Here is a 129,126-nt window from a genome sequence, read left to right as displayed (position 1 = left end):
TGCGCCAACAGGGTTGTGGGGGGGGGGGGGGGGTTATAGTAATTATTTTTCTATCATATTATTTTCATGCAGTTGTCGGTTATCGTTGAATCAAAAGATTTGATGGCGGAAGCCCAGCCACCAATGTGTGGTGGGCTTCCGATGTCTATGGCTACTGCGCATGAGCATACACGGTACACCGATAGTAGGGACCACCAATGGTATGCTATAGCATAGTTTAAGACCATCAATGATCCCTGCCGCATTTACCATCGATGGCAACACCCATGGAGGGCGAGTGCAAGTGGCCTTGATGCATTCTCCCCACTGCCGGCATTGTGGAGGACGGGATGCCGCTGTCGGTATAGTTACAGCCAGCATCCCGTATGCCGGGATGGAAGGCGGTCATTAGATCAACATGAGTTAGGTCGACATACATTGGGCCGACCATGTTTGGTCGACATGCATTAGGTCGACATGATCACTAAGTCGACGTGGTCATTAGGTCGACATGGAAAAGGGTCGACATAGAAAAAGATCAACGTGAGTTTTTCTCAATATTTTTAATTTTTTGACCTTTTCCATACTTAACAATCCACGTGGACCACATTTGGGAACGGTAACCTGTGCCATGCGCAGCGGTAGCATGACCCGAAGCATGGCGAGCGAAACGAGCCATGCAAGGTGTCACGGTGCACTAATTGGGGTTCACCGTCACTTTCTCTGACGTCCTAGTGGATGCTGGGAACTCCGTAAGGACCATGGGGAATAGACGGGCTCCGCAGGAGACTGGGCACTCTAAAAGAAAGATTAGGTACTATCTGGTGTGCACTGGCTCCTCCCACTATGACCCTCCTCCAGACCTCAGTTAGATTTCTGTGCCCGGCCGAGCTGGATGCACACTAGGGGCTCTCCTGAGCTCCTAGAAAGAAACGGGGCTTCTCCCTCAGCACACTGGAGCCATTTTCTCTTCACAGTGCAGCTGGAAGACAGCTCCCCAGGCTCTCCCCTGTAGTTTTCAGGCTCAAAGGGTTAAAAAGAGAGGGGGGGCACAAAATTTAGGCGCAATATTGTATATACAAGCAGCTATTGGGAAAAATTCACTCAATACAGTGTTAATCCCAAAATTATATAGCGCTCTGGTGTGTGCTGGCATACTCTCTCTCTGTCTCCCCAAAGGGCTGTGTGGGGTCCTGTCCTCAGTCAGAGCATTCCCTGTATGTGTGTGCGGTGTGTCGGTACGGCTGTGTCGACACGTTTGATGAGGAGGCTTATGTGATGGCAGAGCAGATGCCGATAAATGTGATGTCGCCCCCTGTGGGGCCGACACCAGAGTGGATGGATAGGTGGAAGGTATAAACCGACAGTGTCAACTCCTTACATAAAAGGCTGGATGACGTAACAGCTATGGGACAGCCGGCTTCTCAGCCCGCGCCTGCCCAGACGTCTCAAAGGCCATCAGGGGCTCAAAAACGCCCGCTCCCTCAGATGGCAGACACAGATGTCGACACGGAGTCTGACTCCAGTGTCGACGAGGTTGAGACATATACACAATCCAATAGGAACATCCGTTACATGATCCCGGCAATAAAAAATGTGTTACACATTTCTGACATTAACCCAAGTACCACTAAAAAAGGGTTTTATGTTTGGGGAAAAAAAGCAGGCAGTGTTTTGTTCCCCCATCAAATGAGTGAATGAAGTGTGAAAAAGCGTGGGTTCCCCCGATAAGAAACTGGTAATTTCTAAAAAGTTACTGATGGCGTACCCTTTCCCGCCAGAGGATAAGTTACGCTGGGAGATATCCCCTAGGGTGGATAAGGCGCTCACACGTTTGTCAAAAAAGGTGGCACTGCCGTCTTAGGATACGGCCACTTTGAAGTTACCTGCTGATAAAAAGCAGGAGGCTATCCTGAAGTCTGTTTTTACACACTCAGGTACTAGACTGAGACCTGCAGATAGTGCTGCTGCAGCGTGGTCTGTAACCCTGTCAAACAGGGATACTATTTTGCGAACATAAGACGTCGTCTTATATATGAGGGATGCACAGAGGGATATTTTGCCGGCTGGCATCCAGAATTAATGCAATGTCCATTCTGTCAGGAGGGTATTAGAGACCCGACACTGGACAGGTGATGCTGACTTTAAAAGGCACATAGAGCCTTATAAGGGTGAGGAATTGTTTGGGGATGGTCTCTGGGACCTCGTATCCACAGCAACAGCTGGAGAAAAAAAAAAAAATTTCCTCAGGTTTCCTCACAGCCTAAGAAAGCACTGTATTATCAGGTACAGTCCTTTCGGCTTCAGAAAAGCAAGCGGGTCAAAGGCGCTTCCTTTCTGCACAGAGACGAGGGAAGAGGGAAAAAGCTGCACCAGTCAGCCAGTTCCCAGAATCAAAATTCTTCCCCCGCTTCCTCTGAGTCCACCGCATGACGCGGGGGCTCCACAGGCGTAGCCAGGTACGGTGGGGGGCCGCCTCAAAAATTTCAGCGATCAGTGGGCTCGCTCACAGGTGGATCCCGGGATCCTTCAAGTAGTATCTCAGGGGTACAAGCTGGAATTCGAGGCGTCTCCCCCCCGCCGTTTCCTCAAATCTGCCTTGCCGACAACTCCCTCAGGCAGGGAGGCTGTGCTAGAGGCAATTCACAAGCTGTATTCCCAGCAGGTGACAGTCAAGGTGCCCCTACTTCAACAAGGAATGGGTTACTATTCCACACTGTTTGTGGTACCGAAACCGAACGGTTCGGTGAGACCCATTTTAAATTTGAAATCCTTGAACACATACATAAAAAAATTCAAGTTCAAGATGGAATCGCTCAGGGCGGTTATTGCAAGCCTGGAGGAGGGGGATTACATGGTATCCCTGGACATCAAGGATGCTTACCTACATGTCCCCATTTACCATCCTCACCAGGAGTACCTCAGATTTGTGGTACAGGATTGCCATTACCAATTCCAAACACTGCCGTTTGGACTGTCCACGGCACCGAGGGTCTTTACCAAGGTAATGGCAGAAATGATGATACTCCTTCGAAAAAAGGGAGTTTTAATTATCCCGTACTTGGAAGATCTCCTTATAAAGGCGAGGTCCAAGGAGCAGTTGTTGGTCGGAGTAGCACTATCTCGGGAAGTGCTACAACAGCACGGATGGATTCTATACATTCCAAAGTCACAGCTGGTTCCTACCACACGCCTACTGTTCCTGGGGATGGTTCTGGACACAGAACAGAAAAAAGTGTTTCTCCCGCAGGAGAAAGCCAAGGAGCTGTCATCTCTAGTCAGAGACCACCTGAAACCAAAACAGGTATCGGTGCATCACTGCACACGAGTCCTGGGAAAAATGGTAGCTTCTTACGAAGCAAAATTCCATTCGGCAGGTTCCATGCAAGAACCTTTCAGTGGGATCTCTTGGACAAGTGGTCGGGATCGCATCTTCAGATGCATCGGCTGATACCCTGGTCCTTGGAGACAGGGTTATCTCTACTGTGGTGGCTGCAGAGTGCTCATCTTCAAGAGGGCCGCAGATTCGGCATACAGGACTGGGTCCTGGTAACCACGGATGCCAGCCTTCGAGGCTGGGGGGCAGTCACACAGGGAAGAAATTTCCAAGGACTTTGGTCAAGTCAGGAGTCGTCCCTACACATAAATATTCTGGAACTGAGGGCCATTTACAATGCCCTAAGTCTGGCAAGGCCTCTGCTTCAAAACCAGCCGGTACTGATCCAATCAGACAACATCACGGCAGTCGCCCATGTAAACCGACAGGGCGGCACAAGAAGCAGGATGGCGAAGGCAGAAGCCACAAGGATTCTCCGATGGGCGGAAAATCACGTCTTAGCACTGTCAGCAGTGTTCATTCCGGGAGTGGACAACTGGGAAGCAGACTTCCTCAGCAGACACGACCTACACCCGGGAGAGTGGGGACTTCATCCAGAAGTCTTCCAACTGTTGGTAAACCATTGGGAAAGGCCACAGGTGGACATGATGGCGTCCCGCCTAAACAAAAAACTAGATATTGCGCCAGGTCAAGGGACCCTCAGGCAATAGCTGTGGACGCTCTAGTGACACCGTGGGTGTACCAGTCGGTTTATGTATTCCCTCCTCTGCCTCTCATACCAAAGGTACTGAGAATAATAAGAAAACGAGGAGTAAGAACGATACTTACAAGAAGAGCTTGGTACCCAGAACTTCAAGAAATGATATCAGAGGACCCATGGCCTCTACCGCTCAGACAGGATCTGCTACAGCAGGGGCCCTGTCTGTTCCAAGACTTACCGTGGCTGCGTTTGACGGCATGGCGGTTGAATTCCGGATCCTAAAGGAAAAGGGCATTCCGGAAGAAGTCATTCCTACGCTGATAAAAGCCAGGAAAGAAGTAACCGCAAACCATTATCACCGTATTTGGCGAAAATATGTTGCGTGGTGTGAGGCCAGGAAGGCCCCAACAGAGGAATTTCAGCTGGGTCGTTTTCTGCACTTCCTACAGTCAGGGGTGACTATGGGCCTAAACTTGGGTTCCATTAAGGTCCAGATTTCGGCTCTGTCGATTTTCTTCCAGAAAGAACTGGCTTCACTGCCTGGAGTTCAGACATTTGTAAAGGGAGTGCTACATATTCAGCCCCCTTTTGTGCCTCCTGTGGCACCTTGGGATCTCAACGTGGTGTTGAGTTTCTTAAAATCACATTGGTTTGAGCCACTTAAAACTGTGGATTTGAAATATCTCACGTGGAAAGTGGTCATGTTATTGGCCTTGGCTTCGGCCAGGCGTGTGTCAGAATTGGCGGCTTTGTCATGTAAAAGCCCTTATCTGATTTTCCATATGGATAGGGCAGAATTGAGGACTCGTCCCCAGTTTCTCCCTAAGGTGGTATCAGCTTTTCACTTGAACCAACCTATTGTAGTGCCTGCGGCTACTAGGGACTTGGAAGATTCCAAGTTACTGGACGTAGTCAGGGCCTTAAAAATGTATATTTCCAGGACGGCTGGAGTCAGGAAAACTGACTCGCTTTTTATCCTGCAGGCACCCATCAAAATAGGTGCTCCTGCTTCTAAGCAGAATATTGCTCGCTGAATTTGTAGCACAATTCAGCTGGAGCATTCTGCGGCTGGATTGCCGCATCCTAAATCAGTAAAAGCCCATTCCACGAGGAAAGTGGGCTCATCTTGGGCGGCTGCCCGAGGGGTCTCGGCTTTACAATTTTGCCGAGCTGCAACTTGGTCAGGGGCAAACACGTTTGCTAAATTCTAAAAAATTGATACCCTGGCTGAGGAGGACCTGGAGTTCTCTCATTCGGTGCTGCAGAGTCATCCGCGCTCTCCCGCCCGTTTGGGAGCTTTGGTATAATCCCCTTGGTCCTTACGGAGTTCCCAGCATCCACTAGGACGTCAGAGAAAATAAGATTTTACTCACCGGTAAATCTATTTCTCGTAGTCCGTAGTGGATGCTGGGCGCCCATCCCAAGTGCGGATTGTCTGCAATACTTGTATGTAGTTATTGCCTAACTAAGGGTTATTGTTGAGCCATCTGTTGAGAGGCTCAGTTATATTTCATACTGTTTACTGGGTGTATTATCACGAGTTATACGGTGTGATTGGTGTGGCTGGTATGAGTCTTACCCGGGATTCAAAATCCTTCCTTATTGTGTCAGCTCTTCCGGGCACAGTATCCTAACTGAGGTCTGGAGGAGGGTCATAGTGGGAGGAGCCAGTGCACACCAGATAGTACCTAATCTTTCTTTTAGAGTGCCCAGTCTCCTGTGGAGCCCGTCTATTCCCCATGGTCCTTACGGAGTTCCCAGCATCCACTACGGACTACGAGAAATAGATTTACCGGTGAGTAAAATCTTATTTTTAGAAGAAAATGGCACCAAAAAAGTAAAAAAGCTCATGTCGATCTTTTTCCATGTCGACCTAGCACATGTCGACCTAATGATCATGTGGACCTAATACATGTCGACCAATGTATGTTGACCTAACTCATTTCGACCTAATGAACCACACCCTGCCAGGATCCCATACCGATTCCCTGTATCTTCCTCACTGGTTACAATGGATCCACTATATTCTCCCAGGTTGCTAACTCATATAATACCCCTTTCACACTGCCAATGCCGAATCCCATCCGCAAATTGGAAACGGGTCCTTCCTGGGTGGGATCCGGCATTGGCAGCTGCTGAAGGCTTTCCCGACCCAGCAATATGCCGGGCGGGTTGCCATAGCGGTGGGGGGCGGAGCCGGAGGTGGAGGCGGTGCTGGGAGATGAGATCATCTCCACGCCGCCTCTCCCTGCTGTAGTAAACGGGTCCATGGACGCATCGACCCGGGAGCCCGTTTACGCAGCCACTGACCCGGTATTCAACCCGGGTATAACACTGCTTTATTCCCGAGTTGAATTGCCGGGTCAGGCGACCCGGGATTTCGGCTATGACCCTTTCACACCGCACGCCGACCCGTGTCGACCCGGCAATATGCTGGGTCGATACCGGGTTATTTGTGCGGTGTGAAAGGGGTATCAATGGATTATGTATTCCAATTAGCTAAATAGGTACATATAGGGGGTAATTCCAAATTGATCGCAGCAGGAATTTTGTTAGCAGTTAGGCAAAACCATGTGCACTGCAGGGGGGGGGGGGGCAGATTTAACATGTGCAGAGAGAGTTATAGGCCCTACACACTGGCCGATTTTTAGAAAGATATGAACGATCTCGTTCATAAATGAACGTGAACTCGTTCATATCTTTCAGTGTGGAGACTCCAGCGATGAACGATGCGCGGCCCCGCGCTCGTTCATCGCTGGTCTCCCGTCGGCTGTGCATGCAGGCCAATATGGACGATCTCGTCCATATTTGCCTGCACTTCAATGGAGCCGCGTGACGGGGGGAGTGAAGAAACTTCACTCCCCCCGTCACTGCCCCCCCGCCGCCGGGTCGCTCGTCGGCCGTATCCGCCGTCGGGCAGCTCGGCGGCGGGTCGGCCAGTGAGTAGGGCCCCTTAGATTTGGGTGTGGTGAGTTCAATCTGCAATCTAATTTGCAATGTAAAAATAAAGCAGCCAGTATTTACCCTGCACAGAAACAAAATAACCCACCCAAATCTAACTCTTTCTGCACATGTTATATCTGCCTCCCCTGCAGTGCACATGGTTTTGCCCAACTGCTAACAAAATACCTGCTGCGATCAACTTGGAATTACCCCCATAGTTTTTTTTATCCTGGGATACATACAGAGGCTGCTCTCTTTAGTTTGATAATGCACCAAATATATTTTTATATATACGTATAATAATAAAGAGTTATGCATTCAGATACCAATCTCTGGGTCTTAATTATTATATAGATAGTATACTGTATGTTGTATTATTAGCACTCAGATCTTTTATATAGTAAGATACTCCAATATAGTTACACAGAATGGTATTTATCAAGATGAAATTAAACTATAAATAACTCTCCAGTGGGTGGCATATATCTGTAACTTATTTGCATGCATATAGATAAATACAAACATATGCTTGACACTCCAATGTGATATAAACAGCCTGCCGTATGCCCTACTATAAATTTGATACACAATCTCCACGTCTGAGATGTGGAGATCAAGCATATATAGCTATGTATCAGATAATACTGGGTGCTACGTGTTTGGGTACAGGTGTAACTTGCAGTGCTGCTATCTATATGACTGGTACTGTAAGTATATATAATATCCACAGCACTGCTATACATACTGTATGTTTTCCCTGTCAGGGCCCCGCATACATCCTAGTGATATATAACTATTTATTCTAGTGTCATCTGTATAACACACCGCTCACATAAATAATCAGCGGTGTGACTATATCAATCTTCTTCTACAGCGGGCAGCTCTGATGAAAGAGCCGGTACCGCTGTGTGCTATCACCGAGAGCACTGAGATTGACGAATGTGGTCACATATATGTAGAAACATAGAAATATAGAATTTAACGGCAGATAAGAACCACTTGGATCATCTAGTCTGGCCCTTTTTTTTATCCTTTAGGTAATCTCAACCCTTTTTGAACCTTAATTCTTTGTAAGGATATCCTTATGTCTATCCCAAGCATGTTTAAATTGCTCTACAGTCTTTGCCTCTACCACCTCTGATGGGAGGCTATTCCACTTATCCACTACCCTTTCTATGAAGTAATTCTTCCTTAAATTTCACCTGAACCTCCCCCCCTCCAGTCTCAGTGTATGTCCTCGAGTTCTAATACTTCTCTTCCTTTAAAGAATGTTTCCCTCCCGAACTTTGTTAAAACCCTTGGTATATTTGAAAGTTTCTATCATGTCCCCCCTTTCCCTTCTCTCCTCCAAACTATACATGTTAAGATCTTTTAGCTTTTCCGGCCGGGTAAGTTTTGTGATGTAGGCCATGCACCATTTCTCTAACGTCCTAGTGGATGCTGGGGACTCCGTAAGGACCATGGGGAATAGGCGGGCTCCGCAGGAGACTGGGCACTCTAAGAAAGAATTAGTACTACTGGTGTGCACTGGCTCCTCCCTCTATGCACCTCCTCCAGACCTCAGTTATAATCTGTGCCCGGAAGGAGCTTGGTGCATTTTAGTGAGCTCTCCTGAGCTTGCTATTAAGAAAGTATTTTAGTTAGGTTTTTTTATTTTCAGAGAGCTTCTGCTGGCAACAGACTCTCTGCTACGTGGGACTGAGGGGAGAGAAGCAAACCTACTAACTGCGGCTAGGTTGCGCTTCTTAGGCTACTGGACACCATTAGCTCCAGAGGGTTCGAACACAGGAACTTAACCTTGGTCGTCCGTTCCCGAAGCCGCGCCGCCGTCCCCCTCGCAGAGCCAGAAGACAGAAGCCGGTGGATGAAGCAAGAAGACGTCAAAATCGGCGGCAGAAGACTCCTGTCTTCACATGAGGTAGCGCACAGCACTGCAGCTGTGCGCCATTGCGCCCACACTATCCCACACACTCCGGTCACTGTAGGGTGCAGGGCGCCCTGGGCAGCAATTGAGTACCCCCTGGCAAAAGCAGCATATATACAGCTGGGCACTGTATATATGCTTGAGCCCCCGCCATTTTTTACACCAAATCGCGGGACAGTAGCCCGCGGCTGAGGGGGCGGGGCTTCTTCCTCAGCACTCACCAGCGCCATTTTCTCTCCACAGCTCCGCTGAGAGGAAGCTCCCCAGGCTCTCCCCTGCAGACTCACGGTAGAAAGAGGGTAAAAAGAGAGGGGGGGGCACATAAATTTAGCGCAATAATAATATATACAGCAGCTACTGGGTAAACACTAAGTTACTGTGTGATTCCTGGGTGATATAGCGCTGGGGTGTGTGCTGGCATACTCTCTCTCTGTCTCTCCAAAAGGCCTTGTGGGGGTCCTGTCCTCATATAGAGCATTCCCTGTGTGTGTGGTGTGTCGGTACGCTTATGTCGACATGTTTGACGAGGAGGGCTATGTGGACGCAGAGCAGGTGCAGATGAATGAGGTGTCCCCGCCGACGGCGCCGACACCTGATTGGATGGATATGTGGAAGGTGTTAAATGATAATGTAAACTCCTTGCATAAAAGGTTGGATAAAGCTGAAGCCTTGGGACAGTCAGGGTCTCAGCCCATGCCGGATCCTAAGAAAACTCGTAAGAAAAAGAGGAGTGAGAACAATACTAATTGTTCCGGATTGGCAATGTAAAAAGGGAAAAAGGACAATGTAAAAGGGAAAAAGACAACTCTTCACAATGGAATATTCCGACAAAAAGCTGGAGGGCTGGAGTCCGGGTGCTCACCCGACCGTTTCGAAGAGGACTGCCATCTAATCCGCAGATGGAAATTTGTGGGCACAGAGTCTCCATAGGAATTCCTCGGGCATGAGCAAATTCCAAATCCATAAAATTTCTGGCAGCCCTGGAGTCAACAAAAAGCAGTTACTTCACTTGGACCAGAAGGGGTAGTTAACCTAATAGGTAATAATAAAGAATTGTTCAGGGAGATGGAACAGAGATCCAAAAAAACTCTCCCTGATTTTCTCAGGTCTACTAGTTTTCCACCTTCTGCGGACAAGTGTTAGCCAGATGTCCCTTGGTCCCACAATAGAGACACAGTCCTAGACTGCAACATCTCTGGCACCGTCCAATGAGAGGTAGGTATTGGTACCTCTTTCTCCATTCTCTGTTCCCGGATCTGTCTATCTACTTTGATGGCTAACTCCATAAGTGTTAGGCGCCGGGGTCCGCTTGTCCGCGCGGCCCGGCGCCTAGCAACTAGAGACGCCGTGCACATACAGCCGCCGGCTCCCTTGCAACGCTAGACGCCGGGCGCGCTGAGCCGCACGGACCCTAGCAACGGGGACGCCACTGGCGGACCGCGTTCCCCGTTGCTAGGCTTTAGGAAATTAGATATTCACCTGCTCTCTGGCCGTGCAGCAAGGCAGCTGCACGGCATTTATTCTAATCAGCCTTTAGCAGCTGATTGGAGGACTCCTTGTTAAATACACTCCCAGGGCTTCTCACAGACGCCGGTAATAGCTTCCTGCATGCTGCCTTTGTTTGCTGAGAGTCTGTTTCCAGTCCTGCTGTATCCGGTCATTCCAGTCCTCAGAAGTCCGGTATTCGGGAGTTGTCATCTCATCCCAAGAGGTTGTTTGGTTCCCTGGAGTCCTGACTGATCACCGTTTTATATCCAGTGGTGTTCGTGAGTTGCGGCTCAGCCGCTTTACCTTTTATATTTTGTGTTTGGAGCATTTGCGGAGGGTTCCGCTTCCACAAGTCCTCTCTGGTACTCGGCGGTGCTGGGTAGGAGAATTGGACAAGTGGATATTTTGGTTGTCCGTTTCCCTGGCGGTTTCTCAGCACATATTATAGTTTTGAGTTTGCTTAGCCCCTGGCCTGGTTGTTTAGTTAGAGGGCCTCTTGTTATCACCCTGTCTCGGGTTTCCCTTTGTCTCTCATTAAGACCGGGGGGCATTGAAGTTGGGCAGACATAATCCGCCCTTCAAACGCGGCTGCCAAGGGCTCAAGAAACCATAGTCTCGCAGGGGATTTCTGACAACACGGGTGAGACAACAGAGTTAGGGCGCCAGGGGCTATTTTCCTGTCCTGCTCCCTTCCCCAGCATTCCGTTCCAGTGCTCCGGTCCTTGCCATAAGATCTCCTCTGACCAGAGTGCTGGAATCATAACATTATTACCGGCCATACCAAAACTTAAAATTAAACGGGGTTTAATTTTTTCTCATTCAGTTTTGTGAGAGTTTATCGGCCTCATGAATCCAACAGGTTTAGGGCCAAATCCTGGTCAGCTCTTAGTCAGCCAGATTCAAGAACTTACTCAGATGGTTCAGGATCTTTCTCTTCGGGTGAAGTCGCAGGAAGATCTTTTGCGAGCTTCCCCAAGGGTAGTCCCTGAACCAAAGATGCATTTGCCTGACCGTTTTTTTGGTGATAGAAAAGAGTTTTTTAATTTTAAAGAATCCTGTAAACTTTATTTTCGTTTAAGACCGACTTCCTCGGGTACTGAATCTCAGCGGGTCGGGTTTATTATTTCTTTGCTCCAGGGGGATCCTCAGACCTGGGCATTTGGTTTAAGAGCAGAGGATCCGGCTTTGTTGTCAGTTGACGCCTTTTTTGAGTCTTTAGGGCTCTTGTATGATGACCCTGATAGAGAGGCGTCCACTGAAAGTCAGTTGCGCGCTCTCAGACAGGGTAGAAATCCTGCGGAGCGTTATTGTACGGAGTTTCGCCGTTGGTCGAACGACTGTGGCTGGAATGACCCAGCCCTGCGCAGTCAGTTTCGCCTCGGCTTATCAGAGTCTATAAAAGACAGTCTCCTTCAGTACCCCGCTCCTGAGACTCTCGATAAACTCATGGAGCTTTCTATTAAGATTGATCGTCGTCTCAGAGAGCGGAGGGCTGAAAAAGGAGCAAGTCCGTGTGTATATTCCATTCCTGAAGACGTAGAGGAGCCCATGCAGATGGGTCTCTCCCGGCTGTCTCCTGAAGAAAGAGCCAGAAGGCAAAATTCTGGTCTTTGTCTGTACTGTGGGGGTAAGGGACATTTTGCTCGTAATTGTCCGAACAAGTCGGGAAACGCTTTGACCAGGTGAATTGTGAGGGGGTTCACCTAGGTCTGCAGCTTATCTCCTCGAATAACTCCCTTTTAGTCCCAGTTAAAGTTTCCTTTAGCAGCCTCAGTTCTTCGGTGTCGGCTTTTGTTGACAGTGGAGCTGCAGGAAACTTTATGGATTTAACTTGGGCTAAGGCCTTAGGCATTCCTCAGTTACCTTTGGGTAGGTGTGTCACCATGCATGGCTTAGATGGGAGTCCGCTGTCTAATGGGATTATTTCTCTCCGTACACCCCCTGTACTACTTACAGTAGGAGCTCTACATTCCGAGAAAATCGAGTTCTTTCTTACACATTGCCCAGCAGTTCCAGTTGTTCTGGGTCACCCTTGGCTGGCCTTTCATAATCCCACCATTGATTGGCGGTCGGGGGAGATTTCACATTGGGGTACTTTTTGTGATAAGGAATGTATCACGTTTCCAGTCAGAGTAGCAGCTATCATTCCAGAACTCATTCCGGTGGAATACCAGGAGTTTGCTGATGTTTTCTCCAAAGGCAATGCGGACATTCTGCCTCCCCATCGGCCTTATGATTGTGCTATTGAGTTAATTCCTGGTGCCGCATTGCCAAAGGGAAGATTATATGCATTATCCGGGCCAGAAACTGCGGCTATGAATGATTATGTAAAGGAGAGCCTTGAGAAAGGATTTATTAGACCATCAAAATCTCCTTTAAGTGCAGGCTTCTTCTTTGTGGAGAAAAAGGATGGCTCGCTTAGACCTTGCATTGATTTTAGAGCCCTGAATAAGATCTCAGTTAAAAACACCTATCCTTTGCCGTTGATTTCTGTACTCTTTGATCAGTTACGTTCTGCTGTGATTTTTTCTAAAATTTACCTTAGAGGAGCGTACAACCTCATCCGAATTAAATCTGGAGATGAGTGGAAAACGGCCTGCAGTACTCAGTCGGGTCACTACGAATACCTGGTGATGCCGTTCGGCCTGTCCAATGCTCCGGCAGTTTTTCAAGACCTCATTAACGATGTGCTCCGTGACTTCCTAGGGAAATTCGTGGTCGTTTACTTAGACGACATCCTGATTTTTTCTGAATCAATGGAACAACATGTTACCCAGGTGCGTCTGGTTCTTCAAAAGTTACGTGAGAATCATTTATATGCCAAGCTGGAGAAGTGTGAGTTTCATGTCACGGAAGTATCTTTTTTAGGGTACATAATTTCCCCTCAGGGATTTTCCATGGAACCAAAGAAACTCCAGGCCATCCTTAGTTGGGCGCAACCCACCAATTTAAAAGCAATTCAGCGCTTTTTAGGGTTTGCGAATTATTATAGGAGGTTCATTCATTCTTTTTCTGACCTGGTTGCTCCCATTGTAGCTCTGACAAAGAAAGGAGCGGATCCTACCAACTGGTCGCGTGAAGCTGAGTTGTCCTTCCGGGCCTTGAAACAAGCCTTTGTCTCGGCTCCAGTCCTCAGACATCCTAATCCGGAATTGCCCTTTGTGGTGGAGGTTGATGCCTCGGAGGTTTGAGTGGGGGCTATCCTTTCTCAAAAGGATCCGGAGTCTCTGGAGTTACATCCTTGTGCCTTTATGTCCAGGAAATTCTCCTCCGCTGAATCCAACTATGACGTTGGTAATCGGGAGTTACTGGCGGTTAAGTGGGCTTTCGAGGAGTGGAGGCATTGGCTGGAGGGAGAAAAACATACTATTTCGGTATTGACTGACCATAAGAACCTGCAATACATTGAATCGGCTAAGCGGCTTAATGCCCGGCAGGCACGTTGGGCATTATTTTTTACGCGTTTCAAATTTATAATCACTTTCAGGCCTGGTTCCAAGAATACTAAGGCTGATGCCCTGTCACGTAGCTTTCTTCTGGTTCACAATAACAATCCTGTTACCCCCATACTTCCATCTTCGGTCATCTGGGCGGGCCTCACACAAGATTTATTTACCCAGTTAAAACAGCTTCAACACCAAGCTCCTAGAATTACTCCTGCTGGTCGTCTTTACGTCCCTGAGTTTTTGAGAGCTACTGTTTTAACGGAATTCCATGATAACAAAGTTTCAGGGCATCCAGGGGTCTCTAAGACATTGGAGTTAGTCTCTCGCTCAGTATGGTGGCCTGGTCTTTCTAAAGACGTCAAGGAATTTGTTTATTCATGTCAGGTTTGTGCACAGCATAAGGTTCCCCGTTCCTTGCCCATCGGGCAACTTATGCCCTTAAATGTTCCTCTCAGGCCGTGGTCTCATATTTCCATGGATTTTGTGGTTGACCTTCCCCTTTCAGCCGGATTCCGAGTCATATGGGTGGTTGTGGACCGTTTTAGTAAAATGGCTCATTTTATTGCTCTTCCCCGATTGCCTTCTGCCCAAGGGTTGGCAGTTTTGTTTCTCCGCCATGTATTCAGGCTTCATGGGTTGCCTACTGATATTGTTTCTGATCGGGGTCCACAATTCATCGCACAATTCTGGAAATGTTTTTGTGCCTCATTGAAGATGAAATTGTCGTTAACATCCGGTTACCACCCACAATCCAACGGGCAAACCGAACGAGTTAACCAATCATTGAAACAATATTTGCGCTTGTATTCAGCCAAACTCCAGAATGATTGGTCCGAGTTTCTTCCGTTGGCTGAATTTGCTTACAATAATTCTTGTCATTCCTCCACTAAAGAGTCTCCATTCTTTTCAGTTTTTGGTTTTCACCCCAGAGCTAATTATTTTTTTCATCATTCCTCAGTCTCCTCGCTTACCTTAACCTCCCATCTCAGAGCCATTTGGAAAAAGGTGCACCTTGCTCTCAGAAAAGCGGCCTTTCGAGAGAAGAAATTTTCTGACAGGCTCCGACGTCCTTGCACTTTTAAGGTGGGAGATAGGGTGTGGTTGTCGACTCGCAACATCAGGCTTCGACAATCCTCGGCTAGACTGGGACCCAAATTTATTGGGCCATTTCTTATTATTAAAAGAGTCAACCCAGTTGCCTTTCGGCTACGTTTACCAAGATCTCTCAGGATTGGAAATACGTTTCATTGTTCCCTGTTGAAACAATACGTTTCTTCCAGTAGGTTTCCTCGGAGGATCTCTCAGGGTAGATCTCCAGTGGATGTACAGGGACAGCAGGAGTTCTTGGTAGAGAAGGTTCTCGATTCCAAATTATCCCGGGGTCGGCTTTATTTTTTAGTTCACTGGAAAGGCTATGGTCCAGAGGAAAGGTCTTGGGTCCTGGATAAGGATCTTCATGCCCCTAGGCTCAAGAGGGCATTTTTTCGGGAATTTCCTCAGAAACCTGGCTTTAGGGGTTCCTTGACCCCTCCTCAAGGGGGGGGTACTATTAGGCACCGGGGTCCGCTTGTCCGCGCGGCCCGGCGCCTAGCAACTAGAGACGCCGTGCACGTACAGCCGCCGGCTCCCTAGCAACGCTAGACGCCGGGCACGCTGAGCCGCACCGACCCTAGCAACGGGGACGCCACTGGCGGACCGCGTTCCCCATTGCTAGGCTTTAGGAAATTAGATATTCAACTGCTCTCTGGCCGTGCAGCAAGGCAGCTGCACGGCATTTATTCTAATCAGCCTTTAGCAGCTGATTGGAGGACTCCTTGTTAAATACACTCCCAGGGCTTCTCACAGACGCCGGTAATAGCTTCCTGCATGCTGCCTTTGTTTGCTGAGAGTCTGTTTCCAGTCCTGCTGTATCCGGTCATTCCAGTCCTCAGAAGTCCGGTATTCGGGAGTTGTCATCTCATCCCAAGAGGTCGTTTGGTTCCCTGGAGTCCTGACTGATCACGTTTTATATCCAGTGGTGTTCGTGAGTTGCGGCTCTGCCGTGTGTTGCGGCTCAGCCGCTTTACCTTTTATATTTTGTGTTTGGAGCATTTGCGGAGGGTTCCGCTTCCACAAGTCCTCTCTGGTACTCGGCGGTGCCAGGTAGGAGAATTGGACAAGTGGATATTTTGGTTGTCCTTTTCCCTGGCGGTTTCTCCGCACATATTATAGTTTTGAGTTTGCTTAGCCCCTGGCCTGGTTGTTTAGTTAGAGGGCCTCTTGTTATCACCCTGTCTCGGGTTTCCCTTTGTCTCTCATTAAGACCGGGGGGCATCGAAGTTGGGCAGACATAATCCGCCCTTCAAACGCGGCTGCCAAGGGCTCAAGAAACCATAGTCTCGCAGGGGATTTCTGACAACACGGGTGAGACAACAGAGTTAGGGCGCCAGGGGCTATTTTCCTGTCCTGCTCCCTTCCCCAGCATTCCGTTCCAGTGCTCCGGTCCTTGCCATAAGATCTCCTCTGACCAGAGTGCTGGAATCATAACAATAAGTGCATTCAGAGTGGCCTGTGAAGGATATTGGATGAGAAAATCCTTAATTTTCCCTGTTAGTCCCAACCGGAACTGACTCCAAAGTGCCGGGTCATTCCAACCACAGTCATTGGCCCATTGGCGAAATTCAGTATAATATACCTCGGTAGAATTTCTCCCTTGCTTAAGGGGACGAAGATGAGCCTCCGCAGATGCTGCCAGATCTGGGTCATCATAGAGGACTCCCAAGGCTTTAAAGAAGGAATCCACGGAATGCAGACTGGGGTGATCTGCTGAAAGGCCAAAGGTCAAAGATTGTGGGTCACCTTGCAACAGGGAAATTACAATTCCCACTCGCTGGGTCTCAGAACCTGAAGAGTAAGGCCTGAGCTTGAAATATAATTTACAACTCTCCCGGAAGTTCACAAACTGTTTACGGTCCCCAGAGAACCTATCTGGGAGGTTCAGTTTAGGGTCCCTCGGAGCAGGTGACAAGACGGTCTGGGTACAACGATTTTCCTTCTGAGTGTCCACATGAAGGGTAAGATCCCGTAGCTGCTCGGTCAAACCCTGGATCTGGCCTGCCAGAATCTGGGCCGGATTTTGTGCTGGATCCATCCGGAGACAAACGGCCTACAGAGCTATGGTTTGTGGCTGGTGATACTGTTACGTGGACAACAGTGTGCTATGGGCTATCTAATGGTTCTTGGTGATGCTCACACAATTACCCTTGCCCAGCAGTCTTTTAGCCTCCTGCAGCCAAAGACTTCTCCTATAGCAGCCGCCTTTCCAGGGCAGATTAGGTCCGCCCCGTACACAGATGCCCTCAGGTTTTATGTTTAGATAAGTCTGCTATCGGAGGCTGGGCAAGAGTAGGTTGCAGTACGGTGAGATGTACACATAACCCTAGCTGGACAGAGAGAGATAACCTAATGCACATGAGTGCAACAATGCACAGGTTGGAATATAATATTAACACAATAACTATGTATATGTAACAATGCACAGGGTGTTATGAACAACAAGACTGTAAATACTAATGATTTGTATATGCAACAATGCACAAGATGAATACAATAAAGAAATGTAGGCATGAACGTGCCTGTGTGGAAATTCCACACCAAAACCTGAGTTTATGACTATCTGGATTAGATCAGGAATCAATCAGGCAAGGTCTTGGAAACACGTGTGTTACACAGGTTAACAGGTTCTCACACGAGCTGACAGGTTCTCACACAAGCTGACAGGTTCTGACAAAAGCAGGACCTTTCACCAGCATTTTGGGAGTGACCAGGAAGGGAATATAAATAGTACTGCACCAATCACTGCTTAGAACCTTAATTAATAACTAAGTGCAGGTGCCCTGCTGCACGCACTAAAGAACTTAAGCAACGGGGAACACCTTCTGCTTTCAGTGTCCCTGTTGCCAAGGAGTGCCGCGGCCCCCAGCGTCAGCCTGTTGCTAGATGCCGGACGGGGACCAGGAGATCTTGCGCCCGGCATCCACCTGTTGCTAGGCACCGGGTGGGGGTCAGCGGGAGGTGCGGTGCCCCGGCTCCTAAGCAACGGCCGGGACGCGCGCCTCCCGTCACCAACAGCCTACCAGCCTAGAGTGGGCTGCTGCCTTGGCCTGAAGTGGGAACTGGCAGCAGCATTCTCCTCTCCCTCCTCCCCAAGCAGCTAGGGCGCCTCCTCTTTTCACATGCCTGCAACCACGGTGACTATGCTCTCTCAGTGCCAAAGGCAAGGATACTTACCGCTGCCGTTTGCCATAAACAGAATTGCTGGGTGGCCTCTACAAAAGGTGAAGTGCTGGCGGCGCATCTGGCCACGGCTGTCCTTGGCTTTCTTTGATATGCCTGCCCAGCTCCATCTCCTGCCCCTACAAGTGCCAACAAGAGAGCTCAGCAAGCAGAGAGGAGATCCTCCGCCTGTCATGGAACTTCACATCCTGGAGGAACAGCCTCAGTCAGCCCAAAACAGTAGGTTATCAGGGGTTGGGGCCGGGTGACCGGTGGTTGGGATCCCTGCGGTCAGCGTACTGATGCTGGGAATAGCCCTGGGCCCGCGGCCGGGATCCTGGCGTCGGTATGCTGACCTCCGGGATCCCAACCGCCGGTCTCCTGACTACATCCCGTTATTAGTGTGTGGCTCCTGATCTTACACTATATAAGGGATGTGTGTGGCTGGGGGTGATAGGCATGTATGTATATAAGGGATGTGTGGGGGGTGATAGGCATATATGTATAAAAGGGATGGGGGGTGATAGGCATGTATGTATATAAGGGATGGGGCAGATAGGCATATATGTATATAAGGGATGTGTGGGGGCGATAGACATATATGTATGTAAGGGATGTGGGGGAGTGATAGGCATATATGTATATAAGGGATGTGGGGGAGTGATAGGCATATATGTATATAAGGGATGTGTGGGGGGTGATAGACATATATGTATATAAGGGATGTGGGGGAGTTATAGGCATATATGTATATAAGGGATGGGGGTAATAGGTATATATATATATATATATATATATATAGCAAAAAAAGATGGAGAAGAACAAGCGCCTAATGGTGTAGTAAGTTCTTAAGGTGCGAGGTGACACTCAGTGAATAATGAATGCGTACCGGATGATAACTTTGTAACAGGCCTATCGAGACACCACTCAGGTTATTTCTCACCATCTGCAATTCAAAAGAACAGAGATCGCCGCATAGCGTAGTATTACCGGTTACCAATATAAGCCCTACAAGCACACAGGTATGCATACCGGATTCTTATAGGTATTCAGCAAAACACAAGAGTCTTTGTCCAACTGTACCAGATCCAGTATACCAGGATCTCACCAGGTCAATTATGCCAGGATCTCTGTAGTATAGGTCAACTGACCAAAAAAGTATTTTATTTAGTATACAAAGACTATAAAACATAAATATCAGGTATAGCTTAGCTTAGCAATCAGGTAGCAGTCCTGTTCAGGTTTCTCAACGCGTTTCGCCCGTTCGGGCTTCCTCAGGAGATAAAGATGCAAAGTAATCTGGGCATATTTATAGCTAGCTCTGTCTAATAATCCCTCCACTTCCGGTTCACGCCCATTCCGGAACTGGAAGTGATGTCCGATGCAGAGAATCAAACATAAATAAAACATAAATACATCGAGGACCTTGCCTATATATATCATGATAAATATATATATATATATATATATAATGGGATGTGGGGGTGGGTGGATAGGAATATATGTATATAAGAGATGTCACCCCCATTTTCTGGGAGAGAAGAGCCAGGAGTGTGTAGGTCACCATCAGTAATTGATAGTCTGATGCTGTTTTGGGGGCGGCGACAGCCTCTGTCTGTAGCAATGGAGGTGTGTCGCCGCTGTTTTGGGGAAGGGAAGAGGCCAGGGATCTCCGTCGTTGGACAGAGATTTCCTGGCCTCTGCGATGGGTGGCTTGTGCATCCACATGGGTGCTGCCCAATGGTGTGTCAGTGACATAACCAGATTAAGGGGGATCTCAGGGCATACTGTACCCCGGGCCCCCCCACGGCCAGAACACACTGACATCACTAGCTTTCTCTCTTACGCAGCAGCAGAACCAGGCAGCCAGAATGCGAGCAGGACAGTATGCAGTGCAGGCAGAGACACAGGAGTATCAGGTTTCACGAGCTACCAATGGAGCTTTCCATCCAGAGGAGAGATAGGAGGGTGGAGAGAGCTGTAAGTGACACAGGGATCCCAGCTTCTCCTCCCCACCTGGGTGTCTGAGTCATGTGTAACCTGTTATCTATTGAGGGCCTAGAGTGAGAGACACACATAGCGTCCTTCTGAGTCCTGTCCCAATGTGTAAGTAGTACAGATGTGCTGCTATTCTTGCATGTGATACGATAAATTATAGATTTAATTTTTTTTAATGTGTATTCTAAGGTTAAATTGTCTTTGTTCCACTACAATAAATTTGATAAAATAGTTGTCTCTCAATTAGGTGGAGTTATAAAGAGTACACAGGCATTATTAAACTATTAGTTTAAATGCAATATACACCATTGGTTTAAATTTAATAGACACAATCAATACCTCCCAACATGACCCATTGCAGGAGGGACAAATGCTCTCTACATGGACTTCCATCTTTATGTATGATTGCAATCACCTGTGTTGAAATACCTTTCTTATCAATTAAATAGTTCAACACAGGAGACACCAATCATATATTTAGAAGGAAGTCCAGGTAGATAGCATTTTATCCCTCCTGGAAAGGGTCATATTGGGAGGTATGCACAATCTAATATACACCCCTCCTTCCACCAGGGCCCCCTTGTCTTAAGTGTCCCGGGCACCCCCAAGGCTTAATCTGGCCCTGGTCAATGATTTGATGCTGTGTCCTGGAATGCAGCTCGGATCGCTACTGCAGCAGGAGACGTCGGCATGTAATAGACACCTCCTGCTGCAATAACATACAGAGATATCTCTGCTGCTTCCAAGAAAGGGATAGCAACTCCAACCACATCTGAATTAGCCCCAATGCCAACTGGAACGAGAACTCACACTTCATATTGAATATCGCCATGGCTTGAAAAAGTAATTATATAACGTGCTGGTTCAGGAGACCCATCCAGTAGGAACTGTATGCTGCCACATGGATATAGCGGCAGGACTCTTTAAGTATACCATGCAAGTTTCTATATATCGGTTTTTTGAATTGGGGACTTTAAATAACATCTACAAGAGCTGCCTCTATCCCATGGTGCCGCAGCAGCCACTGGATAAACACCGTTTGCACTTTTATATTTGTGTTTGTAATTAAAAATTCTTGTTTTAAATCAAGACGCCTTTCTCATCACAAAGAAACCTGTATAGGAATAGCACAACACCTTTCTCCCGTGAGTACGGGTATGCATGTGTGATGAGGATAATTCCACCATCCAGAAAGAAACCCCTATGCGACTGACTCCCATAGTCCCTATTGTAAGTGAGATTCCCGACCTCCAACAACTTAACACTCCACCCATCCATCAAAAACAAAGATACCTCTATAAGACTTTCACTCACCTTATAATAGTGAGTTTCGATACGCATCTACCATCTTGACCATCTTTTTATAGATCCCCAAAGGGAATTACTCTCTCATATACAGCACCATCAATTGTGAGATAATTACACTCTTGTGCTATAAAGAACTTATTACACATTGTGGTATTTTTTACTTATTTTACATTTATCAGTGAGGACACATAGAATCATAAGACCAACATCCCAGCAAAGAAAAACATAGAGGATTCCTTTATTTGATGAGTATCACATAAGGAATGCAATAATATGTTTATCTAACCTATTTATTGATGTAACCACCCCTGGTTATTAGTGGATAAGGTGATTTATTAGGTAGCGCCATCTGCAACACCACAAACACATTTACTATTGAAATATTTTAGGATCTTATGGATAGATCCTGTGTGCTTACACAAGGTTGCAACTCAATGGTGAAGACTAAAACTCTCCAACACCCACTGCTCTGTTTATCAATTTTCCTTTGGAAGACTGACTTTGGGGATAATTCAGACTTGATTGTAGCAGCAAATTTGTTAGCAGTTGGGCAAAACCATGGCCCTCATTCCGAGTTGTTCGCTCATTCTTTTCCTTCGCATCGGTGCGATTTTCCGCTAACTGCGCATGCGCAATGTTCGCACTGCGGCTGCGCCAAGTAAATTTGCTAAGAAGTTTGGTATTTTACTCACGGCATTACAAGGTTTTTTCTTCGTTCTGGTGATCGTAGTGTGATTGACAGGAAGTGGGTGTTTCTGGGCAGAAACTGGCCGTTTTATGGGAGTGTGTGAAAAAACGCTGCCGTTTCTGGGAAAAACGCGGGAGTGGCTGGAGAAACAGGGGAGTGTCTGGGCAAACGCTGGGTGTGTTTGTGACGTCAAACCAGGAACGACAAGCACTGAACTGATCGCACTGGAAGAGTAAGTCTGGAGCTACTCAGAAACTAGGAGGATACAGGGGTGCCTCCAGGTAAGCTAGCTAGCTCTCAATCTGGATATGTTTTGTATGTGCCATTATCATGTGGCCGTACATTAAGCAATTGTATGACCCATAGTGATGATTATTATTATTATTATTATTATTATTATTATGCTGTGTGTGAGTTTGGGGAGTGGTACCCCTCAGGTTTGGTGTGACTGGGCTACCTTGGGGTAGCACGCCATATTATTTATTTAGCACTTATGTAACACTCCTATTTTTTCACTAATATTACTCTTTTGAGTATTTTATTAACACCCTTATTTCTGTAGCACTTTCTAACCCATAGCTTCTGCTTCTTTCTTAACACATATTAACACTTTAGTATTTCAATGGTGTGCTGCCCTAGGGTGGTCGGGCCTGAGCCGACTTTGTGGGGTCCAAGCCCTGGACTTATGCTTAGTTAGGGACCTCCAGTAATAGAGCAGCCGTGTAGTGGCATGGAGGCTTATCATATCTTTTGCAAAACATATGTAACGAAGAGCTGTACATTTTCTATTATTACATAGTATATAGTTCTTCTTACTAACAGCCAGCAGAATGCGTGGGAAAAATCCCTTTTGTTTTTCTTGTCTAGAGTAACCCCCTCCCGCAGCACCTGAGGATTGTTACCAGCTTGACTAGAGCAGTTTGCCACCATTTATTGCTACTCAGAAACTGCAAAGAAAAATCTTTTTGCAATATTGCGAATACTTCGTTCGCAATTCTGCTAAGCTAAGATTCACTCCCAGAGGGTGGCGGCTTAGCGTGTGCACTGCTGCGAAAAGCGGCTAGCGAGTGAACAACTCGGAATGAGGGCCATTGTGCACTGCAGGGGGGGCAGATGTAACATGTGCAGAGAGAGTTAGATTTGGGTGGAGTGTGTTCAATCTGAAATCTAAATTGCAGTGTAGAAATAAAGCAGCCAGTATTTACCCTGCACAGAAACAATATAACCCACCCAAATCTAACTCTCTCTGCGCATGTTACATCTGCCCCACCTCAGACCTAATCGCTGCTGTGCGTTTTCACACAGCAGTGATCAGGTCTGAAATGCGCATGCCGACGGCTGTCTTAGCCCTGCGATCGCCTCTGCATGATTGACAGGCAGAGGCAGTTGCTGGGTGGGAGGGGGCGGAATGGTGGCATTTGGCTGCCGTTTAGGGGGCGTGGTCTTGGCAACGCAGGCACTCCCGGACCATTGGGGGGGCGGGCCACGGCGGCTGCATGATGTCACATGCAGCCGCTGCAACCCGGGCAGCGACGAGTAGCTTCCTGCCAGCGTGCAGGAGCTGCGCTGGCAGGGAGCTACTCTTCAAGTACAAAAACATTGCCACCGTGCAATGCTTTTGTACTTGTACGGCGGGGTAGGGCCTTACATGCAGGGCGGACTAGCCCTGTGCTGGTCGTCCCCCTACATGTCAGGGAAGCTAATCATAGATGTGCTAGATTTAGCACATCTACAATCAGGTCTGAATTAGTCCCATGGTTTTACCCAACTGCAAACAAATTTGCTGCTACGCTCAGGTCTGAATTAACCCCTTTATTTCCACAATCAATGTGGCTCATATAATAACACAAAGGTGTTATGTGTGTAAATTCGATATAACCCATAACAATCAATCACATTCACCTGTCACTTTCAAACACACATTAGAAAATTAAATCAAACATCTGATTGGTTGCTTAGTTACCAATCAAAATATAGCGGTCATTGGGGGTCATTCCGAGTTGATCGCTCGCTAGCAGTTTTTAGCAGTCGTGCAAATGCATAGTCTCCGCCCATGGGGGAGTGTATTTTTGCTTTGCAGGAGTGCGAACGCCTGTGCAGGAGAGCGGCTGCAAACACATTTTGTGCAAAACAAGACCAGCCCTGTAGTTACTTATCCTGTGCGATGATTGCTGCGACGAGTGACACGGTAATGACGTCAGATATCCGCCCAGCAAACGCCCGGCCCCGCCTGCGTTTTTCCAAACACTCACAGAAAACGGGCAGTTGACACCCAGAAACGCCCTCTTCCTGTCAATCTCCTTGCGATCGGCTGTGCGGTTGGAATCGTCGCTAGAACCAGTGCAAAATCACAAAGAACTACGTACCCGTATGATGCGCGTGTGCATTGCGGTGCATACGCATGCGCAGATTAGCCATTTTTTTCACTGATCGCTACGCAGCGAACAACGGCAGCTAGAGATCAACTCGGAATGACCCCCTGAGTTACAGCGTAATGCACATTATTCCATTCTGTTAGCGTTAGGTCATTATAAGGATGGGATGAATGAGAATAGTGTAGAGATTAATGGTTACATCAGACACTTGAGTCTGCATATGTCCTAAGTCTGTCTGATGTCTGTAATAATAAGGGTGTGGATGACATGACAGGTATATCCAGTCTTTATAAATAAGTGAATGCTATTTGAGCTCCAGTGTCAGAGGACCCGGCCCCTTTGTTACAGAATAGCATAGCACCCTGTGCACACTTATTATATAGAATGCTACAGTATGGATCACTATTGTATTTTGTCAGGTGAAAGAGAAGAAGAAAACGCCAAACCTATAATTTAACATATTTGTGAGGATAACGGCAATTTCTGTCTTTCTCAGCTTTAGTACAAGAGTCATATTTTCATTTCATTATAACCAGTGTAGACATGTTAGTCTTCATGCAGAGAATGCAAGGCATGGCAATAACATTACATGCAGAGCACACCTGGTTTTAAAAGTAATATTATTGGTGTGTAAATCCAGCGTTCAGAACCTCCTATAGGTAGGTGGTCATTCCAAGTTGATCGCTAGCTGCATTTGTTCGAAGTGCAGCGATCAGGCTAAAAAATGGCTGTTCTGCGCATGCGTATGCTGCGCAATGCGCACGCGCATAGTACAAGTACAATGAACGATGTAGTTTTGCACAGGGTCTAGCGAAGCATTTCAGTCGCACTGGTGGCCGCAGAGTGATTGACATGAAGGGGGCATTTCTGGGTGTCAATTGACCGTTTTCTGGGAGTGTTCGGAAAAACGCAGGCGTGTCAGGAAAAACGCAGGTGTGGCTGGGGGAACGCTGGGCGGGTTTGTGACGTCAAAACAGGGACTGAACAGTCTGAAGTGATTGCAAGCGCTGAGTAGATTTGAAGCTACTCTGAAACTGCACAAAAAAAATTTGTAGCCGCTCTGCGATCCTTTCATTCACACTTCTGCTAAGCTAAAATACACTCCCAGTGGGCGTCGGCATAGCGTTTGCACGGCTGCTAAAAACTGCTAGCGAGCAATCAACTCGGAATGACCCCCATAGTCACTGTTTAATAAATATGCTCCATGAGGCTTATATATTAACATTGGAGGTAATTCAGATCTGATCGTAGATGTGCTAAATATAGCACATCTGCGATCAGTTACTCTGATATGCGGGGGGACGCCCAGCACAGGGCTAGTCCGCCCCGCATGTCAGGTCCTGCCCACTCCGCACGGGTGCAAAAGCATTGCACGGCGGTGATGCTTTTGCACCCGCCGAGTAGCTCCCTGCGCTGGCAGATGGCTACCTGCCGCGGCTCGCCCCCGCAACGGTCCGGACATGCCTGCGTTGTCTGGACCGCGCTCCACCAACGGCATTCTAATGCCGTTGGCATGCCCCCTCCCGCCCCACGACCGCCTCTGCCTATCAATAAAGCATAGGCGATCACAGCCTTGAGATGCTTTCAGCATCTCACTGGGCCTCCCGGGGTGCGCGAGCGCACTCCCCAAAGAGCTTCAGACTGCGATCGCTGCAGCAATCCAGTCTGAATGACCCCCATTGTTTCAAGATGCAAATTTGCACTAAAATCATTGTAACCAATTGTATCTTAGCTTTTATTGCTGAACTTAAACTAGACGAATTAGAGCTATTTGCTGATTGGTAGCTGTGGTTTTAACATATCTTTGCACCTCTCAGCAATGTTATTACTAGAGATGTGCACCGGAAATTTTTCGGGTTTTGTGTTTTGGTTTTGGTTTTGGATTCGGTTCCGCGGCCATGTTTTGGATTCGGAGGCGTTTTGGCAAAACCTCCCTGAATTTTTTTTGTCAGATTCGGGTGTGTTTTGGATTTGGGTGTTTTTTTTTCAAAAACCCTCAAAAACAGCTTAAATCATAGAATTTGGGGGTCATTTTGATTCCATAGTATTATTAACCTCAATAACCATAATTTCCACTCATTTCCAGTCTATTCTGAACACCTCACACCTCACAATATTATTTTTAGTCCTAAAATTTGCACAGAGGTCGCTGGATGACTAAGCTAAGCGACCCAAGTGGGCGGCACAAACACCTGGCCCATCTAGGAGTGGCACTGCAGTGTCAGACAGGATGGCACTTAAAAAAATTAGCCCCAAACATCACATGATGCAAAGATAAATTACAAAAAAGAGGTGCAAGATGGAATTGTCCTTGGGCCCTCCCACCCACCCTTATTTTGTATAAACAGGACATGCACACTTTAACAAACCCATCATTTCAGCGACAGGGTCTGCCCCACGACTGTGGCTAAAATGACTGGTTGGTTTGGGCCCCCACCAAAAAAGACACAATCAATCTCTCCTTGCACAAACTGGCTCTACAGAGGCAAGATGTCCACCTCCTCCTCATCATCCGATTCATTACCCCTTTCACTGTGTACATCCCCCTCCTCACAGAGTATTAATTCGTCCCCACTGGAATCCACCATCTCAGGTCCCTGTGTGCTTTCTGGAGGCAATTGCTGGTGAATCTCTCCACGGAGGAATTGATTATAATTCATTTTGATGAACATCATCTTCTCCACATTTTGTGGAAGTAACCTCGTACGCCGATCGCTGACAAGGTGAGCGGCTGCACTAAACACTCTTTCAGGGTACACACTGGAGGGGGGGCAACTTAGGTAAAATAAAGCCAGTTTCTGCAAGGGCCTCCAAATTGCCTCTTTTTCCTGCCAGTATACGTACGGACTGTCTGACGTGCCTACTTGGATGCTGACACTCATATAATCCTCCACCATTCTTTCAATGGTGACAGAATCATACGCAGTGACAGTAGACGACATGTCAGTAATCGTTGGCAGGTCCTTCAGTCCGGACCAGATGTCAGCACTCGCTCCAGACTGCCCTGCATCACCGCCAGCGGGTGGGCTCGGAATTCTTAGCCTTTACCTCGCAGCCCCAGTTGCGGGAGAATGTGAAGGAGGAGCTGTTGACACATTCCGCTTGACTTGACAATTTTCTCACCAGCAGGTCTTTGAATCTCTGCAGACTTGTGTCTGCCGGAAAGAGAGATACAACGTAAATTTAACTCTTTCCTATCTAGGAAGAGCGAATCTGATCAAAATGGTTACTTTCCCTAGGCTGCTCTATTTGTTACAGGTTCTCCCTCTGCTTCTTACTCAAAGAGATGCAAAACTCATTAACAGTCTCTTCCGCTCCTTTATTTGGCAAGGTAAACGTCCTCGTATTAGTTTTCTTAAGTTGTGCCAGACTAGGGAACGTGGAGGCATTAATTTCCCAGACGTGGTGCGTTATAGTCATGCAGCTCACCTACGGTATATAATTGATTGGATTCATGGAACCAATACTAATGTAAACACGGCACTAGAATCTCAACTACTGGTAGATTTAAATATAATTAGTTTTCTTCACATCCAGGACCAGAATATGCCGATTGCTCTTCGAGATAATCTTCTTTTGTGGAACACGAGGATGGTCTGGAATATTTTGAGACATAAGTGCGGGTTTAATGGTCACTTATCTGTTCACCTCCCTTTTTGCAAAAATCCTGACTTTCAGGGCGGCATGGCGGCTCACCCCTTCACCTTGTGGCGGGGGGGGGGGGGGTCTCTTCAATAGGGAACTTAATCCACTTCAAGGACAAGAGGCCTCTCACTTTTTCGGAAGCAGTGGCTAGGTTTGACATACTTCAATACTACCCAGTAGCGTTTTTACAGCCCCAACATTACACTGCCCAGGTGTTGAGAGAATTTAAAAGCCTGGATTGGGATAATCCTTTGGATATTTTAATACGGAAAGGTCCCTCTCAAAAAAAAGCGATTTCCTACCACTATACCTTTCTTGATAATCCTATTGATCATACCACTATACGAACCGGAATGAGTCAATGGTTGGTTCATTTTCCAACTTTCTCTACCGATGACCTTTTGAAATTTCTCAACAACTCATGTAAACTCCTCTCTTCAAACATGTATCAGGAACTGTTTTACAATGTTATACATAGAACATATCTTTCTCCCAATCGACAGTTCCTTATGGGCTTAATTCCTTCTGATAGATGTCCCAAATGCTCCAGGGGTGCTGCAGATTTATTTCATTGCTTTTGGGAATGTCCAATAATCAGAGGCTTTTGGATGAGAATCAAACGAGACGCAGAAATTAAGTTAATAAATTATGTCCCTTTTTCCCCCGAGTGGGCCATTTTTGGATTCCCCCCAAAATCTCAGCGTATTACCAAGGGAGGGAGAAAGTTGCTTTTGGCCATAAGCTCGGCAGCTAAAAAATTTTTTTACAAAATTGGATTCATCCAGGTCCCCCTTCACTCTCCTTATACAAGGAAAAGTTTCATAACATTTTTAGGATGGACTGGGTGGAAACCATGTTTGATAAGGATAGACGGGTGGGCCCTTTTTTCGATGTATGGGAAAGCTGTCAGACTTGGTTTTGTCTGTGTCCCCGGAGGGGGCGCTAGTGGGTCAGTGGAGGTAGATGGGAGAAAGCGAGGAGGCTGGATTATGTTTCTGCGCATGAGCGCAATGATATTTATTATACAGATGATTCACAAAACGGCAGCAGAAAATAACAATAAGAAATGCAAATGTCAATAGTGCAGCGTGGAAGCTGAAAGTCTATGGTAACAGAAGTATGGCAAATGAATGAATGGTGACTGATGAAATGATAACCGGTAATAATGATAACAGATGAATGAACACAGATGAGTATAACTTGGCAGAGAATATTCTGGTATGGGAACCAGAGCAGATTAAAACGTGGAGCCAGCAGAGATGGTGTTGTATGGCAAACCTGGTAGCAGAGGCAGGAGACTGACAATGTCCACAGTGCAGGTGATGAGGCACTGGCAGCAAGCAAGCTATATCACAGGTGGAGAGATGGAACACACCTGGAGTCAGTCTCTACTGCTAGGCTGAAGCACACAGAGATGGTGGTGAGTGTGAAGCCTGTAGATGGAAGCAGGTATTGCTGGGGCTTGTAGTTCCACGGAGCTGTGAGAAGTAACCAGGAGTACAGAGTCTCAGGTAGATAGCCAGGAACACGGAACAGCAGGTAGGTATCCAGGTACACGGAGGAAACAGGAACCAGATCCTTACACATGAGTCGCAGGAGTGACACAAAGTTCAGGATGCCTGCAGACTGATCCTGCAGCTTCATATATACCCCCGGTTGCACAGTCATTGGTGGAGTGAGGAAAAGTGGGTGCGGCCAAGCACCGGATTGGCCGCCGTATGCTGACTGCTGAAGGCTGTCATGGCGGCGCCCATGCCGCGGCCCAGCGGGAACGCGGCGTGCTACACGCCCGCTGTCACAGGAGCGCTCCCAGGCCCAGGATGGCGTCTGATGGCAGAGACGCGGATGACAGATGAACGCAGGGACCCAGGACAAAGTCCGCAGCGGCGGACAGATGTCAGCTTGGTGAGTCGATTCCTGACAGTACCCCCCCCTTTAAGGGTGGGCACTGAACACCCACGTGGCTTGGAAGGATGAGTGTTATGGAAGACACGGACCAACCTTGGAGCATGGACATCCAACGAATTTACCCAACTTCTCTCCTCTGGGCCATAACCGGACCAATCGACAAGGTATTGAAGACGTCCATACCGGCAACGGGAATCCAGAATCTTGCCAATTTCGAACTCCACGCCCCGCTGGGTTCGAACTTTGGGGCCAACTGGTAGAGCTCTTTGGAACCGATTCAGGACTAAAGGTCTGAGGAGAGAAACATGAAAAGCATTAGGTATTCGTAGAGAAGGTGGTAACTTCAGTTTGTAGGCCACAGGGTTGATGACTCTTTCGACAGGAAAGGGGCCAATGAAACGTGGTGCAAATTTCATAGACGGGACCCTAAGACGGAGGTTCCGGGTAGACAGCCAAACCTTGTCCCCAGGTTTCAGGCTAGGAACTGCGCGTCTTTTGCGATCAGCAAAGTATTTATACCGGCTGGAGGCCTTTTTGAGAGAAATGTGAATCTTCCTCCAGGTTGAAGAGAACTGACTCAGGGCAGTAGTGGCAGCAGGAACATCCATGTGAGGGAGTTCTTGGAAGTCTGGAACACGAGGATGTTGCCCATACACTGCAAAGAATGGAGTTGTCTCAGTAGCAGTGTGATAGCGGAAGTTGTGGGCAAACTCGGCCCATGGGAGCAGATCCAACCAGTCATCCTGAGAAGATGAAACATACAACCTTAAAAATGTCTCTAGTTCTTGATTTACCCTTTCTGTCTGCCCATTCGTCTGAGGGTGGTAAGATGACGAGAACTTCAGTTTAACCTGCATGGCAGAACAGAGAGCCCTCCAAAACCTCGCTACAAACTGTACACCTCGGTCGGATATTATTTCTGAGGGTAGACCATGTAAGCGGAAAATCTCCCGTAGGAAGATTTGGGCGAGTTTTGGGGCAGAAGGGAGACCCTGGAGAGGAACAAAATGGGCCATCTTGGTAAATCTGTCCACTACAACCCAGATGGTATTGTATCCTTGAGAGGGAGGAAGGTCGGAGATAAAGTCCATGGACAGGTGTGACCAAGGGCGACTAGGAACAGACAATGGTTGTAACTGACCTGCTGGAGACTGACGAGGAGTCTTGTGCTGCGCACACTTAGGACAGGATGCCACGAAATCCTTGATGTCAGCTTTCATCTTTGGCCACCAGTATGTCTCAGAGAGGAACTTGAAGGTTTTCAGAACACCGGGATGACCAGTGAACTTGGATTGATGGGCCCAAGACAGCAACTTGGGTCGGAGTTCTGGGGAAACAAAAGTCTTACCAGGAGGAGGAGCTGGGGAGACTTGAGATGCAGCAAATACCACTGGACTCAGGATGGAATGTGGAACTGAGTCAGACGTTTCCTCTTCGGATTCCATAGATCGGGATAAGGCGTCAGCTTTAACATTCTGCGAACCTGGGCGGAAATGAAGCTTAAAGTTAAAACGTGAGAAAAACATAGCCCACCTGGACTGGCGAGGATTAAGGCACTGGGCTGCCTTTAAATATAGCAGATTTTTATGATCCGTGTAGATGTTGAACGGATGTTTGGCCCCTTCCAGGAGATACCTCCATTCCTCGAGAGCCAGTTTAATCGCCAGTAGTTCTTGATCTCCAACGGAATAGTTAGCTTCTGCAGGGAGGAATTTACGAGAATAAAATCCACAGGGGTGGATCTTCCCATCAGTTCCCTTCTGGGAGAGAACAGCTCCAACTCCAACTGTAGAGGCATCCACCTCCAACTCGAACGGTCTGTTTACATCTGGTTGGGACAGAACTGGAGCAGACATAAAGGCCAGCTTGATCTTCTGGAAGGCCGCTAAAGCCTCTTCTGACCAATTGGAATGGTCTGCCCCTTTCCGAGTTAAATTGGTAATAGGAGCGATGAGAGTGGAGAATCCCCGAATAAATTTCCTATAGTAGTTGGCAAATCCCAGGAATCGCTGAATAGACTTGAGAGAATTTGGAATGGACCAATTGGCAATGGCTTCCAACTTTGTCGGGTCCATCTGGAGATCCGATCCGGAAATTATATATCCCAGGAAGGGTATAGAGGAAACTTCAAAGGTACACTTGGATAGTTTACCGTAGAGCCGGTTCTCACGAAGACGTCGGAGGACTTCACGGACTTGTAGACGATGAGAGGGAAGATCTTGAGAGAAGATGAGGATATCATCCAGATAAACTACAAGATATTTATACAGAACGTCACGGAAAATTTCGTTCACAAAGTGCTGGAACACTGCTGGGGCATTACTCAACCCGAATGGCATTACCAGGTACTCGTAATGACCATCTCGAGTGTTAAAAGCTGTCTTCCATTCGTCACCACTCCGGATTCTGATGAGGTTGTAGGCACCGCGGAGATCTAACTTGGTGAAGATGCGGGCTCCCTTAACTCTGTCAAATAATTCGGTAATGAGTGGTAATGGATAACTATTTTTAATGGTAATGTCATTGAGACCCCGGTAGTCAATGCATGGACGCAGTCCTCCATCCTTCTTTTTAACAAAGAAGAAGCCTGCACCAGCGGGTGATGATGAAGGACGGATGAATCCCTTCTGTAAATTCTCCCTGATGTAGTCGCTCATCGCTTCAGTTTCGGGAACAGATAACGGGTAGGTACGCCCCCTAGGTGGCTTCTTGCCGGGAAGGAGATCGATGGGACAATCCCATTCTCTATGGGGCGGCAGGACATCAGCGGCTTTTTCACTGAAGACGTCAGAGAAATCTTGATAAACCGCAGGAAGACTTGACTGGGTTTTTACTTCAGTAGACTTGATAGGACAAACTTGGGCTAAACAGGACTGATGGCAATGTGAACCCCAAGAAGTAAGTTGTAACGCTGACCAGTCAAACTGTGGAGTGTGCAGCTGGAGCCAGGGCATGCCCAAAACGATCTCCTGGGTGGCTTGAGGAATGACTAAGAACTTTATTAATTCTGAGTGTAGGAACCCAACTCCCAAAACCACTGGTGCAGTTTGGTGAGAGATATTCCCCTTGGAGATTCGGCTACCATCCACGGCGGTAATGTAGACTGGGTAAGAAAGTTCACATACAGGCAAGCAAAATTTATTTACCGCAGCTTGGGTGATGAAGTTTCCTGCGGCTCCACAGTCCACTAATGCAGATGCAGATTGAAGCCCAACTGAAGTCTCTAAAGTCACAGGAAGGATAAGGTCTTGATTAGAAGGAGCTTGTCTAGAAGATCCCAACTTGACTCCTCCTTTACAAGTCAGGATCTGGCGTTTCCCGAACGCACTGTGCAAGAATTAATCTGGTGACCTGCAGCCGCACAATAAAGACACAGTCTCTCACGAAGTCTTCTTGACCGCTCCTCAGGAGTTAGGCGGGACCTATTTATTTGCATAGGCTCATCAGAAGGTGGAGACTGGAACTGTACGGAAGGTATCATCCTTGATCTGCGTGGCTCACCACGAGCACGTTCATTATTGCGTTCGCGGATGCGAGAGTCCAACTTGATGCACAAGGAAATTAAATCAGACAATTGCTCAGGAAGATCGCGGGTCGCCAGTTCGTCCTTAATCCGATCAGAGAGTCCATGCCAGAAAGCTGCCACCAGGGCTTGATTGTTCCACCGAATCTCTGCGGCCAACGTCTGGAACTGGATGACATATTGTCCCATACTTCGGGTACCTTGACGAAGTTGGATTAGGTCTGCAGAAGCTGATGTTGCACGACCTGGCTCGTCAAAGATCCGTCTGAAGGTTGACACGAATTCTGCATAGTTGTTCATCAGAGGGTCAGCACGTTCCCACAGAGGAGACACCCAACTCAAAGCAGATCCAGAGAGTAGAGAGATGATGTAGGCAACCTTGGATCTTGGCGTGGGGAAATTATGTGACAACAATTCAAACTGGATTTCACATTGGTTAAGAAACCCGCGACATAACTTTGGGCTGCCATCATACTTGCTTGGCACGGGCAGGTGCAGACGTGACACTGGAGCTGATGCAGCCGGCATAGAAGAACTCACAGTACTGGCAGGTGCTGGAGTAACAGGAACTGTAGAAGTGTGTACACTAGGCAGGGTTTGCTGTAGTGTATCAATCCGGGAGGACATCCCTTGCAGGAACTGGAACATCTGCTGCTGCGCAGCCTCTTGACCATCCAAACGGGAGACCAGATTTTGCAAGGCCTCTGACCCCACACTCCGTCCACCGTCCGAGTCCATCGATCCTGAACTTACTGTCAGACTTGGTTTTGTCTGTGTCCCCGGAGGGGGCGCTAGTGGGTCAGTGGAGGTAGATGGGAGAAAGCGAGGAGGCTGGATTATGTTTCTGCGCATGAGCGCAATGATATTTATTATACAGATGATTCACAAAACGGCAGCAGAAAATAACAATAAGAAATGCAAATGTCAATAGTGCAGCGTGGAAGCTGAAAGTCTATGGTAACAGAAGTATGGCAAATGAATGAATGGTGACTGATGAAATGATAACCGGTAATAATGATAACAGATGAATGAACACAGATGAGTATAACTTGGCAGAGAATATTCTGGTATGGGAACCAGAGCAGATTAAAACGTGGAGCCAGCAGAGATGGTGTTGTATGGCAAACCTGGTAGCAGAGGCAGGAGACTGACAATGTCCACAGTGCAGGTGATGAGGCACTGGCAGCAAGCAAGCTGTATCACAGGTGGAGAGATGGAACACACCTGGAGTCAGTCTCTACTGCTAGGCTGAAGCACACAGAGATGGTGGTGAGTGTGAAGCCTGTAGATGGAAGCAGGTATTGCTGGGGCTTGTAGTTCCACGGAGCTGTGAGAAGTAACCAGGAGTACAGAGTCTCAGGTAGATAGCCAGGAACACGGAACAGCAGGTAGGTATCCAGGTACACGGAGGAAACAGGAACCAGATCCTTACACATGAGTCGCAGGAGTGACACAAAGTTCAGGATGCCTGCAGACTGATCCTGCAGCTTCATATATACCCCCGGTTGCACAGTCATTGGTGGAGTGAGGAAAAGTGGGTGCGGCCAAGCACCGGATTGGCCGCCGTATGCTGACTGCTGAAGGCTGTGATGGCGGCGCCCATGCCGCGGCCCAGCGGGAACGCGGCGTGCTACACGCCCGCTGTCACAGGAGCGCTCCCAGGCCCAGGATGGCGTCTGATGGCAGAGACGCGGATGACAGATGAACGCAGGGACCCAGGACGGAGTCCGCAGCGGCGGACAGATGTCAGCTTGGTGAGTCGATTCCTGACAAAAGCTACATAGCAACACAATCCCTATCGGTACGGGAGGGAATCTATAAGAGTCTGCGTTTGACCTCGTGGTATGGGCTACGTGTCCTTGATGGGGACCCCCCCCCCCCCCATTGCCTTTGATGAACCATCGTCCTGATTTTTTTTTTTTTTTTTTGAGATGGGAGGTGATAGCCACGCATTCTATTGAGGGTTTGAACTGAATATTTGTAACTTTAAACTATGATTGCCAAGTAATAATTTTTTTCCATTACCATTTTACTTTTCTCAAGGGTTGATAAATAATGACTATCACCAGAAAACTTCATTGATGTCATGCCATTGTTTTATTATATCCATATTGTATTATAATACTTTGTGAACTTTGTATGTTCTTATCCATGCTTCAATAAAAATAAAAAAATAAAAAGAGAGATACAACGTAGGTTTTAAATCTAGGATCGAGCACAGTGGCCAAAATGTAGTGCTCTGATTTCAATAGATTGACCACCCGTGAATCCTGGTTAAGCGAATGAAGGGCTCCATCCACAAGTCCCTCATGCCTAGCGGAATCGCTCCGTATTAGCTCCTCCTTTAATCTCTCCAGCTGCTTCTGCAAAAGCCTGATGAGGGGAATGACCTGACTCAAGCTGGCGGTGTCTGAACTGACTTCACGTGTGGCAAGTTCAAAGGGTTGCAGAACCTTGCACAACGTTGAAATAATTCTCCACTGCGCTTGAGTCAGGTGCATTCCCCCTCCTTTGCCTATATCGTAGGCAGATGTATAGGCTTGAATGGCCTTTTGCTGCTCCTCCATCCTCTGAAGCATATAGAGGGTTGAATTCCACCTCGTTACCACCTCTTGCTTCAGATGATGGCGGGGCAGGTTCAGGAGTGTTTGCTGGTGCTCCAGTCTTTGGCACGCGGTGGCTGAATGCCGAAAGTGGCCCACAATTCTTCAGGCCACCGACAGCATCTCTTGCACGCCCCTGTCATTTTTTAAATAATACTGCACCACCAAATTCAATGTATGTTCAAAACATGGGACGTGCTGGAATTTGCCCACATGTAATGCACGCACAATATTGGTGGCGTTGTCCGATGTCACAAATCCCCAGGAGAGTCCAATTGGGGTAAGCCATTCTGCGATGATGTTCCTCAGTTTCCGTAAGAGGTTTTCAGCTGTGTGCCTCTTATGGAAAACGGTGATACAAAGCGTAGTCTGCCTAGGAACGAGTTGGCGTTTGCGAGATGCTGCTACTGGTGCCACCGTTGCTGTTCTTGCTGCGGAAGGCAATACATCTACCCAGTGGGCTGTCACAGTCATATAGTCCTGAGTCTGCCCTGCTCCACTTGTCCCATGTCCGTGGTTAAGTGGACATTGGGTACAACCGCATTTTTTAGGACACTGGTGAGTCTTTTTCTGACGTCTGTGTACATTCTCGGTATCGCCTGCCTAGAGAAGTGGAACCTAGATGGTATTTGGTACCGGGGACACACTACCTCAAGAAATTCTCTAATTGCCTGTGAACTAACTACGGATACCGGACGCACGTCTAACACCAACTCAGCTGCCAAGGCCTGAGTTATCTGCTTTGCAACAGGATGACTGCTGTGATATTTCATCTTCCTCGCAAAGGACTGTTGGACAGTCAATTGCTTACTGGAAGTAGTACAAGTGGTCTTCCGACTTCCCCTCTGGGATGACGATCGACTCCCAGCAGCAACAACAGCAGAGCCAGGAGCAGTAGGCATTACACTCAAGGATCCATCGGAGGAATCCCAGGCAGGAGAGGACTCGTCAGACTTGCCAGTGAAATGGCCTGCAGGACTATTGGCTTTCCTGTCTAAGGAGGAAATTGACACTGAGGGAGTTGGTGGTGTGGTTTGCAGGAGCTTGGGTACAAGAGGAAGGGATTTAGTTGTCAGTGGACTGCTTCTGCTGTCACCCAAAGTTTTTGAACTTGTCAATGACTTCTGATGAATGCGCTCCAGGTGACGTATAAGGGAGGATGTTCCTAGGTGGTTAACGTCCTTACCCCTACTTATTACAGCTTGACAAAGGCAACACACGGCTTGACACTTGTTGTCCGCATTTCTGTTAAAATAATTCCACACCGAAGAGGTGATTTTTTTTTGTAATTTTACCAGGCATGTCAATGGCCATATTCATCCCACGGACAACAGGTGTCTCCCCGGGTGCCTGACAAACCACCTCACCATCAGAATCCTCCTTGTTAATTTCCTCCTCAGCGCCAGCAACACCCATATCCTCATCCTGGTGTACTTCAACAGTCATATCTTCAATTTGACTATCAGGAACTGGACTGTGGGTGCTCCTTCCAGCACTTGCAGGGGGCGTGCAAATGATGGAAGGCGCCACCTCTTCCCGTCCAGTGTTGGGAAGGTCAGGCATCGCAACCGACATAATTGGACTCTCCTTGGGGATTTGTGATTTAGAAGAACGCACAGTTCTTTGCTGTGCTTTTGCCAGCTTAAGTCTTTTCATTTTTCTTGCGGGAGGATGAGTGCTTCCATCCTCATGTGAAGCTGACCCACTAGTCATGAGGAACATAGGAGAGGGCCTTAGCCGTTCCTTGCCACTCCATGTCATAAATTGCATATTGGCAAGTTTACGCTTCTCCTCAGACGCTTTTAATTTAGATTTTTGGGTCATTTTACTGAACTTTTGTTTTTGGGATTTTACATGCTCTCTACAATGCCTTGGCAGATGACGTTGATGGCATTTCATCGTCTCGGCCATGACTAGTGGCAGCAGCTTCAGCACGAGGTGGAAGTGGATCTTGTTCTTTCCCTATTTTACCCTCCACATTTTTGTTCTCCATTTTTTAATGTGTGGAATTATATGCCAGTAAATTATAAATAGCAATGGCCTACTGTAATGTCTGTACTACTACTGCTGGTCACCAAAATGCTGCACTGTCCTACTATATACCGCTCACAACAATGCAGCACAGATATGGATAGTATACTTGACACAATGCTGCAAGATACAGCAATGGCCTACTGTACTGTACTATATGTATACTGCTGGTCACCAAAATGCTGCACTGTCCTACTATATACTGCTCACAATAATGCAGCACAGATGTGGATAGTATACTTGACACAGAGCTGCAAGATACAGCAATGGCCTACTGTACTGTACTATATGTATACTGCTGGTCACCAAAATGCTGCACTGTCCTACTATATACTGCTCACAACAATGCAGCACAGATATGGATAGTATACTTGACACAGAGCTGCAAGATACAGCAATGGCCTACTGTACTGTACTATATGTATACTGCTGGTCACCAAAATGCTGCACTGTCTTACTATATACTGCTCACAATAATGCAGCACAGATATGGATAGTATCAGGCCCGGCGCTAGCCGCTCAGCAAGGGATGCAGTGCAGGTAGGCGCCGGGCAGGAGAGGCGCCTTCACTGCTCTGCATCCCAGCTGAAGCGCCGTCCTGTCCCCCCTGCTGCTGCTGCGCCTGCCCTGTCACACTGACAGGCAGCCGCAGCAGCGCCGGCAGCATGACTCCTTCTCCTCTGTCCCCTGTGACAGGGAGAGGAGTGTTTTCTGTCTGACGAAAGGAGGCGGAGCTACACGGACCAAGAGGCGGAGCTACACGGACAAAGGGGGCGGAGCTACACGGACCAGGCTAGCAGACTGTGGAAGATCTGGCCAGCAAGATTGTGGTAAGGGTATGTAAAGAGTGAGAGAGAAAGTGTGTGTGTGTGTGTGTGTGTGTGTGTGTGTGTGTGTGTGTGTGTATTTAAAAAGTGTAAAAAGGGGAGCGCTGTCCGCCGTAATGTGTAAAAAGCGGGACGCTGGCTGCCGTAATGTGTAAAAAGGGAGGCGCTGTCCGCCGTAATGTGCAAAAAGTGGACGCTGTCCGCCGTAATGTGTAAAAAGGGGTGCGCTGTCCGCCGTAATGTGTAAAAAGGGGACGCTGTCTGCCGTAATGTGTAAAAGGGGGACGCTGTCTGCCGTAATGTGTAAAAAGGGGGACGCTGTCTGCTGTAATGTGTAAAAAGCGGAATCTGTCGGCCGTAATGTGTAAAAGGGGCTCTACCTGGTGTAGTGGCGCTACTGTGCGGCATAGTTTGAATAATGGAGACTACTATAATATGTAATATGAATTGGTATTATTTTGTGGCCACACCCCTTCCCCGTGAAGCCACGCCCCTATATTTTTTGTGCGCGCCTGCGGCGCGCACTGCCCCTATTTTACATGCAGGTGTGTGTGTGGGGGGGGGGGGTGCCGATTCCCTCTCTTGCACACAGCGGTAAAATGTCTAGTTACGGCACTGTCTGTGTGCAGGGCCGTAACTAGCGCTGCACAGAGTGAGTGTGGGCAGAGAGTTCACATCCATAGGCTTACACGGATCTCCTGCAGCTCAGGGGCCCAAGAGGCCATGGTAACCCCCCCGGCCCTACATGTAAAGTATGGGAGGGCGCAAATTTATATTTTGCAGGAGGGCGCCGAACACCCTAGCACCGGCCCTGGATAGTATACTTGACACAGAGCTGCAAGATACAGCAATGGCCTACTGTACTGTACTATATGTATACTGCTGGTCACCAAAATGCTGCACTGTCCTACTATATACTGCTCACAATAATGCAGCACAGATATGGATAGTATACTTGACACAGAGCTGCAAGATACAGCAATGGCCTACTGTACTGTACTATATGTATACTGCTGGTCACCAAAATGCTGCACTGTCCTACTATATACTGCTCACAATAATGCAGCACAGATATGGATAGTATACTTGACACAGAGCTTCAAGATACAGCAATGTCCTACTGTACTGTACTACTATAATTATATACTGGTGGTCCCCACAATGCAGCACACTGACCACAGATATTTGCAGCACACTGAGCACAGATATGCAGCGTTTTCAGACAGAGAACGTAGATATTTTCAGCACACTGAGCACAGATATTTGCAGCACACTGAGCACAGATATTTGCAGCACACTGAGCACAGATACGGAGCTTTTCAGGGAGAGAACGCAGCCACGTCCTCTCCGTTCAATCCCCAATGCATGAGTGAAAATGGCGGCGACACGCGGCTCTTTATATAGAATACGAATCTCGCGAGAATCCGACAGCGGGATGATGACGTTCGGCCGCGTTCGGGTTAACCGAGCAAGGCGGGAAGATCCGAGGCTGCCTTGGACCCGTGTAAAATAGGTGAAGTTGGAGGGGGGTTCGGATCTCAACGAACCGAACCCGCTCGTCTCTAGTTAATACATATATTACACTACACAGAACTTGTTGTTTATTCTGATATGTATTTATTTGTTTATAACAAACCCACATCCGTCCATGATCTATTCATCTAAAAGCCTCTCCACGTCTTTTCATTACAGAATCCTTATGTAAGGGTGTTGACATTACCAGTACCACCACAGCAGCTCTCACCCATGGGCAAGTCTTAATCAGTCACTCTCCCAGACCCAGACAACGTGGCACCCATGCTGTCACACCCACGGAACACGACCTCTTGTTCTAAATCTATGAAGTCCACATTTATCCTCTTTTTCCACCATTTGTTTGATGTCTACTATCAACCCCCCACCCCCCCTCAGATACAGTGTCACAATCCTTTGATATATTTGCTCTTTGCCTTACTTATCTCCTATCCTTAGACCTAGCTACTGTTACAGTCAGTGACTTTAACATTCCACTGACAACCTCACATTCTCTGTTTCAGCCATGTTCTGATTCAGCCATGTTCACTTATTACCACCTGTGGTCCCTCCCAGTGAGCTTCATCTCCCACCCACTGTGATGGACCTTGCCCTTGCTTCTCCAGCTTCTGCTTTGTACCTAGTTTCTCCATTTTGGTCTTCTCTTCTCCAACCACAACCTCCTTTCCTACAGCCTCATCTTGTCTCCTCAAAGCTCTGTTCTCGACCCCCTACTTTTCTCACCTCTTCTATTGGTGAGCAAATTCTTTCATTTAGCCTACATGACCTCGTCTATTCTAAACACCATCCAAACCTACCTCTCTGGCCCTGACCTCTACCCCTCTGTACTGTCTCATGCATCTAACTCTCAACTGCCTCAACATGGATGTCCCAATGCTACCTAAAGTTCGACATGTCCAATATAGAGCTTAGCCCTTCACATCTTCCTCATTAGCACCAACACTAGGACTTCCCCAGTCTGCCAATATGGCTGCATTGGTGACATACCATGATGTATTTCTCACATTCAATCTCTCCCCAGTCCAGTAGTCTCCGCCTTCTAAATATTGCCAGCAAAGTCCTTTTCTGTCCAAGACAAAACTAAACTCTTACCCACTCATCATCTAACAACTTTCCCAGTCTGCACTCTGGGCCTCACTCGCTCCTCTTGACCTCCTCGCCCACTAGATTGTAAGCTGTATCAGGATCAAAGCTTTCCTTCCCTATGTATCTGTGCCTGGCAGTTCTATGCCTGTTCTATGTATTACTTGTTGCCTCTAGCATCAGTGCTGCTCCCAAGCCCAAAATAAAAATAAAAAATTCCTCTCTATGCCACTCTCTATTTTATTTTTATAATCTGGCCATTAGTCATTTCCCCCCCTAAAACAAAGATCCCCATGCCTCTTTTTCTCATTTGTAATCTATCTGGGAGAGGCGTGAGGAGACACAGTGACCAACAGAGGGTAGGGAGTAGAATGGGGGAAAAGAAAGAGGGGGAGGGGGGTGCATCAGGGGTAGTAGTAGGGGGATTAGTGGGAGGAAGTATATAGTTGGTATTTCAGAAGAATAGGGCAGTAGATACAATAGGTAATATGGCAGTAAATACAGTGGGAACTACCATAGGTCCTAGGCAATAAGATAAGGCAGTAACTAGGTAAATAGTGTTGGGTCCTGTACTACAGGGGTGTGCTTATGCAATCAGGAGCTGCACACGGCTGGAGATGTCCAGTCTCCTACAGAGATTAAGAGGGTGATGGGATGCTAGAGAGCTACACCTATATACTATGTGTCAGTGTATATATTTAGGAGTTGGGTTGTAGTAACTTGTAATAATAATAATAATTATGGATATTGAACACTTGTGGCTTGGTTTACCATGTTCTTCTCCGTCACACAGGTGGCTGTCACAAGCAGGGCCCTTGCCACGCTCTTGTCTCACGTCCTGTACTTGCTGTATTTTTATCTTTGACTTGATTTAATGTTTGGCATGCTGTACATCCAGCACCGGCAGACTATTGCGACGCAGTACACGAAAATGTTGATGGTTAGGAAGTTTGCAGAAGTTCACATGGTCCATGTGTGTCTGGTGTGTTTATGGAAGATCTAAGGGTGTATCCAGTACTACCTGATCTATACATGTATCTGTGTTGGGGCTTTGGAAAGTTCTCATGTATTGCTGATGCAGCATGTGATAAGCACCTGCGAGTTTTGTACGTGAGCGCCAGGCCACAAATATCTAGGAAATGCAGGAAGGATTGGTATGTACACACAGCACTATGTTGTTGTTACACCTCAATGAGATGTATCTGCCTCCTGCCTGATTTTCTGTCTTATAGCAAACCCACCCAAGCCCAACAGATTCATGAGACAAAGCGTTTGAGACGGACAACGATGCTGCAGGTGGAGCACTGGGGTGTAGAGATTGAATGTGTATATACACACTGTGCAGGATAAGGTGGTGGTGAGGGGAGGATAGGAGCAGCAGATAAAGAGGGAGTGGGAATGGACAGGTGGGGGGAAGCGGGGGCATTTGAAGGTGACCCTGCAAAAGGTACTGATCCAAAATGGGGACAGGGTGGAGCAGGAGGGCAGACCAAGGAGTCGGCATATGAACTGACCAGACGGTTCTCCCATGAGAAAAATGGAGTCTCTTACAGGGCTGTAGCCAGGGGCGGATCTAGGGGCGGGCAAGCAGGGCAATCGCCCAAAGCGCTGCGGCCTGAGGGTGCGGCCACAGTCAACCTGCCACCACCGGCAATATGAGGGCACCCGCCAAAGGAAATTTTCACCTTGGGCTCCACTTGGTCCAGAACTGCTCCACTTCCTCCACTTAACCAACAGAGGGCTCATGCTGGGACATATCAAGTACAACTCACGCAGGGGATGCCAGGGTTGGACTGGCGCACAGGGACACAGGGGACACCCCCCGTGGGCCCCCCTGCCGGGGGGGTTGGGGGGGGGGTAGGGGTCTTCTCCTTTTCCAGGGACCTGGTTCCAGATTGTGCACTAATTATACATATGTTACATTAAACTGCACAGGACTATGGGATATTTTCTACTGTGTGTTGCTGTTATTAATATGGTTCATTATCCTGCATGCACTAGCAGTATTTACTATATAGAAACAGAGAAACATAGAATTTGATGGCAGGTAAGAACCACTTTGCCCATCTAGTCTGCCCTTTTTTTTTCCATCCATATTTTTATCTCAATCCTCATTTGATCCTTATTTCTTTGTAAGGATATCCTTATGTCTATCCCATGCATGTTTAAATTGCGCTACTGTCTTAGCCTCTACCACCTCTGATGGTAGGCTATTCCACTTGTCCACTACCCTTTCTGTGAAGTAATTTTTCCTCATATTTCCCCTGAACCTCCCCCCCTCCAGTCTCAGTGCATGTCCTCGTGTCCTATTGCTTCTCTTCATTTGGAGAATGTTTCCCTCCTGGACTTTGTTAAAACCCTTGATATATTTGAAAGTTTCTATCATGTCCCCCCTTTCCCTTCTCTGCTCCAAACTATACATATTGAGATTTTTTAGTCTTTCTGGGTATGTTTTGTGATGTAGGCCATGCACCATTTTAGTTGCCCTTCTCTGTACAGTCTCTAAAGTATTAATATCCTTTTGAAGATATGGCCTCCAGAATTGAACACAGTATTCTAGATGAGGCCGTACCAATGACCTATACAGTGGCATTATTACTTCTTTCTTTCTGCTACTGATTCCTCTCCCTTTGGAGCCAAGCATCTGACTTGCCTTCCTCATTGCTGTGTTACATTGCTTACCTGCCTTTAAGTCACCTGAAATAGTGACTCCTAGATCCCTTTCCTCCTCAGTAGTTTCCAGTATAGTACCCTTGATACTATATTTAGCCTTTGGATTTTTGAGACCCAAGTGCATGATTTTGCATTTTTTTGGCATTAAACTGTAATTGCCACACTTTTGACCATTCCTCTAGTCTACCTAGATCCTCAATCATTTGTTTTACCCCTCCTGGTGTGTCCACCCTGTTGCATACCTTTGTGTCATCTGCAAAAAGGCATACTTTCCCTTTAATGCCATTTGCAATGTCACCGATAAAGATATATCTTTATCAAAGGGACCAGACCATGCCATCTCTAATGGTTAGGCAAACTAATGTGGCAGCTGGCCACACACCCTCTGGAGACTGGACACACCCTTAAACATGGGCCCCTACCACTGCATTCCACCGGTGGGCCCTTCATGCCCCAGTCCGACACTGTGCACATTCCCACTAATAAGGAGGTTACAGAGATACGGAGGGGTTTGGGGCGGGGGGGGGAGTGACCCAGTTCTTCCCATTAACCCCTGTGAGTTCCCTCTGTGACCCGCACATACTCCCTGAGGTACAGTGACCCCTCTCAGGGCACACTGATTTGCTCCATAGTACTATAAGTTACTTTTACATTAGCTTCTGGCTTTTGCTGCTGACGGTGTGCAGAGACAATCTGCGGCTCAGTGAGGGCTGGAGAAGTCTTTAACTGTGCCGCGGCCACTATGTCTGCTCTGTGTGAGCCAGTGTGAATGTATTGTGCCAACTGTTTGAAGAACCGCGGATGGCCGGGTATGGGAGGAGTTCAGTGAGTCTGGCGCCCACTGGTGATTGGCTGTGCGGCTGTAACAGGAGCATGACTCCAAGCAGCTGACACGCTGTTAGGGTCTCCTGCCCTGTGCTGCCACGTCGTCATGGCAACCGGGAGACAAGTGCTAGTGGAGTAACCTGAGCGCAGCTGATACTCCGGTTCGGGTCTTTTGCTGTGCAGTGGTTATAGGCTCTGTGCACGGCAGGGGATCCGGTGCTGGTTTTTGTGCTCACAGTCTGTGAGGTCTGAGTGGGGCGTGGACAGCACCTGCTTTATAAGGCCTCTTTTCAGGGTAAGCAGATGCTGCTGAATCTTTGTTGGTTAGTCAGTTCATGAACGTTAGCCAGTACTGTGTAGCTTTGTATTTGTTTGTTGCTTACTGCAAATAGGCCTGGGAATTTGGTATTACACTCTGCCAATCCAGACCTAGCAGTAAGACTGGAGTCAGTCGTTTAGCTTGCTGGGGTTCTGTTACTACTCTGTGAACTTAGCAAGTTTGCGGCTGTATTCTAAGACTTGCCTGTCTAATCCTGTCTCACTGTGCTAGGTGTCAGGGGTCAGTTTAGTGGCAGTAAGCTAAAACCTGTGCACTGCAAGTGAGAATTTGGATTGTGGAGATTCTCCTTGTGTCTATCATTCCATCTCTGACCAAGGAGTTTACTGCCACACCCGTTGGTAACCCTTTAGGGTTTTGCTGTTGCCCTTAGCAACAGCATTTCGGGTACTCTACGTATTAAAACACAACATCTTGCTTTTTCCATCTTAGCAGTTCTAATACAAGGGAGATACCCAGTTCCTTAGCCTCTGGGCTTCTCTGTTCACTTTGTGTGTATTTTGTTACCCTATCACCTTCTGTGTACGTTATGTCATATCCCCCAGTTTGTCTGTGAGTCCATCTGTTTTGCATAACAGTTCAAACACCAGTACATTCCTGCAGACACTGGAGTGCATAACAGTTCTGACACCAGTACTTTCCTGCTGGCACTGGTGTGCATAACATATTCAGCAGCCTAATACTCCTGTTGAAATTTTGTGGGAATATGGAGCATACCCCTCAAAATACGTTGCAACAGGTGGTCGATCAGGTGCAGGTCCTGACTCGACAATTTAATGATTTGTCCATTAAAATGCACACCTCCCAGGCTGCTGGCGGAGCTCCCGCAGCAGCAGCACCTGCAGGGGTTAAGGAGCCGAAAGTAAATCTCCCGGATCGTTTTTCTGGAGATCGCTGGCAGTTCTTTTGTTTCAAGGAGAGCTGCAAGCTATACTTCCGGCTTAGGCCTCAGTCTTCTGGGTCGGAGATTCAGCGGGTGGGCATAGTGATTTCCTTGCTACAAGGAGACCCACAGGTCTGGGCATATGGGTTGCAGCCTGACTGTCCGTCGCTTAAAAGTGTTGATGCTTTTTTTACGGCACTGGGCATGTTGTATGATGACCCTGACAAGACGGCCTCAGCCGAGGCTCAGATTTCGATCCTTAAGCAAGGGCGCAGGCCAGTTGAGGTTTACTGTACGGAGTTTCGGAGGTTGGCCCATGATACCCAGTGGAATGACCCAGCCCTGAGACACCAGTACCGAAGAGGTCTTTCTAACCAGATAAAGGACCAACTGGTACAATATCCCTTGCCTGATAGCTTGGATCAGCTCATGCAATTATCCATCCGGGTGGATAGACGGCTGAGAGAGCGTAGGCTTGAAAGGGAGACTGAGATTTCCTTCCTTCCCAAGGGAACCTCAGACTCTGAGGAATTTTCTGAGGAGCCTATGCAGATTGGGGCTACCCGCCTCTCCTCGCGTGAGAAGACGCGGAGGAGACAGCAGGGGTTGTGTTTGTACTGTGGGAATAAAGGTCATGTGGTAGTATCATGCCCAGAAAAGCCGGAAAACTTCAGGGCCTGAGGGTGATGGGAAATATCCTGTCAGGCCAGAAGTCAGAATTTCCCAAGAAGACTTTTATCATTCCGGTGACCTTGAAGATCCTCGGTCAAACTGTCAAGACTGAGGCCTTTGTGGACAGTGGGGCCGACGGGGTTTTTATGGACCGCCAATTCGCCCTGAAACACTCTGTTCCCTTAGTACCCTTGGCATCGGAAATTGAGATTTGTGGGTTAAACGGGGAACCATTATCCCAAGGTAAAATTACCTCTTGCACTAGCCAGATTTCTTTGTTTATTGGAGCCACACACTCTGAAAAATTGTCCTTTTATGTGACTGTCTGTACTTTTGCCCCATTGGTGTTGGGGTTACCCTGGTTAAGGGCCCACAATCCTCAATTTGACTGGGTCTCTCTGGGGAGATTCTTAGTTGGGGTACTGATTGTTTCAGGAGTTGCTTGAGCCTTCCAGTCAGGCTCTCGCAGCTAAGTTTGCCAGGATTGCCAGGGTGTTATGCAGATTTTGCGGACGTGTTCTCCAAAAAAGTTGCAGAGGTACTACCTCCCCATCGCCCCTATGACTGTGCCATTGATTTGTTGCCAAATGCTAAGCTTCCCAAGAGCAGGTTGTACTCCCTGTCACGTCCTGAGACTCAGGCTATGGCAGAGTACATTCAGGAGAACTTGGCTAAGGGATTTATCAGACCTTCACAGTCTCCAGTTGGGTCGGGGTTCTTCTTCGTGGGTAAAAAGGACGGTTCGTTGCGACCCTGCATCGACTTCAGGGAATTGAACCGTATCACGATTAAAAACTCATACCCACTGCCTCTCATTTCGGTCTTGTTTGACCAGCTTCGTACTGCCACCATTTTTTCTAAGATTGACCTACGCGGTGCGTACAATCTAATCCGAATAAGAGAGGGGGATGAATGGAAGACTGCCTTTAATACCCACTCAGGGCATTATGAATATTTGGTGATGCCTTTTGGGCTCTGTAATGCCCCGGCAGTCTTCCAGGATTTCATGAATGATGTGCTCAGGGAATATTTGGATAGATTCTTAGTTGTATACTTAGATGACATCCTAATCTTCTCCCATTCCCTGGAGGAACATCGGAAGCATGTACGCTTAGTCCTCCAGAAACTCAGAGACCACCGGCTTGGGGCGAAGCTGGAGAAGTGCGAATTTGAAGTTCAGCAAATCGCATTTCTAGGATATATTATCTCCCCAGAAGGTTTCCAAATGGAGGGTTCCAAGGTACAGGCAGTCCTGGATTGGGTGCAGCCCACTAGTTTGAAGGCGCTTCAGCGTTTCCTGGGCTTTGCGAATTTTTATAGACGATTTATCGCTGGATTTTCGTCTATAGTGGCGCCCTTGGTGGCACTCACTAAGAAAGGGGCAGATGTTGCTCACTGGTCTTGTGAGGCTAAAGCGGCTTTTGCCCGTCTCAAAAGGGCATTTGTTTCGGCCAAGGTGCTGCGACACCCAGATCCAGAGCGTCCTTTTGTGGTGGAGGTGGATGCCTCTGAGATGGGTATTGGGGCAGTGCTTTCTCAGATGGGAGTGTCTGATAATCGCCTTCATCCCTGTGCTTACTTTTCCCGTAAATTTTCGCCTGCCGAGATGAATTATGACGTGGGTAACCGGGAATTGTTGGCTATTAAGGATGCACTCGAGGAGTGGAGACACTGGCTTGAGGGGGCTAAGTTTGTGGTCTCAATTCTCACTGACCATAAGAATCTGGCATATTTAGAGTCAGCGAAGCGTCTCAATGCCAGGCAGGCACGATGGGCTTTGTTTTTTGCTCGCTTTAATTTTTTGATAACATATCGCCCTGGGTCAAAAAACATCAAGGCTGATGCGCTCTCGCGGAGTTTTGCTCCAATCCAGGAGACCACCGAGGAGCCGTTGCCCATTGTTTCCCCATCATGTATTAAAGTGGGCATTACCCAGGACCTCTTATCATTAGTCCTTAGAGCACAGGAGCAGGCTCCTCCAGACCTTCCGGTAGGTCTTTTGTTTGTGCCTCCTAGGTTAAGACAGCGAGTGTTCCTGGAATTCCATGCCAAGAAGTCGGCAGGTCACCCGGGTATTGCCAGAACTCGGGAGTTGCTATCTAGGGCGGTGTGGTGGCCCTCGGTGGCTAAGGATGTGGATCAGTGGGTTCGGGCATGTGACATCTGTGCCCGAAATAAGACTCCTAGAGGGGTTCCTGTTGGCCCATTACATCCACTCTCTATCCCATCTAAGCCATGGACCCACATTTCAATGGATTTTGTGGTGGACTTGCCCAAATCCTCGGGGATGACAGCCATCTGGGTTGTCGTTGACAGGTTTTCGAAGATGGCGCACTTCGTTCCACTGGTTGGGCTGCCATCAGCCAGACGCCTGTCTGAATTATTTATGCTGCATGTTGTGCGTCTCCACGGGTTGCCACTTGATGTGGTCTCTGACCGCGGATCCCAGTTTGTGGCCAAATTCTGGAGGGCATTTTGTTCCGATCTCCAGATTTCTGTCAGCTTGTCGTCAGGCTACCATCCGCAGTCTAATGGGCAGACTGAAAGGGTGAACCAGTCCTTGGAGCAGTTCCTCAGGTGTTATGTCTCCAAGTGTCAGACTGACTGGGTTGCTCATCTGTCCATGGCGGAGTTTGCCTATAACAACGCGGCTCACTCTGCTACAGGGATCTCTCCCTTCCTTTGTGTGTATGGGCATCATCCTAAGGCCAATTCTTTTGACCCCGTGGACTCCACGCCTGGTGGTTCCTCTGTGGTTTCGGTCCTTAGAGGTATTTGGCGGAAAGTGAAGAAAGCCCTTGTGTCTGTGTCATTAGTGACCAAAAGGGTTTTTGATAAGCGGAAAAGACCCTGCAGCTTCAAATTAGGAGACTTCGTCTGGTTGTCTACCAAGAATTTGAAGTTGAGACAGCCATCTCATAAGTTAGGGCCCCGGTTCATCGGCCCTTATAAGATCACCAGGGTTATCAATCCGGTGGCATTTCAGTTAGATCTGCCCCGTTCTTTGGGTATCAATAAAACATTTCATTGTTCCCTTTTAAAACGGGCGATTAGTAATCCTTCTACCAGTGGAAGACCTTCCCCTCTTCTGATACGTGGCCAGAGGGAGTTTGTTGTTGAAAGGATTCTTGACTCCAAGGTGGTTCGGGGTCGGCTGTCATTTTTGGTGCACTGGAAGGGGTATGGCCCGGAGGAGCGGTCGTGGGTGCGCAGTTGTGATCTTCATGCCCCCAGACTGATACGCTCTTTCTTCTCGCAGTTCCCCGATAAACCCGGTGGTAGGGGTTCTTTGACCCCTCGTCAGAGGGGGGGTACTGTTAGGGTCTCCTGCCCTGTGCTGCCACGTCGTCATGGCAACCGGGAGACAAGTGCTAGTGGAGTAACCTGAGCGCAGCTGATACTCCGGTTCGGGTCTTTTGCTGTGCAGTGGTTATAGGCTCTGTGCACGGCAGGGGATCCGGTGCTGGTTTTTGTGCTCACAGTCTGTGAGGTCTGAGTGGGGCGTGGACAGCACCTGCTTTATAAGGCCTCTTTTCAGGGTAAGCAGATGCTGCTGAATCTTTGTTGGTTAGTCAGTTCATGAACGTTAGCCAGTACTGTGTAGCTTTGTATTTGTTTGTTGCTTACTGCAAATAGGCCTGGGAATTTGGTATTACACTCTGCCAATCCAGACCTAGCAGTAAGACTGGAGTCAGTCGTTTAGCTTGCTGGGGTTCTGTTACTACTCTGTGAACTTAGCAAGTTTGCGGCTGTATTCTAAGACTTGCCTGTCTAATCCTGTCTCACTGTGCTAGGTGTCAGGGGTCAGTTTAGTGGCAGTAAGCTAAAACCTGTGCACTGCAAGTGAGAATTTGGATTGTGGAGATTCTCCTTGTGTCTATCATTCCATCTCTGACCAAGGAGTTTACTGCCACACCCGTTGGTAACCCTTTAGGGTTTTGCTGTTGCCCTTAGCAACAGCATTTCGGGTACTCTACGTATTAAAACACAACATCTTGCTTTTTCCATCTTAGCAGTTCTAATACAAGGGAGATACCCAGTTCCTTAGCCTCTGGGCTTCTCTGTTCACTTTGTGTGTATTTTGTTACCCTATCACCTTCTGTGTACGTTATGTCATATCCCCCAGTTTGTCTGTGAGTCCATCTGTTTTGCATAACAGTTCAAACACCAGTACATTCCTGCAGACACTGGAGTGCATAACAGTTCTGACACCAGTACTTTCCTGCTGGCACTGGTGTGCATAACACACGCCCACCTATGTGATTAGCAGCTCCAGTCCCGCCACCCCTGGGACAGCCGTACCCGGTGATTGGCAGTATGAGTCCTGATTCGTGAAATAGCAGTGCCTGGGTACACTAGGAGGCACTGAGGCTCCTGGAAGCCCCTGAGGCGAGTGATCCAAAGCCGGAGGCGCAGGCCATAGATATTGCTTTACCGAGTTAGAAGGGGTGAGACTGTAAGGAGGACTGGGAGGTCCCCTGTACCGGAGTAAGATCTGCCTACAGTGGTGCCTGATGAGCAGGACCCTGGTACTGGAGGTGATCCTGCTGAGGATCCAGTGCAGAGGATCCAGCGTGGGCCAGAGGAGCCCTGAGTGAGTGTAACCCCACCTACCCATCTTTGGAAGTCTTGCCAGGAGACTCGGAGCGAAGACCAGGGAGAGTACAGGCATCAGGTAGGACAGCCCCGCCTGACGAAGATCCAGAAGAGAATCCGACCTGGGCTAGTGCTGTGGGGAAAGAAAGAGAGAGAGAGCGTGACAGCCACCCAGTGAGGAGAATATCGGGGGGAGGATCGGAGAATGTGCCGTCTGACGTGGGCAGACCCTGGGGAACTGCGGCAGTGTGTGGGAGCCCCTAATGTGTGGGGTCTCTGGGACGGCCGCCCCTGTCGCCCCTCCTATAATCCAGCCCTGTAACCAAGAGACATGCGCTGGAGAGTAATGCCGGGAGGGGCAATAAGTGACTGTAAAAATACAAATTTATTTAAACAAAATTAGATGGTCTTGTGCCCGTGTATTTCAGCACTGGTAACTGTACACCGCTACACCTGCTGCATCTGCACATTACCAACTTTACTGCTATTAAACTTGCATGTGCTCGGACACCTGTTTGATGCTCAGTCACCAATATTGCTTTTGGCTCTTGTCAGATAAGATGGGTAATACTTAAATGCCTAACTAAACCTCCTTCCTCATTAGTCTGATAACTGTTAGAGGATCCCAAACGCACTTTCTACACTGGGGCCTATTTATCAATTATTATTTGTTGGATACCAGTTTACAGGGAGATACCCGCAAATACTCACTGGAGCTAAATCGGGGGAAGGGGAAGTACTAATTACCAGGGTCCGGGCTTGTTAAAGGGGTCTGTCATCTCTGCCCCATCCCTCTTCTTTGTGATGGCAAGTTGGCCCCTCCTCCACTGCGGTGCCATCTTCAGGAACAGTGACTCCGACACTGAGAAGATGGCACCGCCGAGGAGGAGAGACCTGCTTACCATCACAAAGTAATAAGATGCACCCCTACCCCATCTGGATCTGCCCCTGGTTAAGGGATACATGGTTTTCACGAGCCTCCGATTACTATCGTGTTAAATATTTTTCCTAGGGCTTGTGGCCACACCCCCTGATTAGTGTTAGATAATGGTGCGCTCTGTACCTGTCTCCAAATGCATAAGGTCCTGTGGGCGCATCCCCTAGTGTTCATCCCTCTAGTGCCAGAGTCTTAGGGAGATGGAACCTAGTGCATGTAGTTCCTCCATCTTAGAGAGCTGAGACCGGAGAGTGGAGGTCAGTGAGAGCGTGTGAGAGAGAGACTTCAGCGTTCCTCCGTGTGCCGCATGTACCACGCTGCCGAAGCTAACAGAGCCTGGCGGTGCATTACTTCTCACAGCGGGAGTCTGACTGCACGGACGTGCAGTCCTCCATCCCTTACCACCAAAGCTATCCCCTGCTGTCATACCGCAGCCAAATGAGCATGCTGATAAGTACCGCTAATTCACTGTGTTACACTGTCTGATATAAGGGGACCAATTCCCTACTATTACAGTATATCCAAGTCACCTGTGTGTATCTCAAATAAACCTGCTTGCTATTAACTCAGTAAGTGTGTGGACTAACGTCACTACATCAAGCACTGCAATACTCTGCCAACATGTTATGGGCCCAGCCCTGCGTACTTGAAGATTAACCCCTACGTATTTGAGTGATAGCACAGAATAAAAGAACACACAGATAAAGTTAAAAGTGACATTTTATAGATGCAGAGAGAAGATGTATAACACAGGACACAGCATGAACTTTACTAAGCTGAAAGGTTCAGAGAACTACACTACATGGAAGTTTGCCATGGAGATGCAGCTTAAGCAGGAAAAGTTGTGGAAGGTCACAATAGACCCAGGAGCAGGTCCAAACTCAGATGACGTAGACAGTGCCATCGGGACGATAGGTTTAGATGTGGAGCAGCATGTCTATTCAATAATCAGTGGGAAAGTGTCAGCTAAGGACATGTGGACAGCCCTGCAAAGTGCATTTGAAGACAGAGGTCTGATGAGAAGGATAAGTTTGAGGTGCATGCTTATATGGAACAAAACTGAGTGCCTGGAAGGACATGGACGATTACATTGATAAGATATAGTTGATAGCTCAGCAGTTGGCATCTGTGGGGGCATAGGTGGACGAGGAAGAAGTGGCAATGGTGATGCTGCAAAATCTGATGCCAGAATTTCACAGTTGATACAGGTATCCAAGATGTATTGTTCGTGCCAGACTTAGGAAGTAACCTCATTGCTGTCAATGCCCTAGAGAAAAAAGGCTACAGAGTACAGTTTGAAAAGGGCAAGTGTATGGTGCAAAATAAAAGAGGGACTGTTATTGCTTCAGCAACCCGGTGCAACCAACTATATGTCCTGGACACTGAGAAGTGTACTGCAATGATGGCTACTGATGCAAACCAGTCGATGGAGCTGTGGCACAAACGCTTGGGTCATCTAGGATCTGACAACGTCCAGAAACTGCTAGATGGAATGGTAACAGGTATCACCATGAGCAATGCTGAAAGACCCATGTGAGAGAGTTGCATAAAAGGCAAGCAAACTCGCAACCCATTTCGACAGTCAGGTAGTAGAGCAGAGACACCATTAGCTCTAGTGCACACCGACGTGTGTGGTCCAATGGAGGTAGAATCAATCAGTGGCTACAGGTATTTCATGACTCTCATTGATGATGCCACAAGAATGACACACTTGTACTTCATTAAAGAAAAGAGTGAAGTTGTCAACAAAATTGTGGAATACAAAAACCTGGTGGAGATTCAGACGGGTCTGAAACTAAACATCCTGAGCTCAGACAACGGTGGAGAGTATGATAACAAAGTCTAAGCCACATTCCTTAGAAAATATGGCATAAAGCATCAGCCAACAATTGCCTACACACCGGAACAGAATGGCGTGAGTGAGCGGGCAAACCACACAATTGTTGAAAGAGCACGGACTATGCTAAATGACACTGGCCTGGAAAATAAATTTTGGCCAGAAGCAGTATCTACTGCAGTATACCTAATGAATTGTGAACCTACAGTAGTTGTTAAAGGAAAAACGCCACTGGGGGCGTGGTCCGGAGAAAATCTAAGTGTCAGTCATCTTCGTGTCTTCGGGAGCAAAGCTTTTGCACATATACCAAAGGAGAAAAGGAGAACGTTAGATCCAAAGTCCATAGAATGTATATTGCTTGGATACTGCAAAGAAAGCAAAGGATACAGACTTTGGGATGGGGATCCGGTCTGAATTCGACACTGTCTAGGTCGACAATGTTTAGGTCGACCACTATAGGTCGACAGTCACTAGGTCGACAGGGTCTGAAGGTCGACAGGGTTTCTAGGTCGACATGTGCTAGGACGATAGGTCAAAAGGTTGACCTGAGTTTTTCAAGTTTTTTTGTTTTTTTGAACTTTTTCATACTTAACGCTCCACGTGGACTATAATTGGAAGGGTAAACTGTGCCGAGTGAAGCGGTAGCGGAGCGAGGCACCTTGCCCGAAGCATGGCGAGCGAAGCAAGCCATGCGAGGGGACACGGTGCACTAATTGGGCTTCCCGGTCACTGTACGGAGAAAACGACACAAACCCCCCCATGAAAAACTCATGTCGACCTTTTGACCTGTCGACCTAGCACATGTCGACCTAGAAACCCTGTCGACCTACAGACCCTGTCGACCTAGTGGCTATCGACCTATAATGGTCGACCTAAACATTGTCGACCTAGACAATGTCGCTCTAATGATCCACTCCCTTTGGGATGTTACAAGCAAACGTCTTCTTAAATCCAGAGATGTGGTATTCCATGAGACAGCACCACTAACTGGAGCAGTGGAGCAAGAAGAAAATGTATTATTGGATGTACAGGCAGCAGAAAGCGTGTCTGAAACTGAGAGTGTCAAAGTAGACAACAAATCAGGGAACAGAAGTTCCATGAGGAGCAACAAAGGTGTTCCAGCCAAGAAATACAATGAGGAGTATGCAAACATAGCTTACTGTGAACCTCAAAACATACAATCAAAGTCAAGAAGTGACTGGACAGAGTGGAAGTCAGCAATTGATACAGAGCTGTCAGCACTGGATGATAGCAGTACATGAACTATAGTTGATAGGCCAAGTAACCGTAAAACGATCAAGAACAAGTGGGTCTTCTGCAAGAAGTTAAATGCAGACGGGACAATGGCTAATTACAAAGCACCCTTCTTCTTAAATCCAGAGATGTGGTATTCCATGAGACAGCACCACTAACTGGAGCAGTGGAGCAAGAAGAAAATGTATTATTGGATGTACAGGCAGCAGAAAGCGTGTCTGAAACTGAGAGTGTCAAAGTAGACAACAAATCAGGGAACAGAAGTTCCATGAGGAGCAACAAAGGTGTTCCAGCCAAGAAATACAATGAGGAGTATGCAAACATAGCTTACTGTGAACCTCAAAACATACAATCAAAGTCAAGAAGTGACTGGACAGAGTGGAAGTCAGCAATTGATACAGAGCTGTCAGCACTGGATGATAGCAGTACATGAACTATAGTTGATAGGCCAAGTAACCGTAAAACGATCAAGAACAAGTGGGTCTTCTGCAAGAAGTTAAATGCAGACGGGACAATGGCTAATTACAAAGCACCCTTGTTGCCAAGGGATATACCCAGAAGTCTGGAATCGATTACGGAGAGAGATCTATTCACCTGTCGCAAGATATAGCACCTCAAGGTTAGTGATTCCTATTGCTATACTTCATGATCTACTGTTATATCAGCTAGACTTTGATTCTGAATTCCTTAATGGAGAGTTAGTTGAGGAAATGTATATGGAACCACCTGAACACTATGACGTGAATATATTCCAAACAGGAAAAGTTTGTCTCTTAAAGAAGTCATTATACGGCCTCAAGCAAAGTGGTTGTTGCTGGTATGTGAAGTTGGATGCAGTGTTACTAGAAATTAACTTTGTTAGGTCAGAGACTGATTGCTGCCTATACCATTAAACATAGAAGAAAAATTGTTCATAATAGCTGTGTATGTGGATGATTTACTACTGGCAGGTCAAGAAAATCACATCACTGACGTGAAGCACCAGCTAAAACAAAGATTCAAGTTAAAAGATCTAGGCCCTGCAAATCACTTATTGGGCATTAAAATTGTACAAAACTTAAAAGAAGGGACTGTCACAGTTGACCAACAAACATACATTGAGGCAATAATTTCCAAATATGGGATGAAAGATGCAATACCAGTAATTACTCCCATTGACAAAAGTGTAACAATGGTCAAGGCCTTGTCACCAAACAGCCAGTGGGAGATAGAGGAAATGCAAGAAAACCATTATCAAAATGCTGTTGGTAGTTTGATGTACGCAAGTATTGGGGCACGTCCTGACATCACACATGCAGTGAGTCAGGCAAGCCAGTTTGCAAATATTCCTAGGAGACAATACTGGATTGCAGTGAAGAGAATTCTAAGGTACCTCAAAGGTACAAGTTCACTAAAGCTGATATTTACAAAATCAAAAGACATTCTGTGATGCTGACTGGGGATCAGATGAGGAAAAAAAAACGTCAGCTGGGCAAATAGGAAACAACCCAAAGTTGCTCTTTCTACAACAGAGGCAGAGTACATGGTGCACACAGAAACGTCAAAGGAAGCACTATGGATAAAAGAGACTTTATGTGAGTTAGGTCTTCTTTATCACAGTGAGATCATCAACATAGGGTGTGATAACAAGGGAGCAATAGATCTTTCTTGTAGCACAAAGCATCATGGATGGTCTAAGCACATTGCTTTAAGACATCACTTCATCCGCAAATTAGTGGAAAATAAGTCTATCAGTGTGGAATATGTTGCAAATGAAGAAAATATTGCCAACATGTTGACAAGAGGACTGTCATCACACCTGTTACATGCATTCTTGAAGGAATGTGGACTGTAATATGTTTAATATTGATTTATTCTTATTGTTTTTGCTTCACAACCATGTTTTCAGTAACAGATATGACTTTATTGAAAGTATTTGATAAAATGCCATGTTCTTTTATATGTGACCGCAGACAGTCTTGAGCGAGGGGGAGTGTTAGATAATGGTGTGCTCTGTACCTGTCTCCAAATGCATAAGGTCCTGTGGGCGCATCCCCTAGTGTTCATCCCTCTAGTGCCAGTCTTAGGGAGGCGGAGCCTAGTGCATGTAGTTCCTCCATCTTAGAGAGCTGAGACCGGAGAGCGGAGCTCAGTGAGAGCGTGTGAGAGAGAGACTTCAGCGTTCCTCCGTGTGCCGCATGTACCGCGCTGCCGGAGCTAACATAGAGCCTGGCGGTGCATTACTTCTCACAGCGGGAGTCTGATGCACGGACGTGCAGTCCTCCATCCCTTACCACCAGAGCCATCCCCTGCTGTCATACCGCAGCCACATGAGCATGCTGATAAGTACCACTAATACACTGTGTTACACTGTCTGATATAAGGGGACCAATTCCCTACTATTACAGTATATCCAAGTCACCTGGGTGTATCTCAAATAAACCTGCTTGCTATTAACTCATTCAGTGTGTGGACTAACGTCACTACATCAAGCACCGCAATACTCTGCCAACAATTAGGCCATGCTCCCTACAGTACTCGGGCCCTGCACCACTCTCTACAGCCCTGCACATAATAAGTAGCCCTGAATATATGTACGGGGAACAGAAGCAGATATGCAATGCATTCCGGAGCCTAGTCCTGGTAATTAACGCCATCTGAGGGCTTAAAAACATTCACTATGAGAAATACGCAATTACAGAAAATCAGTGGCAAATATTTTATTTACCCGTATACAATGGGATGACACTGCCTCCAATTACTACAGTATATTCATCAGGTGTATGCCAGCACCAGCTAACGCTGTGTTAGTGTGCTCCTCACCACCCCCACTGACTGGCACTCCTCTGTCTCCACATCTACCCTCTTGTCCAGCCACACTACAATAGAAGTAACGTATCATACGAACAGCTGTATATCATGGCTTTGCCAGTAACTCTATCCCCTCAGAGGACACCTGATATATCCCATGTGTACTCTTCTCAGGATGTGCTCAGCATACACACAGGGAAGCTCCCACTGTGGTGGGATTGCTGTCAGGTAGGTGAGGAAGGAAAGTTCCTATAGGCGGCCGCTCTCCTGTCTACAGCTACCTGGATACCTGGAAATCTTCTGTAGCATGTGGCTGCCAAGAGCTGACAATCATGTCACAGTTGTGTCAGAGGACTAAGAACCCGTGACCCCCTCTCCGCAGTGGCCCCCTCCAAGAGAGAACAGATAGCGAGTAACAGTGGAATGGCCCCTCACCATGACAAAGGTATTTCTCAGAAACCCACCCCCTAAGCATGAAATACAGGTAACACCCATGGGGTGTGATAAAAGCTGCCGTGTAAATAGTTTTATTGAAAAATATTTGGAAAATGTTAAAATATTCTAAATTTTAGAATTTAGAATATTAATATTTTAAAGTATTGCAGTGAACTTAAAATGTAGTGCGTCGATGTGTCCCTCAGTGTATGTGATGTGATACTGTGCCCAGCAGGTGTGTCTTGTCTGTGCAGGTGCACTACAGTTATATACACACACGACAAATGTGCTGAACTGAGCGGAGAGTGTTACTAAGCACATAGTCAGTGTTACTAAGCACATAGTCAGTGTTACTAAGCACATAGTCAGTGTTACTAAGCACATGGTCAGTGTTACTAAGCACATAGTCAGTGTTACTAAGCACATAGTCAGTGTTACTAAGCACATAGTCAGTGTTACTAAGCACATAGTCAGTGTTACTAAGCACATAGTCAGTGTTACTAAGCACATGGTCAGTGTTACTAAGCACATAGTCAGTGTTACTAAGCACATAGTCAGTGTTACTAAGCACATAGTCAGTGTTACTAAGCACATAGTCAGTGTTACTAAGCACATAGTCAGTGTTACTAAGCACATGGTCTGGGAATGTAAGAACAACTATATGCTGACACTTCTCATACTCTATGCTGGGTGCAGTGCTTGCTACCTGCTGTCATTGCGTTTCCCTGGATAACTGCACAGTACCACCTCCCCTGTCCTGCATGGTGGATATAATTCTCTGTATATTATTATTTCTATTACACATGTCTATTACATCTTGTTCTGTTTATTGCATGTGAAACTTCTATTTAATCATACTTTGATGAAAACCAAAAACTACAGTACCACTTCCCTGTAATGTATGGTAGAAATTCTGGTATTGTTTCTAATGATCTGGTTTTATCCTGTGTCTTTGGATAACTTACTTCTCTTGTTCTGTATGCATACTGTAAGTCTCTGTAGCTGCTCCTATTGTGCATGTATGGATAAGTACAGGAAAGCATGCACAGTATCACTTCTCTTGTTCTGTATGCATACTGTAAGTCTCTGTAGCTGCTCCTATTGTGCATGTATGGATAAGTACAGGAAAGCATGCACAGTATCACGTCTCTTGTTCTGTATGCATACTGTAAGTATCTGTAGCTGCTCCTATTGTGCATGTATGGATAAGTACAGGAAAGCATGCACAGTATCACGTCTCTTGTTCTGTATGCATACTGTAAGTCTCTGTAGCTGTTCCTATTGTGCAAGTATGGATAAGTACATGGAATAATACACAGTATCACTTCTCTTGTTCTGTATGCATACTGTAAGTCTCTGTAGCTGCTCCTATTGTGCATGTATGGATAAGTACAGGAAAGCATGCACAGTATCACTTCTCTTGTTCTGTATGCTTACTGTAAGTCTCAGCAGCTGCTCCCATTGTGCATGTATGGATAAGTACATGGAAGAATGCACAGTATCACTTCTTTTGTTCTGTATGCATTATGTAAGTCTCAGTAGCTGCTCCCATTGTGCATGTATAGATAAGTACAAGGAAGCATGCACAGTATTACTTCTCTTGTTCTGTATGCTTACAGTAAGTCTCAGTAGCTGCTACTATTGTGCAAGTATGGATATGTACAGGGAAGCTTGCACAGTATCACTTCTCTTGTCCTGTATGTTTGGTGTAAGTCTCAGCAGATGCTCCTATTGTGCATATGTGGATAAGTACAGGGAAGCTTGCCCAGTTTAACTTCTATTGTTCTATATGCTTACTGTAATTCTCAGTAGCTGCTCCTATTGTGCATGTATGGATGTGTACAGGGAAGCTTGCACAGTATCACTTCTCTTGTTCTGTATGTTTGGTGTAAGTCTCAGCAGATGCTCCTATTGTGCATATGTGGATAAGTACAGGGAAGCTTGCCCAGTTTAACTTCTTTTGTTCTGTATGCTTGGTTTTCATGGCTGCTCCTATAGTAATTGTTTGGATAACTACAGGGAAACATGCACAGTATCACTTCTCTCATTACAGAATAACAGTAATTCTCACTGCCCTGCCCCGGTCTTGGACGAAGACCACTGTCCCTAATATGCGGCAGCATCATGAAACGCTTTAAGGGTGTCTTGATGTGGAAGCACTCTGGCACACTAGTTACCTGGAGAGGGCAGGGCCCATAGTCCCTAACTACAGTCCCCATCATGACAAGTTTTCTGACCATCCCATACTGTTCATAATTAATGCTGTTATTCAGTCATTGTTGCGCTCTAGAACATGCAGAGTAGAGAGGCACAGTGAGAAGTGCAGTAACATGCAGCACAAGAGGGATCTCATTGGGCAATTGCTCAGTCTTGAACACTAAGGACATATCCAGGGACTAATCAGTTGGAAACGGGATACGGTCATTAGGTCGACACCACTTAGGTCGACATGCATTAGGTCGACAGGGTCACTAGATTGACATGGTCATTAGGTTGACATGAGATAATAAAAAAAATACTAATTTTTGGACACGAGCGAAGCGAGCCATGCGAGGGGACACGGTGCACTAATTGGGGTTCCCCGTCACTTTAGAAAAAAAACGACACCAAAAAAAGTTAAAAAAAGGTCATGTCGACCTTTTTGACCTGTCGACCTAATACATGTCGATATAGTGACCCCGTCGGCCTAATGCATGTCGACCAATAGTGGTCGATCGAATGACTGTCGACCTAAGTTGTGTCGACCCAACGACCCATACCCGTTGGAAACTATGGACCATCCACCTGTGCAATAAAACAAAAGTTACTTACATAGAACATTCCATTGTTTAGCTGTAGGTGCCACATATGGTATAATTATAGATGTTTTGTTATTTGTTATACATTTCCCATTCACTCCAAAAATATAAAGGAATAACTAAACATTCAGCATAGGTATAATGCTATGGATACGCATATTATAATTACATGCATTATAGCTTACTGTAGTACCTTATATCTTTTATACGTATTTTTTACTACCAGATATCAAAAAGAATCTCCTTATATGATATTTTCCAAGAAGATCACAGGGAACAGGTGAGTTGAATGTATGACTGCTAAATATATTGGGACTAAATGATTTACATAGAGCAAAGCAACCAATGACTTACATTAGCCATATATGCCTAATTTTCTGCATGTGCACCTTGGTTTCAGCCTTAACATGTAGGTTTACTGTGCACGATGGCGGTGTTTGCCGAGTGGCTGTAGTTTCCACAGGCAAAGGGAAGGCGTTGGGTGGAGTCTGGGAGGGGCAACATGATACAGGAAATAACATAGGCAAACACAGGTGGGGTTTCTGGTTGCCCAGAAACACCCCTCCTTTTAGCAAGTGGCTCAAATTATGATAACAATAGCAGTGGTACATTACGCGATTACTAGAGTTGCCGCCACATCATGCAGTTTAAGGGACAGAGCAGAGCTGCTGCACATGCCCATTGGTAGCAGCTTTCTCTACCAAGTTCGCTGTGTGTGTATCTAAGTCCTCAATCAATGCATTGGACCAGAGAGTAGCTGCCAGGAAGAAGAGACAGGAGCCTTACCATGAGGTGGGAGAATGTGTGCTTAGAAAGTGCAGTACTGGTTTATTATGTTTATGTATGTATGTATGGATTGATTGATTGATTGATTGATTGATTGATTGATTGATTGATTGATTGATTATGGTATGTTTGACCTTTTCCTGATCACTTATTTATATTATTTTAATGTTTTATACAGGCTATACTATAGACCATAGGTTCTCAAACTCGGTCCTCAGGACCCCACACAGTGCATGTTTTGCAGGTAACCCAGCAGGTGCACAGGTGTATTAATTACTCACCGACACATTTTAAAAGGTCCGCAGGTGGAGCTAATTATTTCACTTGTGATTCTGTGAGGAGACCTGCAAAACATGCACTGTGTGGCATCCTGAGGACCGAGTTTGACAACCTGTGCTATAGACAATCTATACTATAGTGTTAAATATTAATACTATATTCCATACAGTATCCAGTGTATAAAAAGACAATATTTACATTAATGTCCAGGGTTGTTACTAGGTTCTTCTACCACTCCCCCAGACTCCTGCACTTGCTCCAATGTTCCACAGAGTGGAAAATTGTGGACTGCATTTGGAAACCCCCCTTTAGAAATCCTGCGTTTGCCACTGAAATAATGAGCCTCCACACCTCCTCACTAATGATTCATCTATATATATGTGCTGTAAAGTGAGCTGCCATTTTGCAGCATCACTTTACTGCAACGCAAGTCACAGCACAGCACTTAGAGGATCCGGCACCCAGGAGCCCGCAGTGGAGCACCGATCACCGACTCCTGGACTGGTAAGAATTGTTTTGGGGGTTTTTTTCACTTTTTTTTTTAACAAATTATCATCTTGTGTGTCCATCGGACACACAGAACTGATCACACTGCCGGGTTCCTGCACAGCTTTCTCTGCCAGGGGGCAGAGAAAGCTGGGCAGAAGGCAGCAGATCGCAGTGCTGCCCTGTGATTTCGCCAGCCTGAGCTGGCGAAATTATCACAGGGTTCACTGTGATTTTTTTCACGGATTTGTTTTAGTAAATTCGGCCCAGATCGCATTTCCCGTTATAAGTATGGGGAATACGATGTGGCTTACTAAAAAACGTGAATTAAAGGGCTTGGAGCAGTTTTTCATGAAAACTGCTCCAAATGCCCTTTAATACATTCAGGTGATACTAAAATAATGTGAAAAGGGTGTGGAAACAGAAAACACCCTTTTTCACATTATTTTCGTAAAAATAATGTTAATAAATAGGCCTCTAAGGGCTGTTTCTGTACATAGCAAATATACTTCTAGGGACTGTTTCTGAACTATGGAGACAACCAAAAAAAGGTGGAATTTTTGTCTATCTGTTCATTTCGGCATCATGCAAAAACTACTGGATGATCTGGATGGCGTTTTCACTATTGTATGGCTTAGTGACCTTGAAAGAAACTGAGGTCTGTATGATCTCGATGTGACATCAGGGAGAGGAGCAATAAAGGAAGAATCAGACGCTTGACACTCTGCACACTAAAAGTTGGTGTTCCAATCATGCTTCTGTGGAACTTAACTCCGTCCAAGTTATGCATCGAAACCCGACATAAAGTGACTGCTCTGCAGAGGAAACTAATTGAGGAAGAGATTCTAATGGGATCCGGCGCAGGTGAGACTGTGTTTATACCACGTATTTCCCTTATCCCAAACAATTTTCCTTTTCAATTCAAGCGCCTGCAGTTTCCTGCTGCAGGCGTAGATCTCAGGAGTCAGGACCAGCTGCTTCTCCCATGGGCAGCTTTACGTGGTTTGCTCACAAGTTAGTAGCCCCAAGCATCTTTCTGTGTTAATCCCTGAAGAAAAAAATGGCAAATGGTGTTTACAAAGAGACTTTGTGATCAATGTGTACAATATAAATCCCAATATTTTATGGCACTACTGTCTTTGTAAAATAAGTTTCGCTGAGCAGCAACAGACATCCACATGAGCGAAGCTGTGGACAAATGCTAGTATAAGCGACAAATGAGGCAAAGCCACATAGCATTATCAGAGAAATAAAGACAATCAGTAGAAGGTCACATTTTGATGTGACCTTTACACTTCTGTATTGTGTGAGGTTTACTTACCAATCACTTTTTTTTACACATTGATAGATATGCACGGTGTCTCGTTCATTAATAAACAAGATCGTTCATATCTTTCACCGGTATCGACCAGTGTGTAGGGCCCATTATTTATATAGCACACACATTTATCTAGCACACGCTTTACAGAGAATGTTTGGCTATTCACATCAGTCCCTGCCCCAGTGGAGCTTACAATCTATATTCCCTACCGCATGGACATACACATATACACACCCTGGTTAATTTTTGCCGATAGCCAAATACTTTACCAGTATATGTTTGGTTTGTTGAAGGAAACTCTGGTACCCGGGGGAAAAAAAACTCAAACATGGAGAGAACATACAAACTCTACAGTTAGGGCCTTGGTGGTAAACGAACCCAGGACCTCAGTGCTGTAAAGCAGTAATGCTAATCATTAATGCACGGCGTTTAGAATGTCCACTTTAAACCCGTGCAAAGCCGGCAAAAGTGTGGTTTGTAAAATTGCAGGTTGGTAAGTATGCCATACTTGCCTACCTGACCCTCTCCATGAGGGAGAAAATGCTCTGTTCCTGGACTTTCCTGGTAATGTATGATTGTCATTACCTGTGGTGAGCTAGTTAATTGATAAGAAAGGTGTTTCACCACAGGTGATGGCAATCATACATTACCAGGAAAGTCCAAGAACAGAGCATTTTCTCCCTCATGGAGAGGGTCAGGTAGGCAAGTATGAAGTATGGTGAACGCCCAGGGAAAGAGATGGAAGGAGAAGCAGATTAATCCTCTTCATCCTCAGGGTGGCATATGATGAAACATAAGAGGGGAAACAGTATATGGTCTATGTAGTCATTCTGCTGCCTGAAATACTCAGCTACAATTACCACCTTTTGCAGTGCTGAAAACTGCACAGGTTAATTAAGTGCTTTACAATTCTCATGTCTCCTGGGAGTAGGGACACGGAGGGTAAGCAGAGCTAGCCTGTTATTATCGCCACTGAGGAAGGTGGGACCTGTAATTGTGGATGTCAGTGAGTACTCTACGATATGGCATTGGGGCAGGATAACTATAGTAAGATATATCACGCAGAGGTCTATCTATTAAACTGTCTCTGAAAAGATTGCCTGTTGGCACTGGGGCAGATATTCAGCCCCCCGGTGACACGGGCCGGCAGCAGTAAGAGTAGTCTTACCAATTACTCAACCAGTTTGGTGTTATAGAGCGCATGCGTAAGCCATTTTAACGTCTCCAATATGTGCATTGGGATTAGGGGCGGGATGCATCAAGAATCGCATTTTGCATGCAATGCATCCCGCCGCTCATCGCAAGCATAATGGCGTTTATTAACGCCACATGTTTGAGGAAAAGCTTAAAGGATAGCTTTCCTGGTAAGAGCTGTCCTTTGTGATTTAAGGACTTCTGCGTTTAGGACCCAGTAGTCCTCCTGCGCATGGGTCGAGTAATGCTTGTTCCCCAGGGGGTGCTGGCAGGGATCCGGTTGGATCCCTCTCAGGGGGAAACACAAAAAGAAGCCCATAGTCTTCTATAGGGTAACACCATCTGAAGATCACCTTGACCACCTCATCCAAGCTCTGGAATGTATCACATTCCATAGCTTGGTTTATATGAGAAAAGCAGGAATAGAGCAGAATCCTTTATATTCTCCCACACTGAAAATACACTCCTCTTAATTCTTTCTCCTTGAAGATTAGTGTTATCCAGTCAATGTGAAATTCTGTGCTAGGAGGGGGTGAGAAAATACGTCATCTAGTGTACTATAGATGATACTTAAAAGCACATAACAGAGCTAGGACTGAAAAGCAATGCATAAGCCTATTATCGGCTGACGTGTTAATAATCCTAATTAATTAAAAAATAAATACACAGAGGCAAGAATCGGGACTTGTAAAAGCTATATTTTGATTATAAACCATGGATTGTCTGTTGGCATAGAAAATCGCTAACAGTTACCACTGTAATGAAATGGGGAGGGAAAGGATTGGTCTTCTGTAAAAGTCACAGGAAGGCAAGGTTAAGCCAAAAATAGGATTTTAATTACCTACCAGTAAATTATTTTCTCCTAGTCTGTGGAGGATACTGGGGTTCCATTTAGTACCATGGGGTATAGATGGGTCCACTAGGAGCCATAGGCCCTTTAAGAATTTGATAGTGTGGGCTGGCTCCTCCCTCTATGCCCCTCCTACTAAACTCAGTCTAGGAAACTGTGCCCGAGGAGACGGACATACTTTGAGAGAAGGATATAAAAGGATAGTGGTGAGATTCCTGTGATGTTCGTGTATTAGAATGCTTAATATTTGTAGACACTCCCTTACTAATCTGTGTAAGCCTGAATCTTCAGTGATGGTCCCTAGGACCAGGGGGATGCTGGGTAGTGGGTGGTCCAGTGTGCAGTGTGTCTGGAGTTGGTGATGGAATAAACAGCACAGCAGTGAACTCACATGTCTCTGTGTTCTGATGACTGGATTTACAAACATATGAACAAAACATAGTGTCAGAAGAAGTTTAACTTGGACTGCTAGTGCTCTCAGAGTGTGAAAGAATCCTGCAGCAGTCTGTAAGGCTGTGATACTCAGTGTCTGCAAAGCCTGCCGTGTGCTCCTCTCTTCAAACAGTGAGTAAGCATGGATAAACTGGCTCCTCCAACCGGCATGCTGATGTCTGGTAACTTGTCTGAAAACTGGAAAAGATTTAAGCAAAGGTTTAATATATATCTTGCTGCATGTGGAGCTGATACAGAGGCTGACAAAACGAAGGCATCCATTTTCCTCCATGTGATAGGAGAGGATGTGCTGGACATTTATAATAGTTTTCAGTTTGATGAGGGGCAGAATATGATGCTATCTTCTATAATGCAAAAGTTTGAAGATTACTTTGTGCCAAGGAAAAATGTGACATATGAAAGATAAAAGGTTTTCACAAGTGATCATAAGTCTGCAGATGGATTTGATCAGTATGTTACAGAGCTGCAATCACTCAGTAAAACCTGTGAGTTTGGTGATTTAAAGGATTCTCTGATTAGAGATCGTATTGTCAGTGGAATACCTGATAATGGACTCAGAGAGAGATTGCTGAGAGAGCAAGACCTAACACTAGAAAAGGCAGTGACTGTGCAGATCTGCAGAAATAACTAGATTTCAAGCCAAAACGTTACACAAGGAAGTTGATGCTGCTGTCCATGTAGTGCAGAACACAGAGCCAAGCAAATCTCCATTCTCAAGAATGAAGCAGTCTAAGCCACAGTCTAATAAGGAAATGTGTAGAAGATGTGGAAATGCTCACAATCCTAAAATGTGCCCTGCTTATGGTAAAACCTGAATGAAATGTGGTAGACTTAATCACTTTGCCAAATGCTGTAAAATGAAAAGGGAAATAACCACAGTGCATGCTGTTAAACAAGCAGAGGAATTCTTTGTGGATTGCATTGAACTTTGCAGTGCAGATAGGAAAGAATGGATTGTCCCTTTAACTGTGAACGAGATTGTCATTCCCTTTAAGCTTGATACTGGTGCGCAGGTGAATTTAATATCGTTTCAAGACTATAAGACTTTTAGAGTAAAACCTAAAATTCATCCAGCCAAAGTGAAAGTTACAGGATACACTGGGGAGGAAATTCCTGTGAAAGGTACATGCTTAGTGACACTGAAATATAAGGGACAACAGTTTATAACATCTCTACTGATTGTGGATAAAAATGTGCAACCGATTCTAGGATTAAGTTCCTGTGAGAAACTAAGCTTGCTAAAGAAAGTTTTTATGGTGACATTACAAATAGAAGATGACTGCAAATCGATGTTTACAGAATACAGAGACTTGTTTGAAGGTCTAGGTTGTTTGCCTGGAGAGCATAAAATAAATATAGACACGCAAGTTTCTTCAGTGATACACCCCTGTAGAAAAGTGCCATTTGCGCTGAGAGAAAAACTGAAACAAGAGTTAAATTGCATGGAAGCCTTGGGTGTGACACAGAAAGTTGTTGAGCCTACTGAATGGGTAAGCTCCTTAGTAATTGTTGAAAAGAAAAATGGACAACTCAGAAAATGTCAAGACCCCAGAGATTTAAACAAAGCTATTAAACGAGAACATTTCAAACTACCAACCAGAGATGAAATCATGTCACAATTTGCGGGAGCAAAATGGTTCAGTAAATTGGACGCATCTTCAGGATTCTGGCAAATGAAGCTAGATGAGGCTAGCTCAAAGCTTTGTACATTTAATACACCAGAAGGTCGATACAGATTTCTTCGACTACCATATGGAATATTGTCTGCTCCAGAAGTATATCACAAAAAGATACACATGATTTTTTTTGAACATATTCCAGGTGTTGAAACAATGATGGATGACATTATTGTCTGGGGATCTACAAAAGGAAGAACATGATTCTAGCTTGAGACAAGTAATGGAACTTGTCAAGAAAGTGAATCTAAAACTAAACAAGGACAAATGTGAATTTGGCGTGAATACACTTACCTTTATGGGCGACGTGGTCTCAGATCAAGGTGTAAAACCAGACCCAAGGAAAATATCAGCCATAGTGAACATGGAACGTCCTAACAGCAAAGACGACGTCAGAAGACTCCTAGGAATGATTACTTACTTAGGAAAGTTTATTTCTCAACTCTCTGAATGAATAGCCTCTCTTAGATGGTTGTTGGACAAAGATAACGAGTGGATGTGGTCACATGAACAAGAAGAAAGTTGGCAAAACTTGAAACAGATCATTACAGAGCAACCAGTGTTAAAATTCTTTGATCCTGCGAAAAGAATAAGAATTTCAGCAGATGCTTTGCAATTTGGCCTAGGCTCAGTGCTGTTACAAGAACATGAGGATACATGACAACCAGTAATCTATGCATCAAGAGCACTGACAAGTGCTGAAACAAGGTATGCTCAGATAGAAAAAGAACTTCTAGCGATCACATATGCATGTGAGCGATTTCATCAGTTTGTGTATGGTCAAACATTTACAGTGGAAACTCACCACAAGCCATTGGTAGCTATCATGACTAATCATTACATGACTGTCCCATGAGAATTCAACAAATGCTTATCAGACTACAGAAATATGATGTACACTTGCTGTACTGTCCCGGCAAATACATGTACATTGCTGATACACTTTCTCGTGCTGTGGACAAAAGTGAAGGGTCCAAAAGTCTGATGGATGAAGAGATAGAAGCCTATGTTAATTTGATTGTAGCTTTTCTACCAGTGTCTCTTGCAAGACAAGAACAGATTAGGAAAGAAACTGAGACAGATAACACAATGAAAGTGTTGAAAGATATCATTCTGAAAGGTTGGCCAGCAGAAAAACATGCGTGCCCGCTGTCTATCCATGATTACTGGATGTACCGCAGTGACCTTACAGTTGTCGATAGTATTATTTACAAAGGCAATAGGTTTGTCATACCTGCACGACTAAGAAAAACTATGCTGTGCAAGATACATGAAGGCCACTTAGGAGAAGAAAATTGTAAGCGGAGAGCGCGTGAAGTTATGTATTGGCCAACAATGAACCAAGACATAGCACAGACTACAGCTACATGTGAATTATGCCTTACGTATAGACTGAAACAACAAGTCGAGCCACTGAGTCCTCACGTAGTGCCAGAGAGACCGTACCAGAAAGTTGGCGCAGATTTGTTTGATTGTAATGGGAAAACGTACATTGTCGTGATTGATTATTACTCTAACTACCCTGAGGTGAAGACACTACATACAACTACTAGTAAAGCTGTAATCAATTGCATGAAGTCAATCTTTGCAAGGCATGGTGTTCCTATGGAAGTGTTCACTGACAATGGTCCTCGGTTTTCCAGTGCTGAATTTAGACAATTTGCTGATGAGTGGGAATTTGTCCATACTACGTCAAGTCCCCACTATCCATGCTCAAGTGGGTTGGTGGAAAGTTCAGTAAAAACTGTAAAGAGTCTCATGAAAAAAGCTCAAGAAGGTAAAGAAGATTTATACAAAAGTCTTTTAATCTACCGCAGTATACCTTTACAGAATGGACTTTCTCCTGCACAAATGCTGATGGGAAGGAGGATTAGAGCAAATCTCCCGATACATGATGAACTGTTTAATACACATAACTCAGCGTTGGTCAGACTGAGTAAGGAACGTCAACAGGCAAAACAGAAACTGTTCCATGACAGGCGAACAAGACGCTTATCTGATCTAAAATCGGGTGACCAAGTCCGTCTCAGAGATCACGAGAAAGGTATTTGGTGCAGAAAGGTATTGTGCAAGCACAAGTAGCACCAAGATCTTATACTATACGTACAGAGCATAGAACGGAAGTAAGAAGAAATCGGGTGGATTTAAGATCTCATCCTAACCATAATGAAGACAACATGACTGAAGAATACCCTTCATCTGACATGTATGATGATCCTGATAATGGTAAATCAACCACGATTCTAGAAAGGTCCAACATGGTCGATGAAACACAGACTGTGTGTGAAAGACCCAAAAGGGAAATACGCAGACCTGAGAGACTCATTGAAACGTGTTAGATGATGTTCTTAATATGACATTGTTAATTGTTGCATTGAAGCGTATAGGGCTTATCCTTAAAGAAAAGAGGATGTGATGTTAGTGTATTAGAATGCTTAATATTTGTAGACACTCCCTTACTAATCTGTGTAAGCCTGAATCTTTAGTGATGGTCCCTAGGACCAGGGGGATGCTGGGAAGTGGGTGGTTCAGTGTGCAGTGTGTCTGGAGTTGGTGATGGAATAAACAGCACAGCAGTGAACTCACATGTCTCTGTGTCCTGATGACTGGATTTACAAACATATGAACAAAACAATTCCGAACCAGGGGTGGTCTTCAGTTTGCCAGCTGTCGGGATCCCGGCGCACAGTATACTGGCGCCGGAATCCCGAGAGCCGGCATACCAACACTTTTTCTCCCTCTTGTGAGTCCACGACCCCCCTGGAGGGAGAATAGATAGCACCACCGTGCCCACAGCGTGGCAAGCGCAGCGAGCCCGCAAGGGGCTCATTTGCACTCGCTCACCTGTCGGTATGCCGGCGGTCGGGATTCCGGCGCCGGTATGTTGGTTGCCGGGAGCCCAGCCGCTGGCATACAATACTACACCCCCGAACCAGCACACACAGACAAGAGGAAAGCTACGCTAACCCAACAGCAACAGCTGAACCAAGCATACTTAACCAAGTAACAGTGCAGGAAGAATGAAGCACTGGACGGGTGCCCAGTATCCTCTACGGACTACGAGAAAAGGATTTACTGGTAGGTAATTAAAATCCTATTTTCTCTTACGTCCTAGAGGATACTGGGGTTCCATTTAGTACCATGGGGAAGTACTAAAGCTCCCAAACCGGGAGGGAGAGTGCTGAGGTTCCTGCAGAACTGATTGACCAACTGAAGGTCCTCAGAGGCCAACGTATCGAACTTGTAGAACTTAGCAAACGTGCTTGAACCCGACCAAGTAGCTGCTCGGCAGAGCTGTAAAGCTGAGACACTGCGGGCAGCCGCCCAAGAAGAACCCACCGACCTAGTAGAGTGGGCCTGTACAAATCTTGGAACCAGCAAGCCTGCTGTGAAATAAGCATGCTGGATATCGAGCCTGATCCAGCGTGCAATTGACTGCTTAGAAGCAGGACACCCGATCTTATTGGGATCATAAAGAACAAACAGTGCATCCGATTTTCTGTGATGAGCTGTTCTCTTTACAGACACCTTCAAAGCCCTTCCAAAGACTTTGAAGTAGCAAAGGTGTCGGTAACCACCGGAAACCACAATAGGTTGGTTGTTACTTGTTTTGAAACGCCGACACCACTTTAGGAAAAAATTGCGGACGAGTTCTGAGTTCAGCTCTATCCTCATGGAAAATTGAATAGGGGCTCTTGTGAGACAACGCCCTCAGTTCCGACACATGCTTTGCTGAAGCCAAGGCCAACAGTGTGACGGTCTTCCACATAAGGTATTTTATGTCTACCTTCAGTAATGGTTCAAACCAGAAACAGAAATTCTCCACAAGTGAAGAAAAAAGAAGAGCTGGTATTTAAATACTATTAGTTTTAATAATTATAATGCATAATACATGAATATAAAAACAATCAATATTTTTATAGTGCAATAAAGTAGATTACCGGCCGGTAAATTAAATTAACCCCACTTAGAAAAGCACGTTTGGGGAATTCACAATAGAACTAAAATATAGGTGTTACTTTTTAGCGCTTGGAGTGTCCAAATGCAGATGATCGGTGTCACCTAGATGGAATCCTTAATGGCGGAGCACAGTCTTATAAATATAAAAGGTCCTCCCGGCTGCTGGTAGCTAATCCTTTGAATGCGGACATATCCAGAGGAATAATAAGAATGCCTTGCTATAATTGGTATTAAAATTGCAGTGATTCACCGATGATATTCATTAGCATTTCGCTACTAATCAGCACATCACAGCAGGCATATAGAGTAAAAGACACCCTCCTCTCCACAGTCTCGGGCTGTTTGCTGGCAGTCTTGTGTGAAAGAGCGTTGCTCCTGCTTTAAACACCGTCACAGGTGTAGAACGAATAGGACGGTGAGCACGCTCCCGCTCTCCATGTCAGGCTGCACGCCGCACATGGTCCACGCCACAAACATCGCTCACGCCTCAAGCACCGCAACAGGCACAAGGCACAATTGTCCCGTTCTGTTCCTTAGTGTAGGGTATCAATAAAAGCCGGCTGGTATTGTATGGGTAGTTAACGCGTTCCCTGCCTTACGGTCAAGTCGGCGGCTTCCTCAGAACATTTATTGATGCTTAGACGTTACCTCTTCCTGGCTTGGAGCATAGTCAGAATAACCCTCTCCTGGATAGAATCAGCTATTCAACTTCCATGCCATCAAACATAGCCCCGGTAAGTCTTGATAGATGAATGGGCCCTGTTGCAGAAGATCCTCGCGAAGAGTTAGAGGCCACGGATCTTCAAGAAGCATCTCCAGAAGGCCCGCATACCAGGCCATTCTTGGCCAGTCCAGAGCAATGAGTATTGCCTGAACCTTTTCCCTTTTTATTCTTTTGAGAATTCTTGGGATCAGAGAAAGTGGAGGAACATGTACACCATCTGATAGACCCACGGAGTCATCAGAGCATCTACCGCCACTGCCTGTGGGTCTCTTGACCTGGAACAATACCGATTTAGCTTCTTGTTGAGACGAGAGGCCATCATGTCGATTTGTGGATATCCCCATTGACATGTCCAGCACCTGAACACTTCCGGGTGAAGGCCCCACTCCTCCGGGTGCAGGTCATGTCTGCTGAGGAAGTCTGCTTCCCAGTTGTCGACTCCCGGAATGAAGACTGCTGACAACGCCACGCGTGTTTTTCTGCCCAGAGGAGAATTCTTGACACCTCTGACATTGCTGCTCTGCTTTTTGTTCCGCCCTGTCAGTTTATGTACGTTACTGCCGTAACATTGTCTGACTGGACCTGAATGGCCTGATCTTGAAGAAGATATGAGGCCTGCAGAAGGGCGTTGTATATGGCCCTGAGTTACAGATTGTTTATTGGAAGGATGACTTACTGACTTGACCATCTTCCTTGCGACTGAACCCCCTGGTTGACTGTTCCCCAACCTCTGAGGCTTGCGTCTGTGGTTAACAGAATCCAATCCTGAATACCGAACCTCCGACCCTCGACGAGGTGAGAAGTCTGTAGCCACCACAGAAGGGAGATCCTGGCTTTTGGCAACAGACTGATCCTATGGCGCATGTGCAGATGCGTGAAACCTTCCATACTGAAGCGCCTCGTAAGAGGCCACCATTTTCCCCAGAAGGCGAATGCATAGATGCACCAATATCCAGGTGGGCTTCAGGACATCCCAAACCACTGACTGGATTACTAATGCCTTTTCCAACAGAAGGAACACCTTCTGTGACTCCGTGTCCAGTATCATTCCCAGGAATGGAAGCCTCCGTGTCAGCTCTAGGTGAGATTTCGAAAGGTTCAGAATCCACCCGTGATCCTGGAAAAGTCTGGTTAAAAGACCAATGCTGTCCAGCAACCTCTCCCTGGACTGTGCCTTTATCAGAAGATCGTCCAGGTACGGAATTATGTTCACTCCCTGTTTGCAGAGTAGAAGCATCATCTCTGCCATCACCTTGGTAAACACCCTCGGTGCCGTGGAGAGACCAAATGGCAGGGCCTGGAACTGGTAGTGACAGTCCTGCAGTGCAAACCGTAGATAAGCCTGATGAGGCTGTCAGATCGGAATGTAAAGGTACGCATGCTTGATATCCAGAGACACTAGGAATTCCCCCTCCTCCAGACCTGAGATCACCGCTCTCAGAGACTCCATCTTGAATTTGAACACTCTTAAGCATGGGTTCAATGACTTGAGGTTCAGAATCGGCCTTACCGAACTGTCTGGTTTTGGTACTACAAACAAGTTGGAATAGTACCCCTTGTTTTGCTGATGAGGTGGAACTGGGACAATGACCTGAGTCAGTACCAGTTTTTAAATGGCGTCCTGTAAAGTTATACTTGCCTCTTGTGAAACTGGTAAGCCTGATTTGAAGAATCTGTGAGGTGGGAGCTCTTTGGGAATAAGATCTGACCCAGGGATCCTGGCACGAACTTTTCCAGATGTGACTGAAGAATTTTAGCCGGGCTCCCACCTGCCAGTCTTCCAGGCATCACGGTCCACCGTCATGCTGAAGGCTTTGAGGAAGCAGAGCCTGATCTCTGTTCCTGAGAACCGGCAGTTGCTGGTTTGCGTGGTTTACCTCTTGCGCCTCTGGTGGCTGTAGAAGCACCTCTGAATTTGCCGTTAAACTTGGCCATCCGAAAGGACTGTAAATTTGCTGGCTGGGGGAGCTGCGGAAGGAAGATATGTAGACTTACCCGCAGTAGCTTGGAGATCCATTTGTCTAGTTCGTCTCCAAATAAGGCCTCTCCTGTGAAAGGCAGACCTTCCACGCCCTTCCAGGAGTCCGCATCAGCAGTCCACTGGCGTAGCCACAAGCCCCTGCGTGTTGACATTGACACTGCCATAGCAGTGGTGCGTGCATTAAGCAAGCCTATATCTTTTATGGCTTCCACCATAAAGTTCGCAGAGTCCTGTATATATTGCAGGAGTAAAACAATCTAGCCCCCTAGGTAAGGAGTGTAACCCCTCAATTAGGTTGCCTGACCATTTAGCAATGGCTTTTATAATCCACGCACATGCAATAGTGGGTCTCTGGGCCACCCCAGCAGCTGTGTATAAGGATTTGAGTGTGGTCTCAATGTTACGATCAGCCGTGTCTTTCAGGGAGGCTGCACCCGGGACAAGCAATACTATTTTCCGTGACAGCCTGGACACCGATGCATCCACTATCGGTGGAAGCTCCCGTCTTTTCCTATCCTCAGGAGGAAAAGGAAAGGATGAGAGTAACCTTTTAGGGATTTGAAATTTCCTATCAGGATTAACCCATGGTTTTTCAAACAGGGTATTCAATTCCTTTGACACAGGAAAAGTCACTGAGGACTTCTATTTTACATTAAAATAAGATTCCTCACACTCCTCTGTCATCTTATCAGGAATTTGCAGGACATCTCTGATAGTTTCTATAAGAGCTGGTATTCCCTATGATTGAGCAGCATCCACCCCTTCTGTATCCACCTCCCCTTCCTCCATGTCTGAACCTTCAGTGTCAGAGTCAGACTGCAGGATATGGGCCAGAGTTCGCTTTTGTGGACAAATGGTAGGGGACTGAGACGCTGGTTTGGGGACTGAGTCTCTGTTCATAACTCATCCACAGACTGTCTTAAGTATTGTGTCTCTTTCTCATTGCGGGACAATTTATTAGAAATATTGGAAATCATTCCTTTAATGTAATCCAGCCACGCTGGTTCAGCCCCGCTAGCCTGAGGGTACATAGTAGTGAGCTCCCTGGGGAAGAGGAACACTCTGCCGTACATGAAACACACTCTTTGCCTGACATATTGTAAATATAACCGCACACACTCCCTTCAAGGGAGACACAGAGGTATTTGGAGCCAGCACACCGCGCCCTTAATGCTAATGTCAAGCTAAGCCGGGTCGTAGACTAAGTACCCAGATTGGGGACTTAGTACACTAATAATCGCTCCCCCCCTGCTATGACCCCTGGTACCGCTGAGGTAATCTGGAGTCACACCGGAGGAGCTGCACATCCCTGTCAGTCAGCGTCTGTGTCCACTGCAGAGGGAAAATGGCGCTGGTGAGCTGCTGGATCCTCTCATAGTGAAGCCTTGCCCCTTCAATGGCACGCGGTCTTCCCGCTTTTTTTTATACTGGCTGAGGTAATTTGTGCTTAAAATGGAGACAGAACCGCTTTAAGGCTTTGTTTGCCAGTGTGGGTACTGTGTACGGTGTACTGAGATGCAATTGTGTACTGAGTCTGGAGACGCAATCCACCCCGGTTAGAAGCCATGCGTCTCCGTACCCTCATGCTGCCATAATGGCCGGCGACCCGCCAACCGGAACGCCAGCTTAGTACTCTCCACTCTTCTTTCTTCTGTCTCTGTTAGGGGTGGCGGCGTGCTGCGGGAATGTACGATCGCCGTGGTGGGGCTTGCGAAAAGTTCCCTCAGGAGCTAGTGTCCTGTCAGCGGGGAACGGGACCATTAACCCTTCAAGAAGTTGGGCCGTTTTCCCCCCTAAGTCCCACGAAGCAGGCAGGCTGGTACCAACCAGCCCAGCCTGAAAATAACAAACAGATAAATAAATGCAGAAAACTCTTCAGGATCTTCCATAAGCGTGACCAGCTCCTCCAGGCACATTTTCTAAACTGAGTCTGGTAGGAGGGGCATAGAGGGAGGAGCCAGTCCACACTCTCAAATTCTTAAAGTGCCCATGGCTCCTAGTGGACGTGTCTATATACCCCATGGTACTAAATGGAACCCCAGTATCCTCTAGGCCGTAAAAGAAATATTAAAGTTAGCTGAAGGAGGAATGTACCTTTAATGCAGGATACAGTAAAAGGCAGGGTACACATTAGGCGATATATTGGACGATATATCGTTCCGATACAAATTGGAACGATATATCTTCCAAATCGCAATGATATATCTTCTAAATCGAACAACATAATTGTCAATTAGAGCTAGAAAATTTTAACCAGCTCAAGGGACCTGAACATGTTTGCGGCACAATCATTGATATATTCTGCAGCCATTCGCCTTTCACTATTTGAGCTGATTGGCCGCTCAGGTTCTGATTTTAAGTTTTGTTTTTAAATATTTTTATTTTTCAGATACTACGTAAATATAATTTTTAAATAATGGATATGTAGTTTAACTTTTTTTTTATACGAGTTGTGTTCAAAGTTTGCTTTTTGCATTCGCCTTTCGGGTTCAAGTGTCACCATGCGCCATTCAAAAAAAAAAAACCCTCTTAAAAAAAATCGCTGAATGAATAGTTCACATGTGCACAAACCGACTGAGACGTGGTCAAAGCGCCTGGAACTTGGCTGAACGTGTTTGAATTTCTAAAACAATTTTCATTGATCAAAAGATCGCACAATTTCAGGGAATATTTGGATTTTTGTATCATTTACTCAAACTGGTTGAAGTTTCACTACTGGCAATAATATTTTCACTATGACATAAAGAAATTAAATATCTCAGCTGGGCTGACCTTGCGGTAACGTTCCTCTGTGTGTGAAGCCATGGCCTCCTCTGTTTTACAGAATGTGATTCCTTCAAATACACCCGAAGACGAAGCCCCAGCCAATGGGAGCGCAGTACAGCCGGTGGATGAAGCTGCTGTGATTATATCAACAGTGACCGACCAACAAAGCCACAGTGAGGCGGCAGCTTGGGGCAAGTGGGGTTTATGGCAGCGAGGGGAAAGGCTATTCCATTAAATAGCCTTTATCACGACCTGTACAATTGGGATTCGGGAGCAGAAACCCATAGTGTCGCCACTGGTACTAACCAATCAATTGTCATTTTTCACAGCTTGTAACATGGCAGTTAGGAGCTGATTGGCTGTCCACTTTATGTCTCTTAAAAGTTTAGTAAATAGATGTCTAAGCACTAACCAATCAGCTTCTGTCAGTTTACAGGCTGTGTTTGAAAAATAGCAGTTAGGAGCTGATTGGTTGGTATTTTCTCTCTCTCCACTTTATCTCTAGTTAACCTACCAGTAGATATATTTCTCTCCAAGTTATCTCCAATTAACCTACCCGTATATTTTTGGATTGTGGGAGCTAACTGAAGAAAACCCACACAGACACCAGGAGAACATACAAACTCCACACATGGCAGGGATGGGAATTGAACCCACAACGTCAGTGCTGTGAGGCAGTTATGATGGTGTTTAAATTGTACATATGGCCAATGGAGACAATTAATTGATCATGCAATTTTCCCTGAAAAGCAGAGACTTGGCTGTAATGATGTGGGGCAGTGAGTTGATGGAAAAGGTTTACATTTTTAACTTGCAGATGGGAATTTCAATGGTTGTCCCCCCCCCCCCCCCCCATATTTTATGACTTGTATATACACCCTTTAAATGTTCCCCACTGGGCCTAATTCATGGCTGATGTTCATGAAACTGAGCGATTATGGTCAGACTGAGCATGTGCCAAGGTGCTTTTGCAATCGCGCCTGCAGTGAGTATTTAGGGGGAGATGTACTAAGCAGTGATAAAAGTGGAGAAGTGAGCCAGTGGAGATGTTGCCCATGACAACCAATCAGCATTGACGTAACATTTATAATTTGCATACTTTAAAAGTATACAGAGCAGCTGATTGGTCGCCATGGGCAACTTCTCCACAGGCTCACTTCTCCACTTTTATCACTGCTTAGTACATCTCCCCCACCTCTCCTGGACCACTTTAAGCCCTGGAGTACGGAGTTGCTAATGAGTTTGCGATGGCTCCAGTAGTCATCTATCTTCTACTTTCACTTGCGATGATCAGCAATTCTGTAGCCTAAAAAAATCGCAATTGCAAATACATTTCTGTACAAACTTGAATTAGGCCCACTGTTACTTGCTAGAATACTCATGGCTATCATTTTTAATTCATTAATAAAAGTTAGTGGCCACTAGCAGCCATCTATACCCTCCTTATGGCCACTTAATATATTATTATTACTTCCCCCCTCTTTCATGCATGTCACATAGGGCCTGATTCATATTTGTATGATGAAAACCCGATGGTTTGCGTACAAATACAATGTCCGGATCCCACTGCCAGCTTGATTAAGCTTCACTAACTGGTGATCTTGACTAGTAGAATTGTCCATGTAGTCTGTGCAGCAGGTTAGGCTGTGATTGAGTGGTGGCGTCACACAGTGAGCGTAGTGCAATCACACAATCTGTGCAGCAGGTTAGGCTGTGACTGGATGGTGGCGTCACACAGTGAGCGTAGTGCAATCACACAATCTGTGCAGCAGGTTAGGCTGTGATTGGATGCTGGGGTCACACAGTGGGCACAGTGCAATCACACAATCTGTGCAGCAGGTTAGGCTGTGACTGGATGGTGGCGTCACACAGTGAGCGTAGTGCAATCACACAATCTGTGCAGCAGGTTAGGCTGTGATTGGATGCTGGGGTCACACAGTGAGCACAGTGCAATAACACAATCTCTGCAGTAGGTTAGGCTGTGAATGGATGGTGGCGTCACACAGTGAGCGTAGTGCAATCACGCAATCTGTGCAGCAGGTTAGGCTGTGACTGGATTGTGGCGTCACACAGTGAGCGTAGTGGAATCACACAATCTATGCAGCAGGTTAGGCTGTGACTGGATGGTGGCGTCACACAGTGAGCGTAGTGCAATCACACAATCTGTGCAGAAGGTTAGGCTGTGACTGGATGGTGGTGTCACACAGTGAGTGCAGTGCAATCACACAGCCCTGGGCCAGAGTCTACTGCACATTGGTGGTCATTCCGAGTTGTTCGCTCGCAAGCTGCTTTTAGCAGCATTGCACACGCTAAGCCGCCGCCTACTGGGAGTGAATCTTAGCTTCTCAAAATTGCGAACAAAAGATTCGCAATATTGCGAAAAGACTTCTCTGTGCAGTTTCTGAGTAGCTCGAGACTTACTCTGCCAGTGCGATCAGTTCAGTGCTTGTCGTTCCTGGTTTGACGTCACAAACACACCCAGCGTTCGCCCAGACACTCCTCCGTTTCTCCAGCCACTCCCGCGTTTTTCCCAGAAACGGTAGCGTTTTTTCGCACACACCCATAAAACGGCCAGTTTCCGCCCAGTAACACCCACTTCCTGTCAATCACACTCCGATCTCCAGAACTAAGAAAAAACCTCGTAATGCCGTGAGTAAAAAACCTAACTGCATAGCAAATTTACTTGGCGCAGTCGCACTGCGGACATTGCGCATGCGCATTAGCGACTAATCGCTCCGTTGCGAGAAAAAAATAACGAGCGAACAACTCGGAATGACCCCCCTTATCTCTGGGAAAATGACAGTGGTGCCATTTTCCTGGCGGCCTCTTCAATATAGCATTGGTGTAGTGGCCACAAGATGGGTTAATGCAGTTGGTGGAGAGTGTGTGTGGTGTGCCCCCCCTTGAATCAGGTTCCTGTGTACATCGCACACCCCGCTCCTATTATAGAGACACCGCTGCCTCTCTAGTATAAATTGTGTCTTTTACAGCAAGAGAACGCCCTTGGTGCCTGTGTGGCTTCTTGTAGCTTATGTGAGGGTGAGTGGTGTAACATGTCTCTGTCTTCTGGTACAGATGTTGTTGGGTCTGAGAAGACATCCCTGTGTTCCCTGCAGCGCGTCTCCAGGATCCTTGTCTGTATCTCCAGTATCCTGTCTGTTGCAGCAGCAGCTCTGTCCATCCTTCTCATCTGTAAGTCACAAAAATGTTTTACATCATTAGGGGGAGAGGTAACAAATCTTGGAGAGAGATAAAGTGGAGAAGGTTCCCAAACCAACCAAATCCGCTTCTGTCATGCTACAGGCTGTGCTAGATAAATAACAGCTGATTCATGGCTCTCAGCATCTTCTTCACTTTATCTTTCTCCAATATTTGATAACTCTCATCTATAGTGGCATGTCCCTTAAATCCTCTGCTCTGTTTAAAGGACACCTAAACCCTAAAATGGCAATATACATGTATGCAGTGGATGTGATATATAAAAACAAAATCTTTGGTGTTATTTGTATAAATGTACAGACAGTGTACTGCAATATATGAGTAATATGTCACTGAACCTATGCTATACGAATTTACTCCGCTTCTACTTATTTCATAGTTTGCTGACCATTGGTGTTTGTACTATTAGTAAGTAAGTTGGCACCACACCAACTTTTAGGGGGAGACTTATCAATTTCTGACATTGTTGTAGCACAGACTGTACAGCAGTGATTTTCAACCTTTCTCGACTCGCGGCACGCCTAACAAGACTTTAAAATTCTCAAGGCACGCTATCAGTTACCCTTGGGGGGAAAAAACAACATATGTCCCCACAGATATCAAATACATTGGCCTCAACATTTATCAAACACACTGGCCCCCACAATAAATCCACACTGCCCCCCGCCACACACACACAGTAATGGCACACACGCTGCCCCCTCACAGCCCCCACAGTAATGGCACACACTGCCCCCTCCTCCCCTGTAATAGTATAGTACTCACAGACCACACTGTAATGTCAGCCCAAAGTCCTGTATATCTGAGCTGTAGTAGGATTATGATGAGCACGGCAGTGCGGGGCAGTCCGCTCGCTGCAGCATACACCAGCACCAAGCGCGGGCGGGAATGAGACGTAACATAAGTGACCTTTCAGCACGCCACCATAGGTCACGGACTGGGCAGCAGGAGAGCTGACTGTGCTGCCCGTGCACGACGGCAGGAGAAGGATCCATGTATCACTGGCCCATGTATCACTGGCGGGCGACGGTGGAGCACTGTCGGCGGGCGGCGGAGCACTGTGCAGGGCATCTCTGGTGGCCGGTGAGCTGCGTGAGCGGCAGGCTGCGGCACACCTGACAACCGCTGGCGGCACACTAGTGTGCCACGGCACAGCGGTTGAAAAACGCTGCTGTACAGTGATAGCTAGAAGCTGATTAGTTATTATTTTATCGCTCTCCAAGATTTTATAAATCTCCCCCTTTATCTCACCTTATTTTTGTGTGTGTGTGTTATACTTGCCTACTCTCCCGGAATGGCTGGGAGGCTCCCGAAAATCGGGTGACCCTCCCGGCCCCCCAGAAGAGCAGGCATGTCTCCCAATTTCTGGGGTCCCCCCTTCCCGGCCGCCCACTTAGCATAAAGTGGGCGGTACGGGCAGTCGATGATGCGATTCTTGTTGAATCGCGTCATTATAGCCATGCCCCCTGCAATATAATGCCAGTAATAGCGACATTACACAGCGGGGGGCGTGGCTTACATGACGCGATACATCAGCCATGTCCCCGTTCCGCCTCTGCCATGCCCTCGTTCCGCCTCTGGTCCGCCCCCTCTGCACGTCGCATCACTGTCCCGCCCCCTGCTGAGCCGAACTGGCTGCTCTCTCCCGGTGAGAGCAGCCATAAAGTCGGCAAGTATGGTGTGTGTGTGTGTGTGTGTGTGTGTGTGTGTGTGTGTGTCTCCATCATAGGGGGTGACACCAAAATGGCAACTCCTCCTCAGTAAAGTAAGGACTGCCTGCAATAACAGTAAATGTGGGCAGATCCCCATGGGACACCTGCTATACAACAGAGTCACATTGTGGACTGAAGAAATATTCCTGTGTCTATCTATAAGGAATCAGAGATATTACTGATTCTTAGTAACTGAATGAGAAAAAAAATGGCTGCCATCACTCTGTGTAGGCAACATGTGCACTTTAAATCAGTGGAGCCAATCCAATTAGGTGCAAGGTACTGAATGCAAGTTGCCATTTTCTCTGCATTGCAAATTCATTTAAAACATTTAGAAACTCACACAGAACCAGAGTAAACTTTTTTCATTTTTTTTTCATTCACACCCCACTGAGGGTGAGAGATGGTAGGGAAATCTTTATTTTAAGGATAAAGGGGCTCATTAATCAATGATAAAACTCATTGTGTATGATAAATGGTGCTCTAGCCAATCAGCTCCTAACTGTCATGTGTTCAGCTCCTAACTGTCATGTGTTCAGCTCCTAACTGTTATGCGTTTGAAAAATGACAGTTGGGAGCTGATTGGCTGGAGCATCATTTACCAAACACAAGTTTTATCATTCACAATGAGCTTTATCACTCGTTGATAAATGGTCCCCAAAATTTCGTAACACCATGCAGAACCCCTTGGACATTTCCCCCCATAATGACTAATTAGGCAATTGGAAGTTTCCAATTAGCTTAATTAGTCCAATAAGTAAAACATTTTTAAATGGACTAAAAGTACCCCAAAATCAACTATTTTGTTGCTTCATGCACCCCATATTTAATTAGAGTTTCTTTTTTTGAAAAATATTTGCTTTTTATAATTTTTTTTAATTTTTTTTATAATCACCTCAAAGTACCCCAAAACCATTTTTTTCCCCTTAGTTTAGTAAATGAAACAATGTTGGTTATCATTTCTTTACTTTTTATTTTTAAATTCCTATATTTATTTCAAAGTCATATAAATTATACACTTCAGAGAACATTATATAGGGCCTAATTCAAGGTTGATTGCAAAACAACATTTTCCTATAATGGGAAAAACCATGTGCACTGCAGGTGGGGCAGATACATTTGCAGAGAGAGATAGATTTGGGTGGGTTATATTGTTTCTGTGCAGGGTAAATACACTAGCTGCTTTATTTTTACACTGCAATTTAGATTTCAGTTTGAACACACCCCACCCAAATCTAATAGGCCCTACACACTGGCCGATATTCCTCAAAGATATGAACGATCTCGTTCATTATTGAACAAGATAACGTTCATATCTTTCATTGTGGAGTCACCAGCGACGAACGATGCGCAGCCCGCACTCGTTCATCGCTGGTGCCCCGTCAGCTGTGCATGCAGGCCAATATGGACGATCTCGTCCATATTTGCCTGCACTTCAATGGAGCCGGGTGACGGGGGGAGTGAAGAAACTTCACTCTCCCCATCACTGCCCCCCCGCCGCCGGGTCGCTCGTCGGCCGTATACGCCGTCGGGCAGCTCGGCGGCAGATCTTTATATGTGTAGGGCCCATTACTCTCTCTGCACATGTTACATCTGACCCACATGCACTGCGCATGGGGGGTAATTCAGACTGGATCGCTGCGATCACATCTACGATCACATCTGAATTAGGCCCATGGTTTAGCCCATTAGGGGAAAATGTTGTTTTGCAATCAACCTTGAATTAAGACCATAGTGTATTAGGTATTATGGATTTGTATATACTTATACATTTACTCTTGTTTACCTTTCATAGAACATTTCTACCTATCCAGAAAAATATATTTTTTTACTTTAAAAAGAAAAAAGTTAGAAACACTTTTAGTTCGAGAATACAAGGATTTATATATTTTATACCCAAGCAAATACAATCTCATATGAAATGGAAGTGTAAAACATATAAAATACTGCGAGTCTGAAGTATTGGTCAGATTGTCGGAGCATGACATTTACAGAAAACCAAAGCAAACTTTTCCTTACAAAGAAAAGAAAAGGGATAAACAACTTGTAATGAACAGTGATCTGTGGAAATAATAGATATTTCAAAAAGTTGAGGTGTATTTGGCCACCCTAGAAATGGCGCAGAAAATGCAGGATTCTCATGCGGCCGATTCAGTAACACACGCAGAAATCGCTATTGTGTGAGGACGTAAACTGCGCTCGGATGCAATCGCAGTTTAAGAGCAGGTGGGGTGCATCGTTTTGCAGGTGGCGACAAGGCGTTGAGGGGGCGGCAACGCGGCATTGGGGGTGTGGCCTAGACAACAGAGGTGTGTCCGGATCATTTGCAGGGCAGGCTGCTGCAGCTGTGTGGCGCAGCTGCTGCCACCCAAAACATGGTGACCCGGATACTGCCTTCGCAGCTAGGCTGCCAAGGCAGAGGGCTTCCCTTAATATATGAGCGCTTTGCTGTTTAGTGAAGCGATCACATTTCAGCGTGGGGGGAGAGGACCTGGCATGTGGGGCAGCCTTGCCCTGTGCTGGGCAGCCCACGGCATGCTAGAGAAAGGCGATTTTTCACAAAACTACAACTCTTGCTGAATCGGGCCCTGTATTCCAAATCTTCAAGCTTTAAGAGACACACCAGTTAGTGATGCCCTGTAATAGCTTCACAGGAGATCACACGATCTAGGCTCACGGAATGGGGGTGTTGCACAGAAGATCTACAATATCTAGGTCTACTGTCATTAGGCCAACCCCATATGGTCGACATGCAGTAAGTCGACACTAACAAAAGTGTACCGCCTCCCCTTGCTTCACTCGCTATGCTGTGGGCGAGGTTACTATTTCCAATCATAGTCCACGTGGATGGCAAAGTATGAAAATGATGTAAAAAATGCAAAACATCCTTAAAAAGTTGTGTCGACATGCATCGACCATATGTGTGTCAACAATTGACATGTCGACCATTTGAACCTGTCGAACTTTTCCAGTGACGACCTTTTGTCAGTGTCAACCTAATATGCATGTCAACATTTTGTCAGTGTCGACCTAAAGACTGTCGACCTAGACGTTGTCTGTCTATACATTGGAACCCCTGCTGGAGCTCCGCAGCTGCCTGAGACACCTTGATCCTCTTCACGCTCACCTCCAGCATTAATTGCGTCACCAACCGCTGCATAGTGCTCAGGTTAGAGTTCGATGACATCTCTATCCAGATGAGCAGTAAAAAAAGTGCACCCTGTTCCTGCTGCTCCAACAGATAGTACTCCTGTTCCAACTGCTCCAACAGATAGTACTCCTGTTCCTGCTGATCCAACAGATAGTACTCCTGTTCCAGCTGCTCCAACAGATAATACTCCTGTTCCTGCTGCTCCAACAGATAATACTCCTGTTCCTGCTGATCCAACAGATAGTACTCCTGTTCCAGCTGCTCCAACAGATAATACTCCTGTTCCTGCTGCTCCAACAGATAGTACTCCTGTTCCTGCTGCTCCAACAGATAGTACTCCTGTTCCTGCTGCTCCAACAGATAGTACTCCTGTTCCAGCTGCTCCAACAGATAGTACTCCTGTTCCTGCTGCTCCAACAGATAATACTCCTGTTCCTGCTGATCCAACAGATAGTACTCCTGTTCCAGCTGCTCCAACAGATAATACTCCTGTTCCTGCTGCTCCAACAGATAGTACTCCTGTTCCAGCTGCTCCAAAAGATAATACTCCTGTTCCTGCTGCTCCAACAGATAATACTCCTGTTCCTGCTGCTCCAACAGATAGTACTCCTGTTCCAGCTGCTCCAACAGATAGTACTCCTGTTCCAGCTGCTCCAACAGATAGTACTCCTGTTCCTGCTGCTCCAACAGATAATACTCCTGTTCCTGCTGATCCAACAGATAGTACTCCTGTTCCTGCTGCTCCAACAGATTTCCTGCTGCTCCAACAGATACTACTCCTATTCCTGCTGCTCCAACAGATAGTACTCCTATTCCTGCTGCTCCAACAGATACTACTCCTGTTCCTGCTGCTCCAACAGATAGTACTCCTGTTCCTGCTGCTCCAACAGATTTCCTGCTGCTCCAACAGATACTACTCCTATTCCTGCTGCTCCAACAGATAGTACTCCTATTCCTGCTGCTCCAACAGATACTACTCCTATTCCTGCTGCTCCAACAGATAGTACTCCTATTCCTGCTGCTCCAACAGATAGTACTCCTGTTCCTGCTGCTCCAACAGATTTCCTGCTGCTCCAACAGATACTACTCCTATTCCTGCTGCTCCAACAGATAGTACTCCTGTTCCTGCTGCTCCAACAGATTTCCTGCTGCTCCAACAGATACTACTCCTATTCCTGCTGCTCCAACAGATAATGGGGGCCATTCCGAGTTGATCGCTCGCTAACTAGTTTTAGCAGCCGTGCAAACGCTATGCCGCCGCCCACTGGGGAGTGTATTTTAGCTTAGCAGAAGTGCGAACGCATGTGCAGCTGAGCTCTGCAAAAACAGTTTGTGCAGTTTCAGAGTAGCTCTGAACCTACTCAGCGCTTGCGATCACTTCAGCCTATTCCTGTCCGGATTTGACGTCATACACCCGCCCAGCGAACACCCAGCCACGCCTGCATTTCTTCAGACACGCCTGCATTTTCACAAACACTCCCTGAAAACGGTCAGTTGACACCCAGTAACGCCCCCTTCCTGTCAATCTTCTTGCGTCCGCCAGTGCGAAGGAAAACTTCGCTAGAACCTGAGCACAACCACAAACAGCTTTGTACCCGTACGTCGCGCGTGCGCATTGCGGGGCATACGCATGTGCAGAAATGCCGTTTTTTCACCTGATTGCTGCGCTGCAAAAATCGTCAGCGAGCGATCAACTCGGAATGACCCCCAATATTCCTGTTCGTGCTGCTTCAACAGATAGTACTCCTGTTCCACTTCCCTCATCATCACATTTGGCAGGCAATTTGCAAACCCCAGCTGCGAGTATAGCGTATAGTCATCTTAATTGGAGAATTCTCGGGTGCACGCATTTGTGCAAAGTCTGCGAGTTTCATGAAACAAACTTGCATTCGGCAACTCGCACCTAATTGGATTGACCCCTATGTGTGAGTTCCAAAATATGTTATATATAAGCATGTGTGATGTAATAACACAATATGCCCTTTCTAGTGCAATATTTCTATCACCCGGTGGTGCAGCAAGCCTGTCCAGACTACTTGGAGACTTGTGCTACCTCGTTAAACTGCTCCTTTGCAGATGGTGCCAACCTCTGCCCACCTAGCAGACCGCCAAGCAACCAGACCCTGGCCAGCAGTGAGGAAGGGGGTAATGCCACGACTACACTGTAATGTGAATCTGAAATGTTATTTTTTTGTGCTAGTAATGAGCATCTCTAAAGAAGCGAGATTCACCGATAGCTAATTACAGTATGTATAATTAATAGCAGTATATAGATTTACACACTCATTGACCGGGTGTGAGATGACAGATAGACAGTGTCTAGTTAGACAGTCAATAGATACACACCACATGTTAGACAGACATTAGGTCGACAGGGGCAGAAGGTCAACAGGGTCAAAAGGTCAACTTGAAAAAGTTGACAGTACAAAAGGTTGACAGGGTCAAAAGGTGGTCGACATGGAAATGGTCGACACAAAAAAAAAGGTAGACACCATTTTTGGGGGGCATTTTTGGGGATTGTGTGGCTAGTTTTGTCATCTGGGACCCCCAATTGTAGAAAGGCACCCTCTTGCGGGGCACGATGAGCTCGCCACAAGGTTTATAACCAACTCTATGCCGACATGGATAGTGAAGGGATGAAATAGTCCAAAAACATGTAAAATGTAAAAAAAAAACCTGTATCTACCCTTTTTATGTAGACCATTTTCATGTCGACCTTTTGTACTGTACCTTTTTTCATGTCGACCTTTTGACCATGTCGACCTAATGTCTGTCTAACATATGGTGTCTGTCTATTGACTGTCTATCTATCATCCGGATACCTCATTGACCGGCAATGGTGAAATGCCCTGTACTGTGGAACACACATTGCAGTCTCATTGTTTGTAGTTTATATTATTGCATAATTGCTATTATTTATATCTACTAATTGTTTTTCTATTCGCTGTCTGTCACTGACTCTATACATGAACATGGTGCCCCCTGGTTGTATTGCCAGAGTACAGGAACCCGGTATTGCTGCTGACGGGTCGCTCATTGCTGCAGCTGTATAGTGTGAACGCCGGCCGGTATTACACCGTCTGTCACCAGGGCTGGAAGAGCTCCCATGGCTGGACAGTGTGCCGAGAACTGGGGTTCAATAGGTATTTCTGCCTTTCCGGGGCTGTCAGTGTGCTCCTGGGGCTGTATGCACCCTCTCTCTTTACTCTGCATACGCCCCACCACCATCACGAGACACATCAGTCGCCTTCTTCTCTCTCTTTTGCCCCTACTCTCCTCTCTATGTGGCTCTGTGTTCTATCTGTAGTCTCTATTCTATGACTGTTCTGCCATTGCACATAATCCGCACATGCTTTACTCCCTCTACCAGCCAGAGCATATTATCATCACCTGTACCGCTTAGTGCCACAGACCCCACCTGCCCGGAATCCTTCGCTGTCCTGAACAAAACCGTTGTACCACCTGCTAACCTAGAGGGATTCCTCAGCCCTGTGTAAGTTGTGTACGTCTGCAGCATTCCATTAACTGACACAAGGGGGCGCCCACTTTCCAAACTTTTATGGGGGAATTCAAATGTTTGAAAAGTCAGTTGGGTGTTTGTTTATCCTGTCTATTAGATAGGAAAAAACAGACACCCAACTGACTTTTCAAACATTTGAATTCCCCCCTTACCGTTACAATACGACTCTTACTGAACTGATCATTAAGCCATTTGCGTACAATGTATCATACAATATACAGATGTGTTATGCGACTGTCCGGAAAAAAATAAATAAAAAAATAAGTTCATGCTTCTCTGGGAGTAAGCGCAGCTGACGTAAGCTTGGCGCATTACTGATGCAGAGCTGGATGCATTTTGAGGTGCATATGGTGTAAATATGGTATTAATGGCCTAATTCAGACCTGAAAACTCGCAAGCTATTTTTTGCAGCGCTGCGATCAGATAATCGCCGCCCATAGGGGAGTGTATTTTTGCTTTGCAAGTGTGGGATAGCATGTGCAGCCGAGCGGTACAAAAAAGTTTTGTGCAGTTTCTGAGTTGTCCAGGACTTACTCAGCCGCTGCAATCATTTCAGCCTGTCCGGGCCCGGAAATGACTTCAGGTACAACGTCTTGCAAACGCTTGGACACACCTGCATTTTTCCAGACACTCCAGAAAACGGTCAGTTTTCCAGACACTCCAAAACAAACGCCTTCTTCCTGTCAATCTCCTTGCAGTCGGCTGTGCGAATGGATTCTTCGTTAAATTCATCGCACAGCAACGATCCGCTTTGTACCTGTGCGTCACGCCTGCGCATTGCGGTGCATACGGATGCGCAGTTCTGACCTGATCGCAGCGCAGTGAAAAAACCTAGTGTGCGATCAGGTCTGAATGACCCCCTATGTGCGGGCGATTTGAGTGTGTTTTTAAAAACATGCGTCTAATTAAGCATCAGCCCCAATTACTGTATATACAGTTGTGCTCATAAGTTTACATACCCTAGCAGAATTTGTGATTTTATGGCCATTTGTCAGAGAATATGAATGATAACTCACAAACTTTTCTTTCACTCATGGTTAGTGGTTGGGTGAAGCCATTTATTGTCAAACAACTGTGTTTACTATTTTTAAATCATAATCACAACAGAAATTACCCAAATGATCCTGATCAAAAGTTTACATACCCCAGTTCTTAATACCGTGTATTGCCCCCTTTAAAATCAATGACAGCTTGAAGTCTTTTGTGGTAGTTGTGGATGAGGCTCTTTATTTTCTCAGATGGTAAGGCTGCCCATTCTTCTTGGCAAGAAGCCTCCAGTTCCTGTAAATTCTTGGGCTGTCTTGCATGAACTGCACGTTTGAGATCTCCCCAGAGTGGCTCAATGATATTGAGGTCAGGAGACTGAGATGGCCACTCCAGTAACTTCACTTTATTCTGCTGCAGCCAATGACAGGTCGACTTGGCCTTGTGTTTTGGATCATTGTCATGTTGGAACGTCCAAGTACGTCCCATGCGCAGCTTCCGGGCTGATGAGTGCAAATTTTCCTCCAGTATTTTCTGATAACATGCTGCATTCATCTTGCCATCAATTTTGAACATGTTTCCAGTGCCTTTGTAGCTCACACATCCCCAAAACATCAGCGATCCACCTTCGTGTTTCACAGTAGGAATGGTGTACCTTTTATCATAGGCTTTGTTGACTCCTCTCCAAATGTAACGTTTATGGTTGTGGCCAAAAAGTTCAATTTTGGTCTCATCACTCTAAATGAGTTTGTTCCAGAAGTTTTGAGGCTTGTCTCTGTGCTGTTTGGAGTATTGTAAGCGGGATGCTTTGTGGCATTTGCGTAGTAATGGCTTTCTTCTGGCGACTCGACCATGCAGCCATGCATTCTTCAAATGCCTCCTTATTGTGCATCTTGAAACAACTACACCACTTTTTTTCAGAGAGTCCTGTATTTCAGCTGATGTTATTTGTGGATTTTTCTTTGCATCCCGAACAATTTTCCTGGCAGTTGTGGCTGAAATTTTTGTTGGTCTACCTGACCGTGATTTGGTTTCCACAGAATCCCTCATTTTCTACTTCTTAATTAGAGTTTGAACACTGCTGATTGGCATTCTCAATTGCTTGGATATCTTTTTATATCCCTTTCCTGTTTTATACAGTTCAATTACTGCCTGCCAATATAAGCTACCTGCCTTCATGGACCAGTTTTGAGCCAGTGGATGTAAAGGACACTGCTGAAATTGCTCGGATTTTGCGTCCCACCACCTGTGATCTGGACCCAGCCTCAACCAAGCTTCTAATAGGTTGTATGGATATAATTGGTCCTGTCTTTACAAAAATTGTTCAATGCTCTTTGCAGACAGGCATTTTTCCTGAACCCCTAAAGGAAGCAATTGTTAGACCGCTTCTTAAAAAACCTAATTTAGATCCCGACTGCATGACCAACTACAGACCGGTATCAAACCTTCCTTTCCTAGGAAAGGTTATTGAGAAAGTCGTTGCAAATCAACTGGAAACCCGCCTGACAACCCATGATATTTATGATCCATTTCAATCAGGATTCAGGAGAAGACATAGCACTGAAACAGCCCTGGTGTGTGTGTTAAATGATCTTCTGATGGCAAAAGACAGAGGTGACTGTTCAATATTAATCCTTCTGGATCTCTCGGCAGCATTTGATACCGTGGACCATGGGCTTCTGATTGAGCGACTGATACATTTCTGTGGTCTGGATGGCACAGTCCTAAACTGGTTTAAATCATTTCTCACAGGCAGGTCACAGAGAGTATCATCTGGATTATACTCATCACCACCAGTGCCATTGCCATGTGGTGTCCCACAAGGTTCTATACTATCCCCCATGCTTTTTGCAGTATACATGCTCCCATTGGGCGAAATAATCAGGCGCCATGGCCTGGTCTACCACTGCTATGCAGATGATACACAACTGTACTTGTCCTTTGCTCCGGGCACTGATAACCCAATAGCAACCCTAAATGGCTGTCTAGCTGAACTACAGGAGTGGATGAGCGCCAGTTGGTTGCGACTGAACCCGGATAAAACAGAGGTCCTTATGATACGACTGCAACATCAAAGGACAAGACTGCAGCATAGCCAACCAACTGGACTTACACTCGGGGATTCAGAATTACAGACCAGTGATCGTGTGCGGAATCTTGGCGTTGTCCTGGATGGTGGCTTGACACTTAAACATCAGATATCAGCCACAATCAAATCCTAATTCTTTCACCTGAGGAACATAGCCAGAATCAAGCACTTAATTCCCTCAGATGATATGCCAAAAGTCATACATGCATTTGTATCATCTCGTTTAGACTACTGTAATGCCCTCTACCTTGGTCTACCAGCAAAAGAATTGCAGCGCTTACAGCTGGTGCAAAACACAGCTGCCAGGCTATTAACCAACCAGCCCCATTCTAGCCACATAACACCCATCCTCTACTCCCTTCACTGGCTGCCTGTACGATGGCGAATCATCTTCAAGATTGGCTTACTGAGTTTCAAAGCATTACATGACCAAGGCCCAAGGTACCTGAAGCAGCTACTGACCCCATACTGCCCCACTCAATTACTGCGATCTGTAGATGAAGGACTTTTAGCAGTACCTAGAATCTACCGTAATTCATCTGGGGGTCGAGCTTTTAGTCATGCGGCTCCGACTCTATGGAACTCACTTCCCCACACAGTGCGAGAGGCCCCAACTATAGAATCCTTCAAAAGTAGACTCAAGACTTTTCTGTTTACTCAAGCATTTCCATAATGTCCCTTTTAGTATCTTCATGCTTCTGTATTTTATGAAAATGTACTTCATTATTTTCTGTTCTATATTATGCTATGTATCTGTTAAGCGCCTTGAGTCCTATTGGAGAAAGAGCGCTATATAAATAAAATTATTATTATTATTATTATTTTCCCGCAGATCCTTTGACAATTCTTTTGCTTTCCCCATGACTCAGAATCCAGACACGTCAGTGCAGCACTGGATGAAAGATGCAAGGGTCTTTCAGGAGTCCAGAAACTCACTGACCTTTTATACACACACACTGATTACAAGCAAACAGATCACAGGTGAGGATGGTTACCTTTAGTAGCCATTCAAACCCGTTTGTGTCAACTTGTGTGCATGTTATCAGGCCAAAATCTCCAGGGTATGTAAACTATTGATCAGGGCCATTTGGGTAGTTTCTGTTGTCATTATGATTTAAAAAGAGTAAACACAGTTGTTTGACAATAAATGGCTTCACCCAACCACTAACCATGAGTGAAAGAAAAGTTTGTGAGTTATCATTCATATTCTCTGACAAATGGCCAGAAAATCACAAATTCTGCTAGGGTATGTAAACTTATGAGCACAACTGTACACGGCCGAGTCACATTATTCTGACCACCAGATAATAGCCAGAGTAACGGCCGTGTGCAGCAGGTAGACGGCTGAACTGGCATTTTAGACACACGTCTGGTAGCCCCCAGGTTCATTTTGATGGTGAGCTGCTCCACTGTAGCGCATGGGTCGGCCCTCACGCACCTTCGTAGCCGACTTTCACCTCACACATCAATGGCACGTGGTGCTCTGCAGTTTCCATGTCGGTTATTCGCAATGGTGCCATTTGTCCAGTCACGATACACCTTCACCACAGCCGCACGCAGACAGTTCACAAACTGCGCTGTGTCAGAAATACTGCACTCTTGGCCCGAAAGCACCCTTGGCTACGACACGTGAAGCACTTCATGGGCTACGCGCTGCCGACGTCAGATGTAGGAGGTGGTCATAATAATGCGACTCGACCGTGTATACTATTATGTTGCAGCGTAAAGTCCTCTTTGGTGGACCCTCGTCTGACGTTCCATAGGTGTGCTTAGATTTCATGAATTTGCTGAGCAACATAGCTGTTTTATCACTGGCCAATTGGAGAAGATGAGTAAATACATTTCTTAGTGCAGTGGTTCCCAAACTTTTTTGACTCACGACACCCTAGAGCATCAGAATTTTTTTCACAGCACCCCTAAGCCAAAAGGCTTTTATTGAGAAATTTAGAAAGAAATGTTAAATAAAGTAAATTGTGTTTATATGTCATCCTTAGGCTCAATTGTGTGGTGAGGGACAAGATTTGCTTCGGTTTGTGCACATATTTTATTATTGACAGTCACCAGCACTGGTTTTGTCTATTACATTGACCATAAATAATTTGCATTGGTCCTGGACTCAATACAAGGCACCCCTGCAAGTGTCCTGAGGCACCCCAGGGTGCTGCGGCACACGGTTTGAGAACCACTGCCTTAGTATATACAGATCAGGCTTCACTATGTGTGTGCTTGGAGGTGCAGAACGGGGTCCCCAGAGGGCAGGCTGGAATCCACAGGCCTTTCTTTTTTTTTTTGCATGGCACCACTGTAGCACAGGGGCTCCCAACCAGAGGCAGTTTAGGGGTCAGGCCGCTCCTAGGTACAATATCATTGCAGCTACACCCCCATTCACAAATGCCCCCAGCCTCCATGGTCACAAAGCCTTATGATTTGATTACAGTCGTGGAAATAGTTATTGGATCTAATATGATTACAAAGTCCATCTTATTATTATCTGCTGGTGACTGGGAGGACCAGTCACACACACAGGACATTGGGGGTCATTCCGAGTTGATCGCTAGCTGCCGTTGTTTGCTGCATAGCGATCAGTGAAAAAAATGGCTAATCTGCGCATGCGTATGCACCGCAATGCGCACGCGCAGCGTACGGGTACGAAGTCCTTTGTGGTTTTGCACTGTTTCTAGCGACGATTCCAGTCGCACAGCCGAACGCAAGGAGATTGACAGGAAGTGGGAGTTTCTGGGTGGCAACTGACCGTTTTCTGGGAGTGTTTGAAAAAACGCAGGCGTGGCCGGGCGTTTGCTGGGCGGGTGTCTGACGTCATTATCGTGTCACTCGTCGCAGCAATCATCGCACAGGATAAGTAACTACAGGGCTGGTCTTGTTTTGCACAAAATGTGTTTGCAGGCGCTCTGCTGCACAGGCGTTCGCACTCCTGCAAAGCGAAAATACACTCCCCCGGGGGCGGCGACTATGCGTTTGCACAGCTGCTAAAGACTGCTAGCAAGCGATCAACTCGGAATGACCCCCATAGGTTGCTGCTGCAGCATCTTCTCTTATTACCTTATCAGAAGACGTGTCGCGACACTACAGATCACTGCGCATATAAAGTGGTGCTAATCGTTCTTTTACTGATTTACAGGTTGACTTCCTTTGGTCTAATCTGTTGATGGCAAATCAGCCAAGAAATAAACATTTATCTACAAATCTTTGTAGATAAAAAAAAAATTGCCTGAAATCTCAAAAAATCACGGAAAGTATGGATCGCGAAATTGTATGAAAGATCAATTAAGTAAATCGGTATTTGAAAGCATAACGATTCTTTTCACTTGTTTCATGCAATTGATAATTGGGATAGGGGAAAAAAGATGCAAACATTGCAATTAATGGTTCTATTCAGTTCAGTGGTGTTTCTGCAGCCCACTGAAATGAATACACAAATTTGTGCGTCTAGCCGCCTGAAATGCCACAGCAGCGTTACTCATTTTCCCCCCACATCATAAGACATTCTGAAGTCTTTAACTAGGTGAGCAGTTTATTTGTCGTTACTTTGATGTGCTCAATGCAGACAATTCGCTACTATCATCTCATTAATGTAATTGCAGTTAGAGCTTTCAATGTTCAGCATGATCACAGTGCAAATGAATTAAAAACTCAATTGAAGCCATCAGTATCATACCCTCCAACATTTTACACATAAAAATCGGTACAAAAGGGCCTTTTCCGATACTTTCAATGGAAGTTTGGAGAGCCAAAAATCGGTACAGACCATAAAAAAAAGGTACTGTACCTGCCAAAAAGGTACAGTTGGAGGGTATGCCATAGCAGTATTGGTGTAACAAAAAGACAATTAACGCTACTGGATGTCCAAGCACACACAAAGACCAAAAAAAAAACAGCATTGTTTGGTATAGACCTGGTGCCCATATATCTGATTATTTTATAACCAATTTGGTATTAATAAAAAAACTCCATAGACTGGGTTTTTCACATTCTTTTTTTAATGGTGATTTTACATGCAGTTTACAAGCTAGAAACCATACTGGAATGGAAAATTGAAATGAATGGGCAAATCTCTGAGACACTTAAGCATCAATGGTGAATTCTCATTTTTTTAAATTGATATCACAAAAAGTTGCAACTTTATAGTTTAGAATGAGAGTAGAAACACTGAAATCTTATGTTCTGGGGTACATTTTTAGCAATTTATATACATTTGAAGAAGGATGGAAAATTCAGCTTCAGCAGGTTTGTGTCCCCCCCTCCAATTTGTCTTTATAAACGCTATATATTTTGTCGATTAAATCTTAATATTATTAGTACCGAGGTACCTATTCATTATGAAGAACGGTGGCCCCATGGAAATCAGGTTTAAAACTCTCCCGATTTTCAGCAGCTGACAGTAATGCACTGTAGCAATACGGTATTAATCCAATGACGGGACAGCTGCTCCTAACTCTGCCCCTTTCATCGCTAATTGCTAGTGGTGGAAGTTTACACAAGCAGGGTAACTGTGCATGCGTGATCATGGAGGGTCATTCAGATCTGATCGACGTTGTGCGTTTTCACACAGCGGGCGATCAGGTCCTAACAGCGCATGCGTATATGCACCGCAATGCGCACTACCAACCGGACAACAACTGGTATCGCCGGTCATCGACGGGATGGTGCGAGAAATCCGTTGGCATGGGCATTCGCAAGGTGATTGACAGGAAGAGGCCATTTGTGGGTGGTAACAGACTGTTTAATGGGAGTGTTCGGGAAAACGCAGGCCTGTCCAAGCGTTTTGAGGGAGGGTGTCTGACGTCAGCTCCGGCCCTGATCAGCCTGATACACACAGAAATTTAGCAGCTCGGCGTACACATAGCATCGCACACTTGCACGGTAAAAATACACTCCCACTGTAGTCGGCAGCTATCTGAACGCAGGACAGCAAAAAACGCAGCCCAGTGATCAGATCTGAATGACCTCCTTAGTACATGAATATGCACAGAGAGGGCCAGAGGAGGTGGAGGCTTATTGGGCTAAAGCAATCTGAAGATGACGTTGGTTCCCGCAAACAACATAATGTTTTCGGAGTTAGAGGAATGGCTGGCAGCCTCCATTAATGATTGGGCCCGTTAGAGAGTGGTACCGGTCCTGGGCACTGTAGGGGATGTGGCCTAATCGTGGAAGCGTGGCCACACCCCAAACAAATAAAAAAAAAATGTGCTGGGGCGGGGGATGAGGCTGCTGTCTGTGACAGATGAGGGGAGGAGCGGCAGACCCAAGCCTCCTCTTCACGCCCCTGCCTGTTACATAAACAAATGTAGAAACTACTGTAAAGTGTATATAACAGGCCCGTTCACACAAAGGAATAGGACAATTCTTTGGTATGACTGGGTACGAACATTTGTGTTTTATCATGCTGTCAAGATGAAATCCGGTTGCTGGGCCCAGTAATCAGATGAGTTGATCAGAAGCCGTTTACTTATAAATGGGGTTTTACTACTTACAAGTAGGACAGTGCGTCGATGCCTCAAGTGTATGTTGATGTGTTTGGCCGGAATAAGCCAAGAATACCTGGTTGCTGCCGGTGACACTATTCCACCAATTCTACAGACAGACATACTGAAGGCAACACCTGCGTTCCTACCACTGTGAGATTTAGCAGAAGAGATATAATACTGTATAATGGGATAATGTTGTTTTGTTCCTTTCACAGGGAAATGTGTCCATCCCAAGAGGGCGTGTCACTGCAGTGCACAGGTGAGAGGTGTGGCTGCCGCTATAGTAGACAGGATAAAACCAGGGTACGACTGAGGCAGCCGAAGCCCCAAAAATTCCTATAATGTGGTTTTATTTCTAATTTATTTTTAAACTGTTTTGTTTTATTGCCATTGCTTTCTTAATAATAAACCAGTACTGTGTCCCATTAAATAGAGACTTCGTTATTCTCAGTCAGTCGTCCTATACTTGAGCGTAAAATATGGATTGATTGTCATAGCTACATTTTACGTTCACTCATTCAGCTTGGTCTGATGTCATGGAAGTGAGGATTGTCTTCAGTGTCGGACTGGGGCATGTAGGGCCGGGGAAATGCAGTGGTAGGGGCCCATGTTAGGGGTGTGGCCAGTCTGCAGAGGGGGTGTGGCCTGCCACCTCATTGGTTTGACTAACCATTAGAGAGTGCAACGTCTGGGACCCTTCATAAATATATACAGTAAATACAGCTGCTGCATGCATGATAACGTACCACATTAATAACAGATTAATAACAGCAATGCACTGTAGAAAATACACCATAGTCCAGTATAAGGTAACATATGTATATTGTATAATTCAAGTGCACAGTCTGGAATCTGATCCTTAAAGCAGGAGGTGGGCCCCCAGGCAGTGGGGCCCACCGGTGGTTTCCCCTGTACCCCTGTGGGCCAGTCCAAGCCTGATTGTCTTCAAATTTTCATTTGTATGCCTGTTATAGAGGCGTAGCTACAATCCAAATCAGCGCATTAAAGTCAAGTACTGTAAACATGATGGGAATTGAAGTTCCCCAATGTCCACTGAGGTAGAATGTCAAGTCAGTTGCTAAGGACTGGAGCAGCAACTCCAGTGTGTGCCATGTGTATGCATTGTAAAGGTGAGAGTGCAAAAACCAACCTACAAACACTATTCTTGCAGTATAACTTGTCACCAGCAGATGGCGACCTAAGATGGCCACACATGGAACATTGCTGTTGCTTGTCCAATGTACCAAATATGGAAGTCCGAATTGGACAGGATACAGTATTTTGGTACATACATTTGGAGTTGACTGAGCTGACAACACATAAGAGTCCAATATCCCTATTATCTCAGCTTGGGAGCTCCCTCTCAACCTTTTATATCAGTATGCCAAAATGTACCTTTATGAAGACCCCTGGTGTATTGGGGTGGTCTTCAGTTTGCCGGCTGTCGGGTTCCCGGCGCACAGTATACCGGCGCCGAATCCCGACAGCCGGCATACCAACACTTTTTCTCCCTCTAGGGGGGTCCACGACCCCCCTGGAGGGAAAATAAATAGCGTGGCGTGCGCAGCGCGCCACCATGCCCGCAGCGTGGCGAGCACAGCGAGCCCGCAAGGGGTTCATTTGCGCTCGCCACGCTGTCGGTATGCCGGCGGTCGGGATCCCGGCGCCGGTATGCTGGTCGCCGGGAGCCCGGCCGCCGGCATACCATACTACACCCGTGTATTGGGCTATAGGGACCTTTTAGATAAAGATTGTATTGGTCTCATTAATACCTTGGGGTTCAGACTAATTACTTGAGGTGCATTACACAACCTTGTGTTTGACATTTACATCTGTGATTGCACATCGTGGACATGTAATGCGATGGTTGAGATATGATGTAGAAATCCATCTATAGGCCTAATTCTGAGTTGATCGCAGCAGCAAATTTGTTAGCAATTGGGCAAAACCATGTGCACTGCAGGGGGGGGGGGGGGCAGATATAACATGTGCAGAGAGAGTTAGATTTGGGTGGGGTGTGTTCAAACTGAAATCTAAATTGCAGTGTAAGAATAAAGCAGCCAGTATTTACCCTGCACAGAAACTATATAACCCACCCAAATCTAACTCTCTCTGCACATGTTATATCTGCCTCCCCTGCAGTGCACATGGGGAGTCATTCCGACCCGATCGCTCGCTGCAGTTTATCGCAGCGATCGGGTCGGAGCTGCGCATGCGCCAGCGCCACAGTGCGCCGGCGCATGCCAGCCGTCGTTGCCTAGCGATTGCCTCTGAGGCAGAGGCAGTCGCTGGGCGGGAGGGGGCTGGACAGTGGCGTTAAGCCACCGTTTAGGGGCGTGATCCGGCCAATGCAGGCGTGGCCGGACCATTGGGGGGGCGGGCCGCGGTGGCTGCGTGATGTCACACGCAGCCGCTGCGACCTGTGGCAGCGAAGAGGTTCTCCCGGCTAGCCGCAGGAGCTGCGCTGGCTGGGAGTAACTCCTGAGATGCATAAGCATCGCCGCTGTGCGATGCTTTTGCATTTCAGTGGGGGGGGGGGGCGGCACTGACATGCGGGGCGGACTAGCCCTGTGCTGGGTGTCCCCCGCATGTCTGAGTGCCTGATCGTAGCTGTGCTAAATTTAGCACAGCTACGATCAACTCGGAATGACCCCCATGGGGCCTAATTCAGACCTGGTCGCACGCAGGCTATTTTTTTAACTGCTGCAACCAGGTAATCGCAGCCTACATGGGGAGGGGGTAAGGACTTTGCAGGGGTGCGATGGACTGTGCAGTGAGCTGCACAAACAAAAGTTTGTGCAGTTTCTGCACAGCCCAGGACTTACTCAGATGCTGCGACAATCTTGGCCGGCGGTGAAGTCAGGAACCCTCCTCCGGAACAGCTGGGCACGCCTGTATTTTTCCCGACACTCCCAGGAACACCTTCTGACTGTCAATCTTCTTGCAATCGCCCCTGCGATCGCTTTCGTCCTAGAAGCCGACGCACTCCGGTGACCCCCGTCACCGGGCAGCGACGCACCTGCCCATTGCGGGTCATATGCATGCGCAGTTCAGACCCGATCGCACGGCTGCAAAAAATAGCAGCGTTCGATCGGGTCTGAATGACCCCCATGGTTTTGCCCAACTGCTAACAAAGTTGCTGCTGCGACCAACTCTGAATTATCCCCTATGTCCTTTGATCTGGTGGATGATGGTTAGATGGCGATTCATTATTGGTGAGACTAAATATGTTTAGTCTGCCCTGTTCCTGCATACTTCCCTACAGGGCACAATCACCTTGCAAGTTGCATCCTGGTATCATTGGCTGTGTCATCGCTGGTAAAGCCTGGCACTGCTTCCTTTATCCATACTCTCATTGTCCATGCCCACAGAAGTGGCATAGATCCACACTGGTCATCTGGTCAGAATTATTGTCTCTGTATTCATACAAAATTACATAAGCGCCTTCCACTAAATTGATACACCATGGCCACACAGGTAGGAAATAGTGAAGGAACTAGGGCGGCTCTTCATAGGATAAGTGCTGCAATAACTGATCAGAGAAATACTGGTACATACTGGTACAGAGTTTGCGGAAAATATACACTAATATTATTTTCAGCCTTTGTCGCTAAAATTTTGCCTGATGGATGATGAGGTATCAAAGGTTTCACTCAAGGTCATGATGTAATTAGGGCTCTGATGTAATACTAGCCCATCTGTGTTTATCCCTGCATAGAAAAACGTTTGGGAGTTAGTCTGGCACTGCCCCTTTCTTGCGTTTACATTCCAGACTGTGGTCGCTCTGCCGCTGAGAATCACCGTATAGTAGGAGGTTCTCCGTCAGCCTGGGGACGTTGGCCATGGCAGGTCAGCCTGCGTTGGGATGGACGCCATGTGTGTGGAGGATCCATTATTTCATCCCAATGGGTGATGAGCGCTGCGCACTGCTTTGTTCTGTGAGTAGTTTTGTGGTTGCTTGTTGAGTGTACCCCCGCAGTATTGTGCAATGCTGCTGCTGCTGATTTATTTCAGTATGACAAATAATTCAAAACCTAAATCATTCATAAAAAAAATCAATACATACAAGATTGATGAAGGTGGTGCACATGTGAGAGAGCGGAAAAAGTAGGCTCCTGCTCGTCAGACGTTTGTGTCCAGAAGCACTGTAGCTGGGAGAACAACCAGAGGGAGTAGTATCAGTTTGGAGTAGGATATAATAAAGGAACGGCTTTTGTTAGATCAATTGAGCAATTTAAGTTTGGTGGATAGACTGGTCACATGAGGTAGGGAGTTCCATAAGTGGGGAGGAACATGGGAAATGTATTGGAAGCAGGAGCAAGAGATGATTATCAGAGAGGAGGCAGGGTACAGGTCAGAGGCAGATCTAGGACGATGAGCCAGATAAACATGGAGGGAGGACATATTGAGGACTTTAACTATGAGAATGAGTAGCTTCAGTTGGATTCTAGAGGTAATCCGTAGTCGGTGTAGTGATTTGCAGAGTTGTGCAGTGGATGCACAGAAAGGAAGATTAGTCTTGCTATGGCATTGAGGGTGGGATATAGAGGAGCAAGATGTTTGAGGGGAAGGCAAGATGGCTCCACTGGTCAAAAAGGGGGTGATATGAAAGTGCAAAATACTGGATTTTTGGAGTAAAGCTTAAGGCGGTGTTGAGGCTAACACCCAGGCAACGGGCATGGGAAACTGGGGAGAGAGAGGGAGAGACGAGAGCATGGCTTGAGACATGTGGAGGAGGAGAGGTGTTTTAGACATGTAGAACTTTAGGTAGAATGTAGACATCCAAGAGAAGATGGGGAAAAGGCAATTGGTCACACAGGATAAAAGAGAAGGAGAGAAACCAGACATGAAAGGTAGATTTGACCATTCAAGCCATGACAGGCGGCTTAAATATACATATTAGGTCACTGAAAGAAGAGATATAAAGAGAGAGCTTAGAGCAGAGGCTTAAAAGACCTTTACTGGCAGAGGAAGTGGAAGGATGTGTGTGCCAAAGCAGTAAGACTGAAGGAGTGTTTAGAAAGGTAGGAGGAGAACCAGGAAAGAATGGTGTCATGAAGGCCAATCTGAAGGGTGACCAGGAGAAGAGATTTGACTAACTGACTCAATTGCAGCAGAGCATTTAGTAGAGAAACTTAGCTGTGAGTAGATCATTGATCACTGTTTCTGACCTCACAGGTCCAACTTCCTCACTGTTGGTAGGTGGAAGGTCCATGCTGGTTCTACCTCCCTCAACCCATCAACATCTCTTTCCATCCACAACATCTACTACAATGGGCTATACAACCCTGAAAGCAATGACTACGATGTGGCCCTGCTGAAAACTAGCCAGCCAATGGGCTTCTCTGGTGAGGCAAATCCCCTCTGGGGCTTGAGACACCGTGGGGAGACGGCAAGGTGTTTTCTGCTGCTAGTTCAGTATCACTTGTCATTATGTTGTCCAGCAGTAAATATCATTGAACTGGCATCACTGCTAGTGTTATTGCTGTCTAGGCAGAGTTGTCGCTGCTGCTCAGAGGCATTCCTCATGCAGCAAGGCAGAAAGAGAATCATCTGTAGACTATTAGTAGGGCCACCACAACTTGCTATATATTATTAGTTAGGGCCGCTGCTTTTACTGTGATGTTGACCCCTAAATTTTGTATTAGGTGAATGTCATCTGGTTAAGCAGGAAACGTCTTTTTGCCTGGCCAATAGGAAATTACAGGTAATCTCACCTGACCAATCAGGGGAAGATATTTTACCCAACTGAGGATTCTGTTAGCATCCCTGGAATTGTGGGTGCCGCAGAGATTAGACCATTGGTTGGTACAAGTCAGGAGACCTTTGGTGTAAGTGATAGGGCAATGGCATGTCATGTGACAACAGTGTCAAATACCTCCAGCATACATAGGTACTTTTCATACTTGGGGTAGATGTACCACGCATTGGAGACAGATAGTAGTGGCTCAAAGAAACCAATCAGCCTGTAACTGTCATTTCAAAGACTGTGCTAGATACATGACAGAAGATTATTGTTACTTTGGACAACTTCTCCACTTTATCTCTCTACAAGGCTTGATAAATCCCTCTGCAAATTTAGGGGTTATGCTCATTGGCCCATTAGCACATGTCTTGCTGTCTGTAATCCCGCTGGCTTCTCTTCTCGACATCTTTTTGCAGAGACGTTGCGGCCTGTATGTCTGCCCAGAACAAAGCAGGAGTTCAAGGCAACAGGAAACTGCTGGATCAGTGGCTGGGGACACGTCAGCGAGGGAGGTGAGGAGCTACTAGGGCACAGCGTGGCTGGTTGGGGGGCTGTGTACGATTTACTATCCAGCATAAAATGTAATGAACGTTTTACTACTCCTCTGTGATAAAGCACTACCATATGTGTGTAGGGTATATTGAGGATCGCTTCCCATACAGTGCAACACATAGACAAACAATAGGTGCCTGTGGAGTGGGCAAACTGTGAGTAACCATCCTTTATTTTCAGCTGAAGTTACATAATAATAGTAAAGCAATGTAGGAAAGATGTATTCCATATGGTGGACATGTCTCTCCCCATAACACAGTTGTCCCTAATTATGAAGCATTACTCGTGTAGACATGTATGGGGAATTGACTTGCAGTCAGTCACTCAACAAATGATCTCAATACCCCATCATTGCCATACATCCCTGCTTCCTGGCACTCACCACCTTACTGTGCCTCCATGCCTCACCATTTACCCAGACTCCTCCACTCTGCCCTGGCTTTCCCCACCTCTATTCTCAGTCTTCACTGTTGTGCCTGGTTCTGAATGCCCTTATCCCCGCATTTACACACCACCCGTCTACTGAATGTTGGGGCTGCAGTGCTAAATCATATTATATAATACTACTTTAGTGGTGGTCATGATTCAAGCTGCTGCCCAGTGGGAGTTTCCGGGCAACTGGACCCCCCCCACCCCCCGTGTTTACCTATGCTGGGAGCAGCTAAAAACTGCCCCAGGTGTGGCAGGACATTTAAATCCTGGTTCTGATCTGACTGCAAAGGGTTAAGTTAACCTAAGAATATTTTTGAATATGTAGACTTTGAACGTTCTCTTATGTTTCCTGCACAGGGCAACTGTCTCCAGTTCTCAGAGAGGCCAAGGTGCACCTGATCAGCAGCCAGATCTGTAACCAGTCCTCGCACTACCCCGGACTGATCACTGCTCAGATGTTGTGTGCTGGCTACCTGGACGGCAAAGTAGACTCATGCCAGGTATATTGCCAAAGGAACAGTAATCTGCTGAAGGCCAAATATATGGTATTCCATCATCAGTTTTATTGCTTGCTATAATGCATGCATTATTTCTATTACAGTATGTAGGTGATACACGGGAAGAAATAGGCGCAGGAAGCTCTCTGGTGTACGGAGTGGTTGTTTTTACAGTAGGTTGCTATAGCAACTGTAGCCAGGATTTCTGGAACGAAAAGAACAGGCTCCATTTCTGCCATTCCTCTTATAGATTACATGTTATAGCTATGCACTCTGGGGGTTATTCAGATCCTGCAGCAACTGCTACAGATTGTACAGATTATCGGTACTTTGCGCATACGCGGAACCAGTTCTGCGCACGCACGAATGAGTCCTGCGATTAATGATGTCATTGCGCACCGCACAGCATTGTGGGACTGACACAGACGCTAGGGGTCATAAGTGACCTCTAGTGTCTATCTATGCTGTGCTATGGGAGAGACATCATGACGTCTCTCCCATAGATCCGAGGAGAGGAGCGGCGCCGGCGGAGGTCTGCAGCGGTCGGGAATCAGGAGCGGGGATAGTAAGTATTAATTTATTTTGGGGTTTTTAAGCGGCGCTACTTTACAGGGGGCACAAATGGGGGCACAACTCTACAGGGGGCGTAACTGACCACGCCCCTGTATGAAGCCAAGCCCCTATTTTTCGCCCGGGGCGCCACAAGGGCTAGTACCGGCCCTGTTGATATTGCAGAGGTATATATAGACACAAACCAGCAGATGACCCAAAAGATGAACAGCCCAGTTACTTAATCAGTGGTGTTGGTTTCTTATAGTAGTTACACCTGTACTCACTGTTACATGTACATTGGTAATGGTCAGAGCTCGTAGCATAGTTTACAGCTGATCAGCCGGTGAGTGTATACTGCAAATGGATAGTGGTGCAGGGATGCTGGAACAGCTTCATATGCAGGTCTTTCTGGAGCTAAGCATTGAGGTTTGTGTTTCCACCATATCACATTACAGTATAGCACAAAGACTATGGATCTACAAGATGGTGGCAGCACATGTGCAGTAACACATCAGATTGGAGGACAACCCTCTCTGGGTCCTAGTGCCCTGCATGTATGCACAGTGAGTAGACAGTGTAGTAGCACACTGCTATCTAACACCCACCAGGCCCCCTCTTGATGCCCTGGATGCAGCAACCACGGGGCCTTGAGGTGAGGGGGTACGGCAGTACCTGGTCCCCAACCTCCTAAGCCCCAGCAGACAGCAAATGCAACACCCCTCTCTCTGCTTTGAAAAGAGCAGAGCTGTTTTCTTCTTAGCCGCACGTGGTTTTCAGGCACTGGGAGTGTAGAACGACTCTACCCAAATTTTGCTATGTGGCTAGTTGATGTGCTGTTCCACTCCAGGTCGAATACATGTAAAAAGCTCACACTGCCTACAAACAATGTACGCAGCCATTTTCCATTAGCTTGTCAGTCACTAGGAACCAGTGATATCACTGATTGCACAGTTAGTGGCTCCTAGTTAGTTTATTGATGTAATTCTTATGATAACACCAGTTTTCATAGTAACAAACATAGAGGTCTATTTACTAAGCCTTGGATGGAGATAAAGTGAAGGGAGATAAAGTTCCAACCAACCAGCTCCTAACTGACATTTCTCATGCAGGGTCCACAGGTTATCCACAGGATAAACATTGGGATATGAGGTAGCGACAGCGGATTGGCACCAATGATCAAAGCTTTCGGATTCCCAGAATGCACCGGACTGGTCTTCTATATCCCCGCCTCCTGGCTCAGGCAATTCAGTTTGATGTATGGTGCGGCAGGAGCCAGACCGTGGTCAATGGGCTGCTGGTTTTAGCAGCCATAAGCTTTTTATTAATTTATTTTTATAGTCTTACTATTTTCTGAGCGAACTTTCTAAAAAGCGTCTTATGTGTACCTTAGAAAGAGTCGTTCAAACAACTCCCCACTGGGTCATGACAATGCTTACCCACGTGTACAGTGCTGTTTCCGCAGGCGTCTGTGTAGGATGTACTAGCAAGTCTAGCAAACGTTACCAGGATGGAGCCGGAGCATGGGGAGAAGGTACGGCATCAGTACTGCTTAGTAGGGAAAAAAACGAGACACAGCCGCACTGTTTCGGGATGGAGACTACCGAACAGTTGCTGACGCGGCTGCCACCTCGGGTGCACCAGCGCTAGGCCTTAGGGATCATAGGCTCCAGGGGTAGTATGAGGCCGCGATCCCTAGGGTTGATGTCAGCAGTGGAGAGTAAGACGCTCCCTTGGTCGCCCCACCCCCAGTTTCCTCCAAGTTTCCCGCCATGAACTGAGTTCCCGCTTCTGAGACGCTGTGTACTAAAAGGATCCAGTCGTATCATAGGTGGCTGTATGACTGCAGAGGAGGATACAATCACCACAGGAGCACCAAAACTCATGTTATGTTTGTCTTGCAAAGCAGGGTTAACCTCTCATGATCTGGTTCAAAATGGATTATGTGCAAATTGTTTTAGCTTTCACCATAGCCTCTTGAATAATCCGAGGCAGGCACAGGTTCAAGTTGAACCCCCATGTGCTACTTTTGCACAGACATTATCCAGTATAGCTGAGTGGATAATGCCAGCTCCTATACCAGGCATACGTTACCCTATTAACCCTTACTTGCAACATTCCCCCTGTGGTTTATCACATCCAGTACAATAATCTGCAGCCTCTCAACAAAAACAGGCTGATAGGCCGGTGGTAAGTAAATCACATAGACATGATACAACATCTTCACAGTTTACACATGTTTCAGATGAGGACTTGTTATAGGATGAGGACTCATCGCACTCCGGGTCTGCATACAGAGACAAGTATGAAGGCCTCAGCTCAATGGACATACCTGAGCCAATTAGTGCTAGGAAAACCATTCTATCCTTAGAGGAAGCAGCAGAGCCTTTGTTAAAATCTAAGGCACCTGTGTTTAAACGTCCCAAAACAGTTAGAACTGAATTTCCTGGGTCAGAACAGCTGATGGAAATTATGCAAGAGGCTTGGGTTACACCCAGTAAGAAGTTTAGAATTCCAAAGAAATGGAATTCCAATTATCCTCTTCTGGCTGGGGACTTTTGGCTCCCAAAAGTAGATATGCATGTCATTCGATTAGTAAGAAAATACCTCTGCCTTCTATATCATTAAATTATGTCACGGATAGGAAAATAGATGGCTTTTTAAAAATGGAGCAATCGTATGACTAGCCATGGCTTCAGCCTGGATGGCAAAAGCAGTGGCAGCCTGGGCCGATGCATTGGAGGATGATCTTTCATTGGCATCTAGAAAGCAAAAATCCCATATTGCACATTCTAAACATGTGGCTATTTTTATGGAAGAAGCAGCCTGTTGCCTCTCAGTGTAGCAGTACTGTTGCCTCTCAAACATCATCCTCAGCAGTAGCGGCTCGTAGAGTAACTTACTACGTACATGGGCCCTCATTCCGAGTTGTTCGCTTGCTGCTATTTTTAGCAGAATTGCTAATAGGCTAAAATCCGGCAGTTCTGCGCGTGCGTATGCACAGCAGGGCGCACGCGCTAAGTATTTTTACACAAAACTATGCTAATTTACTCACGGGCAAACAAAGCTTTTTAATCGCTCTGCTGATCGTAGTGTGATTGACAGGAAGTGGGTGTTTCTGGGCGGCAACTGCCGTTTTCAGGGAGTGTGCTAAAAAAGGCAGGCATGCCAGGTAAAAACGCAGGAGTGGCTGGAGAAATGGGGGAGTGGCTAGCCGTACGTTGGGCGTGTTTGTGAAGTCAAACCAGGAACTAAACGGACTGAGGTGATCGCAATCTAGGAGTAGGTCTGGAGCTACTCAGAAACTGCAAGGAAATAATTAATAGCAGAATTGCTAATCTTTCGTTAGCAATTCTGCTATGCTAAGATACACTCCCAGAGGGCGGTGGCTTTGCGTTTGCATTTCTGCTAAAAGTAGCTAGCGAGCGAACAACTTGGAATGAGGGCCATGGAAAGCTGACTCAGAATCTAAGAAGGTTTTAGAGTCTTTGCCTTTTACTGTAGATATTCTTTTTGGTAAAGAATTAAACAGTATTTTGTAACCAGAAGCAGACTCCAAGAAAGTGACGTTTCCTTCCACATACAAATTCAAGCCTAGATTTCCAGCTTTTCTACACTTTCAGACTGAAGGAAAATCAAAAGGAAATGGTTATGGCAAACAGCCTCAATCTGACAAGTCTGGTAAGACTAAAAAGCATTGGGCTACTAGAGGGCCGGCTTCCAAGTCAGAAGATAAGCCATCAGCCTGATGGTGCGGGCCTCCACCTGGGGGAACCCAGGGTGGGAGGCCGACTTCTTCATTTTGCACAGATCTGGCAGCAGTCCACCACAGATGCCTGGGTGCAAAAAGCGGTATCTCACGGCTATGCATTTGCCTTCAAGAAACACCCTCCTCAAAAGTTTTTTTGTACCAGCCCGTCTTCAGTGGAAATGAAGGCCAGGGCTTTGCAAGAGGCAGTTCAGAAGTTGCTTCAGTCAGGAGTGATAATTCCATTTCCTCCTGCACAAAGAGTACAAGGTTTTTATTCCAACCTGTTTTTAGTTCAGCAGCCAAATGAGTCGTTCTGTCCCATACTCAATCTCAAGGTGCTGAGCAAGTACATTTGGGTGCCCCGTTTTCATATGCAGACTTTACGTTCCATTATTTTGGCCATGGAGCCGGAGGATTTTATGGTATCCCTGGTTTCGGATGACTCATTTGGGGCTATGTTGGATTTGAGTCTTCAGAGAGTAATTTTACCTCTGAGCAAAATATCACAAATTTAGTTGAGGTTGCAGGAGTTGCTACAAAGTCAAAGGGTATCCATTCATGCAATGGGATCTATGGTGTCGACATTTGACATGGTGGAGTATGCTCGATTCCATTCAAGGCGTCTGCAACGTCTGATCCTTTCCAGATGGAATGGGTTACATCAGACAATGAAAACACAGACTATGGTCCTTCCTCTGGAAGTAAGGAGGTCATTAGCCTGGTGACTACAGACATCCCATCTGGACAAAGGGAGACCGTTTTGAATATCAGATTGGGAAGTTCGGACAACGGATGCCAGTCTTCAGTGAGAAGTGTCAGGAAGAAGTTGCTTCCAGTGGCAGTGGACCAAGGAAGAAAGTTGCCTGCCAATAAATATATTGGAACTTCGGGCCATATATATGGCACTTATTCAGGCAAAGGACGTCCTCCAGAGAAAACCAGTTCAAATTCGCTTGGACAATGCGACGGCTGTAGTGTACCTCAATCATCAGGGAGGAACGCGCTGCCAAAAAAGCAATGAAGGAGGTACATCGCATCTTAAGGTGGGCAGAGCTTCATCATCCACCCTTCTCCGCAGTATTCATTACGGGAGTCCTTAACTGGGAAGAGGATTTTCTCAGTTGACACGCCATTCATGCAAACGAATGGGCTTTACACCCCGAGGTCTTCCAGACTCTGGTAGACAAGTGGGGGTTACCGAAGATAGATCTCATGGCATCTTGTCAGAACAACAAAGTTCCACATACGGGTCAAGAACAAAGGATCCCAGAGCGAGCTTTGTGGATGCCCTGTCAGTGAGATGGGACTTTCGTCTGGCCTATGTGTTTCCACCGATCACCCTGTTACCCAGGGTGATGCGAAAGGTAAAACAAGGAAAGGGCGCCGTGATACTAATAGCTCCGGCTTGGCCCAGAAGACAATGGTACACAGATCTGCAGAGGCTGTCAATGGATGCTCCATTCCTACTCCCTCAACATCCAGATCTACTGTCCCAGGGTCCTTGCTATTACAAGCATCTGGATTGACTGTCTTTGACGGCGTGCCTTTTGAGACTTCCATCCTGAAAGCAAGAGGATTCTCACAACAGGTAATTCAAACAATGTCCAGAGCAAGGAAACCATCCTCAGCTTGCATTTATCGCCAAATATGGCAAGCCTATATTCAATGGTGCGGTGACCGGAAATTTGACCCTAGGTCTTTCAGAGTTTCCAGAGTCCTAGCATTCCTTCAGGCAGGAATGGACAAAGGTCTACAGGTGGCTTCATTGAGAGTGCAGGTGTCGGCATTGACTGTATGGTTTCAAAAGAAAATTGCTAACCTACAGGATGTTCGCACTTTCTTCCAGGGAATACTTCACATCCAAGCTCCTTTTGTTCCTCCTGCAGTGCCTTGGGATCTAAATTTAGTCCTAAAGGCGCTTCAAGTTGCTTCATTTGAACCACTAAAGCAAGTGGATCTTAAATGGCTGACAGCTAAAGTTCTGTTTCTGCTGGCTATTGCTTTAGCTAGAAGAGTTTTAGATTTAGGGGCATTAATATGTCACCCTCCTTTTCTGATTTTTCATCCAGATAGAGCGGTTCTCAGAACCAAATCTGGGTATCTTCCTAAAGTGGTATCTAAATTCCCCTTTAACGAAGAAAGGGCCGGACCTTTTAAGGGCTGGACCTTTCTGCAGGAGATGCATCGTTCGACAAAGTTCGTGATTTAAGGATCTACGTGGATCATACCAGTGCCATCAGAAAAACAGACACTTTGTTCTCTACGGATTTCACAAGAGAGGATGGCCTGCTGACAAGCAGACACTGGTGAGGTGGCTTCGGATGACTATTTCAGAAGCATATTCTCAAGCTGATCTCTCAATTCCGGCTAATGTCTCTGCTCACTCTACTCGTAAGGTAGGTCCTTCATGGGCAGCACAACATGGTGCTTCAGCTGAACAGATATGCAAGGCAGCCACATCGTCTTCCATTAACACATTCATTAGACATTATGCCTTTGATACCTTTGCCTCTCAGGACGCTGAATTCAGGCAAAAGTTTCTCCTGTCCAATCAGGAGCGTCCCCACCACTAAATTTGCTTTGGGACATCCCAATGTTTATCCTGTGGATAACTTGTGGACCATGCAGGAGAAATAATCGATATGGTATACTTACCGTTGATAACTCTATTTCTCCTAAGTCCACAGGATCCACAGGGATCCCACCCTGACACACCTGATTTGAGGATCCTTTCACATACTCACCTCTTCCTTCTTGTACGGAAGGGTGTGCATGTGTGTTGTTCTCGCCTGATTAGGGCTCTATATGATGCTCCTGCGTTGAGCTTTGGAAAACAACTGAATTGCCTGAGCCAGGAGGCAGGGATATAGGGGACTGGCCCGTTGCATTCTGGGAGGCCGAAAGCTTTGATCGTTGGTGCCAAACCGCTGTCGCTAACTCATATCCCAGTATTTATCCTGTGGATCCTGTGGACTTAGGAGAAATTGAGTTATCAACAGTAAGTCTACCATAACGATTATTTTTCAAACACAGCCTGTGCCATGCAAGGTAGCTGCTGATTGGCTGGTACTTTATCTCCGTGCACTTTATCTCCATCCAAGGCTTAGTAAATAGATCCAAAAATACCTTATTCAGATGGATCGCAAAATTGAGAAATCACAGTCTGGATAATTATCGAACATCTGCGCATGTGTAGTGTTCGCACCTGCGATTTGCGATTATTTCTGCGAATGCATTGTGCTTCAACGCAGTCGCATTTCGATTAACGGGAAATCAGCATTTACGAGAGGAAACATGGCGTTTTGTAGGTGTGTTTGTAAAAATGCATACGTTTATCGGGTGGGTCTCTGACATCAGCGATAACAGCTTCCTGCCTCCTGCGTTTGCAGAATTGTGGATGACTTTGGCTGGCACAGATGGAAATACTTTTTGATGTTTCAGTATTTGCGTATGGTTATGCGATCATATTGCACATTGCAATGCGTTCGCAATAAGTGTTTTTTCTTTCTTCCTGGCTGGCAACTATTTGATCGCAGCAACTTCTTTTTAGCAAGTTTTGCGATTCCTGCTGAAAAAGGTCCATAGTAGAGTACAGGGGCGTATCTACCGATTGGCCAGGATGGCACTCACCAGGGGTGCCAGCTGAGCAGAGGGCGCTGCCCGACGGTGCCACCCTTGGCCAATGGGTGGAATCCCTTAAGCCGTAGTGTCTGGCAAAACCAGCTTTACCGAGCTGCCTGTGCATTGCCTGGGATGGAGGGCGGAGGATCGCTCAGCAGGCAGGAGCTGGCTCTGGTGTCCGGCACCGCAATGCACTACAGGGAAAAAACTGAAAATAAACGACAACTCCCAGAAACCCTTGATGTCGGTAGCTTCCGGTGTTAAGAGCTGATGGGAGCTGTAGTTTTCCCCCCAGTTTCTTCACGTAGTTTGGTGTGGTGCCGGACGCCAGGGGGCCAGCTACTTCCTGCAGAGCGATCCTCCGCCCTCCATCCCAGGCAGCTCGGCACAGCAGGTATTGCCAGACACTACGGCTATCTGCTGGGATGTTGTGGGGTGGGGACTAGGGCTGTGTGCTGTGTGGGGAGTCTATGTATGTGCTGGGAGTGGGGGAGACTACTACTATGTGCTAAGGGTGGACTACAGCTATGTGCTGGGAGGAAAATGGGGACTATGGCTATGTGCTTGGGGAGGTGAGGGGCTATGTGCAGGGAGGTGGACTTTGGCTATGTTGGCAGGGAACTATTGTTATGTGATGGGAGTGAGGTGGGGACTACTGTATGACTGTGTTGGGAGAGGTGGAGACTACGGCTGTGTGCTGGGGGGACGACGGCTATTGCTTGGGGAGGTGGGGGATATGGCTATTTACTAGGAGGGGACTATGGCTATGTGCTGGGAGGGGGATTGGGACTATGACTATATGACTGTGGGGGCTTATCTGGCACTGTGGGGTCATATGTGTATCTGGCACTGTGGGGTCATATCTAGCACCGTGAGGAGCACATCTGGCACCGTGTGGGAGCATGTGTATCTGGCAATGTGGGGGTATATCTGGCAACATAGGAACATATCTGACAACGTGGAGGAATATGTGTATCTGGCACTGTGGGGGCATATCTAGCACTGTGGGGGCATATCTGGCACTTTGGGGGTATATATAGCACCGTGGGGGCATATCTGGCACTGTGGGGCATGTATGTATCTGGCACTGTGAGGGCATATGTGTATCTGGCACTGTGAGGACATATGTGTATCTGGCACTATTGGGGCATATGTGTATCTGGCACTGCAGTATTGGGGTCATATGTGTATCATGCCCCCATTTTCATTGCCCACACCCCATGTGGCATGTGGCCACACCCATTTTTTGGCGTGCGCAAGCCGAAGGTGCACGTACACAGTACCACTAACATTTTTTTTCTACTTGCATCACTGGGTAGTGCACTGCACTGCGCTTCTTTGTACTACTATTTGATTATACTACCTGGCCTTGGGTGGCATTGCATCCTCAGCAAGGCCAGGCACTGCTGATGTCTCCTCAGTGTTATAAGAATTACTGTGTGGGCATAATGTGTAAAGGAAACTGCTACTGTGTGGGCATGATGTGTATAAAGGTTACTACTGTGTAGCATCATTTGAATTGTCCCTTTTTTGCACATGCATCTTCCCTATTTCAAATATGGGGGGCACCAGTCCCTTACTTTGCCAGGGGCGCTCGGATCCCTAGATACACCCCTGGTAGAGTATACGGGGATACATAGGGCCTGATTTAGATTTAGGAGGGGAAAAAAAATATGCAAAAAAAGAAAAAGGAACAATCTGCACCTAAACAAAACCATCCCACACTGCAAGTGGGGCAGATTTAATATGAGCAGAGAGATTTATAGGGGCGTGGCCTAATTTAATTCTAGATTGCAGTGTAAGAACAATTCTGCCTATGCAAAAAGAACCCCAGTGCAGTTGTGCCCCTTGCATTGCAACGAGGCCTGATTCAGCGTTGTGCACAATCCTGATACTTACACAGTTGTGTGATTATAGGGTGACTGCGCATGCATCACGGTCACACTGTGCACGCACTAAGGTACATTAGTGAAGTCAACCGCAGTGAGGATTTATTGATTGACAGTTAGGGACCGTTTGGGTGAGGTAACAGGGAGTGACGAAAAACATGCAGGCCTGCCGAAACCATTTACAGTTGTGGATCAGCCTTTAAATTTGATCCCGTTCACAGAAAACATGGCGCCAGCGTCTCAGTTCCCGCAGCCATTCTGCGCAACCATATGGTCACTCAGGGAGTTGACCTTTGAAGGTTAGAAACATAGTAACATAGTTTTCTGAGGTTGAAAAAAGACAATTTGTCCATCAAGTTCAACCTATATGTGGTCTCCTACACTGTATTATTTTTGGGACTAATTTTGTCTGTTGTTAATGTCGGCCGTTGTGTTTATTCCTTATTCCTCTTTTTTAATAACTATAGTGCTTGACTACGCACCATAACCCTGTATATCCTTATCCATTAGGAATTTATCGAGCCCATTCTTAAAAGTGTTGACCGAGTCCGCCATTACTACTCTCTCAGGCAGGGAATTCCAAACAGGTATTGTCCTTACTGTGAAGAAACCTTTCCGTCTCTGTGTGCAATTCTCCTCTCCTCTAACCTAAGGAGTGTCCATGCGTCCTCAGTGATGATCTTACCAAAAACAGATCCCCCGCATGCTCTGTGTATTGTTACCTTATATATTTGTAAATGTTGATCATGTCCCCTCTTATGGGGGCATTTACTAAGCAGTAATAAGAGCGGAGAAGTGAGCCAGTGGAGAAATTGCCCCATCAACCAATCAGCAGCTCTGCATCATTTTATAGTATGCAAATTCTAGATGTTACTTCAGTGCTGATTGGTTGCCATGGGCAACTTCTCCACTGACTTACTTCTCCGCTCTTATCACTGCTTAGTAAATGTCCCCCTTAGTCTCCTCTTTTCCAGTGTGAACATGCCTAGCCTTGCAAGCCTTTCCTCATATTCCAGCGTCTCCATCCCCTTAATTAGTTTGGTCGCTCGCCTCTGGACCTTTTCTAGTTCCAGGATATCCTTTTTGTAGTATGGTGCCCAAAACTGTGCACAGTGTTCAAGATGTGGCCTCACTAGGGATTTATATAATGTGAATATAACACTCTCATCTCTTGCCTCAATTCCCCGCTTTATACATGCTAATACCATGTTAGCCTTTTTTGCTGCAATCCTACTTCGGGTACTGCTGCTTAGTTTGCAATCTATGTGAACACCTAAGTCTTTTTCCAGTACAGAATCCCCTAACTTTACTCCATTTAGTATGTAGGTGTTATTTTTGTTCTTCCTACCAAAGTGCATTACCTTACACTTGTCTGTATTGAAGCTCATTCTCCATTTTGCTGCCCAAGCTTCCAGTTTAACTAAGTCGTTCTGGAGAGACTCAACATCTCCCTCTGTATTTATAACCTTACACAATTTGGTATTGTCTGCAAAAATTGACACCATGCTCTCTAGATCTACTGCTAGATTGTTAATGAAAATGTTGAACAATAGTGGTCCACGTACAGACCCTTGTGGCACACCACTTACTACTTCAGTCCAATTTGAAAAAGTTACATTTACCACAACGCACTGCTCCCTATTATCTAATCAATTTCTGACCCAAGTGCATATTGTACTCCCTAGCCCTAGTTGTTGTAACTTATAGATAAGTCTCATGTTCGGTATTGTGTCGAAAGCTTTTGCAAAGTCTAAAAAGATTCCATCCACCTCCTTACCCTGATCTAGATTTGCACTGACTGTTTCATAAAAGCCTAATTAGTTTGTTTGACATGATCTATCCTTCACAAATCCATGTTGGTTTCTATTAATAACCTTATTGGCTTCAAGGAACTTCTGCATACTATCCCTTAGAATACCTTCCAGTACTTTCCCCACTATAGGTGTAAGACTAACTGGTCTAGAATTACCTGGTTCAGCTTTACTTCCCTTTTTGAATATCGGCACTACTTCCGCTATACGCCAGTCTTTGGGAACTATGCCTGATGTAAGTGAGTCCTTAAAGATCAATAATAGTGGTCTTGCTAGTTCAGAGTGAAGCTCCATGAGAACCCTTGCGTGAATTCCATCGTGACCAGGTGACTTATTAATCTTAATTTTTTTTGATCGGTCACAGACTAGCTCCTCACTTAAATAAGCACTTAGCAGTGGGACATTATCCATGTTAAGATTGTGTGTTAATCCCTGAATCTGGTCCTCTCTTTTGAAGACCGATGAGAAAAACTTGTTTAATTTGTCCACTATGTCATTTTCGTTTTTGATTAAGACTCCCAGATTGTCCTTTAGAGGGCCTATACTCTCCTTTTTTAATATTTTGCTGTTGATATACTGTGTTTAAAAAAAATCTTGGGGTTTGATTTGCTTTCCTTTGCTACTTGCTTTTCAGTTTCTACTTTAGCTGCTCTTATTTCTTTTTTGCATACTTTATTACAATCCTTATAGTGCTGGAATGACTCCGTACTTGTTTTTTTGTATTTGTATACTGATTTGTATTTTTTGAATGCTCGCCCTTTTTTGCCCATTAGTTCCTTAATCTTTTTGTTAAGCCACATTGGTTTGGAATTTTTGGTACTTTGTTTGCTACCCATGGGAATAAATTTGCAAGTGTTATTAACAAGCACTGATTTTTAATACCTCCCATTTCTCTGTAGTATTTTTTCCATGAAAAAAAATTAACCATTCAATGTCCTTTAAAGCTTCCCTCATCATGTCAAAGTTGGCTTTGCTAAAGTTTAGAGTCCTACTTGAGACAATATACTGTAGGACTGCTTATGAAAACTGATAGTAAATGTGACCATATTGTGGTCGCTGTTTCCCATGGGCTCCCCTACGATAATATTTTATACCAATTCTCCATTGTTAGTTAATACCAGGTCTAAGATTGCATTGTACCTAGTTGGTTTCTCGATTAGTTGAAGTAAGTAGTTATCATTTAATGCATTTAAAAACATATTACCCCTAGCAGTATCACATGAGTCATTTGTCCAATTTATCTCCGGATAGTTAAAATCTTCCATAATTATTACATCTCATACTCCTGCTATTTTTTCAATTTGCTTCAGTAGCAATTATATCTTTTTTAATCCCTTACCCGCACATGCAATCTCTACCCATAATGTCTCGACAGTATTTACAGTCCCCTCGTGAATATCTTCCCTTATATCAGGTTTTAAAAACGGCTTTACATAAAGACATACCCCTCCACCCCGTTTATTTAATCTCTCTCTCCTGAACAGCGTATAACCCCCTAGATTGACTGTCCAATCATGAGATTTGTCCCACCACGTTTCAGTAATGCCTATAATATCATACTGTTTGCTTGCTGCAAGGACTTCTAGCTCCCACTTTTTACCAGTAATGCTTCTGGCGTTTACATACATACTTTTAAGATAAGTATTTTCCCTAGTGCTGGGGACATCCTTTTCTATATGCAATAATGATTGATGACCCATAATTGTTGTTAGTTAGTGTTTCGACAATACCTTTGGTAAAACCCTTGTTAGTACCCATGTTAATACCCTTGCCCTTTGCCATCTGCTCTTTCCCTCCCTCCTTCTCTACCCCCATTTCGTTCACTACCTCCATCCCCACTATTCTTGCTGCATGAACCGTTGTTTCTAGCTAAACCCTCGCCACAGGTACCTAGTTTAAAATCTCCTCCAACCTTCTAACCATACTTCCCCCCAGCACTGCTACCCCCTCCACATTCAGGTGCAATCCATTGCGACAAAAAAGATGGCGCCTGACTGAGAAGTCCACCCAGTGTTCCAAGAACACAAAACCCTCTTTCCTACACCAGTCTCTCAGCCACACATTGACCTCCCTGATCTTCCTCTGCCTCCGTGGCACAGGTAATATTTCGGAGAATATTACCTTAGATGTCCTTGCCTTTAGTTTCTAGCCTAAGTCCCTATAATCTTTCTTAAGGACATCCAACCTACCATTAACTTTGTCGTCTGTGCCAACATGCACCAAGACCGCCGGGTCTTTCCCAGCCCCTCCCAACATTCTTTCTACCCAGTCCGCGATGTGCCGAACCCAAGCACCCAGGAGACAACAGACTGTACGGCGCTCACGGTCCCGGTAGCAGATTGCCCTATCTGTCTTCCTGATAATAAAATCCCCTACCACCACAATCTGACTAGCTACCCCACTTTCTTTTGTCCCATCTGTGCCGGAGGGACCGCTCCCCCGGATACTAGAGGGAACAATCTCCTCCAGCTCCGTCATCTGCGACTACCGCTGCGTGTTTGTATGCAGATGCACTTGTATCAGCAAGGCCGCCATGGGGGCGTCTCAGTACATTTCTAGGAGGCTACAGTATTAGCATATTTTTGCAGCTGCGAACACATTAACCTACATCTATCTCTGAACCAGGCCCGTGGCCTGTTCCAGAGGCCTAATTTCAGATTGGGTGGGAAGTGAAGCACATGCCGCAAAGTACTGATGTTCAGTGACTGACAGTCTGCTGCCGTTTGGGGGCGGGGAGTGCTGAGGCCAGGATCTCTGTTGGAAGATGGAGCTTTCCTGGCCTCATTGTTGGATCTGCGGTGGCCCACTTGTGCTACACCACAGGTCACGCAACCGGCCGATGGTGTCGCAGGTGATCTGATGCTGCATCCGAGAATGCAGCTCGGATCACTAATGCATCAGGAGGCGTCTACTTAGATTAGGCGCCTCCGGCTGCATTACCATACTAGTGCCTCACTGCTGCTGCTTCTATGTAAGCAGCGATAGCACCTCCAACCACATCGAATCAGGCCTCAGGAGCAAATTGCTCCTTTTTGTCATGTGCTCCTACTCTGAATAAGGCCCACAGCGGCTGTCTGTTGGTAGTGGATAACATTGCTACAGCGTGACCAAAGTTCCCGTAATATCTTCCCATAGAAACATAACAACTACTGGGTTAGATTATATATAAAGAGGCAATAAGACCTTAGCTTATCGCTTACCTTTCCCCCTCATAGATTATAAAACACTCCGGTATTAGCCAGGCCAGAGTTGGTGTATTCAATTCTGACAGCGATTGTGCTGCATTTTGTCACAGGAGCCGGCTGCAATGAAGGCTAATCAATGTAATGGAAACATAGCGGTCAGCTAGCATTAATGATGATTGAACAAATGTATTGATGTGTTATGTTTCTTAGGTGACATACTGTAACAACTCTTTACTTGTAATGGAGAGAGCTGTGAGTGGAAGCAAAATATTCATTGAAACATACGTTACAGACAAGACCTAAAATCAAAGTCAGATTTGGAAATATACATTGATACATAATCATACTTGCTCACCCTCCCGGAAGCTGCGGGAGACTCCCCCTTTTTGGGGTTGTCCCCCCACAGCCCCGGAAGAGTAGGTGAGTCACCCGCATCCTGACTAGTGAAGCGAGCAGGATGGTGTAATAATCACTAGCAATTGCGAGCTCGCGGGAAGAGGCGGGACGAAATGATTGAGATTACTCATGTAGCCCCACCTATCTCTGCGGACCCACGAATCGCAAGTGTTTATGTCACCCCTCGCTGCCGACCCACGAATTGCGGCTGTTTCCTGATGTCGGGGCGGGGCCTAATAATAAACAGTTTGGCCCACCTTCAGAAGTGACATACATTGTCTCCTCTCCTGGGCTTCTCCCTAGGAGGAGACTGAAGAAGTAGGTTAAGTATGATACATATATGTGTAATTATTGTTGGTGCTAATATGCTTTGATTTGGCAGTCAGGATATAGGTTGCAGGACTGTGTGGCCAATTAATGAGACTGACGGGAGTTTATTTTCATAGATAGGATTACAGTCAGGAGGTCTGCTATTCAGGGGGAAATATCAACCCCCATAATTACAACTTTAGTTCATTTACCTTCTTTAGATTTGTGAATGTTACCAGAAGATTAAAAACTTTTATACTGTATAAGCTCAGTTGTATAATAATAATAATAATAATAACTAAAAATAAAATGTAGATTTTTTTATTTATTGCCTGCAATTTCCTCCAGTAGCCCCTCACACGGGAAGTTTGGTGCATGTAAACTGGTTAATCCTTCCTACAGATGAGGTGCAGGGGCATTGCGGGGGCGAGGGTACTAATTACCCATTCCCAGGTCTGATGGAGGGGCCCAGTGAGGGCCCAGATTACCCCGCCTCCCCTCCCTTTCCCCGCTCTTGCCTGGCAGCAGCAGCTGCAGCTCTTTTCTTCAATGTAGCACAGGCTGCTATAAGCTTGGCTGCAGAGCGGCCAGGGAGGCATTTAAAGCACTATTTTTTTCTGTATTTTCTTCTAAGGGTGCATGGCCACGCCTCCTGTGATTACACCACGCCCCCTGAAAAGTACCTGGGCCCAGCCAGGCACTCTACAGCCCTGATGAGGTGTGTCATGTATGCAGATCACTTAACCACCATAGCATAATATTAATTAATAAATGATCACACTGGCATAAAAAAGCTGTGTATTCACTTAAATATATATATGCAGTATATATATATATAATAAAATGCTTTTGTTGCCACAGTTTTATGATCTTAATTTCCAAATTGTTTTCAATAAAGTGTGACTAAACTTATTCCCCCTGTATTTATTTCCAATTTATATAAATAGGCGGCTTATTGCGGCAGCAGTGGAGAGCAGCGCTGAGCAGATACAATGTTTCATTCTTTCATTTCCAAGGAAGGAGACTGGAAATGCAGTGGGAGCTGGTGGGGGAGTTTGAGGCAGACAGCTCTTTGCTTTTTGTTGCCTTGCGCTGGTGATTCGGGCAATGATTCTGCTGGGATCTACAATGTGATACCAGCGGACGGGATGCCAGCTGTCAGTATCCCGACAGCGGCATCCCATCTACTGGAATACCAGCAGCGATGCAGCGAGTCCGCTTGCTACAGCTTCTATTCCCACGGCGTGGATCCACCAACTGAGTTGGAATTCCAGGCATGGGTCGGAATGTCGACCGCTGGTAAAATGACGGCTGTCGGGATTCCAGCATTGGTGTCCTGCCCGCCAGGGATCCTGACAGCTGGCCCTAACCAATATGATGCCCTAGGCACGATTTTGGCTGGTGCCCCCTTGCACAGACGCTAGTTCCGCCTCTGACCCTGTACCCCTTTCCCAGCACCATCACCCCTCACCCATAGCAGTCCTCATTTTGGTGCTCCTACCCCCTATATTTTAAATAGGAAAAGTGTGCACATTCGGTGCGCAGCCCAAAACGGGGCGTGTTCTTGCGGGGGAGGGGCATGGCCACACAATAGTACCCTCATTTGAAATTATGCCACACAGTACTGCAACTTTATTCACATTATACTGTATCATGCAATAGTGTCTCTTATTCACATTACATCGCACAGTAGTACCATGTTATACCTCACAGTAGTGCCCCTTATTCACATTACACCACACTATATTGCTCTTTATTCACATTACACCACACAGTAGTGCCCTTTCTATGGGTTCAGTATGGTATGCCGGCGGTCGGGCTCCCGGCGACCAGCATACCGGCGCCGGGAGCCCGACCGCTGGCTTACCGACAGTGTGGCGAACGCAAATGAGCACCTTGTGAGCTCGCTGCGCTCGCCACGCTACTGGCACGGTGGCGCGCTACGTGCGCCACGCTATTTTATTCTCCCTCCAGGGGGGGTCGTGGACCCCCACGAGGGAGAATAAGTGTCGGTATGCCGGCTGTCGGGATTCCGGCGCCGGTATACTGTGCGCCGGGATCCCGTCAGTTGGCATACTGAAGACCACCCCTTTCTATACGTTACACCACAAAGTACTGTAGTACACCTTATACACATAATGCCGCACATTAGTAATGCATTTCGTTTGCAGATAGAGCCGCAGTCACACACAGAATATAGGCATGCTGCATATCATTTTAATCAGCAGAAGCTGCTTGTGCCCCTAGGCATCCCAAATGCCCTAAGCATTTGCCTAGTTTGCCTATGCCTAGGGCCGGCTCTGACTGCATCCCTTCTGCTGTTGTGTCCCAGCTGGATCAGTGGTTATGTGATCACATCAGCAGACCAATAGCAGTGCTCCGTGTTCCTTTTCTGGCTACATATTTAATTGTGCCCGAAAACGTGCTGATCAGTTTAGAACCTTGGTCAGTTTTGGTTCTCAGACCCCAACATGTGAGGATATTCACTGCAAAGAATGTAGCCATGGGTGTAGGGAAAAAAAAAATTCATGGGGGTACAAAAGACCAAGGACTACTATAGGGCCTGGAGACCCTTTTTCTCGTGTTTGGTATCTTGTTTATGACAGTTGTAACAGTGACTGTAGATATATAAACTTTATAAAGTACTCCCAATCCTAGGTTCCTTTTCGTCAGCGTTAGGGGAGTTGGCCAACCCCATATTCATTGTTTATTTTACTATAAAAATGTATTTATATATTAAATATTATCATTAATATTAAGTACCAATTAGTATAATAGCTGTAATAAAGAGAGATAAATTCAATTGTTCATCTTAAAAATGTACATTTTTCATAGTCATTAACCAAGTTTTTATTCAGATTTCTCTGATAGCCTATCAAATCATTGATTTCTAAATCTATAGTCACTGCCTCACTAGTTATGGCATGTGCTATAAATTACAATTGCGATATCTTATGTTTGTTACTGGACGCACCGCACGAAATTCAGGGTAAAAGTAACGTGAATAGTTCATCAATACAAGTTATTTATTAAATGTTTATGAACGGAACACTCAAGAGTTTTTTTTAAATAAACAATTCAATCAATCTGTATAATAAGACAATCTACATTAAAGAACATATTTATACAAAGAAAATCTATATTGTAAGAAAGTTTTGCAAGTTTAGAACAGATGCCATGACTTCAGAAAGTAGCATGAGGGTCCTGCTAAAAATACATTTCCGCTATTCATTCCTGGTTACAAACTCTCTCAACAAATCAATGGGAAGAGAGGCTTCCCGGTATTGGCCCTCATTCCGAGTTGATCACACGTAGCAACTTTTTGCTGCTCGTGCGATTTACTAGACGCCACCTATGGGGGAGTGTATTTTAGCATAGCAGGGCTGCGATCGCTTGTGCAGCCCTGCTATGCTAAAAAAGTTTCCTGCAAAACAAGATCATGGTCAGACCTACTTACCCTGTGCGATCGATCCAGCGACGAAAGTGTTCGGATCTCCACGCCCGGAAAACGGTGAGTTTCCGCCCCGGAACACCTCCCCGCTGTCAATCATCTTGCAATCGCGCTAGCAATCACTTTCTTCTCTCTTCTGGTCGTTGCCCGGCTACGGCTGTCACTAGGCAACGACGCACGTGCGCATTTCAGGTGCCGCACATGACCAGTTCTGACCCGTTCGCACCGCAGCGAAGAACTGCTGTGTGCGAACGAGCCGGAATGACCCCCACTGTGCGGCTGCTTAAGCTTACTGCACATTGTGATAGCACAATGAGTGGGGCTTCTAGGAAAGAAAAAGAAGCGTTTGCAAGAAGGAAACGTGCGCAGAACAAACATGAAGATAATGTAATTTTTGGTAAAAAGAAGCGACAACAGTTGGCGAGTTCAAATAAAGCTGTTATGTGTCATCCTCATTCATTATCACGTCGTCCTGATTCATTATTGCATTGTTCCTTTCATTCATCCCATTTGCTTTTGTGTCCAAGTTCATGGGGGGGCAAAACACAGTCACAGGAGGCTGATTTGCAGAGTAGACTATAAATTAAATGTCTCACTTCAATAAAAACACTAATTATGCTGTACCTATTTGTCTTACACAGGGAGATAGCGGGGGGGCCCTGGTCTGCCAGGAAGGGGGCCTGTGGTGGCAGGTTGGCATTGTGAGCTGGGGAGAGGGTTGCGGGAGACCCAATCGGCCTGGAGTCTACACCAATCTCACTGCACTCCTAGACTGGGTGTATCACCGCCTTCAGGTGAGTGATCTTGTGTAGAGTCTGTAGACCGCTGGTGGAACCCTGATAGTCCAGGTTGTGACACAGCCTCGCTCACTATAAAGTCCAGTTGCTGGAGAACGGTAAGTAGGGGGCTCACATATGTCAATTGGATTTCATTCAATGTCAGTAACCCAGTCCAATGTTATAGACGGTAATCCCTGTAGAATAGGCGTCATCAAAACGTGACTCAAAGGGAAAGGCTGAGACTTGTAGTTCCCCAATAGCTGGACAGTCAAAGGCTACCTTACTCTCTGCTACAGAGAATCAGTAATCAGAGTTAGGAGCTGATTGGCTGGTTCTTTATCTCAGTCCAAGGCTTAGTAAATAGACCTCTTAGGCGCTTATTTATCATTATATATTTGCGTCATATTCCCCGAAAACACCCATTTTCGAGGAATAGCCGCCAATATTTAATTCCACCCCAATGTATGTAGGAGGCACCGCAGCATATATCTCAGATACCTGTTATGGTCCCTCTAGTTCTGATAGTAGCCGCAGCCACCATAGGTTTCTCTGCGATGCTTTCAGATTTACCAAGCACCTTACACCATCTGAAGATGGCGTTGCGCTGCCGTAGCCTGTGGGTAATATTTACTGGGAGAGGGTTCCCACAGAACCCTCCCCAGCAATGTCCACCGCACATGCATAGACAGCAGACCGCGCATACGCTGGAGTCCGGTTACACATCACAGGGAAAGGATCCTTTTATGGCCCCAATCCTTGCGAGTGCTCTTTAATACATCTGGGTATTATTATCACATACTGCAACGCAATTTTGTGCGCTAATATCGCTCTCGGATCGCGCTGCAAATATGATTACTGATAAATGAGTCTCTCAAAGGACAATCAGAATCCAGGTATAAGCCATGAAGATAGATCATATTGCTTACTGTTACCCTGATGTTCCACTAGAGCTCTTAACAGCAGGTTATCAATACTCCACCGCAGCTTCCTCCCACCATACATACCTAGTCTCCTGGAACTCCAGGAGTCTTCTGAATTTTTGGGGTGTTTCAGGAACTTCTGGAAGTGTAGGTGACCCCTTCACATCCCACCCACTGCCTAGTCTAGGTCCAGTGCGGAGGGAGCAGGAACAATATTTCACGATTCTGTGACATGAGTCTATCAGGGCCTAAAGATGAGAACTGGTCGGTTGCAATATGGCTGAAGAAGAGTTTGAACACATCTGAGTACGAGAACAATGATGGTGCTGCAATTGGCGGTTCAGTTGTCTTTAGCAGACACTGACCACGAATGTGCAGAAAGACTTAAGGTGCCCATACACTAGCCGATACTATGAGCGATTTGGCCATTTCCGACAGATCGGAACTACAAATCGTTCATAATAGTGCAGATCGTTCAGTGTCTGTGAACGATAACGATCACTATGGGGGTCATTCCAAGTTGATTGTAGCTGTGCTAAATTTAGCACAGCTAAGATCAGGCACTCAGATATGCAGAGGGAAGCCCAGCACAGGGCTAGTCTGCCCCGTATGTCAGCGATGCTTTTGCATTTCAGGAGTACCTTCCGGCCAGTGCAGCTCCTGCGGCTGGCCGGGAGAACCTCTTTGCTGCCCGGGTCGCAGCGGCTGCGTGTGACGTTACACAGCTGCTGCGGCCCGCCCCCTCCCCCCAACAGTCTGGCCGCACCTGCGTTGGCCGGACTGCGCCCCGTAAATGGCGGCTTAATGCTGCCATCCAGCCCCCTCCTGCCCATTGACCGCCTCTGCCTGTCAATCAGGCAGAGGCGATCGCTAGGCAACGACGGACGCTGTCTGGCATGCACCGGCGCACTGCGGCGCCTGCGCATGTGCAGTACTGACCCGATCGCACCGCTGCGATAAACTGCAGCATTGCGATCGGGTCAGAATGATCCCCTATGCACGGTCCTGCTGGTCGTTGGTCGGAGCCTGCTACAGGGAAGATCTGACGCTATTGTCAATGACCGCATGCTCCTGGATGTAGCCACTCCCAGATCTTAAAATATATCATGTGTATTGTACTATATCGTTTGCCCAGGACTGCCGGGGGAGTTCCAGAGAAATCGTTATCAAGAAATCATCATTTACAGGTCGTCTAGTGTATGGGCACCTTTACTGTACTAATGTTACTATAGATAAATGTACTGATTTATAGGTCCAGCTTGCAGAAAATGGCCAGATTAGTTAGAAAGTGGGTGCGTTTTGAAGGTTTGGGAAGGGTGTGTATGACATGGGGGTGTGGCTTGCATGGATTGGGTGGAGCTTATTTTCTACCACTCGTGCAGAGGTAAATGTTGGTGGCATGCTTATGCAAAGTGGTTGGACCCATCAGTAAGTTATCTTACACGCGGCCAGTAGCGGTGACCTGCTGAAGAGATTTTCAGCAATACCCAGAAATGATGTGACCAACAACATGGGGATCTTTCCTGGGCAAGCTGGTTATTTCAGGACAACACTTCTGTTGCTTTATATACAAGTCATGATAGACATATAACAACCTTTTCTTTTTTGCAGACGGACAGTGAGATTCCATGACAAGAAGATCAGCTATTATATTAAAAAATTTCTAATGAAAGAAAATTCTTTGTTGTCTTTTTGTCTCTGCATGCATCTGTACTAGCCTGGAGCGGGTTGCTGGGACTGCTCCATGGAGAAGTAACACCCTAGGCATTTTCCTATATGGCCTATGCCCAGGGCAGCTGTGTAGCCATCTACTCCATGGGTGTGGTTCATCAAATCGACAGTGTCTAGGTCGACAATGTTTAGGTCGACCACTATAGGTCGACAGTCACTAGGTCGACATGGATGGAAGGTCGACAGGGTTTCTAGGTCGACATGTGCTAGGTCGACAGGTCTAAAGGTCGACATGAGGATTTTTTTTATTTTTTTTTGGTGTCGTTTTCTTCGTAGAGTGACTGGGATCCCAAATTAGTGCACCGCGTCCCCTTCGCTCGCCATGCTTCGGGCATGGTGCCTTCGCTCCGCTACCGCTTCGCTCAGCACACTTTACCGTTCCAATCGTAGTCCACGTGGATCGTTAAGTATGAAAAAATTCAAAAAAAGAAAAAAAATTTGAAAAACTCATGTCGACCTTTAGACCTGTCGACCTAGCACATGTCGACCTAGAAACCCTGTCGACCTTCCATCCATGTCGACCTAGTGACTGTCGACCTATAGTGGTCGACCTAAACATTGTCGACCTAGACACTGTCGATCTTCAGACCGGATCCCCTACTCCATACCCCACAGGTCCCACAATGCCAAATTGTAGAATACAGTAACTTAGGGGTAACTTCTAATTGCTAGGTGAGCTGGGTTGATATTTGACTTGGGTAAACGAGTTTTCAGTTGAAAAACAAATATCCAGGCCATGATCCATCACTATATTCTATATCCAGGCCATGATCAGGTGAGACTCTGTCACTATACTCTATAACCTGGCAATGGCCAGGGGAGACTCCATCACCATACTCTATATCCAGGTCATGGTAAGGGGAGACGCCATTACTATGGTTTGCATCAATTACATGGTCAGGGGAGACTGCATCACTATGGTCTGCATCCAGACCATGGTCAGGGGAGACTCCATCTCTACGGTCTGCATCCAGGCCATGGTCAGGGGAGACTCCATCGCTATGGTCTGCATCCAGGTGATGGTCAGGGGAGACTCCATCACTATATTCTATACCCAGGTCATGGTCAGGGGAGACTCCATCACTATATTCTATATCCAGGCCATGGTCAGGGGAGACTCCATCTCTGTGGTCTGCATCCAGGCCATAGTCAGGGGAGACTCTATCACTATATTCTATATCCAGGCCATGCTCAGGTGAGACTCTGTCACTATACTCTATAACCAGGCAATGGGCAGGGG

General features: G+C 46.3%; 1 protein-coding gene across 1 annotated transcript; it reads left to right on the top strand.

Moving 5' to 3' along the window:
* The first annotated feature begins 58,619 nt into the window (after positions 1-58,619).
* LOC134967018 (transmembrane protease serine 3-like) lies at positions 58,620-127,803 on the top strand. The gene is made up of 14 exons (XM_063944011.1): positions 58,620-58,842; positions 61,857-61,910; positions 78,165-78,273; positions 81,182-81,298; positions 88,178-88,321; positions 89,187-89,331; positions 89,559-89,681; positions 98,483-98,526; positions 102,040-102,205; positions 103,446-103,615; positions 104,430-104,525; positions 105,355-105,497; positions 125,098-125,250; positions 127,767-127,803. Exons 1-14 carry the CDS (start codon positions 58,834-58,836, stop codon positions 127,785-127,787), a joined length of 1,494 nt encoding a protein of 497 aa, XP_063800081.1. The 5' UTR covers positions 58,620-58,833; the 3' UTR covers positions 127,788-127,803.
* Positions 127,804-129,126: the final 1,323 nt, after the last annotated feature.

This window comes from Pseudophryne corroboree, chromosome 10 (genome assembly GCF_028390025.1).
Source record: "Pseudophryne corroboree isolate aPseCor3 chromosome 10, aPseCor3.hap2, whole genome shotgun sequence".
Classification (NCBI taxonomy): Eukaryota; Metazoa; Chordata; class Amphibia; order Anura; family Myobatrachidae; genus Pseudophryne; species Pseudophryne corroboree.
The sequence above is the reverse complement of the archived record's forward strand: the minus strand, read 5'-3'. Positions and strand labels throughout refer to the sequence as shown.

Excerpts from the sequence above, each read along its gene's own strand:
- LOC134967018 (XM_063944011.1), top strand. Across the intron at positions 81,299-88,177 it reads TCTGTCCATCCTTCTCATCT|TGCAATATTTCTATCACCCG; the intron begins GTAAGTCACAAA and ends TGCCCTTTCTAG. Across the intron at positions 103,616-104,429 it reads CCAGCCAATGGGCTTCTCTG|AGACGTTGCGGCCTGTATGT; the intron begins GTGAGGCAAATC and ends ATCTTTTTGCAG.